General features: G+C 45.6%; 3 protein-coding genes and 1 non-coding gene across 6 annotated transcripts; 3 read left to right on the top strand and 1 right to left on the bottom strand.

Moving 5' to 3' along the window:
• Positions 1-20858: 20858 nt before the first annotated feature.
• Positions 20859-40169, top strand: RBPJ (recombination signal binding protein for immunoglobulin kappa J region). Of its 2 annotated transcripts, XM_054382816.1 has the most exons (9): positions 20859-20954; positions 27885-28050; positions 29772-29946; positions 31304-31441; positions 31651-31763; positions 33886-34026; positions 37149-37304; positions 38025-38128; positions 39802-40169. In XM_054382816.1, exons 1-9 carry the CDS (start codon positions 20866-20868, stop codon positions 40115-40117), a joined length of 1398 nt encoding a protein of 465 aa, XP_054238791.1. In that variant the 5' UTR covers positions 20859-20865; the 3' UTR covers positions 40118-40169. The 2 variants fall into 2 exon arrangements, with proteins under 2 accessions (XP_054238791.1, XP_054238792.1); XM_054382817.1 differs by lacking the exon at positions 37149-37304.
• Positions 40170-48365: 8196 nt separating this feature from the next.
• On the top strand, positions 48366-48442 carry TRNAK-CUU (transfer RNA lysine (anticodon CUU)). The gene has a single exon. It is a non-coding gene; the product is annotated as a tRNA-Lys (tRNA).
• A 5999-nt stretch (positions 48443-54441) lies between these two features.
• Positions 54442-61510, bottom strand: CCKAR (cholecystokinin A receptor). The gene is made up of 5 exons (XM_054383177.1): positions 61390-61510; positions 60414-60665; positions 57354-57615; positions 55562-55689; positions 54442-54968 (listed from the first exon to the last, which is right to left on the bottom strand). The coding sequence occupies exons 1-5, from the start codon at positions 61508-61510 to the stop codon at positions 54442-54444; spliced, it is 1290 nt and encodes a 429-aa protein (XP_054239152.1).
• A 16327-nt stretch (positions 61511-77837) lies between these two features.
• TBC1D19 (TBC1 domain family member 19) lies at positions 77838-118017 on the top strand. 2 transcript variants are annotated; one of them, XM_054383069.1, is made up of 21 exons: positions 77838-77936; positions 84993-85065; positions 85797-85842; positions 87617-87692; positions 93518-93592; positions 94505-94568; positions 95438-95484; positions 96141-96251; positions 97067-97139; positions 97913-97951; positions 101010-101122; positions 102786-102860; positions 103279-103341; positions 107689-107773; positions 110225-110269; positions 111413-111445; positions 113916-114025; positions 114985-115076; positions 115782-115897; positions 116873-116943; positions 117943-118017. In XM_054383069.1, exons 1-21 carry the CDS (start codon positions 77838-77840, stop codon positions 118015-118017), a joined length of 1581 nt encoding a protein of 526 aa, XP_054239044.1. The 2 variants fall into 2 exon arrangements, with proteins under 2 accessions (XP_054239044.1, XP_054239045.1); XM_054383070.1 differs by lacking the exons at positions 84993-85065; positions 85797-85842; positions 87617-87692.
• Positions 118018-141260: the final 23243 nt, after the last annotated feature.

The raw sequence follows: 141260 nt of genomic DNA, 5'->3' as shown, positions 1-141260 counted from the left end.
GTTAGGCTGCAATTTATCATTTGCTGTTAGGAGTTCCTGAGCCCCTCTTCCTGAAGCAAACAGTTGGTTTCTGTATGTATTATGCCTGGGTGAGCAGCATGCAGAGAACAAATTGCAAGACTTGGAAGCTGAGATGCTGCCGTGCTGTCCTATCTGCCTGAGTGCCATTTGGACAGCACTGAAACTTTCCCATAACCATATGGATAATGGAATTACCACAGGATTGGCACTCCCAGTTTTCTTCCTTTGTTTAGCCTACACTTTGCATATGCTGTTGTCAAGTAATGGGGTTTTCTGGTCTCTCAAGTTGTTCTGCAAAAACTGAAATTAAGAGCTGGTGTTCCCTCTGCTCGTGAGCAGAGCTTGTGGGACAGTCCCTTTGGCTCCTTCACCCTGATGAGCAGAGTGTAGCTGTAGCATGGACTCAGGTATCTGCTTGCTATGTCCACTTCGCACATATAGTGACCAGCCCTGAGTCCCTCCCAGGTACTGCTTGTCTTACCAGTGACAGCAGTGTTCTGGAGATGTCTGTCCACAGAGTCAGAATTGTTTTGGTTGGAAAACCCTTCTAAGATCATTGCATCTAACCATAGACCTAACACCACCATGGCCATTAAACTATGTCCCAAAGTGCTATGTCCCCATGTTTCTTGAATACCTCCAGGGATGATGACTCCAGCACCTTCCTGGGCAGCCTGTTCCAATGCCTGACCACTCTTGCAGGGAAGAAGTTGTTCCTAATCTCCAACCTACACTCTGCCTGACACAATTTCTGGCCATTTCCTCTTGTTCTATTACCTGATACTAGATACCAACCCCCACCTCACTTCAGCCTCCTTTCAGGGAGTTGTAGAGAGCAGTGAAGTCTCCCCTTAGCCACTTCTTCTCCAGACTGAGCAGCCCCAGTGTCTAGCTGAGCTGGAACTTGTGTGTGGGTTCCAGAGTTCCTGCAAGGATGGCCGATTGATTTTACAGCACAGGCTTCATTCTGTAGCATTGGGGTAGCCCAAAGCAGTGGAGGGGCATGAGCTGTAAGCAGCAGCATGAGCCAGCTGTAGGGCTGCATTACTGTGTCCATGTTTTCCAGTCTGCTTTCATACTTTGGAAGGAAAGATGCCATCTCTCTCAAAGGCTGGATTCTAAGCTGCAGCTTCAAATATAGGTCACCCCCTGATTTCCTGTAGAATGACACTTTGTTCCTTATTTTGGCTGCACAGGCTTCTGTGTGTTTTGATTCAAGAGCTCGTCTCATCTCTCTGATTGCTGAGCCTAAGTAATTGCTTTTTCCCATTATTTTCCCATTTTTATGGGAGATCTCAGCCTGCCTTGTTGGAAGCAGCAGTAGGCAGGAATTTCTGGAGGGAGATCTCCCCATTGGTGAGTGTGTTCCTCATCCTGCAAACCTGTCAGGGCTCCATGGACATCATTTTCAAATCAGCCAAGGCATCCTTGGGACAGTGGTGGCTGGTGACTAAAATGTCTTCCTAAATGTGGTTGTTCAGTGCTTCAGAACAGTTCTGACAACCGGCTTTCCCTTCTGGCTTAAGCGTGCTTGAGAGGATGAGGCAATGTTTTGAGAAGAGGCTGGGGCTGGAGCACAGCAGTTGGTGTCTCTGCAGCGCTGCCTTGGCACGTGTGCCATGTGGCAAGATCCTCACAGCAACCGGTGCCAGGACAGACACCGTTCTGGGAAATAAGTGGTGTGGCTGTCACAGGGCAAGGTCAAACAGAAGTGAAGTGCTGTTGGGTAAAACCTGCCTTCAAAATCCTAGTTCCTGAAACATTTGGAATACTCAGGGCCCGTAAAATTTGTCTCAGAAACGTTCTTGTTTTCACATCAGCTTCATAGTTTCTAGCACACCTCATTAAGATGCAGGGAGAAGTTTTGCCAGTGATTTGCATCTGTGTGGAGTTTAAACTTGCCAAACCTGAAAAGCAGGCCTCCTTGAATCCAGCATGATTCATGCCATTTCCATGTTAAAAAATGGACAATAATAGCAACTTTGCATTTGTGCTCTACAGGTTTGTTTTCCTAATGAAAAAGCCCTCTGCAAGCTGTCTGGGCACCCTGGGAGCAAGTGTCACTGACCAAGAGACCTGCAGTGTTCCAGTGTCAGAGAAAGGACCATAAGGTGTTGGGCTGCTGACATCCCAGACACCTAATCTAATCTCTGCCTATGGCTGTTGTAAATGTGGTCTGATAAGGAGTAAAAGTGTAGTTTTGGAGTAGCTATTTAATTACCTCATTCAGGGATCATTGCCCCGTTTACCACAGCAGTTATTCAAAGTGCTATCATAGCTGGTGATAGGCAGTGTGGAGATTGTTTCTCTAGCTATTTGTTTCTAAATATTTGAGCTTTGCAATTAAAACTGGCAGTATTTGAAAACAACTTCTAGCTTATGTAATTGGAACACAGGCATGGTTGCTGTTACACATACCCTGTTTCCCTCTTTCAATAACCAAATATTTGTTAAATAGGAGTGGGAAATATCTGTGTCTTTCCTATGTAGGAGTGCTCTATGAGTTCATGTAGAGGCTGAAGTATAAATGAACCTCTTAGAAATGATTTACCTGTGAATCAGTTCAACAACAACAAAATCCCAAGCTTTTAAACCTTTTACAACATGTGTGTTTCTATTAAAGCACAGGCTTGGAAACTTCAGAGGGAGCAACACTTCATTTTGCTGTCTAGTTATTTGACTTTAAAGGCTTAACAGTAATTTGCTTACATAAAGTGCTCCCCAATTGGAGACCTTCAGCACATCCACAGTGAGAAAGATGGGTGGTGAAGAACGGCCTCCAAATGATGTAGCTGTCCTAGAAAGTTGAAAAGGAGCTTTCTAATTCTTCCTCTTTTCTGGGCTGTGTGTTTATTGCTGCTGGTTTTATATTCATGGGCTGGTGTATTCATCAGCTTAATTACAACACAATGTGCTTGAGATGGATTAATTCTGGGACACTGACAGCTCCTTTTGCAACGGCGCCCAGCTAATGCCAGTGTCACCACCTCATTCCTGGGTGATGTAATAGGAAAACAGCTGAAATCTAGGAAACCCTGTCATTTTGTCAAACAGGTTGGTGCCACACACAGCTTTGTTACAGAGTGTGTGTAGTCACAGGTTTGTGTCATCCTCATCCTCTGCAGAGAAGAGTTGTGTTTGCCAGTTCAGAAATCACTGTTGGCACGGAGAGCTGCTTGCGGGCTGATAGCCTGTTCTGAGCTGGTAACACTGATAGTGTGTGTGAATCGTTTTGCACATCTGGAGCCAGTGTAAGAGCCACAGCTGCACAGCAGTGAGGGCTGATAGCCTGTTCTGAGCTGGTAACACAGTGTGTGTAAATCGTTTTGCACATCTGGAGCCAGTGTAAGAGCCACAGCTGCACAGCAGTGAGGGCTGATAGCCTGTTCTCAGCTAGTAACACAGATACTGTGTGAATTGTTTTGCACATCTGGAATTGGTGTACAAGCCACAGCTGCACAGCAGTGAGGGCTGGTAGCCTCTTCTGAGCTGATATAACACTGACACTGTGTGAATTGTTTTTGCACGTCTGGAGTCAGTGGACAAGACAGGGCTGCACAGCAGTAATCTCACAGAACCAGTGGTGTCTTTTGAATGGGTGTCAGGAGCTGCTTCCTTTTGGCATTTTGAAGGGTGACAGCAGGCTGGAAGCTCGAGGGAGAAAGGGAGCAGGCTGATCATAGTGTGTTTTAAAAACGTACTTCTGCAGTCTGAAACGTTGACTCAAGTGACTGACTGCTGTGAAGGGAGGAGATGACAGGAATTGTTCCCATTTCCTAAAAGTATTTTTAGAAGTATAAAAATATAGTAAAGATTTTTTTAAATGGCTTTGGTGGGCTATGCACTTCATCTGCTATAGCTGTCATTGCTTACAGTTCCTCAGCAAGTCAGGAATGTCTGAATCAATTTGAGGTTTGTAGCACACAATTAAAAACACAGTGAAGGTAATCTAAGCTTAATCTGGGGGTGCAGGCTGTGTCTGATTGCACTGCTGCAGTGAAGGGGACATGCCTCTCTGGGTGTTCCTCTTGGAGCATTGTGGTGTTTCTGGCACTCACTGTGCTCCTGACTGAACCAAGAAGGCTGGCTTTTCTCTTGTCCTTTCATTCTCTCCTCCCCCAAAGACAATTTTTATCCCAGATTCCTGGTTTGGGCCTCTGTGGAAGGGACTGAGAGGTGCTGGAGCTGGGTTTGTAGAGGCAGGTGGGTGCTCGGGGGAAGCTGGCAGCAGGACCTGCACTGAGTGGTGGCACATCAGCTCAGCTGTCTGGGCAGACACAGTCCAGCTGTGACACAGAGACTCTGCTCACCCTGACCCAGCAGAGAGGTGGTAAAGGTGTTTGGGACTGCGGTGACTGCACTGTCACATCAAGGCTTGTCAGAGCTGCTCTGCTTAAACCTGAGAGATGTTTGTGTGCTAAGCTGCCAGCTTGCATTAGGTTTTATCTGCATTTGGAGTGAGAGTCTTACAGCTCTCCTAAGCTCAACTTTGACTCAGGACTGCTGGTAGGAGCTCCTAATGATGTTGAAGACTTGTATTTTGCAAGTCCTTTTCCTTAACAGGATTCTTGTGTGTTTTATTTTCTTACATGTAGCTCTTTCCCAGGAGAGTTCCAGGCTCGCTAGAATGTCAGTGCAAACAAGCTGAGCTGCTCCTCCTGTGTCATCTTTCTTGGCTTCAGCTAAAGCTGAATTTGCTGAGGCGACCGAACAGCTTTCTGCAACCAGAACCACTGTCAGCTCCTTCCCAGTGTGTCAGTGGTGTGACAGACTGATGGGCTGCTGGCTCCCTCTGAGCATCTGAGCCCTGCAGGTGGCATGGAGAAGCTGACTGAGGAGCTTGACCAGGACAGTAAGCCCCTTAGGGACAGATTAGTGCCTTGTTTGTCTGCTGAGGGGAAGCAGTGGCTGTAGCAATGGAGCTGCTGTGCTTGTGTGGGTACATGGAGACTGAGTGACCTATCACTGCAGCGGGGCAGTGGTTAGAGGTGTGGAGCTGAGCAGTGACTGTCCCTGGCAGGAAACTGTTATCTCTTTGAAGGGTTCAACAGAAGCAGGTATTTGCCTTGCTGGTCAATGAGGTTAGGCTGGCTGCTTGAGGCTTTCTTCTTTGCAAGTTCAAGGTGGCTTCTGACCACTTCCTTGCAAAACCATTCACAGTTTCTGCTTCTGTTTTGTATTTTGGGCATTACAGAGAACAGTGGCAATTCAAAGAAAACCAGGAACCTGAAGTTTTTGTGTTTGTTTTATGCACCTTTGGCATGGCAAAGGATGGATGGTTCATTTACAGAGGGGAAGCTGTTCTCTGGATGCTACAACTGAGAGCAAGGCTGCCATAGTCTAGTGGAGGGTTCCTACATTGGCAGGAGTGTGGTCTAAAGTCTCATGTCAAATTTATGACTTCTATCAAGAGGTTACAGCAGGTTTATTAAAATTGATTCTTCATGCATTTAAGAAAAAAATCCTTCTGGAGGCTAAACCTTGTTAGCAGCAATGGACAGCTGGTAACTGTAAGAAGCTCAACTTTATTACTCAGGAGATCTCTTCATACTACACTGAGAAATTCAATTTTCTAAAGGAAAAGGAGCTGCTTGGCTTTTAGAGGCTCACTGGCACTTAATTTCTGGTTTATTAGGGGACATGGAGCCACCTCCTTGGCAAGTAACAGGCAGGTTAACATTGCAATCCCTGTGCAGGGTGAGTTCTAGGGAACGTTTGCTGTGCTTAGATGGACAAGAAGAATGCTGCCAACTGCACACTGAGCAAAGTGGCTCTCACTGAAGGCTGTGGATGTGATGTTAGGTATGGTAGCATACTTCATACTGTTCTTACTATTTGAGTAGCCAGTTTGTGAACTGTGGAGTTGTCCTCCCTTTTCCTGACAGTTTCTCTGTTTTGGTGTGAGTAGATGGAGGTAAAACTAGTGACCCTTATACTGAACATTCCCTGTGCAGTGACAGTAGCTGAGCCACGTTCTGCTATGTGGTAGGGGCTGAGCTTCTGATTTATCATGCTGCTTTATCAAGCTGAGAGCTCATTTGGTTGCTAAGGTAAATGTGTGCAGCTCTGCAGTTTACACTGAACATTTGAGCCAGCCTTATCAGGAGGTCAATCAAAAAGAACTAATTGTAGATATAAAGGGGTCTTAATACTTTGGTTTTGATATGTTTCTGTTGTTGTACACCATTGTGGCATCCTTGAAGTTGGTAATGTTTGAGTTCATCTGAGTAATACCTGAGTTTAGTATGCTTGAGGTCTTTGGGCTGCTGTAGCTTCTTGCAGTAGGTACCTCCAGCACAGAGCAAAAGCAGGGAAAACATCTCCAGCCATGTGCTTAGGCACTTTCTGGTTCTTAAATAAGCTGTCATCACTGACTTTCTGGCCTTACTTCATATGGCAGAATTGTATGAGTTCTGGTTCAATTAAAACGATGTCCTTTTTGGCCCAGGCCTTTGATTTTCAGACTTGTGTACAAGTACAGTGCTCTACTGGAGAGAGCATTGTTCCCCTTGTAGGCAGCATGCTATAAAGAAGTGAATTTGTTTAGAATTGAGCCCAGTTGAGAGTGCAAGCTGTACTTAAATTTCAGTTGTGCTGCTGTGATTTTGTTTTTATGGGGATTGGAAAGCAGTGAGGACAATGAAGAGAGCAAGGTGGGAGGATGAAAGTGGGTCAGCAAAGGGAGAAGGGAATTTCTGACTGAGGCAGTGACTTCCAGTGCGAGGGCGTGACGAGCTGAAGGAGCCTTTTCATTGTGTTGGTGTCAGCGTTGTTTGGTACCCTGCCAGAAGTGTACACAGTGCTGGGCAGCAGAAGACTTAGGTCTCCCAACACTTAACATGCTCCCTGTGCTGCAGGACCTGCATTCTCTGAGCGCAGGCTGGAGCAGAACGGGAGCATGCAGTACAGAGATGTGGTAGTGCATGGCTGGTGGCAGTCACCCTGCAGCAGGTGGGTCTGCTTTTGTTTTCTCTGAGGGAATGTTTTGTGTATCCATCAGAAACTTTCTGGTTTTGTTACTGCAGGGGCTGCTGTGCCCCCTACTTCCAAAGAGCCACAGTGCAGTTGGACCACCCATCATTTGCTCTTTACAGAGGATGAAAGGACTTGGGGAGTAGAAGAAATGCTGGCATTGTTCATATCCCTTAGACAGTCTTGATTGGTGAGGCTTTAATTAATGTTATCTGCTGCTGCTGGCTCAGAAGCAGGGTATGTCGGGTCAGTAGTGTGGCAAAGCAGACTGGCTGGGTTGGGCTCTTGGTACCCTACATGTGGGGATGAAAACTGGATTGTTTTTTTAGAAATTAGTTAGTTTGTGGTTCAACTCCTGGTCTGCAGGCTAGAGGCTCTATGGCAATAGTGACTACAGGGATGCTCCAGTGAGAGCCAGGGCCTGGGTGCTGCTGGCAGGTGGCAATGAGAGCAAACCTCTGATGCCTGTGCTTATGCTGAGGCATGAGCCAGTCTGGGGCATGATGGTGATCTGGAAGCTTACTTGGCTGGCTTCCTCAACTCCAGAGGATCTACCAGCACAGGGCACTTGGAGGGAGCCACAGGGCAGATGGGTGTCATTGCTCTATCAGTCCCTGTGCCTCTGGTGTGTGAAGCTACAGAGGAGCCTCTGGAACTTATCATTTATCTGTGTGTTTAGTTGTGTATGTCAGACTGCAGAAAGCTGAGGATGTTCAGAACAGCAACAAAACTCCACAAAACCAGCCAAACAAAAAGACACAAAAAAAAAATCCCAAACCCAAATGTGCAAACAAAAGATCCTCAAAGAGCACTCCTCAGATACCTCAGACAGTAATGGGTCTGTGCAGTCTGCAGTGCGTTCTGTACCTGGCATGGAGCTGAGAATGGCCACAAGAGTGTCTTCATTGAGAAAGTGGCACAGCAACCACTTCTGCTCCTGATAAGTGAAATTAAATAGCAGCAAACTGTACCACGTTTTAAAGCACGAGCAGTGTGAGAATGTAAAAGCTCCTTTTGCTAAGGAGCTGTGTAGATAAAGCATAGTGGTTAGGAACACAGTGCAGGCTGTAAGGCATTGAGGCACAACAGATGGTAAAGGAAACAGGTGTGGGACATGGAGAGAGGTGGTCAGATCATTGTGGAGAGTGAAGATGATCTGCAGTCATAGGCTGTGTAGTGCAGAGCTGCTGAGTGAAGAGTGCTTCTTCACCCATCCTTTCATCCGACAATATCAGCTTGTTTAGTTTAGTTTTTCCCTTTTACTTTGGGCTTTATTTAGCAGTGGATGTTGATGGTGGTATAACTGTTTCCTATAATGATCAGACCTGTAGATACTGAGCCCATTTTGTTTTGGAGAAGAGAAATTTTTCCTTGTGGAGATCTTAATTTTAGCCATTCATATGGTTCATCTATTCAATGTCCTCATCCATGGAAAAGATAAATATTAAATGTTCCATTTATTATTAATTGCTCATGTTTGCTTCTGTCTTAACTGAATGAATATATCCAGTTTTGTGTCTTTCGTATTAATCGTTTAGAAATTTTGTCCTTTAGGTGTTAAATCTATAGAAAATCACTTTCTAGAGCTGTGGATTTTTGCCATTGGCAAGTCATAATAGTGCCTTGCTTTCACTTTGTTTAAAAACTAAAGGAATCCCATTGAAGAAGGTGCACTTAAATACATCTTTTATCTCCAGCGGGGAACCAGTGTTTACTGGTGGGAATCGACATCTACATTGAATGCATCTTCTATAGACCAATCATAGCAGAAACACTGTATGAAGTGTTGTGGGCTTTTGTATCTGCCAGCTCATGCTGGATCAGAAATGGCCTTTTTTTTTTTTTTTTACTGTGTAGGAATCCTCTTTGTGTCTGAAAGCAGCAGGTGGGATGGTGTTTGTTAGTGATAGAGGATCTATCTGTTCCCTTGGCAGTTGTGTTCTAAGGTGTTTGTAAAAGAATGTAGCTGTGTAGGTGAGTGCACAAAAGTGCTGCCAGTGTTTGCCTCTGTGCCCAGGAGGAGATGCTCACATGAACAGACAACGCCTGTGGTTGCAGCTTTGCTTTGGCTGTTGCTTTAACATGTTCTAGGTGCAGAACTCTGCCAAACCCAAACACGGCTGAGGGGAGTAGCTGGGCCTCGCCCTGCAGGCTGCAATGAACAGCTTAAGCTGTCTGAAGGGTCTGTAGCAAGTGGCAAGTTAGGGAGCAGCTCCCGACAGCAATCCAGCCTGCCCTGCACATCATGGCTCTGGTGTATGTGTGCCGCCTTTGAGAGTTTTCAGCCTGGTTAAGCCATGAGTCTGAACTTCCCCCAGTGCTGATCCATCTCCTTGCTGGTTTGTCTGTGGTGACCAAAATAAAGCTGGAAATGGTCAGAGGATAGAGAAGGGAGAGAGAAAGCAGAGTCCCAGCATGTTATTGAATCTCTCTGTCAGCTTGTCTCAGAAGATGTCTCTGATAATGCTTATAGTCATCCTCACAGATTAAATCTAGAACTAGAAAGCCTAGGATTTCACTTTTCTGGATCTTAAATACCATGGTCAGATCCAGTGAGGTCACACACTGGTGAGCATGTAGCACACCATGGGAATAGGTTTGTGATAGCTGATCACAGAGCAGCTGGAGATGAAGGCTTTGAGCAGAGCTTTTGTTTCCTGTGGTAGAAGCAGTAGACCCTCTTCTGACCAGGGCCAGCCTGTGCCCATCTGAAAGGCTTTCTAACTTTTCATAGCACTTGTTTTAAATTGAGAGAGAATAATAAAAAATACCTTTCAATAGCTTGTCTTTTTAATTTCCTCCTTCAAAAGGCTTTTGTCCAACCCCAAACTCTTCCCATCCTGTCACAGCTTTCATGTTTGTATAGGAGCTCTAGGAGAAGGCTCAATCTGCCCATTGTCTGTGTTTGTAGAGCAGGGGTGAGGCAAAGCTCAGAGATTTCAGGTGTTGCGCTCACAACTGCCATAACCCTGCAGTAGCTGAAATACAGTATTGCTTCCTCCCCATCCTGCCACACTTAATGGCTTTGGGGATACCAGCTGTCTGGTAGCTATTGGAAATGTTGGGATGTATCTTCAGCCTCTCACCAAACTTCATTGTCACTTCATCTTGTTGGAGAGCAGAGGTTGGAACTTCTCATGTTCTTTCTTTCTGACTTGTGTGGAGTATTCTGAAGCTTCTCTAGAGACCATATAAAAATCTGAAATTCTTTTCATTGGACTCCTCCTGTTTCAAGCATTGTTTCCCTCAGACCTCCTCTGGGGAAGTAAAAACTTCTTTAGTCACTCCATTCTGCCTTTAATTTAGTGCTGTTAATCATCTCTATCCCCAGTAATCCTGTGTGGAGCGCACTGTGTTTGTCTCAAACCCCCAGGTGCTTGACAGCTTTGTTGGAGGCAGGTGGCACTTGCCACTCAGCCAGCCTTTGGGTCTTACCCTGGCTGGATTAGTGGTTGCCAGATGTCATTTCTGATGGTGCTGAGGAGCTGGTACAATGACACTGAGCAGTTAGGGGACAGCATCCTTCCAGGGATGTGTCCTGAGCCCTTGGCTGGGGATGGTTTCCAGAAGCCATGCTGAGGCATTGCAATCCTCTCTCGTAGCTCAGTAAAGAGTTCTGCAGCGCATGCTGAGAGCTGCTGTCTTGTAACTGAGCTAATAAAGGATGGATCTTGCTGTTCAGAGCAGTGCTAGCCCCTTGCTAGATCAGTCAGAAGCACCAAGGAGTGTGTGAGTGCAGTTGGAAGTGAATTGTGAGTGGATCACTGGGCAGTGGATGTTACCAGTAGCAGGCACGCTGTGCCTCTTGACATCAGGCACTTGCTTCCAAAAGCACCTCTTTTTCTGGAGCATTCTGCTTGAGCTAGGGCTGGCTGGCATGGGGTTAATATTCTCAATAACAGCTGGAATAGTGCTGTGTGCTGTGACCAAAACAGTGCTGATAACACAGCAGTGCCCCAGCTCCTACTGACTGTGTTTGCACAGCCTCAAGGCCTTCTGCTTCTTGCTCTGTCCCCTCCAAGTGAGCCGGGGTGTGATGCTGGAGGGGACACAGCCAGGAAGGTAACCTGAACTAAACACAAAGTTGTTCCCTGCTGTGTCCTGTACCCAGCAATGAAGTTGGGAGGAGGAGCTTTAGAGGGGTTACCCAGCTTTGCTTGGGCGCTGGCTGGCCACCGGCCTGCCCATGGGAGATGGGCAGCGATGGCTTGTTTGGTTGGGCTCTTCTGCCACTTCTCCTTGGCTTGGTAAACAATTTTTATCTCTCCCTGCAAGTTTTCTTGCCTTTTACTTAAGCTTTCCACTTGCCCAATGGCAGCAGGGCGAGCAACTGTGTGGTGCTTAACTGCCTAAGGGCTTAGCCCCCTGCACCCACATGGAGCTCTTCACGCTTGTGGGAAGTGACAAAAAAATAAAGAGATCTCCGCACATGGATATCTGCTCTGGCTTTGGACTCTGCAGGGAAAGGCAAGTATCTTGCTTTTATTTTCAGTTTTGAAATTTTTAAGACACCATGAAAATGTCTGTCATCAAAAGAGTCAGCAGAGAAAGCAGTACTTGTAGTGTACTTTTACTAGACTGGAGTGGAATGTGGCTATCTTGCCTTGCCTCAGGCTTTTCTGCTGCCTCACCTCCTATCACACTCCCATTTGTCTCACCTAGCAAGCCTCTGTTTGCCACTCCTGTCTTCCCTTTTCCCTCCTCACTCTCCTGCTGTCCCCATGGTGGCCTTTCCAGTGTTGCTTCCTTTCCGCTCAGCTGCTGTTCTTACTGTATGCAAACCGGACAATTCCCTTTTGGTTTTGTCTCTCTGGAGAGTGGTATTTACAGAAAGGTCCATGGGATTCCTGCTAAGTGCCAAGAGCTGTGTCTGTCTGTGGCCAAGTAAAGACAGGATTCTTAGGGTTGACTGCTGAAGCTTGCCTGGATCTGGATGCTGTGCTGGGTGAAGAAAGGTGAATGCACTTTCTCAGGGGCTGCAGAAAGGATGTCCTTGGCTGGGGGCCAGCACTGGGAACATTGACAGTTCATATTCCAGACAGGAGGATGCTGGAGCAGCTTAGTGACCACAGATTTTCTATCAGAACTCATCATGGAACAACACGGGATTTTAAATTTTTTTTTAGTAAACTTTTAATTTTTTTTTAATTAGGGATTTTGTTCCTGCAAGTTGGCAAAAGTGCCTTGGTTAACTTCAATGTATTTATTTTTTCTTCCAAAGTTGACTTGACACATAGAACCACTGAAAAAAAAAATAAAAGAAAATCAGCCCAAACAGTTATCTCTAGACAGTAAGAGTGTATAGCAGAAAGCAAAATGTGGTTCTTTTAGGAGATGCATATAAGTGATAGATTTTTGTTGTGCTCCTTTGTGGATGTTGGCAAGAGTGAAAATTCGTGCTCCTGCAGCCACAGAAAACTGTTGTCTATTGTATCTGAGCTAGGAATTCCAGACAGGATTTAGCATTCTGGTGTTTTCTGAAAACATCTGAAACTTAACCTAGAGCTTGTGTCCTGTTTTTTCCTCACCTGAGAATGTTAAAAGTCTGAGCAGGATTATCTGGTGTGCTGGTGAGATGAATGTCAGTGCACTTGTGCATTACCATAGTTACTAGAGGGGCAGGGAAGAGGTAAAGAGAGAAAGTTCACTTCCTACTCTGTGAATGGGGCGGAGGAGTTTGAATAACAGTTTGAATGGCAAACTGGGACTAGCTCAATGAAAAGGACAGCCTTGAAAAGGAGAATGGTTTGGGACATGATGTGGCACAGAAGTTGTGCCTACACTGCAGAATGGGGAAGTGAGATTGATTTGTGCAAAGTGTCAGAAGACAAAACATGAAATTATAGACTACAAACTAGCTGCTGGAGAATGCAAGACTGGGAAAAGAACGATTGGAACAAGTCTAAGTTGCTGCAGGAGCAAGGAGTGGTGGTACAGACTGCACTATAAAACCCAGGTGTGAGTGAGGGAGATGCTAATAAACCAGAGTTTGCACTGGTTTGGTGCTATGGGTTGAAATGACTGCTTGAGTAGATGGCCAGAGTGCCCACACAGCAAAGTCCTGGGGAGTGAGATAAAAACCAGGGAAGGTACTTGGTGAGCACTCAGATGTAATGATAGATAGCTTCTAATTAGGACTTCAAGTGATACATACAATTAGCTTGCTCTAGGAATAGAGCTATGATACATCTTTAGTTTCCTCTCCTGGATGTTTTTGTTACCCATCAATCTGCGTGTTTTCATGTAAGTAAAGCAGAGAAATAGAACCACTGACTATCAAAAGGAGTTCTAGAAGAGTGAAATCCGGGGAGAACCTATTCAAGAAGAACATTGCACTCTCTGTTTCCTCTGGCAGGTAACCCTGCAGTGTCTGAGCTCACTTTGCAACACGCCAGTCAGACACTGAGGCTTGCAATAGCAGCAGTCAGGGCTTGTTCAGTGGCTGTCATTTTGTACAGAACAAGAGCTGATGTATTTCTTGTACAGGTGGGCTGTCTCAGCATCAGAACAATAAAAAAGCCTCTGAGTGTTGTCATCTGCCTGGAAGTTACTGATAGGTTTTGTACTCCAGGTGCCTTGTTGATGCAGACATCATGTGGGAAGAAGCAGCTGGGTGAACCATTAAATAAAAGTGCATGTGATACTTTCTCTTTGTAGTTTTCATGTATTGATTGTGTATCTTGAGTGCTGCAATGTGACTGAAAGCCTGGCAGCCTGGAGGAATAGACCTGGTTCATACGAGTGCACATGCTGGGGTGCTCATGCTGGTCAGCAGCAGGGACAATGAAGGGCGAGGGAGGAAACACAGGGTCCATGCAGACTGAGGTTGTCCTTCAGGATAGCTTCTTTGCTGCTGGTGGAACATGGTTTAGATTTTCCTGAGAATAAGTTGTAGGAAATAGGTCATTATACTCAACAAGCTGAAGGAGTTCTGTGCCAAATGCATTCAATTTCTGAGTCTCTTTGTGCTTCCGGCCCCAACAAACTCCTCTAGCAATATGTTCCACACCTTAGCTACAGCAACATTTGTGGAGCAAGGAACAGTTGTTTCAATCTAAGATGATTCTTTCAGATCCTAGATCTGTTTCCCAGATCCTGTGAGAGTCACTGTCTCCTTGTCCCATTCTGCTCCTCTGTCTCCTGGGTCTTTACCTCTATTCGTTGCTCTGCTCCTGCCAACTAAACATGAAAGCTGTTGGTCATCCACACTGACATCAGTAGCATCTTTTATTACTCAAAGACAGCTTTTCCCCACCATGTTTTCAGTGAACCTCAGGCAGTTTTCAGCAGAATAATGCTGTGATGCAGTAGTGTTTGTGTTCTTTATCTTTCCTGAATTCTATCTTCTGTGAGCTAGGGAGGTTTGGTTTTCAGTCAGCCTGCGTTCTGTGCATACTGGCCACCTCTTTGATCTGATTTGTAACATTCTTGTACAGGTCACAGAGATTTTCTATAAAATACAGTTATCCCTGTGGAAATGCTTACAATCCAAGTGGTTTGTAGGTCAAGTCTTGGAGTCCTGAGGAACATTTATGGACTCTTTGAAATGTTTGTGAGTTGGTAGAGGCAAGTGATGTTCATTGGTACCCAGGCTAGGGTACACAAGCTTCAGTCACCCACCAAGATGACATGATTGACAGAAAAGGAACTGACTTTAATATAGAGGCAGTAAAAAACTGACTTTAAATGATTTTTTTTTTCTATTCTACCTCTCCTGCTAATGTCTGCTTGAAAGAATAATACAAAATCTCCCAAATGTAGTCTGTGTCATCTCTTTGGAGGTTCATGCAGCTAAGGACAGCATTGATCCATGTGCACAAGCTGATTGCAGTGGCATCATTGGCTTCATTCAGGGTGCAGGCAGCAAGGGGAAGATGGCCTGTGATTGATGGAAGGTTCTGTGGTGAGCATCAGATGGTCAGTTTGCCCTGGGCACCCTATGCTTCTCCAGAGTGGCTCAGAGCTTGAGCTCTGCCCCTGAGGAGTGGGGATTTGGGTGCTTTTTCCTGTGCTGTGTATGCAGAATTTGACTTGAGGAGAAGGTGGGGTTGGTTTCTGTGAATAGCTGCATCTGTGTTCTGTAGATTCCTGGTTAATAAAGCTTTTGGGAAGAGCAAGTGTGTGTGCTGTGGGAAGGTTTCTGCTGTGCTCAGGGGGGAGTGCCACCTGGGGGAGAGATCAGGGTTTTGTCTGGGGGTGGTTTGGATGGTGTACCAGTGTCCTCCTCGGTTCCATCTGCTGGCCACTTTGCTCCAAAGTAGGCAGCTCTTCATTTTCTCACAGTGGACTGAGATGTGCAGAAGAGTTGAAGCACAGACTGCAGCTTGCTCAACATCAGGCAGCTGATCTATAGTCACTCTTTGTCTGTAGAGTGTTGCTGAAAGGTAATCCTCTGTCTAAGCCAGAGGCTTAGTCCTCTGCCAGAGGATCTTCAGGGGAGAGCAGGAGCTGCACAGAGAGCACCACGAAAGTGGGACATGCACACCCACTCATGCTGAGGCATAGACTGTGCTCAGGAGGTGAAGGCTGAAAGGCTTCAGGATAGAACTTTGCTACTGCCAAGCTGCAGAGCTGTTTGAGTTTTCTGCCTTGCAAATCTGGCAGTGCAGTGATGCCTACCGCAGAGAATACAAATCCTGTGTCTAGTAGAGCTCAGCATATCATAGAATCAACCAGGTTGGAAGAGACCTCCAGATCATCCAGTCCAACCAATCACCCAGCCCTAAGCAATCAACTAGACCATGGCATTAAGTGCCTCGTTCAGTCTTCTCTTATTTAAAATGTAAAAAACCAAATCTTAGAGCAAGAATCTTAGTTCCCTTGTTTCACAAGTGCTGCTGTGTTCTGCTATGCAAATGGCAAGAGCTGAGCGTTTGTGGATCTCTAGAGCTGCTGACACGAAGCTGGAACGGGTCAAATCATTCCACCACCAGCTGCTGTGGAGCTCAGGACAGACCCATTGCACAGACAGGAGGATTCCTTGTCACGTCATTGAATGAGAAAGTTCTTGTGCTCAGGAGCCTCCAGCACTCTTGGGGAGCCATATTAGGAGAGGGGTTTTGACTCTCCAAAACCATCATGAGTAGGGCCAGTAATAGAGATATTTATGGGCACTGGCAGCAGCAGCACACTCTGATGCCTCAGTTTATTTTTAGCTACAAAGGTGTTAAGTTGAGCCTGGGTGGTTTTTTTTTTTTTTTTCCTCTTCTGTTTTTGCTTTCTCCTCACTGTAGCTTGTGGTTCTGCTGCCTTAGAAGAGTGAGCAGGTGGACACTGCTGTCCCAGCTCATACACCTGACCTTTAGGTGAATCTTGAGAGGGTTTTTGGTAACAAAGATGTTTCTGCCCTCTGTAAATTTGATGTCTTGTGTAAATACAGATTTTTGTGGGAAGCCTTAACCTGGTGTCAAGAGCAAACCCTCTCTTAAGAAGAGTCTTAGAACACTGAAAGCAGCACAGCAAACACTGTATGGCTAAAACTGTTCAGGTGCACAGCAGGACACTTCTGGGTTGTGCCTGGCTACATTCCACCAGGGAGAGATTGTCCCTGGCACATGGAAAAAATACTTCAACATGGGGTTTTTTTTTAAGAGTTACAAAGGAAAAGCAGCTTTTTGAGAACCTGGGGAGCAGTCACTGGGATTTGCCACTTCAGAGCTGAGTCTGTAAATTTCTGGAGGCTGATAATAGCTGGGTTTTGTTGGCACCTTTGACCAATGCTATGGCAAAGCACTCCTGGTTCTTTCATCATTGTGGGATGTAAACGTTCTCAGCTGGGATTCAGAGACAAAGTCAATGCCACTGTAGCAAAGAAAGTTTGTGTTCCAAATCAAAAAAGCCTCTGCTGGCATGGGAAAAGCTGCTGCAAGGAGGTGGGTGATACATGAATAGTAACCTACCTAGGCAGTCACAAAGATAAGACACTGAATTCCAATACAGTTGCACAAATTCTAAATTGGGGTAATAGTTCACTGTGAAATTGACTAAACGCTTGTGTTTTAAATTAACAACTTCTTCTTTTTCCAGGAAATTTGGAGAGCGACCTCAACCCAAGCGGCTCACTAGGTAAGCTCTGAAGAAATTCTGCTTTTAACAATTCCCTAAAGTTAGCTTTTTGTGTTTCCAGAAGGATTTCTAAGTGAAAACCCTATGGTTTGGTAGTCATGGAATTAGAAATGTCAGCACCTTTCGGTTACCTCATGCAGGCAGCAGCCAGAAGGACAGTGTCAAACAATCTCTTGCTGTAGTCCACATGGTTAGAAAATGGTGTTGACTTCACACTTCAGTTTCTGCAGACTGTCCGGTGGGATGCCAGTCTGCTGAGCTCTAAATCACCAGGAATCAGTGGGATTTCTTTCCTTGGGTAGGGGTGCCTTGTGAGGTGATGTCAAGTAACGCTTTCCCTGCCAGAGTTCAGCACTGCTGCTGTTGTGCAGCAGGTGAGAGCAGGATAACACTGCACTGCTGAGGAGGGCTCTGAGCTGACTCTGGGGGAATCTGAACAGTCAGGGACAGTAGCAGGCAGTGCCACCAGCACAGTCCTTCCTGAGACATGGTGAAAGTGGCTGCAGCACCTTGCTGCTTTGCTCCTGTTCTGCCTTAAAAGGGTTTGTGCTGGAAGCTCTCCAGTAGCCACCACTGTGCATGGACTGTGGTACAAGAGCTTGGAAAACACTCATTCAGTGCCACAATCTGTGTTGATCATAACTAGCTGCTGAATTTAAACTCTGCTGTTTGCTCAGGGACAAAAGATGTGCAGATTTTGATAGTTTGTGTGGTGGCAGTGTGTGTAGAGGAATGGCAGCCTATTGTCATTCTGGCCTACTTCTGGTGTGCTGGTGAGGGGCTAAGCACTCACACCCTGTGCTGCTGCATTCTGGAGCAGGTTCAGGTTAGCTTGTGTCCAGCTTGAGTTTCATTCCAATGCAGAATCGAGCTCTGTTGAACAAGTATTGCTGTACCCTCTTGGCTTGACTATTTTGACCGTTTTCAGGGATGTTTAAAGGTACTGAGTTTTAATGATAAACTTTTCCATCTCGATTGGTGTCACATCTTAGTGTCACCCTGAAGTTACTGATAGAATTTATCTTCTATGATTTTAAAAGCACAACAACTATGTCAATAGTTTTAACTAAGTTTTCTATAACTATAGTGACTAAATTTCATGTGCAGGATGTTGGGTACTAGATATGCCAGGTACTCTTTCCTGTGAGTAGAGGGTAGGCATCAGGACACTGCCAGCCACTTGTCAGAGGCAGAGCTAGTGAAACTTTACTGTGCCAATAAAGGTATGGAAGTGAGCATACTAAGTCTTTTCCTCTGAAATAAAAAATGCTGTAAACAAAAAAGCCAGTCTGCCTAGTTTTAAATCCCAAGGAATCACACACATTTTGAAAGGTGTGATTACTTCGTGTAATGCTAAAAAATGAAAGGCAATTAGCTCAATCATTGGAAAATTGTTCAGCTTGTTTTGTGTCAAGGCAGTCCTGTTTCTCTGATAACCTGCTCATTGTCATGCAGGTTCCAGCAGAAGAGCACTGCTTTTCTCATGCTGTTCTGGTTTGGTTTAGATCTAAACCATAATGATGTCACCTTTGTGAAGAGTGTAAGATATAGTAGTGAAAAACGATGTATAAGAGTTGCAGTGGTTGTGTTTTCTTACCAGTAGAAGAGGTTGGAGGAGAACATTCCTAGTTCTCCTAGGAGCTTGACTTGTCCAAGCCCACGGTAGCATAGAGCAGTAACAAGGCAGAATTTCCTCCTCGTGCAGTGCTGAATAAACATCAGCTAACACCAATCATTTCTGTGTGGGGGTTGGTGGCTTTGAGTGTTTTCTTTAATGGTAGTCAAGAGTTTTTAGTTTGACAGATGTTCTTAATTTAGTGTGGCAGTGCTCTTCCTAGAGGAGTTCAAATGGTCAGATATAAAGTTCTTAAACCGCTAGAATGCAGCCAATACAATATCTTAATGAAATGTATCATAATTCACTGAGTTACGTTTTGTGGTTTAAAACCTATTACTAAACAACAGCTGTAAATAAAGTAACTCTGTGCACTGTGAGGCAGCTCTTGCATCAGTGCTTTGGTGGGTAAACATGACTTTTACCAGTGTCAGCTGTGAAGGGATCAAGTTGGTCTACACTGGAAGCAGTGATTCGAGTCTCTGCTCTCACACCCTGCTGTTTCCACAGGAAATCCAGGCAGTGATCCCTGTCTTAGACAAGACAAATGCAAGGTTTTACAAAACATGGTGGGCAAAGCTGGGTGCTTGTTATGTAATGTGCTCCTCCCCACCCCCATCTGCTGGCTTTCTTCTGTGAAGCTGTGTGTGGAGATTTGGGAAAGGGATGGGCAACAAAAGTTCTGCTTCTTATCTTCCATATTCTTCAGACTGGGAATATTTGGTTTTCTAGACCTGTCCAAGGAACATTCAAATACTGGGTGCAACCCACCCAAGCCATCCCTCTTCTCATCTACCTTGCTTTTAAATTCCCAGTTTGTTTCTGGGGTTGATGGTTGCAGGTGAGTGCAGTGGTGGGCAACCACCCTGCAGGGCTCCTGAGAGGGACCGAGCAGGGCGCTGCCAGCTTTCTGCCAAGCCTGGGGTGTTGAGCTTGGCACGCTGCTTAATGAGCAGTTACATGAGTGTGCAGGGAATGATGGGGTGCATTGTTCTCCTGCTCCTCTCAAGGAATTGCTCTGGGTGTCTTGGAGGTAATTACAGCTTTTATGTGATGTCTCTCATTACAGTGATGATGAGCAATAGAAAATTAATTATTTTTTTTACCTGACTTTATGCAGGCAGTAGAGGCTGTCTCTGAGAAACTAGACTAGACAGTAGGCTGAAGAGTTTAACTTTTTCCTGGTATATTCACAACCAGAAGAATACTTTTATATAAACATTGCATTGATTTAATAGCAAACAAAACTGCAGAACAATTGGTCATTATCTTGAGAGACTAGATTAGTTCAAGGGACAATTTTGAATTAAGAAAATGTGTTCTAACAACATTTATTGTGTGTGCTTTATCAAATGGAGCTTTGCACATGGTGTGGTGATGGGCATTGATCACAAAAGCACAGAATGTTAGGGGTTGGAATTGACCTCGAAAGATCATTGAGTCCACCTCCCCTGCCAGAGCAGGATCACCTGGAGTAGGCCACACAGGAATGCGTTCAGGTGGGTTTTGAATGTCTCCAGAGGAGGAGACTCTACAACCTCTCTGGGCAGCCTGTTCCAATGTCCTGCCACCCTCACAGTGAAAAAGTTTTTTCTTAAGTTCACAAGGAACCTTCTGTGCTCCAGCTTGCACCCATTGCCTCTTGTTCTGTCATTGGACATCACTAAGAAGAGCCTGGCTCCTGACACTTACCCTTCATATATTTATAAACATTAATGAGAGAACCTTTCAGTCTCCTCCAAGCTACAGACCCCCAGTTCCCTCAGCCTTCCCTCATAAGGGAGATGTTCCACTCCCTTCATCATCTTTGTGGCTCTGTGCTGGACTCTTTCAAGCAGTTCCTTGAGGTCGTTCTTGAATTGAAGGGCCCAGAACTGGACACAATATTCCAAATGCAGCCTCACCAGGGCAGAGCAGAGGGGGATAACAGTTTGCCATGTCAAACTTTTTTGTTTTCTGGAAAGTGTAGTCATTATAAGTGCTCACAGAACAATGCTGCCAGCTTCGTGCATGGTTGGGGCCTCTTTTTGCTGTGTAATTGTCTTAAAACCCAACCTCACCTTAACCTTCTTAATGCTCACCTTGAGGGTTTTGGTTTTTCAGTCCTAAAGCTGTCTTTGGATTATTATAATTATGAACGAACTCCAAAGACCTTTCCAAGCTCATTTTGTCTTTTCCTTTCCAGGGAAGCAATGCGAAATTACCTGAAGGAGAGAGGGGATCAAACAGTGCTAATTCTCCACGCCAAAGTTGCGCAGAAATCATATGGGAACGAGAAAAGGTGAGTCCGCTTTTCCCTGGCTGCCCTCTGGTGCACAGGGCATGGCAAGATTCCTCAGCTGATACCATAGTCTAGAGAAAGGCAGACCAGAATGGTGCTCAGAACTCCTTTGCTGCTGTAAGAGTTGCTGCAAGCCTTTGGAGCTCAGTGCAGGGAGGTGTTTCTACCAGCAGCTGCTCTGTGGTGGAGCTTTGTTTCCACTGAACTCACGTGGCTGTAATTTTAAACCTTCCATTTGAAATCCAGAGCAAACAAGGTGATTAATGGGAGCTATTTGTAGAGGAGTGTTTCCATGACTAATTACAGTTTACTATCACGTAATCCCAAAATGGTTTGGGTTGAAAAGGACCTTCAAGACCATCTAGTTCCAACCCCTGTGCCATGGGCAGGGACACCTTCCCCCAGTAGTCCAGGTTGCTCAAGGCCCCAGCCACTCTTGCTTTCAACACTGCCAGGCTCGAAGCCTCCACAGCTTCTCTGGACAGTATGTTCCAGTGCTTAACCACCTTCATGGGGAAGAATCTCTTCATCATGTCTAACCTAACAAAATATGAAAGGGACGTGACTGGTCTCAGTGAGAAGTATTTCTGACTTGGCTCTGCTGTAGCTTTCAGCAGATGACAGGTGAGTCACAGCTGTATCGATGACAAACTGGCAGTTTTAGGCTATGGCTTTAAAAATTTTTCACAGATCTCGATCAGAAAGTGGTAAGAATGTAAATAAATCACTACTGGGTGTAAAAAGGAAAATAATGATAATTCTAAACAATGCCATTGGAAGAGATAAGGGACTTAAACTAGCGTTACCAAAACAATCTCTCTCTCTCTTCTCGCTTCCTCAGGCTGGGAGATACTAACTGGCTTTGCTGACCTTGACTGCATTGCTTTTGTTGTGACTGGTCTTAACTTCTCTGCTCTGTCTCTTGTCCCTTTTTGCACAGGGGTGTAACGGAGAGGCAGGGAGGTCTTTGGCCAAGGGGGTTCCTTGAGCTGTTTTATTAATTGTAAATACCCGTAAATATTGTAGATTTATACATATTCATTGCGTTTCATTGTAGATTGTAGTCTTGCTTGTAAATACAGCTTTCATTTGCTTCCAGCTGAGCTGGTCTGGCAAATTTAATGTTGGGGGGAATTTTCAACCCACCAGACAAACACTGGTAAAGGCAGTGCAGCACCAGCTGCACTCATGGGGAGGGACGGGATGCACACCACTGTGGGAGGAGGGATGCTTTTGGGCAGGAGTGGATTTCCTGCAGTCTGCTCTGTGATGTTTTCATTGCATGACCAGTAGAAGTAAATAGGATAGCCCTTCACAGACAGATTTATATGCCTTTTAATGCTGACATGGAATTTTATATAAGTATAAATTATATTTTTTTGCCTTAAGTTTCTCTGAATAGTGTGGTATTCGGTTAGTTTTCAGAAAATCTATGGTGAATAAACAACACTAAAGACCAAACTTCTAACCCTTTTGTTTGTCACCGTCGTGCCCTCCCTGTTACACCATTTATGGTTTTTACATTTTTCTGAGCTTTGAGATTCTACCTTATCTATGGGTTAAAGTATTAGAAATCAGGAGTGTTAGAATCAAGCCTTCAAGGTTCTCTGATGGCTGCAGCTAGTCTAAATCACCCTTCCTAATGTCTGTGAATCAGATGCAGGTTGTTTCAGCCGTTTTCCAGGGTTCTGTGCCAGAAGGATAGTCTCTCAGTGTGTCACCTTCTGTGGTGGCCAGTGCCTCAAGTCCTTTCTTTGGGCAGTGTCCAGGTTCTGCAGCTTCATGGAGCTATTCACTCAAAATGCCTTTTAGATCTTTATGAACTTCTTGTTGAGACCCAAATGTGACGTAGGGGAAGGAGGGGAGGGGGCAGGAGGAGGCAAGTGTGCTGTTTATCTGCTGTGTAACTGTGCAGCTCCTTGATCACTGCCATGCCCAAGTGCAGTAGAGTTGTAGAGCAGAGCCTTCCCAGCAGTGAATGATAATTTCAGCCCTTGGCAGCAAGCTCAGTGGCCAGAAAGATTTGTCACGGCATTGTAGGGACCTCTGACTGTGATCTTCTCAGATTGCATTGTCATTCCAGAGCTGCACTCATGGCTGCAGATGACTTTAACACATCATTCCCTAAAAATGAAGGGTGTGCCTGCAGATAAGAAAGGGACTTTTAAACAATGTCTCTGGCTCCAGTCAGTTTCTTCTCCTGGCTAGAGCAGCTCATGAGGGCAGGAGCACTATGCAAAGCTGTCCTTTCTACATTGCTTTGGTGAACAAGCAGCTTGGAAAGAGGGGAGAAAAGATGGTGTGTAACATTACTGATCAGGAAACCTACACAAGGTTCTGGGGGGCTCAGAGCAGAGCTTCAGACTGGTGTTTGTGGGCACTGGCTGGCAGCTCCTGTGTGCAGTTTGATAGCATTGCCATAGCCTTGTCTTGAACATCCCTGTGTGCTCCTCAGCTGGATGTGGTCAGATCACTGTGGCACTTAAGCAAAACTGGTGAGGTTTGGTCAGCTGGTGGTGAGTTTCTCAGTGCTGGAATCGATTGCTAACAGGAGCTGGGTGCAGCCTCTGTGAAGTGCAGCTCAGTTGTCTGCCTTGGTGTGGCTGCATTTGTGCATCAAAAGTGTCTCAGCTTCACCTCCTGAAAACTAAATGTGTCAGATGAGTGCAGAGAATTCTGGAGCTTGGAGGAAGACGACTGGTAATGGAAGTGGTAGGATGTTTGCTATAAAATAATGGGATGAGGCAATAATTGCCATGCTGGTGTGGGTGTGAGGTGGACGTTTGGAATACATACTGTGATTTCATTTCTCAGCTTAAATATTGTACTTTTTCTTCTATTTTGACACACTATTGAGACTTTCTAGTACTGCTCTGTTGATCCCCAGAGCCTTGGCATCAGTAATGGTGTCCTGTCAGCAGCCTAAAGAAACATGCCAGCCAGTAAATCCATGTGTGCCCTAAGATACTGAGTGAAACTCAATGATGAATTAACTTCTTTGTTTTTCTTTTTCTTTTCTTGATTTTTTAAAAATTATTTTTGGTTGCTTCTGTTTTATTCTTAACAGAATGTGCCCTTTGATTCTTCATATTGCTGGGCTAAGCAAAATTAGTAAAGGTTCGAGGCTACTTTGTGCAACTGGTCAGTCAGGTTTTCACCATTTGTACTTTAAATACCATTTCTAAACTGAGTTGTGTTGCACACATCTGCTTTATAGGCAGAAACCTATTTCATACCTGCTTTTGGGGAGAAATTGCATGTTTTCCATGGCACCTCCTTGTGGCATGGGTGTAATCTGGCTAATTTTTGATCCATAAAGACTAAATTAAATTGCACTGTCTCCGTAGCTCAAAATTCAAGTTACAAAAGGAATTATTTTTGCATTGTCCTGTCTTTAAAGTAAATACAGGACCGAAGAATGCCCTGAACAAACTTCCACCTTCTGTTCCAGCCTTTAAGCCTTGTTTGTTCCAAGGCCATGAGAAGTGTTTATCACTAACAGACTGTGCATGACATAATGAGAAGGTGAGAACAGAGGCTACCTCCCAGTGTTGTGGTGAGGTCAGCAGATGGTGAAGGCTCTGCTGAAGGCTTGCTGCAAACAGCATGGGTCTTGCCTGGTATGGCCCTGTTCCAACAGGCCTCACAGAAACACAACTGCAGGGTGTTGCCACCTGGATGGAGGCTTTCTGGATTTGCCTGAGAATGTTCTTGCTCCAAAAGAAGAGTGATGAAAGAAGGCTTCTTAGACTTGCTGTTCCCAAAGTTAATGTTGTTTAAACAAATGAGCTGGGAGGTGAGCAGCTGAGGACTTCAGCTGAATTTAAGACTTCTTGCCTAATGTTTCCTAGCAGATGGCTGTCCTCTTTCAAAGGCATTTGGGTGATGTTTAGTCCTGCTGAGTGTGGTGGTTCGGCTTGTGCTGCCTGTATGGTTTATTGACCATTCCCTGACACTCTTCTCCAGAGTATGAGCTGTGGAGGAGTTCACAGGACTGATCCCCAAGAGATCTTGTGGCTTTTAGATCAAATTGTTAGTTCACCTCACAGAGGAAGGTCCTGTGTTGTTCTGCACTCATTCAGCAGGGAATTGAGAAGAGGTAAAGAGGTATTGAGAGACTCTATTGTAAATCCAGTGAGGAAATGACACCCAACTTGGTCTTGACTGTGGCTTCTTGTACTGAAAATTCTGACGAAGGTCAGAAGAATGAGACACAACTGCCTTCCCTTCCAAGATAATTTTCCTCTTATGTCAGATTAATACGTAAGAAGACTTTTTCCCCCTCCTACTCAGTCTTACTTTAGTTTTGTGGTTAAGCAAAAAAGAAGGGTAGACCTTGTAAATCAAAGGTCAAAGGAAGAGTATTTTCATTTGTTCCACCAAACACTGTCCTACCTCATTTCCCATCAGTAACACTGGAAATTACCTCCATTACTTGACTGACTTTGGGGAGGTGATTTGTTTTCTGTGTTTGTTTCTGTATAGCTGTCTGGAAGCCAGCCTCACACAGGCACTCACATTCCTGCTTACATGGGAAATGTTTTATTGATGAGAAAAGTGTTTGCAGCAGTTATTTTATACACATCAAGGCTCTTTCTGTAACTGTAACCCTCTGTGAAAATTAGAAGTATGAGGAGACTTGTGGTTTGCTTATGCTGTGCTAGATAACAAATGTCTATTTAGCCTGTTCTAGAGCTCAGCTGCTGGGTTTGTAAATGTGCAAAGCCCTGAGCTGCTGCTGGTCTCTATCTGAAGGGTGTGAGAGGCTGACCCATCAGAAAATGGGAATGTGTAGGCTCTGGCTTCTTGATTGGTGGTTTCAACCAAATGTAACATTCTCAGCTTCCAAAGTTTGGTTCTTCGTACAGTAAATCACCGTTTCCCAAGGTTTTCTCCGTGGTGTGGTCTAACAAGAGCTTTTTCCATCAGAGGGTTAGGCTGCTTTCCCATGGGCCTCCATTGCCATCTACTGGCCATGGCTAGCCAAAGGACTTGGCTTCAGTAAAGCTGACGTGAAAAGGATATGAGACAAGTTCGGGATTGTCTCTTGTATTGTCACCAGTGAGCTCAGTGCAGGAATCCACGAGGAAGAAGGATAAATGTGATTTGATACCCACTGGGATACAAGGGGCTGGGTTCTGTTCTGCAAAGCATTGCTCTGTTAATAAAGGTTGTTGTTCACTTTTAGACTGTGCATAATTGCCTTGTTGGCAATAGCTGGTAACTGTTGAGAAGAACATTAGTGGGACACATCCAGTAACACGTACCGGACCTTGTATTGTTGCTTTGAGAGCTCTGAGGCTGGCCAGGTGTGGGGTGTGCTTTTTCTGGCAATCTGAAGGAGCTCAATCCAGCAGATCAATACATCTGGTACTTAAAGTTTCTTCCCCCCAAAACTGCCTCTCCAAAGCATGGGGTTCGTTCATGTTGCCATTAAAAAAGCATTGCTCAGAGAGGACCAGTGTGACATGTCCCCTCTCTGGGGTGGCAAAGCAGAGGAGGGTCTCCTCAACAGCACGTGGCATCATCCTTGTCGTTTGAGAGACACTCACAGATATTTAAACTGAATGCATATTGCTGTGTCATAAAATCTGGTGTGTCTTCAGACAGGTTTTCACTGTGAATTTATAGGCAAAGTAGAAAATTTGCTTTTTTTTTTCCTTCCCTGCCTGCAGGGGATAATTTTTGCACATTACCATAACACTGAGAAATTCTGAATTGCAGGAAACCTTGGGCTATTACTCTAACAAAGAACATATTGCGTGCGTTAACTGAAATGATTACAAAATCTTTGTGTTTTTAGAGGTCCTTTATATTCACATTTTCTTGTGATGTGATTATTGACTCAGGACTTGAGTTTCATCTGCTAAGAATTCTATTAGAAAAGTGTTTTATCTCTCTTAAATAAAGGACTTTTTGCTGCATAGATGAGATAAAGAAGTGTGTTAGACTTTATTTCTCTACTAAAACTGAGTCACTAATGGAGGCTTTTTATGGTATTTAATAGAAATAATCCATGGATTCTCTTGTCCCAAGCCAAATTTAAATCCTCCCTACCCGCTTGAGGCAGGAATCCTCTTTGGGTTTCAGGCATGCCAAGTTAAGCACTACTGTCCAATGTGAAATAAAGAGATGATTAAACTTCTTCAGTTATCCTTTCCCTCTTTAGCTACCTCACACCTGGATGTACTTGCTCTACTGCTTTCACTTTTACAGTATCACAGCACTTTGATCTAAACTACAGTAACTTTGATCTAAATCACATGGTGATAAAAGTGCTGCAGCTGTTGACCAAGCCCCAAAGCAGTGAGGATTTGTATTTAATAATTTGCAGAAACTAATGCACTGTATTATTCTGCTGCATTTAATATGGAGAGTGTTGCTCTAAGTGACATCTGGACTGCTTGTGGTCAGTGCTGCTAAAGACTGGATCATCTCTTCTGCAGGTGCTGGTGAAGGTATTCCTTTAAAAACTTGAGAATTTTCTGCTTGGGTGGAATAGGCTCCCTCCTTGTGAGTATTGAGGGCCTGGAAGTTCAGGAACTGCAGTTAGCAGCTGCCCATTCCATCAGTTTGGTGAACTGCTTTGTTAATTGCTGCATCGTGTTAAGTACCTGCAGAACAAAGCACTGTCATCACTTCCAAGGCCTTTTTTACCTTTAGAATATCTTCTTTGAAAGGGTAGAAAGTGGCTTTCTTTACGGAGATGCAGACTGCTGCCTACCACACATTGACCTGGAAAGATATTTGGTGTGCAGCTGTTGCTGCTTTTCTTTGTTTTTCCCTTTTTTCCCCTCTAAGGCAAATGAAGGATGTAAAAACTGGAATGCAAAGTGAGAAGGGGCTGAGAGCTTTTGGGTGTGCAAGTTTCTGTCTTAAGAGTGTTCTGGAAAGCTGTGTGTAATCCCATCATGCATTTCTCACTTCCAGGTTCTTTTGCCCTCCTCCATGTGTGTATCTCATGGGCAGTGGATGGAAGAAAAAAAAAGAGCAAATGGAGCGGGATGGTTGCACTGAGCAGGAGTCACAGCCCTGCGCCTTCATCGGGATTGGGAACAGCGACCAGGAGATGCAGCAGCTGAACTTGGAAGGAAAGGTAGAACACTTAAATTGCTGCAGAGGGGAGAGTAGGGCTACCTGCAGCATAGTTCAAGGAATGTGTGATGGTTTAAAACTGTCTTTTTTAATTTTTCTGTCACAAAGTTCAAGCAGAGAAGGTGAAGGAATGTAAATAAATCACTATTGGGTGTAAGAAGGCAAAATAGGAATTATTCTAAACACTTCCATTGGAGAGAGAGAAATGTTTAAGAACTATTACTCAAAACAAGGTTTGGGAGTTGGGCAGTCTGAGTTCTCGGCTTGCTTGCTGGGCTTCTGTCTGTCTGACTGTTTCTTCTTTTCTGGCTGAAGATAACACACTGACCTTGACAAGCTAAGTCTAACAGCCTCTCTGCTTGACTCTCTGCCTTCTCCCAGGGGGGCCCGGGGGGATTCCTTCTGGCTGGGGGGGAGACCCCTTGGGGGAAGCAAAGGGAGGTTGGTTGTGCTTTTCTGTTGGTTGTACATATTTGTAAATGTTGTGAATAGTGTCTATTTGTACATATTCATTGCATGTCATCATAGATTGTAGATTTGCTTGTAAATACAGCTTTCATTTGCTTCCAGACTGAGCTAGCCTGGTCATTGTCGGGGGGGGGGGGGGGGGGGGGGAATTCCAGCTCTCACACTGTTACAGAATGGATTTGCTTATTTTTGATCACTTCTGCTTCATTGTAGGAGATATCACCCAAGTGGTTTAAAAAAAATCCTCAAAAATCTGTGGGAGAGTTGAATAGGTGTATGTGGTTCATGGGCTTTCAGAGGGATATCAGCCTTTCATTTGTAGGCTGCTGGTTCAGAGTCAGTAAACTGTGAGGTTGTTGGGCAGCAGAGAGTAACTCCAGTGAGGTTTCTGCCCCACCCTCCTCCATGTCCCTCTCCCTGGTTGCATGGATGGATAATCTCAGCAAGGAAATATCTGAACAACATCTGCTGCTAGAGGTGGTCTTTAAGTCCCTTTGCATTGAAATACAATTAAAACAGCACCTTAAGAAGTTTAGTAGGTTGTCTATTGCCACAAGATTTTTGTTAAAGATATTTTTAATGACTTAAACAGTTGGGCTGGAGCTGGCAGCAGGTGGATGTTCATTTAGCTGGGTGTTTCACTGAGCTGCCTGCTGTTCCCACTGCAGCCTACCTTTCCAGTCCTGGTGAGGGTCTTTGGAGAGATAGTCAGGTGCTAAGCTTCACAATATCTGTATGCAAGACATGCAGGTGGAGTTGTTCAGCCTGGAGAAGAGGAGGCTGAGGGGAGACCTCACTCTCTATGACTCCCTGAAAGGAGGTTGTAGTGAAGTGGGGTTTGGTCTCTTCTCTCAACTATCTAGTGATGGAACCAAGAGGAAATGGCCTCAAGTTGTACCAGAGGAGGTTGAGATTTGACGTTAGAAGAAACTTCTTGACTGAAACGGTTCTGGAACAGGCTCCCCAGGGAGGTAGTTGAATCCCCATCCCTGGAGGTGTTCCAAAGAGGCAGAGATGTGGTGCTGAGGGATATGGTTTAGCCCCGGCCTCGGTAAAGTTAGAGAATGGTTGGACTGGATGATCTTAAAGGCCTTCCAACCAAAGCCACTCTTATGAGATGGAGAAAGCAATTTCCGATCTGCTTTAGAAAGCTGTTGCATCGGTTTTCCTGTTTTGTTTGTCAAATTAACTAGGCATAGTTTCTTGAACTGAACTGAGTTGCAAGAAGAAACAGCAGCATGTTTTGCCCCACAGAACTATTGCACTGCCAAAACCTTGTACATATCAGACTCAGACAAGAGAAAGCACTTCATGTTGTCGGTGAAAATGTTCTATGGCAACAGCGATGACATCGGTGTGTTCCTTAGCAAACGGATCAAAGTCATCTCCAAACCTTCTAAAAAGAAGCAGTCACTGAAAAATGCAGACTGTAAGTATTTGACAGCCTTTTCTTTTCCCTTGGTGTAGCAATTAATTTTGCTTCCCACTAATGTGTATCCTGAGCTCTGACTACAAAGCAAACACAACGACATTTTCCATTTCTGTTTTTTTCTGATCTGTTTCAGAACTGTACCCATGAGTGTGTTTGAAAGTGTCCCAACAGAGATTACACTGCTGACTTTTATGCAGTCGCAGCTAATTATTTAGTAAATATAAAATGTCCACTAAAATCCCCCTTTATTCTGAGGAGTGAATCCTTGTAGACAGATGCATAAAGAGTGCCCAAGAATATTGGTTCTCCTAAGCTGCTATCATCTGGTGCTTAGGGTGATTGATCAGTATCAAAGAGAGAGCTTTTGGGTGATAATAAGTGAGTAGCAGCATGCTATCAAAGTGTATTTCCTAGCCTCACAGCCACCTTCTCACTGCCTCATGCCATTTTCATGTTGTTTTCTAGTATGTTTTGCATGGTTCCTTGTAAGTAATTGGTTAAGAAATCTGTGTGGGGACATTTCCCCCAGATTTATTTGCTTACAGTGTCTTTCAAGTAAAGGTATCTCTGGTGCTAATGTCAATGGGAGCATTTTTGCTTTTCCTCCAGAGTTTTTGCTTGCATACCACTGGAGCACCTGAAGAGATCCCCTCTTTTTTTGTTTGTGTTTCTCTCTCTCTTCACTAGTGCTTTAAAAGGCTCTTCCATCAGTGTTGGGCTGGACCCCACTCACCTATGGCATGTGGATCTGGAGGCCGCTAGCTTGCCCCGTGGGCTGCAGTGCCACTGCTGGCTTTGTGCTCAGATAGCTCTGGTGGACAGTCCCTCTGCACCAAGCGTTCCGCCAGGGTAGATACCAACCTGCTAGAAGAAACAGGCCCCTTTTGATGGCACAGTGCTAGTGGCTGGTTTTTTGTAGGGGAGCAGACTTAGCCTTGCTCTCTCTTGAATGATGAGTAAGTTCCAACCTGAGAACATCTCCAGTTGCATGGTTACAGTTTTGCATAGTTCTGTCTGTCTGCCTTTCAATCGATGGTGATTTGTAAGAGTAATTCTCCTTTGTCTTTCACATGCTCACTGAAGGTTGTCTCAGTGCTTCCCAAGGGCCACCTAAGCCGTCAGGTGTTAGAGAGCTGGGAGCAGGAGCCTTCAGCTGGCCCATGTGGCTGGTGGCAGCACCATGAGCTGGCCTGTCTTGGAGAGCAGCCCTTCTGCGATGCTGCCATTAGTTGATAATTACTCCTCGATTTCCAGTCTTCATCAGTTTGTTTTACTGCATTTGTGACTTTGTGTGACTTTTCTGTGCAACCATGAAGTACTTTGATAATCTCCAGCCTGTGTGTGTTCCTTGCAGTATGTATTGCGTCAGGGACAAAAGTGGCACTATTTAACAGACTTCGATCCCAAACAGTTAGCACCAGATATTTGCACGTGGAAGGTGGCAATTTCCATGCCAGTTCACAGCAGTGGGGAGCATTTTACATTCACCTCTGTAAGTAAAAAAATGAAGAACTGTATTTTTCACCTCCCTTCATCCCTACAAAAATAGCCCTGCGTTTGTCCCTCCGTATGAATTGCCCATATGTAGATGTGCTTTGTTCCTGAGTGTGTGTTTGATGTCATAGTGTGATGTTAAATGTCTCTCCTGTCGAGGAAAGCAGTGATTAAAACAAAGAATATGAAAATTGCTGTTTCCTGCAGTGGATGATGATGAGTCAGAAGGAGAAGAATTCACAGTGAGAGATGGCTACATCCATTACGGGCAGACGGTCAAGCTTGTGTGCTCAGTCACTGGCATGGCACTCCCAAGACTGGTACAGTTTAATTTCTTCAATGCTGTCATTAATTTGTAGATGGCTACTTAGTGTAATTGCACAGCTGGGTACAATTCTTGGCACTGTATGTTTCCCTCTGGTACTGGATGTTTTCTCTGGAAATGGCATCCGTTTTACTAAAAGCCTATTGTTATTTTCTGCAGATTAATTCTGTAAGCCCAGAACAGCTTCTAAAATCAGCATAGGGTGTTTGTCAGAATTCAGACCTGCCAAAGTAGGTCAATCTGCAAGCTGTCATTAAGAAAAGTCTGGTTTAAAAGCAGTAACGTGTAGGTCCTAGGGTAGCAAAATACTTTACATATTGCTACCAACCAGATAAGCAAAGTCTTTGCAGCTAAGACTGTTCCATTGCTTGAGTTTAGCAAAGCTTTACAAGTGCTCTGCTGCTTTGAATTCAAAGGCACTTCTGTGTGCTTCTGAGAGTGTGTAATTACACCAACATCAGCTGGGAAGTGCTCTTTGGACTTGTGTTAATGCTGTTTTACATATGGAGCATTGGAAACTGCTTTGAGTTTGTAAATTGTGTTTTCAGAAAGAGACAATTTCAGCCCTTGTCTTTTCTCGCAGATAGAAATCTGATTATAACCACTTAAGGTTTGTGAACCAAAACATTTACTGCTAGTTACACAGTAATGATTTATAGAACTAAATTTGAGGGTAATTATAGATTTATTTCCTCCAGTTTTATGTGCCTTATGCCAGCCTAAGTGGAATTTTATGTGAGGGATAATAAACAGTGCTTCATATGTCATCTGATGTGGAATTGTGGCTTGTCAACCCCTTAGAAATTTCATACAAGGCTCCACTAATCCCACTTGGGACTAGAAACAATCTTTAGAATGTGCCAGTGTAAAAGCAACTTTCCCTGCAGGCAGCTTCCTTCCCAGATTTACTTTCTTAGGTCAAACGTGGCTAACAGAGAAAGTAGCCTGCTCAGAGAAAATGCTGTAAATGCTCATTTAAATAGATTTGGGTTTTTAGTAGTATTTTTCACATTATTTGACAGAAAGGTCCAGACCTGGTTACTACTGATCAGGTTCAGTGAGAGGATCCCACTTTATTTGTGGACTTGATGTGAATATTTCCCTACTGGGAATGCCATTATTGGTGATTTCAGAAGCCTTCTTTGTAGTACACTAAAGCAAAGCAGGCCAAAGGTGGCTTGTTGCTGCTGGCACTATTTGCCATGCTGCCTTACCAGGCTGGCTGAAGATGACTGGGTTAGAAGGTACCTTGCAGATAATTTGTAGGTTAATGCCAAGGACTTTGAAGCAGCCAAGCTTATCTTGAAACTCACTTTGCTAACAATGCCATTTATGATCTTTAAAGATCCCAGAGGACATGGCTGGCTTTCTGATTGTCTGCTTAGAAATCTCCAAGCACTTGGGCTGGTGGCTTGTGCTGCTGATGCATTAAATTTTTTTTCTAGAGGTTGAGTTAAAGTTCCAAGCTACAAATTTCCATTCTCTGTAAGGGTATCACTTCTTTAATTTTTTAAAATAAACCAGTATAACAGTTCTGAATGCAGTCATCTGAGCTGCCAGCTGTAGGGAGCAATTGTTCTTTGCAGCTGTCTAAGTGACACTCAGTGACCAGCAGTTGTTAAAGTTGTTAAAGCAGTTGTTAAACTGTGGCTGTTATGTCTGCCAACCTTGACTTAAGGACATCTAAATACCTTTAATATAATCCTGATTTTCCCCTGTTCTTGTTCAGCAACCAGTCTGCCACAGAGTGTGGTTGATGCTGTCAATGATGGAAGCTTCTGCAGAAGCCTTAATATCTGACCTTCTGCTCTTTTCCACCAGGAAATACAGCCAAAGTATCTTTTGCTGCAGCTTCATGTTTTCCCTCACAGCTAAAGGGATCAAACCCAGATGCATGCAGCACATTGCAGCTGTGGCACCCAGTGGCACTGCAGCATTGTGTTCTTGTTTCACAAGAATACAGAACTAGGAAGGTGATGGTGGTGTTAAAATAGGAGACATGGGAGTGAAAAAAAAAAAACCAACCTTTCCCTTCCTTGACTAACAACAGATGTGTAATCTGCCATGTGATGAAGTCCAGAAATTGTCCTAAACGTGTGTGCAATTTTCATCCACAGATCATTCGCAAGGTAGATAAGCAAACAGCATTATTGGATGCAGATGATCCAGTATCACAGCTCCACAAATGTGCATTTTACCTTAAAGACACTGAGAGAATGTATTTGTGCCTTTCCCAGGAGAGAATAATCCAGTTTCAAGTGAGTTGTTTAAAACTATTTCAATAGCTGAGATGTTTTCCCCACTTTTGCAGTTGGGCTTGACCATGGGGCTGGTATTTTGTTTGGGAAAGAGAAAGGATGGAAAGTGCAAACATCACCTGTCCATCACCAAATCTGTTTTTCTTTCCTCAGTACCTTCTTCCGTGTCTTCTAGACAATGAATTCTGTTCTTTCCAATGGAAGACATGGGAACACACTAGGAACTGGTGCGTGCAGCCGTGGTACTGGAGTATAACATGTTGGCCTGCACCAGTGGAGCTGCACCACTGCTGGTGCGTCTGTTCCTAGCAGATAGGGAGCCATGCAGGTCGTGGTAGCCTTATCTCACGGGAACTTAGCAGAGATGTACTCTCTTGCTCTTGGCTGAGGACATAAGCAGTGACAGCCGTGGCAGCTGGCCTTGATAATCTGTGAGGCCATGCAAATTGATTTGTCTGTGAAGAGCAGAGCTGTCTTAGGCTTCAAGTGTTTGTTTCTCCAGCAGGTGGAGAAAAGTGTCCCTAGCAAGTGACTGAGCTGTCTGAAGCCCTAGGGACAGCTATAAGAAGATACTGGTACAGAGCTGCTCTGACAGCCACTGCTAACCAGTTGTGGGTTTGGTCTCATGCCTGTGTTAGCTTGCTTTCAGCATGGTGACTCCATCAGAGGAATAAGCCTGTGACCAAGCCCAGGCCTACCTAAGCTTTGCCATCTTCTTTAAACATCCAGGGCAGCTGGAGTAGCAAAGGGTGTAGAGACATAATACTGAGCTCCAGGAGATGGCCACACTGGAGAGATGGAGGCTTCCTTAGGAGAACAGCTGTAGCTTCTGGGATAAGAAAGGATAAGGAAAGGGAGAAGCTAGATTTTGAAAGATCTCCCTTAATTTCAGGGCAGAGACTAGGAGGGAGTGTTAAGGGCTTAGCTGACTTCTGTCCTGAATTGAGACACTGAAAAGAACATGAGAAGTTTTTTTCATGTTTCAGGAAACATAGTCATGATTTGTGGCTCAGAAGGGCCCAGATCTCTTAGTTCTACCCACAGCACATAGCAGAGAGGTGTCTGTCAATATACTTTCTTCTAAAGGAGAATGGGGCTTTGTCACAAAGAGGAAGCTATGAAATAGGAATTGCAGTAGCTCAGGGTCAGCTTTGCTTTGACTTTTCTCAAAGTGCTTTATAAGAATGGCTGAAGGAAGAAGCAGCTCCTGCTTCTCTGACAGCTGCTTTAGTTCAGTATCCTGGAACTGCCTCTGGAACTACCAGGCCCTTCTATCACTTTTCAGGTTCTGTAGCACTCATGGGATCCAGTCTGATGAGAGCTCTGAGCTCTCCACATGGCTTAGATTAAAAGGACAACCCACTATTCTGAATTCTTTTAGGGAGTAGGTACCTGCTGCTTCTGCTTGTTGAATAAAGACTGTGAATATGTGCATTGGGCTGTTTTCACTCTGTGGTGAGTGGAATCACTGTGGAAGATGAACTCTTTTCATCAGTGACAGGAGACTGATCCCATTTGATCTGGTGTTTTTTTGTTTCTTTTGTTTCCTTTGGACCAGTAGACAAAAAGCAGAGGAACTGGCATTGCAGCACCTTTCACCTGCCTGCTCTGAATCATTTCTTGTTGAATCCAGCTCCTGCAGTAGGATTCCAGACAGGCTGTGCTTGCTGTCAAAAAAAATCAAACCAAAAAACTCCAAACTGTACTCTGGGGTCAGAAGTCTCTCTTGAGTGGATGGAGATAGCCCAGTTGAGAGACGTTAAAGAACACCAGTCCAGCTGTGCTCTGCCAGCACCTGTTGAGAAAGTTCAGTTACAAAAGGAAAGGAAAGAGGAGGGAGAGAAATAATGCTTCCCTAGAAGGGGCATCAACATCTTCCAAGGGTTTCTGTGACAGGAGTAATGTGCTCCTGACATGATTCTTGAGGTGGCAAGGCTTTCATAACAGATTCTGTAGCATTTTTCTTCCGCTTTGTGGCAGGGGTTTAGCAGGTATAGAGCAGCCAGTCCAGGATCTTGTGCAGGGTCATTCAGTTTTGATCTCATGACTTCATTCGTTGTGAGTTGAAGTGTGTCAGTACAGAGGAAAGATGTCTTGAAATGGTGTACAGCAGCTCTTTGTCTGGTGTTCAGGTTCCAAGTGTCATCTGGGTTTTATCTTGGGCAGGATCTATGGTCACAGCCCTTGCTGCACGTCTCCCTTGCAAGCTCTTCTTGGTGCTTGTTTCTCATCATCATATTAGGGTGAAGTGTTCACAGGAGAATATGTCTTTGGTACATTCCTGCTGAGTGGAGTCTGTCCAACAGTTCTGAAGAAGGAAGGTTATGCTTACACACCTGGATATTACTGTGGTAACACACCTGAATATCCTTAAACTCGATGGAAGAAAATAGAATTTCAGTATTAAAAGGAGAATTTTTGAGTCCCCTTTTTTTTCTGTGCCTGTGTTCAACCTATACACAATTTCCTTACTGGTTGCTAGAATTGTTGGGAGGCTTTTCTTGGCATAAGACCCAGTTGTCACTGTATTTTTTTTTTATCTGTATGTGCATTAATTTAGTGACATTAGCAACATTTAGGAGCAAAGACTCTGACTAGCCTCCATGGTTGTAATTTTTGCTTCTCCCCCTTGGCTTTGCACAAACACTGTTTTCAATCATTTTGTGGATGGCGAAGAACTCCCTAAAAAGGGGAAATAAAATCTTGGCCAGATGTAAATTATAACTAATGGAAACTGTTCCTTTGGGCTTGTAGCTGGTTTAGTCCCTTTGCATTAATAAAACAAGATCTATTGCCAGGTAACTACTTCTAGGTGCTGTAGTTTGTGGGTTAGTGGCTGTTCAGTAATGTTGAAGCTAAAACAAAGCCCAGCAGTGATCAAAAGGTTGGGGAGGTGACACTGTCATAGGTGAAAATTGCAGTGTTCTCACAGGCTTGGTTTTTCTGAAATAACTGTGGCTGTTTCTCCAGGTCATTGTGTGAGAGGGAAAACCTAAGGAAGCCTGTTTCTGAAATAACAGACATTGTTACTGGCCAGGCTGGTGTTTAGCTCTGTGATTTGGCACAGGAATCTGCAGGTCAGATCTGAAACTCTTTTTTTTTTTTTTTTTTTTTTTTTTAAGGCCACTCCATGCCCAAAAGAACCAAATAAAGAGATGATCAATGATGGAGCCTCTTGGACAATCATTAGCACAGATAAAGCAGAATACACCTTTTATGAGGGGATGGGACCGGTGCATGCTCCAGTGACACCCGTGCCTGTTGTAGAAAGTCTTCAGGTAAGCTTGTGGTTTCAGAGTAAACTGTCATGTGAGGGTGGTTTTGTCATGCTGACTGAAGTTTGAAACCTTTGTGGAGGTCTGTAGGAAAACATTCTTACTGTGGTTTTTAAAGAGGAGAGTTTCTTCATGGTGCAATAGTTTCCCTTGCTTACATTACAGGATGCGTGAGCCTGTCCCCATCACAGGAATGATCTTAACAGTGGTCTAGACATTCAGAATTTTATTTCTTACAGTATTATGATAGTGATATTTTTAGGACTTCTGTTTGATTACTGGGGAATTTACTTGGGCTCTTAAAACAGCCAAGTAGAGGTGAAAGCCAGACTTACGAAGAATATGATCCTTCTGCTGTGGATACACCGGGAGTTCTCCTGACACCTTCTCTGGAAGTGCCCTTTGGTCTTTGCAGAGCTTTGTTGAAATGTCTATTCTAAATGGCTACTCTCAAAACTGGAAAGCTCTTTCAGGCAATCACACTAATTGGCAGTCAGGCAATCACACTAGTTGGCAGGCTGGTTTAGATGTGTCACTTCTGTTACCGCTCAGGGCTGTAGGGTGTGTGTCAGTGTTCCCCAGCTGATGGGAGCAGCTCTGGGTGTGGTTCTGTGTGCACACAGAGAACTTTGTTCTGGGCTTCTTTTCAGGGAGGGAAGGGAGCTGTTTATTTTTATTAATCTGTGCTTTTTTTGTGGATTTTCCTGTTCCCTGCCTTTCCAGTTGAATGGTGGTGGGGATGTAGCAATGTTGGAACTTACAGGACAGAACTTCACTCCAAATTTACGTGTCTGGTTTGGAGATGTGGAAGCTGAAACCATGTACAGGTACAATGTTTCCTGCTGCTTTGTGGGGATTGCATCTCACTGGGTGCTTTGAAGAGTCTGTACTTGTGGGCATGCTCTCCAGTGTGTGTATTCTGCTCTGCAGAAAAGGGTCTAGGAGTGCTGGTTGACAGTGGGCTCAGTATGAGTCAGCGGCCAAGAGGGCAAGCTGCCTCCAGATTCTCCAGAGAGGTGATGGTCCTGCTGCATTTGGCACTGCTGCAGCCTCACCATGAGCACTGTCAGCAGTTTGAGGAGGATGTGAAGGTCCTTGAATGTGTGCAGAGGAGGGCAACAAAGCTGGAAAAATGAAGAAAGGTGCCAGGACATCTGGGGTTGGTTCAGACTGGACATTAGGAGGCATTTCTTGATCTAGAGGGTGGTCAGACACTGGAAAAGGCTTCAGAGGGAGGTGGTGGATCCCTCAAGCCTGTCAGTGCTTCAGAGGCATTTTAGCAATGCCCTTAGTAACAGGCTTTAGCTTCTGGGCAGTGCCAAGTGAGACAGGCAGCTGGACTGGGTGGTCCTGCTAGGGCCCTTCCAGCTGAGCTCTGGTGTCCTGCTCTGTAGTGATGAGCTGTGATATTCTGCTCTTCATTGAGCTGTCCACGCTCAGCTGCCACTCCTGTGTCAGGTGTGCCGAGAGCATGCTGTGCGTGGTGCCAGAGCCTGTGCTTGGTGCCGGTGCCCATGGCCAGCACCTCTCTGTGTGTCAGGTGTGCCGAGAGCATGCTGTGCGTGGTGCCAGAGCCTGTGTGTGGTGCCGGTGCCCATGGCCAGCGCCTCTCTGTGTTGCAGGTGTGCCGAGAGCATGCTGTGTGTGGTGCCAGAGTGTGTGTGGTGTCGGTGCCCATGGCCAGCGCCTCTCTGTGTGTCAGGTGTGCCGAGAGCATGCTGTGCGTGGTGCCAGAGTGTGTGTGGTGCCGGTGCCCATGGCCAGCGCCTCTCTGTGTGTCAGGTGTGCCGAGAGCATGCTGTGCGTGGTGCCAGAGTGTGTGTGGTGCCGGTGCCCATGGCCAGCGCCTCTCTGTGTGTCAGGTGTGCCGAGAGCATGCTGTGCGTGGTGCCAGAGTGTGTGTGGTGCCGGTGCCCATGGCCAGCGCCTCTCTGTGTGTCAGGTGTGCCGAGAGCATGCTGTGCGTGGTGCCAGAGTGTGTGTGGTGCCGGTGCCCATGGCCAGCGCCTCTCTGTGTGTCAGGTGTGCCGAGAGCATGCTGTGCGTGGTGCCAGAGTGTGTGTGGTGCCGGTGCCCATGGCCAGCGCCTCTCTGTGTGTCAGGTGTGCCGAGAGCATGCTGTGCGTGGTGCCAGAGTGTGTGTGGTGCCGGTGCCCATGGCCAGCGCCTCTGTGTTGCAGGTGTGCCGAGAGCATGCTGTGCGTGGTGCCAGAGTGTGTGTGGTGCCGGTGCCCATGGCCAGCGCCTCTCTGTGTTGCAGGTGTGCCGAGAGCATGCTGTGTGTGGTGCCAGAGTGTGTGTGGTGCCGGTGCCCATGGCCAGCGCCTCTCTGTGTTGCAGGTGTGCCGAGAGCATGCTGTGCGTGGTGCCAGAGTGTGTGTGGTGCCGGTGCCCATGGCCAGCGCCTCTCTGTGTGTCAGGTGTGCCGAGAGCATGCTGTGCGTGGTGCCAGAGTGTGTGTGGTGCCGGTGCCCATGGCCAGCGCCTCTCTGTGTTGCAGGTGTGCCGAGAGCATGCTGTGTGTGGTGCCGGACATCTCTGCGTTCCGCGAGGGCTGGCGCTGGGTGCGGCAGCCAGTGCAGGTGCCGGTGACCTTGGTGCGCAACGACGGCATCATCTACTCCACCAGCCTGACCTTCACCTACACACCAGAGCCGGGCCCGCGGCCGCATTGCAGTGCAGCCGGCGCCATCCTCAGAGCCAACTCCAGCCTGATGGCCTCCAGTGACACGAACCCCAGCAGCGAGGGGGGCTACACGAGCGTCAGCACGAACCCTGCTAGCGTCACCTCCTCCACAGCCACCGTGGTCTCCTAACTGCTGCTGTCTGCCTGGACTTCACTGCATCGGAAGTGCTCCGCTCAGCAGAACTGAACAACTCTTGTGGTTTCATGGGAAAACACCTCTCCAGTTTAGGTGATGCTATCGTGAACCTTGCTACCTGCAAGCGCTGATCTGAAATATAGAAGCCACAATAAAAAAACAAACCAACAAAACCATCCCAAACATAAGAACTTTATTGAAAATCTATTTTTCAGCTGGTTGTTTTTTCGGTTGTTGTTGTGTTTTTGGTTTGGGTTTTTTTTTTTTTTGTTTTTTTTTTTTTTAATGGGCAAGAAAAAAAACCCCACAACCAAGTGGCTGGGATACACGATGAGTAAACTAGAAAACATGAACACAACCTAGTTTTTATGGACCAAGGAACTTGTATAAGCTTTAGTATAAAAGGTACATTTTCACCATACCTTTTTTGTATCACAACATATAGTACACTTTTGTTACCAAATAGTTTCTATTTTTTTTTTCCTCTGAGCTTTTGCTCTGAAGTATATTCAGGTTCCAAGCCTGACCATGCTTGTATAATCTAATTACCATACTCTTCCAGTTTTAAAACAAAACAAAGAGAAAAGAAAAAAAAAAACAAAACAAATATATATATTTTTGGTCTGTGGCTGGAACTGTTCCTTTTTTTAAACTGAAGTCTTGTGACTTTTTATGAACTGAACTTGTTTTTATTTCAGCAAGTAGAACCTTGTAAAGGCCAGCATATTTTTTTTAAGATTATATGAAGTCTGTGCAAAAGCTTTAAAAAGAAAAAAAAAATTGCCTCTGCCTTGCCTGCAATACATGCAATGTATGTTAACTTTAGTGCTCTGTTTCAGTCATTGTTCATAGTGTTTCTGTTCTTTTTTTTTTAATGTGTATTTATAGTGATAATTCCTGAGGTTCTAACATTACATGAGGATGTTTGTTTTTTTTTTTCTTTTTCAGTGGCATCTCAAGCAGCAGTTGTGTTAATGATTGTTCATGTCACAGGCATCCATTGGTGTTTGTGAAGGGTTGTTACTGGGTTACTCCCTGCCCCATCCCCCTTGCTCCCTGCTCAGTCCTGTTGCATCTGAAAACGTTTCAGGTTCTGTTCCAGTTTTTCTAACCTTGTACATAATTTGTATGAAGTGTAAGTTAAATGTTTTATTTCCAGAGTGGAATGTCCCCAATGGCTTCATTTGGCAGCGTGTCTTCTGTCTCGTTGGTGTGCAGTCGGCCATGTACCATGTAGTACAGTGTGCTGCAGATGGGACTGGCAGGTGGTGGCCTCCCTCACCTGGGGTCACAGCAGTGTGTTTTTCCTTCATCCTGCTCGGTGAGCTAGGCCAGGCTGTGGTGTGCCATGTGTGCAGGGTGCTCTCACTGTGCAGTGGGCACACCGTCACAGCTGGGAGTGCATCCTACTGCTGAGGAATGGGCAAATGGAAAGTCCTCAAAGCACCATGGAGATGTCAGCTCCTCCCATCCTCATTTCCTGTGGGTTTCTCTTTCCCTGCCAACAGCTTGTGCAACGTCCAAGTCTTCTCTCCATCATAAACTCAAAGCTCATTTGCACTTTGACTTTGTTGGTTGTTGCATTTGTTTTTCATGTTGGCTTTGCCATGTTTTGTCCTTCCCAATAGCCCTGTCTGCTTCATTTGTGTTTGAGAGTGTGCCCTGGTAGCTCACTGGTAGTGGCAGAACTAGGCATAGACTCCTGGAGCGAGCTCTGACAGTGTCACCTTCCTCTCTAAAGCCAACACACGGAGTTCATGGTATGCTCAGCCTTCTCTGCATCCTGCTCTGTGAACTCACACCATTCGACACCCTACTGTGTGATTCTGGACCTGTGGCTCCCTGCAGTGTGCTGCTTACCAGCTTGCCTGGTGGCCATGCCCATAAGGTTTGTGTTTCTGACCACTGGTTCCAGTCTGAACAGCCAGCACCCTCTGGAAGCATGTTCTGCACTGTGGGGGCTTGCTCTGAGGCTGCATTTGGCTCACTTGCTTCGGTGCTGCGCTGGGCATGTCAGAGCTGTGTGGTCAAGGACAGAAATGGGTTACAAAGCCAGCTTAGCTCATGGTGAAGCCAGGGCCACTCTCCTGCTGCACCTGCTTGTGCTGCACCACACATCTGCTTCCTGACACTGTCCCTGTGCTGGTTCTGAGCACTGGTGACCCTGCCTCACCTCACCCCTGTGCCGTGACCAAGAGCAGGACTCCTTGTGGCCTTATCTCTGTTTTACTGTTTACTGGCACTGACTTGCAGCTCTGTTTACCTGTGTGTGTGCTGTGGGATTTCGTTGTGTTGTGGCAAGAATCATTTCACAAGGTTTTGTTAGAAGCACAGCAGTGTCTACCATGGGGCTCGAGCCACAGAGTGCATCGCTAATTAGACTGAGAATTAATTAAGGGATCTCTAGTGTCAGACCAGGTGGGTATTCAAGAGCAAGCTATGGTATCACACACAGCAGGCAAACTCTACCAGGCCTTGTAACCTTCAAAGACTGTTGACAATAGCTTCTCAGAACTTGACACCTGCTTTTATACTCATTATTTTTACATTTTTACATGTAAATGCAATACTTTTTTATATTCGGTTTCTTTATGTACGGTAACTGTGCCCAGTAGCTGTAATATTCCTTACCTTGTAAAGATCTTAATGACTTAGCCCTGATTTCTGCTGTTCTACACACTACAGCCAGGTGGGTGAGAAAAGAGACCATGCTGTTCTGCTCACAAGACCAGTTTAACCCCTTTTCCCCATGGACTTGTGGCTCCCTTGGTGCTGGTGGTTGCTTCATAGCACAGAAATGGTCTTCCAGGTCCTTGCTGCTGGTGAGATCTTTGAGAGGGTTTATCTTCCTGAGCTTCTCCCTGAGGGGTGGTATTGTTACATTTATTTGGCCTTGTAAGCTGTGAATCAGTTTTCATTATATATTAATCATATCTCCAGATGTTGATAAGATCCTTGTGGAAGGTTTGTGTGTGAAGCTGTTGTAGTTGTGCCAGTCTGGCTGGTCAGTCTGCTGGTTGCTCTGTCTGCACAGACATTGAGCCTGTGTTGTGAGTTCCAGCTCTAGGAAGAAAAAACACCTGAAGTGCTCAGATTTAGCTCTGCCTTTTCCTGTTCTCTGTTGTTTGGAACTGCATTTCAGAATTCAACACTAGCAAACTCTCTGATCTCAACCTGCTGCTGATGTTTTCCTGGCTCTGTGCCCTGAGGGCACCCCATGCCTGTGTCTGTGATGGGATCCTGTCCTTCTCCTTGCACAGACTGACAGGATCAGAAGGGTCACCTGGAAAGACACCAACTCCAGATGTAAATCAGTGCGTTCCCCGTGTACAAAATGCTAATGTCAAGTGAAACAAATTAGCTACTGGAAGTGAGCTCCCCACTTGTAGATGAAATGACTCCATGGAGGTGTCCGTCTTGAAGCCACGATGCTCTTCAGTTCCTAACCCTCTTCCTTTCTCTCCAAAGCAGCTGTGTCTATGAGTACTGAACAAATGTCTGTGCTTTCCTGTGCCAGACTTTGGACTTTGTTTTCAAGCACTGTACTGTGGGATTGAGTGGCAGCTTTGTTAGAAGTACATTAGGGTTCCTACTTAACCCTTTTAGGACTGAACAATCTCTTCCCTTCAGAAGCTGAAAATAAGGAGCAGTTCTCTAACTCTTGTCAGCTTTCTGTCTGCCCAGCACTGCATCTGCCCCCTCCCAGGTGCTATGCCAATGCCATTCTGTACACCGGGTAGCATGTTCATGCATTCAGTCTTAAAAGGGTTATTTTTACAAACTGTGCACATGTAAAGTTTCTTAGCAATAAGGTAGAAAAAAGAGCAAGTTTTTACCATAATTTTGTAGAATGAATTGCTCAGTTCCGTATTTCATCAAGAAAACCCCTGCAATATGGGCAGTTCTGAGGATTAAATAAAAGTGAAATGTAAACCACATGCAAGTGTTCTTGTCAAGTGTACTCTGTGTGTCCATGTGCAGATGCCAGCGGGTTTCCTCTCTTTCCTGCAAGGCTTGAGACAAAATGCCATGGTACTGATGATGTGACAGCTGAACATCTGTGTGATGATAGCAAAGTAGCTGTGGTTTGATCAGGTGCTGAAACCCGCCACGGTTTTCAGTGTTAATCAAGGAATGTGGTTTTATGATTTTTTTGCAAATGACCAATGAGGTCACCTGTGGAAGCAGAGCAGCACAGAAGAGCAGCAGCCCCAGGAGTGGAAGAGCCATCGGCAGTTGTGAGGCTGTGCACGCTGGACTCCACTGATGCAGGATACGGAATGGCCACCACAAGTCTCAGTCGGTTTCGTCACTGCTTGTACCATTGCTGGAGTTAGATCAGAAACTGTCTTTTCAATAATGTAAAAAAAGGAAAAAAAAAGTTCACTTTTTTATATTATTTATTAAATAAGAAAAGAGAAAAAAATGAAGTGTGTTTAATTGTTTAACAACTTCATTATTGCATCTAGCATGCCTGGCTTACTGGTACCCTGTGTTGCAGACATTTCTGTCAGGTAGTTGATCATTAGAAACAGAAACCTGTTGACCTGGCTTCTTTCTCACTTTGGCAGAATACCCCAGCAGGGCCATGGGGAACAACTGGAAACGAGACCCTCCTCTGGTCTGCAAGTTCGGGTGGCACAGATGGGAACAAGAGCTGGGCAATGGACACAGCAGAGAGAATTTGGAATGGCAAAAACGCACTAGTGCTGGTTTTGTACTGCCACATGGCTGCTGCTCTGTCCATGAGGCTGTGAAGGGGCCACAAGGGTTGTTCAGAGGGTCTGGAAAGAGCAAGAGAGATTGTGAAAAGCAGATCCTTTGGCTGTAAGCAAGCATTGCAGATTGTTCTTGATATCTGCAAGGCGGAATGCCTTGCTGGGACACATCAAACAGCAACTGAAGGCAGGGGCAGGTTTGGTTTCAAAATTATTCTAAAGACTTACAGTCTGCTTGTTGGAAGGATAAATTGATTCTTCTGGAAAAAGATAGATCTGAGGTTTTGGCAGAGAGATTGGTCACTTGCTGATAACAGCTGGAAGGAACTGTGTGGGATGGTGCTGGTCTTGGATGAAGAGCTACAGCTACGAAAAACATCTCTTCATCTAAACCTTGGCCATTAGCTCCATAGTCTCAGTAATAAAGCTGCTAAAATCCAGAGCAGAGGATTCAAAGGAGAATGGTGTGAAATTATTTGGCCAGAGGAAAGGATTCAGTGGGAGGATCCCATGTGAAAGAAGCAATTTCAGAACGCTGAGGATTGCAGAACTGGGACGTTTGGTGCCTGATTTAGCTTGCAGCTGCAAGCTTCTGAGAAGGATGGAGAAAAGCTGGCTGTGCTCAGTTAGTGTATCCTACAACCATCACATGGCTTGGGTTGGAAGGGACCTGCAAGATCATCTAGTTCTAACCCCCTGCCACAGGCAGGGACACCTTCCACTAGATCAGGTTGTTCAAGGCCCTTCTGTAGAAAATGTTATTTTCTGATGCCAAGGGGCACATGGCTCATGTGAGGCCAAAAGCAGGAAGAGTTACAACCCATGGTACTTAAAAATCATTTTAATAATGCATGCTAAAGAAAAGTGAGTTCAAGTCTTGATTGTGGAAGCCACTGTGAAAGCTAACTGCTCTCTGAAAAAGATCTGATCCAGCCTCTGAGTTTGGCATCCTTCAGGTTCTGCTTCTGCCTCAGGTATGGAAATGGATGGGTACAAGCCTGCTGTTGTCTTGTCCATGTGCTTTGGTGTTCTGCTCTGTTCCCTTTCTTTTCATGGGGGCTTTTCTGAATCCTCAGTTTGCAGTTTTTCTCAGAATGTGGGAGTTCTGCTGCAGAATTGAGGAGTGGGTGTGAGGGGAGGTGAACTGTAGCTTTGGAGAGGAATGTGCTGTCAGCTCTGCTGGTTCTGCCAGCATGCTGCAGGGTGGGGGAGAAAGCAAAGTCAGCTGCTTGGGATTTAAGTGCTAGGAGGTGCATCAACTGGAAGTGTCTGCAGACTCAGTCTCTGATTTGCAGGTCCTTGTCCAAAGATGACACAGAATTTGGAACTGTAGAAAGCTGCCTGTGAATCTTGATCTGAATTGAGAATTCTTTGCTTATTGTTCATCTCCTAAATATGTTTGCTGTCCTCCTGTGTGTTCATTAAACCCTTCTGTCCTGGGTTACCACAGCCAGGTCTCACAAGTGCCCCTCTGTCTGCCCCCATGGATGGGAGGAAAAGTAACACCCCTAAAAAAATGTCTGGGTTGAATTAAGGAGAGAAATAGTTTTACTGGAGATGATCTGATTCACCTTTAGCTGAGCCTGCTTGCAGAAAAACGCAGCAGAATCATTGCATCATTAAAGTTGGAAGCAATCTTTAAGGTCAGTGAGTCCAGCTCTAACCCAGCTACCCTGACCACTAAACTCTCCTGCAGTGCCACATCTACACACATCTTGAATACCTCCAGGGATTGTGACTCCACCACCTCACCGGGCAGCCTATTCCAACACCTCACCACTCTCCCAGTAAAAAAGTTTTTCCTAATGTCCATTCTAAACCTCCCCTGGCACAGCTGAAACCCATTTCTTTTTGCCCTATCACTGGTTACTTGGGAGAAGAGACCAACACCAGCCCTACTCTAACCTCCTTTCACGTAGTTGGAGAGCAACATGATCTCCCCTTAGCCTTCTCTTCTCCAGGCTCAATAACCCAAGCCCCTCAGCATTGTTGCTCTTCTCTGGACATGCTCGAGGACCTCAGTGTTTTTCCTATACTGCAGCAGCCAGAACTGAACACAGCACTCAAGCTGAGTACAGGAGCGCAATCACTTCCCTACTGCTGGACACGCTGTCCTAAATACAGGCCAGGATGCTGGTAGCCTCCTTGGCCACCTGGGCACACAGCCATCCGTCTGTCCACCAGCACCCCCAGACCTTTTTCCACCAGGCAACTTTCCAGCCACTCTACCCCAAGCTGGTAGCACTGATTGGGGTTGTTGTGAACAAAGGTTCAACATTTCAGGAAGGTAACTTCTGAGAGAGGACACAAAAATCCTGAAATAGGAATAAAATTAACCTCAGAGGTTGATGAGTCCAAGCAAAATGCAGCAGGAGGAGCAGTCAGAAGGGGCTTTAATTTCCTGGGTATAAAACAACAGTTTTGTTGGTGACCTGCATGTGAGAGAGTTGGATCTGACATAACTCCACATGGAACAAGGGAGGTGACAGAGCTGGAGATTAGTCACAGGAGGGGAAAGAGAGAGGTTTGTGTTCAAGCTACCAAAGAGCCCAAAGGGAACTCGAGCCAGGGGTGAAATTTAGCATTGTATCTATAAAACCAGAAGTGTCCCCTCTTCAAAAGCAGCTGTTTGCAGTGTCCCCTCTTCAGAAGCCCTCCACCTGCTATCTGTGGGAGCACAGGTGGAGAGACTCTCACAGCACCTGCACAAATGTTCCTCCAGAGAGGATCAAGGACAAGTGTGAGTAAATATCCACTCCTGCCTCTGCAGCAGAGTCTGGAGCTGCACACATGGCTGCGTCTGAGCCTACAGGCACGTGGGAGTGACACCAAAGCTCTTCAGCTTTTTTTATGCAATAGCAAGTTAGAAAACTTCATTCATAGTTGTTGTGGAGGACACAGACACAACACAAATCAGTTAAAAACTGCACTTTGGTCAGTTTTGTGTTACTGTAGAAACGTTGCTTTTGGTAGAGATAGGAGAATCCTTGTGTGGAGCAGGCACAGCAGACACATGGGCTCGGACATTATCATCTAGCCAAGCCAGCTGGTAGCACTGAGATGCATCCCAGGCTCCTGCTGTCAGTCCTCAGGTGAGGACAGAGAAGCTGTGGTGAAAGAGAGCTTTAGAGATGTGAGCTGGAGGTGGGGCAGGAGGGGTGTTGATGGGATTTGCCATGGTGGAGACTCTGTTTATCACATCCATTGGCCTGGCACTTCAAAATTTCAGAAGTACAGGGCCTTGGTTGACACAGGAGCTCAGTGCACCATAATACCATCAAATTATCAAGGGGGAGAATCTAGAACTATTCAGGGAGTCACTGGTGGATCTCAAGAGTTGTTTAAGATAGAGGTTGATATAAGTTTAACTGGGAAGCAGTGGAAGAAACATACTATTGTAACAGGTCCATAGTGATCCTAATTCTGGTGCTGGACATTGTGCCGGCTGTGCATGTGGAGGTAATCCCCACCATTAGGGGTGCCCTGCCTTCCGCCAGGGGGAGGTAAGGGATAATGGAGAATAATACCGGCTAGCTCAGTCGGTAGAGCATGAGACTCTTAATTTCAGGGTCGTGGGTTTGAGCCCCACGTTGGGCGCCAAAAATAAAAAGTGTGTCGGTGTGAGCTGAAATTCCCCCCCCACCAACAATAACCAGGCTAGCTCAGTCTGGAAGCAAATGAAAAGCTGTATTTACAAGCAAAGTCTAAAAACTGCAATGAAATGCAATGAATATGTACAAATATACAAAATTCACAACATTCACAAATATATACAATCAACAGAAAAAGCACAATCGATCTCCCTTTGCTTCCCCCCAAGGGGACCCTCCCAAAGGGGCCTCTCTCTCTCCCAGGAGCTTCCCCCCAGACTCCCCTGGACAGAGAAGCAGAGTTAGTTAAGCAGAAAGTTGTTAACTTAGCTGCCAAGGTCAGTGTGTTATCTTCAGCCAGAAGAGAAGAAGAAACAGCAGCCAGACAGCCCAGCAACTGCCCCCACTGCCGAATGCAGAATGTGCAGAGTGTCTACTTTGTTTTGGGTAATAGTTCTTAAACATTTCTATCTATCCAATGGAAGTGTTTAGAACAATCGTTATTTTGCTTTCTTACACCCAATAGTGACTTATTTACATTCTTTCACTTTCTCTGTTTTGAGCTTTGCAAGGAAAAATTAAAAAGACAGTTTCAAACCATCACAAGGGGCAATGCCCATTTGTATGAGGAAGAGCTGAGGGTATGAGGAAAGGCTGAGGGAGCTGGGCTTGTTCAGCCTGGAGAAGAGGGGACTTAGAGGGGACCTTATCGCTCTCTAAAACTACCTGAAAGGAAGTTGTAGTCAGGTGGGGGCTAGGCTCTTCTCCCAGGCAACCAGTGACAGGACAAGAGGGCATGGTACGAAGCTGCACCAGGGGAGGTTTAGGTTAGATATCAGGAAGCACTTCCTCACAGAAAGGCTGATTTGATTAGGCACTGGGATGGACTGCCCAGGGAGGTGGTGGAGTCACCATCACTGGAGGTCTTTAAGAAAAGATTGGATGTGGCACTTGGTGGCATGGTTTAGCTGATGTGGTGGTGTTAGGTCATGGTCTGGACTTGATGATCTCAGAGGTCTTTTCCAGCCTCAATAATTCTGTGAATCTGTGATTTCCTCCTGGCAGAGGGGACCACTCCTAGGTGCTCACAGGATGCCCTGTAGAGCAAGCTGTTTCCACTATGAGCTACAAAAACCACAATTTGAAAGGAGGACAGGGCTGGTTGTGGGAGTTTTTTTTGCTTTCTTTTTGAGATAATCTCTCTTTTTTAGGTACTTGTTCTCCTGCTTACCTGACTGCAAATGGTTTTTATGGTTTCTGAAACCTTTGTCACTTCTAGCTCTGCCTGATGGAGTGTAGGCTGCCTCCTATCATAAAGCACTTAGACAGAAATGCTGGCATGTCTAAGGCAGAGGTTGCTGTGATGTGGATATTGCTGAGGAGAGACAAGCCAGGGGTGGGTTGTGCAGAACAGCTGGAGCTGTTTAACAGAAATGAACTCTGTGTGTGGAAAAATGGGCAGGAGAGTCATGGTCAGGGGGCTAGCAGACTGCTGACCCACCCCACACCCCACTGAAAGAGGTGGGGAAGCACCTGCTGAATGCTGCTAGGAGTTTCCTGTGTGTGAGTCTGTTTGCTGTGCTTTGGCTGCAACACTTCTGTGTTGTGTTGTTTGAGTTACATTTCATATGAAATGATCTCTTCTAAGCCAGGACAGCGTCGTGATGAGCCACGGTGAACACAAGTTGCACCATCTGTGGGTTTGGAGGCAGGAGGAACCCTGGACACCCTCACTGCCTTGCCAGAAAGGGTTTGGAGGCAGGAGGAACCCTGGACACCCTCACTACCTTGCCAGGAAGGATTTGGTGGCATTAGAGAAGAGACAACAACTGGTGTAAGGTGGGTGTGAACCTTTAGGGGCTGCAGCTCCCAACTCGTGCTGCCAAGGAGCAGGGAAAGGTACCCTTAGCTTGCTCCCCAACATGTGCAGGGTTTTAGGCATCTAGATAAATAAGGCTGTAAGTAATGATGCCAGAAGTAGTATAGGAGGACCTGGAGGTTATGTAGTGACATGGTTTGGTTTTGTGAGCCTGTAGCTCCTGCCCATTTGAGCCAGTGTCCAGGAGTGAGCTCCCACGCAGGGCTGTGAGAGGCAGCTGCCAGAGTGCTGCACCGAGGGCAGGATTTGTAGCTTGGAGCAAGGTGTTCCAGGAGGCTGTCAGCCAGAGGTGATCTGGGAAATGAAGATGAGAGAGCCTTCTGAGAGAGTAAATCTGGGAAAGAAAATAAGCCTGTCAAAGAGGGGAAAAAAAATCCAGCAGTTGTTGCTGGGGGAAAGTAACCTGGAGACTGGCAAGGGTACAGAAGAAAAAGATGCAGCTGAAAAAGGTAAGAAAAAGACAAAGGGAGAAAGAAACCCAGGAGCCAAGGGAGAAAGAGGAAGAAGAAAGACTGCAGAGATTTATGGGCTTTGTCATGGTCTGACCCCAGCCTGCAAGCTCAGCCCCATGCAGCCACTTGCTCACTCCCTTGTGGTAGGATGGGGGAGAGAATCAGAAGACTAAGAGTGAGAAAAGTCATGGACTGAGACCAAGACAGTCTAATAGCCAAAGCAAAAGCTGCACACAAGCAAAGCAAACCAAGGAATTCCTTTCCCACTTCTGTGGCAGGCAGTATTCAGCCACCCTCAGGGGAGCAGGGCTCCAACACGTGAAACGGTGACTTAGGAAGGCAAATGCCATGACTCTGCCCCTCCTTCTTCCTTCTTCCCCTAGCTTTATGTGCTGAACGTGATGCCCTGTGGTCTGGAGCATCCCTGTGTTCAGCTGAGGTCATCTGTCCCAGCTGTGTCCCTTCCCAACTCCTTGTGCACCCTCAGCCTGCTCACTGGTGAGGTGTGAGGAGCAGAAAAGGCCTTGACTTGCTCAGCAGTAACTAAACATCCCTGTGCTGTCAACACTGTTCCCAGCACAAATCCAAACCAGCTGCTAGGAAGAGGATTAACCCTACCCCAGCCAAACCCAGCACAGCATCACATACCTGACATTTACTGGTTTGCCAGTGCTCTGCTACATCAGGGAGGGAGTTTGCTGTAGGTGCTGCCCATTGCAGATGAGGACTTTTGGGACAGGGTTGATGTCCCCCAGCCTCTATAAACTAGGAGACTTCATGGGCTCTTGGATTTTGATACGTTTATTCAAGCACATTTATTGCTGAAGATGCAGTTCCACTAACAGCAGTATCCACACTACTGCTGCTGGGGGACTCCACAAGTCTTCAGCACCACTCAGAGCCAGGAGGGACTCCTGCGCTTGCACAGGTCAGGAGAGTGGCACTGGGATGCACACAGGTTGCAGAAAGGCTGAGGGTTCTTCTGCTAGGAGACCAGAGCAGAAGTTTGGGTTGCAATACTGCATTTAGAACCTTAATTTCTGCTCCTTGCTGGAATTTGACTTAAGGCTTGTGACTTTGGGAGATGGTCAAAGGGTTACTGCATTGTTTGAAAAGGGAAGAAGGTGAGGAGGAGGTGATGGAGGTGGGGAGTGACACATGCACAGAGGAGCCTTGGACAAGAGAAGTGGCTGTTCTGGCACAGCTCTCACCCTTCCCTGATTGTTCCCCCACCACTGCTCCATCAGGACCTTTTCCTGCCTCACTCGCTTCATCACCTCCCAATTGTGCTTCCTGGCAGGGAGAATCCCTGGGGAATCAGTCACAGATTGGGCTCCTTTCAGCCTCAAAAAGATGAAAAAAAGGAGTTTACCTTCGATGCAATGCAGAGCTGTGGTGCAGGCTGTGCTGCCACCAGGCACAGTCAGCAATGTTCACATCTAGGATGGTATTCAAATGGGATATTTTGTATTTACATCATCATTTAAAACCATCTCCTAAAATATCTCAGAAATGTTTTTTGTGGTTTTTTTTCCCCCTGCTCTCAGTGTTCCACAAAAACCCAATAACAGCTAAATTTGTGCCTTCTTTTTCAGCAGGCAGGACAGGTTTGTGGAGGGTCCCATCCTGCAACCTCAAGTGAAGTAAAACGTCCATGTCATTGTGAAGAATTAAATCCCATTATTTCCTTTGGTGAGTCCCTGCAAAGGGTCAGATCAATGTCAGCAGCCTCAGCACTGTGGCAGGAACAGAGCTACTTTATTAACCTGGCAGCAAGACTTTGTTTCTATGGTTAGTGCATAAATAGTGGTTAGAATTTTCTTTTAATTTCCTGTCTGTAGACAAGGTGGATGCCAAAAAAAAAAAAAAAAACAAACCAAACAAACCCAAAACAAAACAAAAACCTAGGCGAAGTTGTCTGCTCTGTGACACAGGTAAAGAGAGTGCAGAGCATGGCTCTGGGTGCTGGAACCCAAAGTGTGTTTCCCATTTGCAGTCATTCTGTGCAGAACTCAGATTGTCCTGATTACAAACCTCCTATTTAATATCCACATCTGCATCCACGCTGTGCTCAGAGTGAAGCCCTGCCTAATAACAAGTTCTTTAAACATGCTGATCCAGCCAGCAGATAGAAGCAGCTCCAACAGGATATTTTCACAAAACAAAATGAGCTGTAGAATCTCTGCTGCTGAGCTCCACTGAGCAAAGGGCATGAGCTAAGTACCCTCAGCCACCCCTGCACTGCCCAGAAGATGAGGTCCTTGCTCAGGCAGGCACCAATAACTACGGCTTCAAAAGGGGAAGGGGGTTGCTGTGTTGAGGTTGTTTACAAATGTCTAGTTGGAGAAGTTCCAAAGTTCAGGAAAATCTCCATTTTCAGATAAAATCGTTCAGCCTCTGCTGGCTGTTTGCTCTTTCTGCCTCCTTAAGCCCTACGCCTTCTTCCCTCTGTGGGCACTGTCAGCCCAGGAGTAACTCTGATTGTCTCTGTGAAGTCCGTGACTTCTGTGGGCATCATCCTGCACCTCTGGTGAAATCCTCTCTTTGCTTCTATCCCAAGACTTTATCCCTGTGCTTCCCAGGTGACAATCTCCATTCAAGCCTTTGGGGCTTGATTGGGAGCCTACCACTTACATATGTGGGTGCTTGCAGCAGCACAGGAGAGAGCCCCTTCTTTGTGCTTGTTCTGTGGGGTTTGTTTAAACCAAAACTACATTAAATTATCACACATTCACAGACTGCATCAGGTGGGAAGGGACCCTCAAAGGTCATCTTGTCCAACCCCCTCCCCCACCTGCAGTCAGCAAGGACACCTCCAACTAGATCCAGCTGCCCAGGACCTTAAGTTTGATCTTGAATGTCTCCAGGGATGGGGCCTCCACCACATCCATGGGCAACCTGTTCCTGTGTTTCACAGTCCTCCTTGTGAAGAACTTCCTCCTAATGTCCAACCGAAGGAGGAAATCCTTCACAAAGAGAGCAGTGAGAATGATGTCAGCTGCGTTCACTGAGGTTGGTGCCTAAGCGAAGGATGCATTCCAGCCACAAAGCCACTCATACTGATTTTCATTTTATTAAAAAAAAAACCAAAACAAAGCAGCTGATGAAATTCTTCTACTTTAGAGCATCATTTGCACATGGACAAGCCCATCCTTCCTGCCCCAAAATTGTTCTTTTGATTGAGGGTTACACCGAAATGATCTTGACACACATTAGCTCAGCTGGAGTGATGTGGAAAACTGGTACAGGTGTAGCTGAGAGATGCTGACGAGGAGGCACAGAGGCTGAGGTGAAGGCTGCAATGCTTGTCCTCATGTCTGGGGAGGGTCCACTGGTGGTGTGGATGTTTTAAGGTATACTCTGAACGCAGCCCAGAATGGAGTGAAGCTGTTGATGCAAGGGACACCCATTTTTGCAGGAGAGTTTATGACAAATAAAGCATCTCCTAAGCTTTATCTGAAGTCCCCTTCTCTTCCTCTGTCCTTCTGAAGGGAAAGTGACCTAAAGCTCAGGCAGAGACAGCATCCAGTCCCCATCAATCTCTCTGTTGACCGTCAGCTGAAGCGTTTGCTTGCCTCAGAACGGAACAGTGCTCAAGCTGAGGCCACAGTCACCTTCTAAGAGCAGGAGTTAGACACTTGCCTCGCTGTGGGCCACCGATGGCCTCGGCTGGGGCAGCTCAGGGGGGTGCAGAGGCGTTCATGTGCGTGTAGGAGCACTTGGAGAGCGAAGCCCCTGTCGTCTTCCCCTCCTCTTCGTCTCCCCCCTCTCCCCGCGTGGCCGGGGGCTGCTGCCGCGCACAGCAGGCGAAGGTGGCCAGGAAGGCGGTGCGGAAGCGCTTGTTCATGAAGCAGTAGATGAGGGGGTTCACGCAGGCAGAGGTGTAGGACAGCAGGTGGATGAATGAGATGGGGGCCCCCGAGAGCCGCCGGTCCGCCGAGGCGGTGTCGAAGGCGCGCCAGGCATTGACGCTGAAGATGGGAGTCCAGCAGATGAAGAAGAGGATGACGATCACCACCAGCATGCGGATCACCAGCTTCTTGGCCAGCAAGTTGGCCGAGGAGCTGCTGCTTCTGGCCCTGTCGATTTTGCTGTGGGTGGTAGCAGAGAGATGCTGCAGCGGCATCTTCCTCTTCCTTTTGGTTTTGTTGAGGTAGCATCCGTCTCCATCCTCGTACCTGGAGCTGCAGGTGCTTGCTTTCCTTTCTGCACATAGAAATCAGTGCTTAGAGAGGGGACAGAATGTGTCTCAGCAGTGATTCAGAATAAAGAGAAACAAAGAACAGAGGCTATGCTTAAAAAAATAGCACAACTCATGGCTGATCATCTGCTGCAGAGAAAGCACTGCCCTGCTTCTGAGTCACTCCTGCATCCACCATCTCCCACTATTGCCACTGCCTGACTCTATCCAGATCAGTACAGAAGATGTCAGGGCAGCCTTTGCTCAAGTATCCAGCTAGGAGAGTTTCCAACATTATCTGCTTCTGTCTTAAACTGACAGTTCTTATTGTGGTGCTTCTGGACAGACGCGGTCCTCAGCCACAGCCAGGAAAGAGCTCCTGGCATTTCTAAAATAAGCAAATCAGAAATTTAGTGTAAGCTGCCCAGAGCCTTTGCAAACGAGCCATAGGTGAAGGATTGTTTGCTGGTGAATAATGGAATCACTTCAGTCAACAAAGGCATCTGGCAGGTTCCCAGCCAGCACTGACCATAACCAGCATTTAGCAGCCAGGATGACTGCTTGTATCTTCAACTCCAACGTAAAGAGCCCAGCCCCCCAAACCTGAAGGCTTTGTTACCTCGTGAAGATTTCCTCTGACTGGCATCAAATTTTATTCCTCTGTAGAGTTCCAAGGAAATCAGGCCATAGGCAACCATCATGATAATCCCAGGGATAAGGAAGAGTATGAGCAGCAGGAAGGTGTACCTAAAGAATCAGAAGACAGAGCAGGGATCAGCACACAACCAGGAAAGCTTTTTCTCCGGGTGGGATTTGGGGGGCAGGATTTCAAGATTTTTCCATGTTACTATGAAGTATCATTTTGACAGCTCTGGACATTAGAAGCTTCCCACATGTTCTCCTCCTTCTTTCCTCAGAAAAATATAGGAGGAGTGATGTTCCTGTGGCTGCAAAATATCTCTCACCCAGCTTCTGCAGGTCCAGAGGAGATGGGTGCTGCCAGAGAGGTCAGAGGGGCAGGAAGTATCTGTGCCCTTGTGTGGGGCTCCCTGTTGGAACCAGGTGAGTGCAGATGCCCTGGAGCTTTGCATGATGCAAAAACTGCCCTGCAGAAGCCAAATAAGCAGCTACTGCTCGTCCATGGAGCCCCCAGTGCTGACAGCCACCGTTTCAGTGAGACCTGACACTGGGCAGGGACAGGGCAGCCAAGGACCCTGAGGCTGTGGTGCAAACCCAGAAGGCAGCTGGGCATCTGCAACGACAGCCCAAAGCGGGGCATCCCACCCTGTGCCCTCTACCACAGCCTGCCTGTGCCTGTGGCACTGTGGGGCTGCACACCTCAGCTTTGGTCCAGTGCCAGCTGACCTTCAGTGTCCAAAGTCATCTCACACCTTGGTGCCAGCTCAAGCTTTTGGTCATTGTGCAAGGCCCCTGCATATCAGAGGCACTGCCCCAGTGATCTGCTCTGCCTGGCCTGCAGGACCCAGGGCTCTGCCTCTCCCCTCAGCTGCCTGCCCCTCTTCTCTACAAGTGACCGAAAGGTCTCAGTTCTCAAGAAGGGTCTTTGCACCCTCTCCAAGTTTTCCTTTCCCTGCTCCATGGGCCCTTCAGAGAAGCACAGTGACCGGCACGGCAGCACTCAGGGGGTGCTTCTGTGTGCCTGCATTTCTCAAATGCTGATCAAGGCTTCTCTGGAAACATTGCTGCACAGGGGAGGGAAAGAGGGCTCCTGCCTGAGGAGTGACAGATGCTGGCTGCACAGCAACAGCAGGGGCTTAGCAGCCTGTGGTGTGAAAATCGTCCTCACGTTGGACATTGCTCCTGTCACAAGTGTCAAAATGTAAGCAGCTTAAAAATGGGATTTTTCTTTTTTTTTTTTTTTGACTTTTCTCTACAACTCCCTGAAAGGAGGCTGGGCTGAAGTGGTTGTTGGTCTCTTCTCTCTAGTATCAGGAGATACAATGAGAAGACAGACCTCATGGCTCTATACAACTCCCTGAAAGGAGGCTGGAGTGAGGTGGGGGGAGTTGGTCTCTTCTCCCTATATCAGGTGCTAGAACAAGAGGAAATGGCCTGAAATTGTGTCAGGGGAGGTTGAGGTTGGACATTAGGAGAAATTTCCTTCCTGCAAGAGTGGTCAGGCATTGGAACAGGCTGCCCAGGGAGGTGGTGGAGGCACCATCCCCGGAGGTATTCAAGAAATGTGTGGACATAGCACTTTGTGACATGGTTTAGTGGCCATGGTGGTGTGGGGTTGGTGGCTGGAGTCAATGGTCTTGGAGGCCTTTTCCAACCCAAACAATTCTGTGATTCTATGAAATAAGCATGACAGAAGTGTAGATGTTTGCAGAAGGTTAGCCCTTGGTTTTCAACAGGCCTAAGGCTACCAGGACATCCTGACTGTGTCTTACCAAGACTGCTGGATGATGTCACTTGGCCAGAGGAGCCGGCACATGTTTGCTGTGGTGTTGTTGTACTTGGTGAAAGGCACCAGCTTGCTGTAGATGGGGTATGGTACCATGATGGTGAAGGAGACGCACCAGGTAGCAGCAATCACTCTCAGAGCGTGGGACTTGGTCTGCCAGACTCTGGACTGCAGAGGTTTGCAGATGGCACTGTACCTCTCCAAGGAGATGGCAACCAGGCTGAACGTCGACACGCTCACAGAGACACCTGTGCAAGTCAAACAAAGGCAAGGGTCATTTCCTTGTGCCAAAGAGCCATGCTGCTCTCAGATAGCCTTGCTAGCTTTCTGGGTGCACAGAGAAGGCTAAAAATAGAGTAAACTATTTATAAGCTAAAATATTTATAAATGTCACACTGATTAAGTCAGCAAAGAACAACACAGGCAACGAGAATGATGTTCCTGCTCTGCAATCCTCCATCTCCAGAAGCCAGAGAAAAGATTCATTCTACCAAAATTCTGACAGTAGGGAGAGAAGGCACTTTCCCTCCCAGTCCCTCACAGTACCACAGAGTATCAGAGGTTGGAAGGGACCTCAAGAGATCATCAGGTCCAACCCCCCTGCCAGAGCAGAATCACTTAGGGTAGTCCACACAGGAATGCATCCAGGTGGGTTTGGAAAGTCTCCAGAGAAGGAGACTCCACAACCCCCCTGGGCAGCCTGTTCCAGGGCTCAGTCACCCTCACTGTAAAGAAGTTTCTTCTCATGTTGAGCTGAAATCTTCTATGTTCTAGTTTGAACCCATTGTTCCTTGTCTTATCACTGTGAACCACTGAAAACAGCCTGCCCCCCTCCTCCTGATACCCACCCCTCAGATATTTATAGACATTGATCAGATCCCCTCTCAGTCTTCTCTTCTCCAGACTAAACAGCCCCAGGGATCAGTCTCTCTCATGGGGGAGATGCTCAAGTCCCCTAATCATCCTCGTGTCTCTCCATTGGATTCTCTCCAGCAGGTCTCTGTCTCTCCTGAACTGGGGAGCCTCTCACTTTGCTCCTGTGCTTTATCCACTCCAGCAGCTGCAGTGGAATTCAAACCCACATTTGAAATCAGTGGGATGATGCTGTTAGTCACTCTTTGAACACAGAAGTTCATGATCTAGTGGGCAGAGAGGTGTTGGGTAGAAGGTTGGACTTGGTGATCTTAGAGGTTTTTTTCCAGCCTTAATGAGTCTATGATTCTGGGTTGGGTTTTTTTTTGGTTTTTTTTTTTTGTTTTGTTTTGTTTTTGTTTTTGTTTTGGTTTGGTTTTGTTTTTCCAGTTGTCTTGCTTGACTAGTGATCTGATTTTTCTCATTCAAGAGAATTAAATATTGTTATCTTTTTTTTTCATTAGATGCTAATGGAGTTACAAAGCAGCAGAAATGAAGTAATGAGGCAGAATCTTTGTCCTTCGAGTGCCCTGTTCACACATTATCAAATATAACACAGAGGTCAGTATCACTGCTCCTGAGGTGCCCCAGCTGAACACTCACTTCAAGGGTATCAATACTTCTCCTCCACTTTGTCACAGATTTTTCTTTCAGTGACCCAGCCTTTATTTCATGATCTTTCTGAATGTTCTAACCTGGCCCAAAATATAAAATGCCCAAATCTTTGCAGCTGTCTTTATATGAATCCGTAGTTTTAAATGTCTTCATACATCTTCAGACCTGATGTGGCCCTGGGCAGCCTGCTCTAGTTGAAGGTGGCCCTGCTGACTGCAGGGGGATTGGACAAGATGGCCTTTGAGGGTCCCTCCCAACCTGACGCAGTCTCTGAATCTTAACATGGACCTTTGAGCATGGGTGATGCAAAGAGTGTCAGTGTCTGGCTGTCAGCTGAAGCCTCTGTTCACCTGAACTAGCCACCCTCTAACTCCTCAAAAAAAAAAAAAAAAAAAAAAAGGCAGCTTCCTGGTGAAATATCTTCATGTTTAAAAAATCTATAACTGAGTTTGGGATAATTGAGGTGGTGTGCAGGAAACCAGCTCTGTGGTGTTCCTGGCAGCAGTTCACCCTGGCTGTTCAAATATGGCCTTTGCTCTTCTGGGCTTTATCTGCTAAAAGGTGTTGGGTTCCCACCTGCAGCCTTAGCTGTACACTTTCACATTACATCACAGCTCCCAAGGGCACAGGTGGAAAGCAGAGCTGAGCTTTGTGTAGCTATCTGAGGGTCTCCTATGGCAGCAAAAACGCTACCTAATGCTCTTCTTGTTTGGTGGTTTTTTTTTTAACAAACTTGCAAATGCAGAGAAAATGCTGGAAGTGAACAAAATCACTGGCACAGCCCTGCATGATCCAGACATTTGATGCCCCTGGATCCACAACCAAAGGGGGCATGGCAAGGGATGTAAAAGTGATGCTTCTTGAAGTCAGCCTCTAAAACCCGTGGTCTTCTGGTGTGCTCTTATCACACCTGCTCTGTTCTCAAAAAGCTCTTGTTCTAAGTTCCACCTCCAGACATCAAACCTACTTCAGCTCTTTGTTTTTGTCAGGTATTAGTGGTGTCAATCCTTTGTGGGCAAAATCTGCCCTCAGAGAGGACTGCACAACCCTGGCCCCTCTGATGGGTGATCTGCTGATCATAGAATCATAGAATTGTTAGGTTGGAAGGGACCTCAAGGATCATCCAGTTCCAACCCCCCTGCCATGGGCAGGGACACCTCACACTAAATCAGGTTGCTCAGAGCCACAATCAGAGCTGATGCTCCGTCAGAGGTGGGTAAGCAAGCAGCAGGCTCCTCATGATGCCCGGTCATGCAGCAGGCTGCTCACTGCACCTGCTCCAGCTCACACTTCTGTGTGCCCCTGCGATGGAGCAGGTGCCACTGGGCTCTGCTGGGTCAGACTGGGGAGACCAGAACCACAGAGACCTGCATTGCAAAGCTGGTTCTTTGTGCTTCTGTCAGCTGTGTCAAGGCAGATGGGAACAACCAGCTTTTTACTGGTCTTTGACGGCCACCTCACCGATCTCACTGGTCTAATAAGTACAAATACAAAACAAGTGTAGACTTCCAGGGCTTACCCATGAAGTAAGTAGCAGCTTTGCAGACAGCACTACCAAAGATGAAATCCTTCAGCAGGTTGGGGATGAGGGTGAAGGGCATGCAGAAAAGGCAGAGCATCAGGTCACTGACTGCCAGAGACAGCAGGAAGGTGTTGGTGACCGTCCTCATCCGCTTGTTCCTCACCAGCACGGTGATCACCAGCGTGTTCCCCAGCATGCTGAGCAGGAATATCAAGCAGTAGAGCAGAATCCGAATTATCTGGTGGAAATCTGAAGGTTGGCACAAGGCAGAATCAGTTATCCAGCTCACAGACTGGTGTTGCATGTATCAGCAGCAGCCAAAAGGTAAAGCCTTTCTGTGTTTGACTTTACCCAGGTTTATATCCTTGCACCAGAGCAAAACCAGTGGCAGTCCTGAAATTCTTACATGCTTGTTCTGAGCCACACAACATGAAAACACAACCCAGCACTACCATGTACATTGGAGAGCCAAACACAACTTCTGGAAAGTGCCTTCTGCTCACACTGCTCCATTCACTCACCATGAAGGAGTTTCTCCTTCATGCAGAAATAAGAAATGTTACAGTAATAAAAAACAGTTTAATACATGGATCTTTTTTTCAGCCTCAGAGTGCTGTAATTTCCTATCAACCACTTTCAGACAGGGTATCAGATCAGATAGCTCTGTTGTTATTGAACTGTCCAAAGAGTATGAACTGTGTTTCTCCAAGCCCTCAGCATTTTGTGCCCAGCAGTGCTGCTGGTTTAGTTTTCCATTATATCCAGACTCTGCTGTAGTTCAGTTTTTCACCTGGAAAAGCAGCACACACTAAGTTCCTTCCTGCCTGTTTCTCATCCTGACTTACCAAGCAGTTGATTTTGCACTCCCTTGGAAAAGAAAAAGACAAAGCACTTTCTGTGTTTCTTCTGTAGGATCTCTACTTCCAGCTAGACCTACAGCTCCCTGCAGAACAATCTGGTTTTCTCTACATACCTTTAGAGGAATAAGGTGGCTCCTCCAGGCAGAAGATGGTGTCATTTTCCAGGATGATGTCGCAGAGGAAAGCAGTGATGTTGGTGCCGTTCCCGAGAAAGCTGGCATCAATTATTTCCATCCTTCAGCAGCCACAGGTTAGCTGGGATGAGAAGAGGGTGGGTTGGTGCCTACCTGCCCATACTGCCAGTGAGCAAACACATCTCTGAGTGGAACCTCCAGGAGCAGTAGGAGCGAGGGATCTGTGCAAGGAGGCTCTCCCAGCTCCCCATCAGGAGCACACAGAGCCCTGCTGGGGCTGGAGCAGGTCTGTCCCAGGGCAGCCCAGCAGCTGGAGGAGCAGCTCCACGCTCACACGTGTGCTCACATCCACACCAGCCCTGAGCTCTCCTGCAGAGCCACCTCCTCGCTGGGCTGCTGTGGGATTATAAACAGGCTGGGAGAAGATTACAGTGTTAACCCCTCGTGAGAGTGCTCCTCTCTCCTCTCTGAGCGTGGCTCAGAGGAGCCTGCTCTGCCATCACCAACAAATCACAGCCAGGGAGTGAGGAGTGACAAACCCATCTCTCAGCTGTGATATTGAGATTGGTGAAAGGAGCTGAATTAAAGGGCAGGGAAGAGAAAAGCAGTGAAGCTTTTGCGTGCTTCACACCAAAGTGATTATTTGCTCCATATTTATTTCATGTTTAGCCTGGAGAAGTGCAGGCTGAGAGGAGAACTTCTTGATGTTTACAAATATCTGAAGGGTGGGTGACAAGAAGAAGGGGCCAGTCTCCTCTCAGTGGTGTCCTGTGATAGGACAAGAGGCAATGGACACTAACTGGAATCCAGGAAGATCCACCTCAACATGAGGAGAAACTTCTTTGCTGTGAGGGAGCTGGAGCACTGGAGCAGGCTGCCCAGAGAGGATGTGGAGTCTCCTCCAGAGACTTTCAAGACCCATCTGGATATGCTCTTATGTGGCCTGCCCTAGGTGATCCTGCTTTGACAAGGGGTTGGACTCAATGGATCTCCAGAGGTCCCTTCCATCCCCCACCATTCTATCATCCCATTTCCCGAGCAGGCTGAGGACTGGGTGTGCTCAGGAGCACGAGAGCTGTTGAGTTGTCACCTTTGGTGGAGCGCTAACCTCACAGAAGGGCTGTGCCTGGCAAGTCACTGCATCACTGATGTCAGGGCTCTTGGCTCACCTCATGGAGGATGAGAGGAGAGGGATCAGGCAACGCAAGCAGAAGTCTGCACGTTCTCTCTCTCAGTGCAAGGATTTGTGTGTGGCTTGGACACAGAGCTGGTGAGCTGATCCATGTGACACACTGGGAATGCATGAATCTAAAACACCACAACCAGCCTCCCTGCTTGAGAGAAACCCTTTCTTCTAAGCTCTGCTTCTTGAATACATGAACATCAAGCTCCCTGGAGTGTTCACAGAGGAGTGATGGGCTTTTAACTTCCAGTACACAGACTGTTTGTGGCCAGAAATGTAAATTAATATTGTAAATTAATCCCTGCTATAGCTGAACGGGAAGGAAATTTCACATTTAAAAATCTCTTCTGCTCAAGTAGGCAGAGCAATGAACAGATTCTTGACAACAGCTCCCAACCCTTTAGAGCTGATACCCACAGACTGGAATTACTGGAGTTCTTTGCCAGTCTCACCAGCTTTGCTTCGTGGTGCCATTTGTGAGAGCAGATACATGGGGGGAGTGGGTTCAGAAATGACAGCTAGAATTCTGATTTCTAGCTTATCTTTTCTTAGCAGATTAATCAAACTTTTTCCATTTCTTTTACAGATTTTTGCAGTTGTTAACAATCCAAGCTAAGACAAGTCAAGCTGGCACTCAGTGTACACAATGTGTCACCCAGCTGAAGGAAGCACTCAGCCCAGCAGGACTTCAGTCCAAAGGTGCAATGTGCTGGTAGGAAATCAGTTTCAAATGACACCCTCTGTTTCATTTTTTCCCCTCATGAATCTCAAAATAGGAGAAAACCTTACTGAAGAAGCAGAAGTGAAACCCTTTCCATTTCTGCAATGACTGAGCAGTAAGCTGAACATCAGGTACCAACATCTCTGAATCTTGATTTTCTTTTACCTGCCTAATTCAGCTTTTTTTTTTTAATGTTTGTGAGATTTTTGTGGTTTGGGTTTTTTTTTCTTAATGTTTTCTATGATTAAATTTCTATGATTAAATTGTTGGATGTTACTAATCAACCACTCTGTTAAATCACAAATGTTCTGCATTTAATTAAACATAGGAAAAAAAATTTGTTGTTGTTTGAGTTTTAAATTTATTTGTAATTATTTCAATATTTCCTGAAGACTTTCCCTGGCAGTTTAGAATTCTGATAATGCCCAAACAGCTGAAATGGCAGCCAAGGGAGGAGCTGATCTGGCAGTGGTAATGCATGGGGTAAGCAATTGGTGCTTTGGCAAGAGCTGCTGAGCTTGGGTTGCTTTTTAGTTCTTCAAAGGCAACAGCTAGATGCAGGCTGGGCTGAGCTGCCCAGACTTCTGGCTAACAGCTTCTCTTTCCTTTGAAAACTGCTTTCTGTAGGACAAAAACCAAGGACAAACCAACTCAGAACTGATGTTGCAGTCTCCTTCTGCATTTCTGAGGTGTCCTTTACACTTGACATGCTCTCCATGTCCATGCCTCTCTCACTGCAATGGAGTCCTCCAATGTCAGAGCATTTTCTTTTGTTGTGAAGTGGCTTTCACCCTGAACACCTCTGAGCTTTCAGAACCATTGAGCACCACTAGAAGCTGTTGTGATTATTTATAATCATGGTAGCAGCCTGACCTGCTGCAAACCAGACTGGGTAACTATGTTTAGTGATTCCTTTGCTGAATTCAATGTTCTGTAATGGAGCTCAAGTCCTTCTGTAAGCAGGATGTCAAACTGTTGTTCTGGGCTTATTCTTAATGTGGAAGAGACCTTTCTGGGTTCCTGGCAGCTTCTGTAGGATCTGCATGAGGGAAATGGTTGGAGATGTTTTCAGCTGCAGTTGTGTTGAAGGGGTACCATGAGCACTGTTTTATTTACTGCATTATTGATTTACCAGAGGTGTGTTGTATCTGGGATTGGGATCTCTCTCAATTAATTTTTAATCCACAGTTCCTATATTGGTGATACCCCTGTACTTTTGGGGTGAGGAGTTAATTGCTGGTGTTCTGAGGAGTTACAGCTTGAGTTTTCCTGTACCTGGAGGAAGCAAATAGAAGTAGAGGAAGCAACTACAGTTAAACTAAAAAGAAAGATGATTTCTTATTTATGTGGTCAAACATAGACTGAAACGGTGCACTTAGCATCTGCTGGGCTTCCACATTTGCTGAACTGAATTGCAAAGGTCTTCCAGCAAGTCTACAGGACCTGGTTAAAAAGAAGAGAAGAAGCAGAGTGAATGGAGATCTGGTGGGGAATATAGTCATGAGGGAAGCCAGGGTTAGGAGGAGCATCACAGGGATCACTGCAGTCAGTGACTGCACTGGGGCTGTTGTTTCCCACCTTACCATGGCAGACAGGGAGTTATCATTCTGAAGTTAACTTCTCTATACCTGCCATAGCTTTGTCACAGCTGAAGAGCATCAGGTTGGTCACTCATTCTTTGTACACAGCAGTTTCATGCCTTCCATCAGCATTGTGGCCCAGGTCTGAAACCTTTCCTTAGTTATTCCACAGTCTTCCACAGATGCTAACAAGGAAAGATGAACCGAGGACTTCAGTAATGACACTGAGCTTTTGTGTCACTTTTCCCTCTGTTCCTTTCCTAATAATTCCTGTCATCCCATTTCCATTTTTTATGAGTGCTGATAATTGTGCTGATGTTTTCATGGAATAACCTGCAGAACTGAGCTGCTGTTTTCATGGAATAACCTGCCACTAAGCTCAGAGGTCTCTTTCCTGCATAGTAATATCCAGTTTAGAGCACAACACTCTTCAGGAAGAATTATAATAATTTTCTGCTTTGCAGTCATTTTTGTTCTCCTCCATTTTATCAGAAAGAGCTTTCTTCAGTTCTTCACAGTCAGTTGTTTGCTTCTCCTCTCCTTGAATTCCCTAGCACCAGCAGGAAAGTCTTTTACCTCACCCCTCTTTCCATTTTCACTTATGAAAGAGAACAGCTGTAGCAAAACCTCCTGTGCTGGGAGTGGAGCTCAACCTGCCTTCACTCCAACTTTTAATTCCTGCTTTTTATTCTAGTCATGCTAATTGTTGTTCTAATCATGCTGTTCCCTGTTTCACTCCATGGTCTGCTTGCCCATGATGTTACATTTCTCCTGAACCCCTGCTTCCACAATTCACTTAGGTCTTTCTGGCAAGCAAATCCACGCCAACTTTGCTCTCATAGCCCAGATAAGTGTTCCAGAACTATCCATGAGCACTGATTTCCATGTGGTCTTAGGAAGCTCCACCTAGAAAAGCAACAAAGAAACAAAGCAGGAAGTGATGGAGCAGCTCAGTGGTGTGGATCATGCCCACAGCAGGACCAGTTGTCCTTCCATGGGTGCCAGGCTTACAGACTGGCTCGTAATTCCAAAGGTTTGTTTCCCCTGGAGCCCTTTTCAAACACTGGCATCACATCTGCACATGTTTTTTAACGCTGGCAACAACATAGTTCTAAGCAAGAGATGACATGTCATGTTTAATAACTTGACTATTTCCTTTAGAATTTCTGGCTGAACACCATCTGGTCCTGGGCTGAGCTGGATTCAGTGTCTGCTGGTTCAATTGCCAGACTAAATGAGTAAGAATTTGCTCTGAACTCTTGACTCCCCCCTTGGAGTGGATTTCTGCATGAAACATTTAAGAGCAAAGAGGGTTTTTTCCCAAGGCCATTTTTTTGCATAGATTTACTCAACTGTACAGCCAATAATCTTGGTGTTTGGACAGCTCTGAGCTGCCTTTTTAGCATCATTTCTCTCCAGTGCATTTAGCTAATGGCATGATGGATCCTTCTCCATGCAGATCAGTATCAGCTCATTATCTGCCTGCAAGGAAAAGAGGATCCTGTCTTAATGAAATGCTGGCTAATCACAGATGTAATTCTGTGTTGTTTAGCAGAGACAAAACCCTGAATGTCTGTCCCTCCTGAGCTTAATCAGGCATTATTTGGGATGGGGGAAGTTTTAGGCAAGAACTTCCTTTGACCTGGCTGCTTTATTAACCAGGCTCATTTATTAACAAAATTTGTTTTGTTAATTAAGGAGTTAATTGAGGTGCCAGAGTGTACCTGTGGAGACAGGCTAGAGGAAAGTACACCCAAAAAAAAAAAAAATATTTTCCCTTGTAATTGAAGAAGAGGAGGCTGCTAATCCATGGTAACAACACAATCTGCCATTTTATTGATTTATTTGGGTTTTGTCTAAATCCTTCTTTTGCCCTGCAGTGTCACACCCTGGGGGCAGTGGCTGTGCAGCCACAACTGTTGCTGTGCTGTTATTTTGTGCTGTGTGTGTGATGCTTTTCTTGTCCAAACCCCAAGCACATCAACTCAGAGTTGCCTCATTCTTCCTCCTGAAGAGCAGACATCTGTCCTGGGTTTTTTTTTCCATTAATTTGACAATGATCTTTACTTACATTTAAATAGATGCTCCACTTGTAAAATGATGGATTTGGAAAAGCTTATCTTTATCTTGTGTCCAGCCTACAAGTTATTTTGGGTTTATTGCCAGGTCTTTCTTGTCCTGGCAAGTGAAATCAAATAAATTAGTTACAAGAAATGCATATGGAAAGTCCTGGTCTCCTCCTCTTCCCACTTGCCAAGGCTGTGCTGGCATTAGGCCACTGATGCAGTGGAGTTTCTCATACAGATGCAAACTACAGGGAGACCTGGATGAGGAGACCCTTCTGGAGAACACAGGAAAATCTCAGGAACACCTTTATTTTAAGCCTTTTCAAGGTGATGAGCTTGAGTCTATCAGTGTCTCACAGCACCTGCAGTTCAGACCAGTTTATATCCCTCTCATTTGAACTCAGTAACATGATGATGAAATTTACTGCAGAGCCTCAGGTTGTGCTGCCAGGGATTTCTGAGACAACATCCACCAACCAAAGAGGGCATCAAAGGACTCAAGCTGCTCATGCTGCCCCTGCAGAGCACCTGCAGGGGTCACAGTGCTGTGGCACGGAGCTTAACAAATGCCAGAAGATTCCAGAGCTCTTGAGTCTCCATCTGGGCACCTCTCAAGGTGTCTTTTAAATGATTTTGAGGGTGACCACTTTTCTTTCTTTTGAAGTGCCAATTCATGGTGCTTAAACTCCTTGGGTGTTGGCATCATCACCCAGGTGGCCTGCCTGGAAGCTGTGTTACAGCTGATCCTGGTGCCTCCATGGGCACCCAGACAGCCTGGCATGCCATCTTTCTTAGGAGAGAGGAGACGAGGCTTCTCAGGAGATGGCTGTGGCTTAATGCAATATTCAGGGCTCACTGGTGAACAGGATGAGTAAAGCTGTATCTGTAAACCCTCATGGCCAAGTCCGTAATGATGTGAAGGTTCCCATGAACTGGGTAAAAGAGCAGCCAGGAATTCTGCTTGGCTCCAGAGATGCTGTGCAGGAGTCATGTAAAGATTAGGGAAAACTGCCTCAAAGCACTAAGGGTAAATGGCCTGCCCAGAGTGGCATGAGATCACATCAATGTCCTCCTGAGGCCTGTGACAGCCCAGGAGACACTATTGGAGAAGTCTGGGATGAATTATTCATTCATGGTTCATGGCACATGCTATGATTTGTCTTGGCCAACACTGGCCAGGCCCCAGGCTCAGCTGCATCTCCTCTGCCAGTATTCCTCATCCTCTAGTTGTCACAGGTGTCCCTGCCCATGGCAGGGGGCTGGATCTAGATGGTCTTTATGGTCCCCTCCAACCCAAACCGTTCTGTGATTCTGTGAAGTACCCCACATAACGGGACAGAAATCAAGCATTAGTTTAATACAGAGAGTGTTGTGAGTAGGAACTTCAGTTCAGACAATGAAGTGAGGGTAAAGAGAAATAAGAAAGAGACTGAGAAACAAAGTATTTGCAGTTGGGTGTCTGATTATGAAATAGCCAGACAGAGCTTTTGCTAAATCCAGAGCTAGATCTGCAGGTTTGAGGAGCTCTTGCACAATGTCTCTCATTTAGAAGACCTTCCTACCATCACTCCTGGTACAGCACAGAGAGCTGCTATCACCTCTAACCCCCTCCCAGCAATCCCCACAAAGAAACAAGACTCTCTCCTTGACAGTACTTAACCCAGGTAGGGTTTTGATATAACTGAAAGAAAAGCACAAGGTGGTGTGATGTTTTGAATGCTGCTGGCTTTCCATAGCTAGGGTCTTGTGTGGAAGGGTTACTCAGTGAGATGATGGGTTGGCTCCTTCAAGTTCTGGGGCTCCTAGAATCAAAGTAAGATTTGAAGGTAGACTCCTAGGTGTGCATTTCCTTGTACACAGTTCAGTACTTTACTGTCTGGCTCTTGTTCTTTTACTGTGACAACATCCAGGCCATTTTTTTTCCCAGTTAACTGGAACTCTGCTAGCTGCCAGTTTGCACTAATTATTGAACCCAATAATAAGAAGTCCAGGGAGACCTTTGGAACTGAAGATAATTTACATTGGCTGAAGTTCTGTTCTAGGTCTACATTTCTGGAATATTTATTTTTATTTGTAAACAAGCCAGGTTCTCTTTACATCCTGGAATGCTGTGACAGGCACAACACTGCCCAGTAACTGGATGTGGGAACTGTCAGCTGGAACTTCTTGGCAAACAGAGAGAGGAGGCTGAGGCCCACAGTGATAACAAATACCCTGATTTACTTCAGCTCTTGTGCTAAATGGAGTACACTAGGAGGATCTGATAGCATTTCCATACAGAATGATTTCCAAACATTGTTGAAACAGTGTAAATAATAACTTGCAGAGTTTGAGCACAGCTGGGCTGGGAAAGGATAGTGTTGCTGGTCTCACTGCCACGCTCCTCTCCATACAAGCCTTCAGCAAACGCTCTGAGGAACAATTGCTGCAGTCAGCTTGGACTGTTTGCCTGTGTTTATACAACATTACATTGTGCAGGGAGTTAATGTGACTGAGAACATCTAAGTTTTAAATTCATGTTCATTGTTTAGCTTATATTACAGAACTGTTTTAAAGCTGCCAAGGAGAAGACTCAGCTCACAAAAGAAGGGAGAACCAAAAGCCCCAGGACAAGTTCTGCTCTGAATTCTCTAGGCTCACTTTTTGACAGAGCCAGGCTCAGGATGCCGGGGTGTCCCCAGATATCCAGAGACTCATAAACCAGGCATACCCCAGGTTAGTTCTCTGGGATGTGATCCTTGCATGCAGAGAAGGTCTGTGATCCACTGTTGATTCTGCTTTAACAGACACTGGAAAACTTCCAAGTGATGGACATGATGCCTCTTCATAATGTGTGTGTCTGGAGTCATCCTCTTACCTTTGCCATCTCATGCATCTGGTCTGGCCCTTTCTGTGATCAGCTGCACTTGTGTTCAGCATGCTCTGTACAGACAAAGCAGTGCAAGACAGGCACAGACCATACCAGCTGTGGCCACTGCGGCATGTTTTGGATGCCTGATTTCTTCCCAGTGCTCTCCTTTTATTCCAGTGCAGTCATTTTGCAATCCTGCACTGTGGGAAAAATGAATAAATTGAAGTAGGAAAGATATTCCTGTCGAGACCATGAAAGAAGGTCAGTAACAACTGGTATTTCACAGAATCACAGAAACATTCAGGAGGGAAAAGAGCCTCAGGAACACCAAGTCCAACCAAGAACCCTACTCTACAAGGCTCACCCCTAAACCATGCCCCCAAGCACCACATGCAAACCACCTTTAAACACATCCAGTGTTGGTGACTCAACCACCTCCCTGGGCAGCACATTCCAATGCCTGACCACACTTGCTGTGAAAAATGTTTTCCTAATGTCCAGTCTAAACCTACCCAGCCACAGCTTGAGGCCATTCCCTCTTGTTCTATCACTAATCACCTGTGAGAAGAGACCAGCACCAGCCTCTCCACAACGTCCTTTCAGGTGGTTGTAGATAGCAATGAGGTCTCCCCTCAACCTCCTCTTTTCCAAACTAAACAGCCCCAGCTCCTTCAGTCACTCCTCATAAGATTTATTCTCCAGGCCCTTTCCCAGGTTGGTTACCCTCCTCTGCACTCGCTGCAGCACCTCCACATCTCTCCTGTATTGAGGTGCCATGCTCATTTTTACTAGCTTTGCTTAGTGATGTTGCTGGAGTGGGTAAAGGATTTTTAAATATTTGCAGTGATGTGCTCATGGAATGCTCCTGAATTCCACTCTCACTCTGGGTTTAAACCCAGCAGTTCCAGAAGTATAATCCAGCTCAAACCATAATCTTACAGAGCTCTTACCCCTTTGATTTTTATTTACATTTCAGTTAGTGAGCCAAGAGTGTCAGTTGCTATTTCATACTTTGTAAAGACAGACCTCCCCAAAGCCTTCACTTAATTCTTAATAGCTGGTCATAAAAGTTGCTATTAGCAGTCCAGTGGGAACGCTCTGGCAGAATAATAAGTGAAGTACTATTTATTTCGTTAGCTCTTAAACAGAGTCGTTTCAGGGTGGAATATCTTGCTCACAAGGCTGTATATAGAGAAAGCTGGACATTTTAAATTGGCTTCTGTGAGAAATATCCGAACAAATTCTAAAAAATCAGCTGATGATATAAGCTGCTAAGCACATTTTGACTTCCTCTTTATGAATAAAAGCAGGTGGTAGGGCATATCAAATACGGTCTGACCTAAAATGATAGGAAACTTGTTTGTCTGGTCTGACATGTTACTAAAGATCCAAGGGCTTCTGGATTTAATGCTGTTTGAGAAGAAACTGGGAGTGCAGACTGATACTTCTCTGATGAAATCCAGCTTACTTATCATGAAAGCTGTCAATTAGTATTGTAAAATAGTACAGGGGTAGAGAAACAAAGCAGGGGGTTTCCTCCTCTACACTTCTCCCTTCACCCTGTTCATTATGTAGTGGCCTGTTCAGTTAGCGGCATGACAACAGCCTCTGCTCTGTTACTTCCCTTCTGCACCCACATGGATGCTTCCTCAGCTATCACCCTTCCTATCTGGGTGCACTTTCTCCTCTTTTAAGCCAATTTAACCAAAACTGAATTTCCAAACAGCACCTCAAGTGTTGAGTGTTCATCCCGTGGGCTGCACAGATGAGCTGTGCTCAGGACCTTCTCAAGCAGGGCTGCCATCTCCAGCTCTAAGGAGCAAACACATGGTGAGGTCCCAAAAACTCGTGCCTTTTGGATAAAGGTATGGAAGCCAGCAGTACCTTGCTGCAGAGAGGGATTTTCTAATCAATAGTTTAATTTTTTTAAAAGCATATGCAGTCATGCCACAGCTGAAGCTCACTGAAAGGTAAAAACACTGCACAGCTGTGGATATTTGGAGGGTTTGGGACCTGATTCACCACATAAGAAGTGATTTTGGTCTTCTAGGCAGAAGTGGCCAACTTAGCTGCCAAGGTCAGTATGTTATCTTCAGACAGAAGAGAAGAAGAAAACAGCAGCCAGACACCCCAGCAACTGCCCCAACTGCAGAATGCAGAGAGTGCTGAGTGCCCCACTTTGTTTTGAGTAATAGTTCTTAAACATTTCTATCTATCCAATGGAAGTGTTTAGAACAATCAGTATTTTGCTTTTTTACACCCAATAGTGACTTATTTACATTCTTTAGCTTTCTCTGCTTGAACTTTGCAAAGAAAAATTAAAAAGACAGTTTCAAACCACCACACAGGTCCAGTGGAATGTGTCCCTGCTCACTGCAGGGGGGTTGGAACTAGATGATCTTTAAGGTCCCCTGTGACCCAAACCATTCTGTGCTCTTCAAATGCCAAAGCAAAGCGTTTCTCTAAGTGAATATGTGACTATTCCATCAATACACACCATACCTACATTTACTCTTCCAAATCCCTTGCCAAACCTTCTCTGTCTTAAGTCTTTACCTCGTAAATATCCTTGTTGCAAACCCTTTCATTTCTATTTGGGTGAGGAAAAATAACTACATTTTTAAAATAGCTTCCTTCAAAGAACCAATGTCATCTCCTGCTGTTATTTCCTTGTCTGTGGGGGGACCTACACCTAGATACTGACCTACTGTGTCACCTACTTGATCTAAATCCTTATTTTGCTGCCTTTATTGTTAATCTAATTTTGCTGACAGCCTCAGCCAGGGCAGATCTGTACAGTCCTGCTAAATGTTTTATCAACTTCATTACTTCTATCTTCACTTTCTTTTTCTTTTTCTTTTTTTTTTTTTTTTGCCCACTGAATGAAAGAACTCCAACCCTTATTTTCAGTCCTTTAGCACCATGACCTTTGGTTTCTAATTTTCCTTCCTGATCTTTCTGACACCATGTTGCAAGATGGATTGTAACATTCAATCTTGTGTACTATTAACTAAAAAACCAATTTTGTTAATGCAGTACCTCTGTCCTTTGTTTGATTTAGCAGATTTGCTCTGCATTGGAAAGATTTCTTTACAGAGCTCTAACCAGTGATGCAAAACAGAAAACCTGACTGCATTTGTGTATTTAAAAGGGTTTTTTTTTTTTTTTTTTTTTTTGCTTTCACCATGCAGAGCTTCAGCTGAAGTCAAGTCACCTTACCTTGTTTATGCTCCCTAAAGCTGAGCACAACATTTTAGTGCCATTTTTCCTTTAGCAGATGTGTGCACTAATCTGGGGGTTAGTGAGAGGAGGGTAGCCTGTTATTCACTGGCTCTGGATCCAGACTTCAGAGTTGTGCTTTCTTTACATGTGTTTGCTCTTCCACCTCACTGGTTCACTCTCTTCAGAAGGCTGCTTTGAATTCTTGTGCATCTCCTTGTTAAGAACTTATTTCCACAGTACAAAGTGGTCATTTAGTTGTGTTTCACATACACATGACATGACTCTTCTCACAGGCAGCATTAATGCTTAGTGTTTTCAGATAATTTTCTGCAGTAATATCTTCCTGTAGATAAGCAGAGAAACTGGTTAGAAACTGAGGCTCAGCTTTGCATTTTGACCCAATCTCTTTTCAACCAATCCAGGACAATTGCAGATATTTCAGTATAGGATTCTTTAGGCCCTTGCCATGGCCTGAGATCTATCAGGGGAGACTCTCTTCCATAGTTGGTGAAGATATTTATCCAGTGCCCTGTGCCCCCTTTCAATGGCACCAAGCGTTTGTCCGTACAAGGAAAGCAAAGCACCATCAGCAGGAACACAACCATGAGAAATTTAGGAAGGTTCAGTCCATTCATTTCCATTTGGTGGCACTTCTAGCTGTCCTTTCAACAGAGCAGACATCAAGTTAAGGGTGCAGAAGTCAAAGTAGAGGAAAACTGAAAAATCCTTGCAATAGAAACAGGGACCCCCCCACCCCCAGCCCAGACTGGAGTGCTCCTATTAATGGTTGGGATATCTGGTTGTCTTCCAGCTACATCATCATCAGGAAGGGATCGCAAAAACCCTGCAAGAGTTCCTAGATCCTCTTGGTTTATTCTTCACTTTTGAATCTTCTATTTGAAAATGTTAACAAGGAAGCCATTTGGCCTAGTAATCATTCATACTGAAAATAAACAGATCAGAAAAAGGGTTGATCCACTTTGCCACCAAGCCTTAATCAAAAGAATAAAAAAAAAATATTCTCAAATTGATACCCAAGGAGAGATCCTTGTTCTGTCACTGAAGTTTATGAGTTTTCTTCTTAATGATAAAGGAGAGGAAGGTTGGGCTTTAGAAACTAAATAATGTATTCAAGGTGACCTGCTGGCTGTTGAAGACTTGCAACACACACTGACATGACTCTGTAATAAACTGTATGTGAACAAAAGTCAAACAGACTGCCTGAAAACATTTATTGCATTTTCCACAGGAGAAAAATTCCCCTGCTGCAAAAGCTATGGTATGGCATCAAGAAACTATTTCAGTGGACTAATGCTCAACACTGTATAACACACACATAGAAAATCTGAGGGTTTGATAGTTTTAAATAGTAGATATAAAACTCCACCACATGTATTTGTTAGGTGTTTTCAAAAGGGAATAATAATATTGTTCTAATAATAATCTAGGATAATCCAGGAAGTCAAAGTCTAGCTCTCAAATTCAGCCACATATTAGAGAGAATATATTGCTCCTCATGAAGGAGATGTTTTCTGTGCTGATAAGTGAAGAGATATCATCTAAGCTTCCTACATTCTTCAGATTGCATCAGTGTTATTTGGGGGGGGGGAAATCTCATTACTCCATAAGAACTGATTATATTAAATAAAGTATTGGAACTTGCCAAAATATGCACTGTCATTTGGGGGGAAGTAATTTGAATGAAGCTTGAAACCGAGGAGAGTGAGTCACTGACACTTTTTGTCCAACCTGTTATCAGCTCCAAGCAATAGATCACGGTGCTGACTGCACAAGGGAACCAGTGGATGCTATAAAGGTGAGCTTGCAGGATTGGCCCACAGTTGAGATTAAATTTAGTATACATTAGTCTAACATAAAGAGTGAGCATGCTGAGAGAAGAACTGAATATGATGTTCTCTGAAAGAACCTGCTGGGATGAGAGATCCAAGGAGAAGCTCTTTGAACCTGATGCTTTGGTTCACAAGAGAAGTTCTGCTAGAGATGGAGGGTAAGTATTGTGGCCTTTCAACCCTCAAGAATTAAACTGCTTCCAAAGGAGGAAAGAAGAAATGAAGGTCTGGATGGGAGCAGCTTTTTAGATTAAAAACATCCAAAACAACAATAAAAATGCAGTTTACCTGACAGGGCATCAAACCAGCCTGGTCTCCTGTCGAAGGAATTTGGAGGGCTTTAGGGGTGAGAAGAATGTGTGTGGGGATTGGCTGAGTTTGGGGTGATTTTTTTGTCTTTTGGTTTATTTTTTTCTTTAAGGTCTAATCCATTTGGTTTTGTTGACTGCTGGGATTTTAGGATTGGCACTGTTGGGATTGTATTGATAGTGCTGGGATTTTATTGCCACTGCTTCCCTTAGCCATTACCCTGTCACTCAGGGCAGCTGCCTCCTTTGGTGATACCTGCAGACAGCCCTGGTTCTTATTGGGTCAGTAAACACAGCTGTACAGAAAAAGTCAAGATTCCAGGAACCCAATGCATCCTTTGGATGTCTTCCCTTTTTACTGACTGCATTTACACTTCAGAAAATAAACTGATCTTCAGGATAATTTGGAAGCATTATAATGCATTTTGTCTCAGGTGGCCTTAAAGATGACAGTATGATGTACTTCTTGTTTCATACCCTCTCCTCTTTTCCATCAAAAACCCACCAGAGGAAAAATGGAGGGGAATATGGGTGAAGTATATCTGAAGCATCTCAGATACTGACTATGCAATTTTTACCTGCCCTTGCCAAATTCTTGATGCATTCCAGACCTGCAACAAAAGGCCCTTGGGACAGCAGTCTCAGGTATAGGTAAGTGCAGTAACCTGGCATGAAGTGCCGTGAAGGAAGGTACAGCACTGTGAAGCACTGCAGCTGTAATGGAGGTGGAATACAATGGGGAAGAGAACTGTGTTCAAGTTGTAGGACTGAACTGAAGAGATGGAAAGACTACTGAAAAACCAAAGAAACCCCCCAAACAATAACTGCATCAGCCCTTCTGATAAAATCATCAAACTGTCTCTGGCATGTCCTACTAGACATCACAAGCCCCCTCTGTGCTGCCTGTGCTGCAGTTGCTTCCTTGCAATTGAAAAGTAAATCATAATGAAAAAGCAGGAGCTATCAAACATTGATCACATAAAACAAGGGAAACCAGTTGGGTGATGGCAGGGGAACAGACTGAGGAGCTGATTGTGTTTCCTGCCACTGCCAGTGGTCTTTTTAAACAATGACCCTGGATTTCTCCAGCTGCTATGCAGTGAGCTCCTTGTAAGGAAACAGAAAAGATGCAGGCACTTAAGCAGGAGGTTTCTCAGCTTGATATGGTAAGGGCTAACAGCCCTCAGAGGGATCCTGGAACCATTATCTCTTTATAGTGCCTTGCCTTTTAGCTTTGATTGGCATTTACAAGAAGCAAGCTTTCCTGCCCATCCTGGAAATGTAACTGCCCAAAGACAAACCCAGTGCACAGGCTGGCAGTAGCCTAGAAGAGCCAGGAATGAAGAGTGGCAGGTGTGCACATGGCTGGTGATAAACAAAGGGTGATAAACAAAGGCAGGTTTTGAGCAGTGGTAGTCAATGCAGGAAATTACTCATCTGCAGCTGGCGTAAGCTTTTTCTCCTGTTTTGTTGAGCTATGGAGATAAGGAGGGCTTTTGCAGACCTCCAAAGGCCCGTGCACTGCATGTGCAGCTCACCTGCTGTGTTGTTTGCCCATATTCCCCAGCAGCAGTGGAACTCACTGCTCTGCCCAGCAAGGTGGCCTGGCTCCTGTCCCACAGCACGCCCTGCCATCGGGCTGAGCGTGGTGCCTGCAGCTCAGATGTGCTGCTAGTGAGCACAGACTCGGCCCCTGAGTGCCCACACGTCCACCAATCCTCAAACACCATCCCTGTGGCAGTCCACAGCTCCTCTCAAAACCTGGCAAAGGGGCTGACAAGGATGCCAGCCAAGGGGGCAGAGCCTCCTCTCACAGTTCCCATGTCAAACCCTGGATTTAGCGGCAGTGAGCTGCAGAGCTTAGAGTACATGCTTGTCTTAGCAGGTAAAGTTCCTGCACAGACAAGTGATTCTCCTCCAAAACCCAAACCAAAGCAGAACGAGGAGAGGCACTGCCTCCATGTGAACTCTTTGTTTAGGAACTAGCAAACAAAGCAACCACACTTCCCATGCTTGTTCAGTTGGGAAGGTATGCAACTATGTCAGGGCCTTGCTGTCACAAGCCCATCTGTGCCGGCTGGGCTCTTGGGATGTGGGTCAGGCTGAGCAGCCTGGGGGCCTGGGACAGCTGTGGAGAGAGGGGCAAAGGGAGCAGGCCAGGCACCTTTGGGTGTCTCCAGCACCAGCACGGTCAGGTGCTGACACTCAGGTTGTGTGATCAGAGCCCAAGACTCCCCGTAGGCTTTGCTTACGCTGATTTCTGACATCCTTCCTAGCAACGACACATTACAAACCTTTACTTAGTAAACACAAGGGAGATCGTCACCAGACCTCAGGCAACCGTTACCCAGCCCGAGCTGGCCCGCAGGAAGCCTGCCAAGCTCCAGGAGGTAAGCGGCAGCGGAAGGTATCAAGGAGGGGTGCCCGCCCGCCGCTAGGGACAGCGTGCGGCCGCGCAGGCTGCGCGGGGAGGGCCACGTCGGACAGCAGCAGGGCCCCGTGGCGGTGCGGAACCTTTCTGCGCGGTTCGCTTCCCGCCCGGGCTCCGCGCGGCTGCCTGCACGCGCCCCGCCGTTGCCAGGTAACGCTGGGCGGGTCCGGCGGCGAAAGCGCTCCGGTGTGGGGGCTGCTGCGCGCCGCGCCGCGATGCTGGAGCCGGACAGCGGGCTCTCCCTCACCATAGCGCGGATCGTGCAGCGCCTGCAGGGCTCCAGCCTCCACTCCCAGCTGGAGCGACAGGCCCGGGTGAGCCCCGAGCTGGCGCTGTGCCCCCGGGCCCGCCTCCCCTCCGCGCTCCCCTCCTCGCCTCTTTGTTCCCGGGCCAGCCGGTGCGGCCTCCGCCGGTGAGGCCTCCGCCGGTGAGGCCCGGGGCCTCACCCCGCTCCCGCCCTGTTCGGTCTGCTTGGTCTCTTGGCAATATTTATAGTTTCTCCTCTTGGGACTGAAAGCTTTCGCAGTGGCTGTGAAGACCTCTTGAACTCTCACTGCTTCATATAGTTCCTAAAATTAATCGTTTTGTCTACTTAATCTCTCATTTGGAAGGCTTTAAATATTGTCCCCTGCCTCCCTCCCCTGAGAAAACGAGGATTTGGTGAAAGGAAGTGAAAAGAAACGAAAAAGGACACATGGACGTTGATTTTCATGTCTGGGAAAACGTTTGCTGTTTCATGCTTAGTAACTTGTCTGCACTTGCAACTAGATTCGTGTATTTCAGCTGAGCCACATTTAGAATGGTTCAGATTACAATTAAGTCAGTTTGCATGGCCACAATAACAGGGTAGTGGAGCTATAACAGTTCTTGTGTGGTAGTGAAATATTTTGGGTTTGGGTTTATTTTGACAAACCTTTGCACGTCTTTTAAATTTCTTTGGTTTTTTTAGGATAGGATGTCTGTTATATGCCCTTGTTTTTATATGGTTTTTAGATGAAACATGTTTTTCTTTTCTCTGTATCCACAAAGCTTTTCACAGCAAGTGACATCAGCACATGCTTGTTCTGTTTAAGTTTGATCTCTTAACTGTTTTTTTTCAATGTATGTCTGCTTTGCTGAGGCTGAGTGACTGCTCTCTAAATATGTAAGTAGGCAAATGTGCATGACTTGTGGAGTGGGCTGGAATTATAAGAGCATAGATGTTGGGTTCTGCTAAGTGCTGGGGAGTTGGGCATCCCAAAGAAACAGCCTGACCTGAGGTGTGGTAACCTGTAAAATAAATAAACCCCAGCCAAAGCTGTTCTGCTAGTTTTGTAGATCACTGCCATACACATTTCTTGGAGAAGGGAAAAAGAGTGTGTATCAGTCAGCAGATTATTCTAGCCATGTGAAGTGGTAAGGGAGGAGAAAATAGAGCAGCAGTTATTCAGATTGGTTCTTAGGGTAGGTGTTTGAAGAGTTTGTAACAGGATTAAATCAGAGCTGTAGTTCAGTGCAGTGATCTGATCAAGAGGAAAGAGTGAAGGCATTAACTAGAGGGTTTCTGAACATAAAGAGGAGTCTTTTGGAGCTTGTAGTTTCAGTTAATAAGGCCAAATGTATGCCTTCATCAGGAATCTGTTGTCCTTGGGTTTTGTCTTTAATTGGTTTTGCATGTATTTATGTTCTTTCATGTACAGCGTAGTCTTATTTCATTTATAAACTTGTGTGGTCACTGCTGTACTGTGCAGCTGCAAAGGCCCCACCAGTGAGATCCTTGGCTTTATCCATCCCTCAGCAGCTGGACAGAATTCTGAAGGTTTCTGATTTTTGCTACTGTTTGTATTAAATTAGTGCTTGGTTTCTGTCCTGTTATGTGGAGTGTTTCATAGAATCACAGAATGGTTTGGGTTGGAAGGGATCTTCATCTAGTGCCAACCTCCCTGCCATGGGCAGGGTTGCCTTCTACTAGACCAGCTTGCTCAAGGCCCCACCCAACCTGGCTTTCAGCACTACCAGGCTTGGAGCCTCCACAACTTCTCTGGACAACCTGTTCCAGTGCCTTGCCACCCTAGAATGTCTCCCCAGAGCCTTCTTTTCTCCAGGCTGAACAGCCCCAACTGTCTCTTCACAGCAGAGGTGTTTCAGATCATCTTTGTGGCTTCCTCTGGACATGCTCTAGAAGTTCCGTGTCCTTCTTGTGTGGGGGGCTCCACAGCTGGACACATGGCTGCAGCTGGGGTCTCACCAGAGCAGAGCAGAAGGGGAGAATCACCTCCCTTGATCTGCTATTAGCAAAAGCTGTGTTTTGTGAATGAGTCGTCTTCTTTTAATGTCTGGGAAGGAGCCCTCAATGAGCAGGTTTTTTCATGGTGAACAGATCCTTGGGGCAAACCTACTATCTGGTGTTATTTGTGGGAGCTGACGGAGCAGCCCTGTGGCTATGAACTATCACAGCCATGCTGGGCTTGTCTGTCACCGAGAGCCTAAGCTGATGTCATGGGCTGTGACGCACAACCTCGGTGAAATGAGTTTGGAGTGGACACCAAATGATTTGCTCTCAGCTTTAGCTCTGGGGACTCCAAGATAATCATGTTTTTGCCTTGCCTGCAGTAGAGCTTAGGCCATCTGCTTGTTAGTGATGACTGGAAAATCAAGCTTAATGCTGATTTTTGTAGGCTGAGTTTTGGTATATTGATAATGTGCCTGCAGTTAACACAGAGAAGTTAATGCAGGAAAGAGTGCACATGTGCCTGGCATTTGCTGTGAGGTTTCTTCTGAGCAGATTATCCAGAGTGTCTGAAGGGAAAGGATGAAAAAGTGCCAATATATTAGCTAGTAGCTTTTCAACAAGAGGAACTGCTGATGGAGTTATTTGGGTTTCAAAGGAGACATCGGCTCAGTTTCTCAGGCACAGCTTAGGCTGTGTGAGTTTGTGGCAACATGTTTGCTCTTGTCTTAATTTTTCCCTTTCTGAATTGTAAATGTTTTTAAGAGAGGAATTAGAGGTGGTTAGAAAAACTCAGACATGTGCATCTTCAATCATCAGGTGCAGTTTGAAAACCAAGTGGTTTATGAAATCTTGCTAGAAATTTGGTTTCGGGAAAACCTTTGTCAGTGAAATGACAATAAAAATGGAACGGTTCAGAGACAGGAAAGAAGTGCTACCTTTTAAACATATTGTCATTTGCAGGCAATTCAGAAACTTTTCTCACCTTGTCTAAAGGAAGCCAAGATTTATTAACAGCTAAGATTAGTCAATCTTAATTTTCATCCTCTGCAAACCTCTGATAGAAGTCCAGCTGATGCTTGTGTTGCCTGGAGCCTCTAATGGCCAGGAGCAAAATAGTGAGTAAAGTTAAAACCAAAACTAAACAAACCCAACCAAGCAACAAAAGCCTCAGCAGTTTATTCCTAAAGAACTTTTCTAGAACAGAGGGTGAAAATAAAAATAAACAGAAAGGTTCTAAGTGATGGCTTAAATTGAATAAGAAAGACTCACAAGGAATCCCTCCAGGTATTTTCTGTGCAACTCTCAGGTCTTTTCCTTGTAGGTGTGTCTTTAGTGGAACAGCTTGGAGGAGAACTGGGAGATAAGGAAGATAACAGTGTCCAAGCAGGCTAAAAGTGGTAACTTCAGAGTAAGAATCATCCCTTACACCCCATCTCTCCCCACTCTGACAATTACATTTGGGAGATTTTTATAGAAGCCTTCCAGGATTTGAAGGGGCTCCAGGAGAGCTGGAGATGGTCTTTTGACAAAGTTGTGGAATGAAATGAGGAGTGATGGCTTCAAACCGGAAGAAGCTGGATTGAGATAAGACATGAGGAAGAAGTTCTTGCCCGTGAGGGTGGTACGGTACTGGAGCTGATTGTCCAGAGAAGCTGTGGAGGCTCCAAGCCTGGCAGTGTTGAAAACAAGATTGGCTGGGGCTTTGGGCTAGCTGGTCTAGTGGAAATGTCCCTGCCTGTGGCAGGGGGTTGAAACTAGATGATCTTGAAGGTCTCTTCCAACCCAAATCATCCTGTGTTTTTAGGAAGCTGTGAAGAAGTGTGGAGAGGAGATGTATTAGGCTATGTCCTGATGGGAATGGTTGTCCGAAAGAGAGGACTCTGCTGTCAGTCTTGGAGCAGAGCTGTGACCAGTACCAGAAAGGTTTAACAAAAATATTGACTGAAGTGGGAGGGAAGGGTCTTTGTGAGACTACAGATTGGGTAAGGAAGGAGAGGAGCTTGCTTTGGGAGCACTGGGAACATTGCAGCTAATATATTGCCTGCCTGCATCCTACTGAAGGGAGTACAGGAACATCTTAGAATGATTTTTATGTCTTGCAGGATATCTGAGGGCATAATTTTCATGACGTTTTTCAACAGTTAAAAAACCCATGATACTAATCTCTGCTTAAGTAAAAGATCAAATTAAGAAGGATAATGTTTCTGTGAAATGTTGCATTTATTTAATAAAAGTTAGCAAATAAACACAGGCTCCTGAGTCACAGATAATTAATGACTCATTTTCCTGCTTTGCATTTAACAAAGGGTTTGCTGTCACCTCCCGACAGAGCTTGCAGTTTACTGGAAGTGTTTCAGCAGCAGCACTTGCACTCCAGTGAATTTTCAGTGGAGTGCAGTTGTGTGCACGTTGAACAGTGTGGAGTTCAGAAGCAATGCAAGCCTGAGCCGCAGATTATTTTTTTTAGCAATGCTGTTTTTACTTTCTGTGTGTTTATTTTATTTGCAGTACTAATTTTATGCTCAAATCTAACCTAGAAAAACTCTTCAAACATCACCACTGGGTTATTAAAAGTGTCTCCTGCGTGTCTTGTAGCAGATAATATTTGAAGCTCTCTGTTCCTGTGTGGGACTGGTTGTGGCTCTGTTTCAGCTGTTAGGTTATTTCTACTTGTAGAAAAAAAACCCAACACTCTCACTTTTCCCCTTAATATGATTATTGTAGAAATGTAGAAAGGTTGGAAAATTGTCAGTGTAAGCAGGGTTTTTACAGTTGCTGAAATGAGTTATGCCTAGAATGATTCCTCTTTCTGCTACAGAAATGTGTAAACCAAAATTACTGAATTGTGTAGGATCTGAAGAGCTTAGAGAGTGTTTATGTTGAAATTCGAGTGGTTTGTTAAAAAGTTGGCTTAATCCTAATAAAATTGGGTTATGGCATGATGGAGTATGCCGGGAAAGGTGAATATTTATTGGTTCCTATTACATTTTTATGAAGTTGGACTATATTTGGGGTGTGTTTAGTGTAATTTGGGAAATAATATCAATAAAACCTCAAAGCCTTGTGCACCTATGTACAATCACAACGAGCAGTAATCAGGCTCTGAGAAGGGATTTGTGTATCTAAACCAGAGATGCTTGGAAAAGAGATTGTTCTGGGTAGCCTGTAAAAAATATTTAGACTGTGTGAAGTTGTTTGCAGAGCTGTCTGCAGCAGGATAAAAATATGTGTTCACCTGATGCAACTCCACATTGCAGTGCAGTTGGATTGCTGCTCTGCAGTGTTTATTCTTGTTGAGAAAGGAAACAGTTTAGCCCAGGATTTATGCTGGAACACTTTGATCTGTGGAGCCTCCTCGCTGCAGTGTGGTGCCGGTCCTCTTGCTGTTCTCCTGGAGGGTTCCTCTCCCCTCCTGCAAGGGCAGTGCTGTTCAGTCCTGGAGACTGGGTGCCATTCCCAAATTTAGATGCTGTTTTGCAGATAGGCTTGTTTCTGTGCTCAGTTGCTCTGTGGATCACTCTACCACACCCACCAGCTCCTGCCACCTAGCCAGCCCTGTGCAGCCCTTTTGCTTACTTTCAGCCAGAGCAGTGCTGAGTGCCTGCACTTTTTCCATCTTGACATCCAAGCACTGAAAGAGTCACTTATGGTGCTGATTGCCCAGATCTCAGCAGGATACCTCACCAAAAGCAAAGACAAAGAAGATGTGTGCCAAAATTGCCTGTGGTGCTTTAGCCACCTGCCAGAAGGTTTGGCAAAATTGTGAAAGCCCCCAGACTATGCTCTCTCCTGCATAGCTGAAGGCTAGGAGTGCCAAGCAATGCTGTGGTGCTAGCTTGTTTTGTGAAGGACCATCTCACAGTGAGATGCTTCTTGATTATTTTTGAGAAGCTGGTGTGGCAGTTTAGGCTGGGTGCCCCCTGCCACTGCTGCATGAGATACACCTCTGGTGTCCTGGGTGCTCACCCAATAGGGGTGGACACAGGAAACGACGTATTTCTACCCATAAGTCCTGCCCCCTATAAGGCCATCTGCAAAGTCATTCTCTTTCTCTTTCTTCCCTCTCTGCTCCCACGGGAGATGTCCTCTCTTATCGGGTAATGCCGGGGGAGTATCCTCAAGGCCTCTTAGGCCTGTCTAGGCCTAATGCCAGGAGGAGAATGGAGGGGGGGGCAGTCTCAGATCTGGCCAGCCTGAGACTTGCCTAGCAGCGGGAGGGGGAAGAAAGAGCCCTGAAGGGTTTGGGTTTACCCTCAGGTGGGAAGAAGGGAAGGATTGGGAAGCCTTTGGGAATTCTGTGAGGGGTTCTGTACGCTTTGGGATACTCTTTGTCACTATGCTTTGTAGTTTGTAGTCTTCTGTAGCTTCACCAATTGCTTTTCCATTTAAACTTTCCATCACTCTCCAATCCGTTTGTGTGAGTCTCATTCTTTTGTCCCTTTTGGGGCAAGAGACGATCTGTCTGGCCCCAAACCAGGACAGCTGGCCAAGGCTGCAGGTGAACATGGCCACCCAAACCCTGATCCCCAGAGCCCTAGCCATGAGAATGTGCCCAGTGACAGTTATGTGGAAAAGGCATTCACTTTGATTAACACCGATTTTGTTACTGCTTCCTGATATGCTGCATTACTCCCTTTCTCCTCCCAGAGCTCTGCACTGGCTTGGCTGAGCCCCTGAATGGTCTGACTTTTGCTTTTCTCTGGCTGTGCCTCTGTGCCTTCTAGGGATGTCCCCTCTGTTGTCCCCTCTCCTGTGCCAGCCTTCTTTACAGCACTTGGGTGTTTTACTGTGAAAGGAAGTTGCTTCTTCCCCAGACTGTGTGCCCTGAGAGCCTGTGGCTCTACCTGGCTCTATGCTGCTTTCGGTTGTGCAGGAAGTGAACTCCTCAGTACCAATCTCACTAAGGTGGTTTTTGCCCAATGAACCCTAGCCAGCACTTCTGCCAGTTTAAACTGCAGCAATGTTTTGGGTAGAAACATGACTTTGGGAACACATTTTGCATCCTACCAAACACTACAGTTACCATTGTCAAGTTAGGAAGCAGTTAGCTCTGTGTGTAACTTTAAGCACGTGTATCTCTTATTTTAAAACTTAATCTACTTTCTTTTTAGTGCTTGCTTGTTGATTGATTGATTGATTGATTTGTTTTCCATAATAGGTCAGCCTACACAAACCAGAAATTAAACTTGAATCATTAAAAGAAGATATTAAGGAGTTTCTGAAGACATCAGGTTTGTATCATTCCTTGGACACCCCTGTGAGGCCATGTGTGACATACCTGGCAGAGAGTGGTTTGTGCAGCTTGAGATCTTGTCACTGAGGGTGGCCAGAAGCAGACATTCAGTGGTTCCAGATTAAGTGAGATGGAGAAAACTATAAAGGACAAAGCTTGTGTGTTCTAGCAGTATTTTGAAAACCATACTCTGCAAAGGAGTGATTTTATCATTTTATAACAGACCGGTGACTTTAGTGAAAGTTCTGAGTGATAAAAGGACTTAATCATCTCTGAAAAGAGAAATGAGCAGCCATGGAAGGGCTCCTGAACGTTTTACCTTCAGTTGCATTGCCACTGGAAGCTGTAGGCTAAATAGCCCTTGTGTGAACGTTTGGGGAGAAGTGAGAGAAGATTTGTAATAGGAACACTGTTAATGTTTGTAGTTGTTTAAATAACGTGTTGGCTTTGCAAACCCAGCATATCATTATTTAACCAAAAATGTGGTGTCATTATGTGAGCAGTAGATGGGAATAAAGGATATTCAGACTTCATACAGGTTTCCACTTGCAGTTTGTCCTGCCTTAATTAGGTTAAGGTCTCTTCATCTCCTCCTGTCTGTCTGGCAGCTAGACAGGCACTGAGACAGGACAGAAAGCTCTGGTGGCTGCAGAGCCACCATTGGATTCATCTTCCTTTAGCATCATTCCTAAAGTTCTCTTTTGTATGTCTGTGTTTTTATTTTAACAGGGTGGGAGAAGAAGCTTCAGAATGCTGTTTACAGTGAACTCAATGTGTGAGTTTTAGTGTGTTTATTTAAAATCACTTCCACTCCTATGGTTTCCTTCAGATTCTTTTGTGTATCTAGTATTATCTGCAGGATGTCTCACATCAAGAGTAACCTGCTTCACTTCTTCTTTCAAAGTGCCATTATTGCCTTAATATCCTAGAGAAAATGCTGCACTCAAGCCCATTGTAAAGAAAAAGTGAGGCAAATATCACCCATTTTTTCAGTTATTTCAGCAGGTTTTGTTATTTGTCTTCCAAAGGTGCCAACAACCACAATAGAAATGTTGTGGAGCCGAGGTAGTTGCTGCAAATGAAGTTTAGTTGTCTTCAAATGTTTTTGGTGTTTGTTGCATTAATGGTGAAAAAAAAGATCTTTAACATATTGGATCTTTAGACTAGATTGGTCCTAATGATACTTTGGGATATAGTTATAAACAGACTGAAATGTGTGAAATTCCCTTTTTATTATCATTCAGCCAATTTTAGGTCAGACACCTGGGAAGCATGAGTTGCCTTTCCATTCTGGCAAAATGGAGAGGTGGCTTTCACAACAGCAACAGCCAGAAATGCAGCCAAGTGGCTGCAAATCTTTGTGTTCATTTCAGTAAGTTATTGGAATTAGCAGTTTGGAACAATGATGCTCAGAAGTGTGAGGAACTCCTGCAGCACAATGCTGTGTCTGTAAGAAGTCACCTTCACTCTTTCTTTCAAGGGAAAACATTGACCTGTCTTCTGGACTGTTGCTTATGGCTTCTTGAAGCTCACAGAAATAAGCTGCAAAATAGTGAAATGAGTCCTGGGAAACTGAAATGACCGAAGAATACCATGAGGTCATGAGCATGGTGGAAAAGCCAATCAGCAGCAGAGCTGGAATCTGTCAGTATTGATTCTGTTTGACACAAAGTATGGAGTTGTCCAGAACAAACCAGCAGCAAGTACAAATATGATTTCACCAGTTAAAAATGGGAAGCAATCTGGGGAGAATTTCCCACAATCATGTGATGGGAACTGACTGAATGCATTCAAACAGATGAAAATTCAGGCTAAATGTGAGAAAAGCTTTGTGTGAATTTTGTTTCTTGAAAGACATTTGAGATAGTTAAAGTGAAGCTGGATAAAATATTTGGCAATAGCTCATTGGAAATCATCTGAACAACTGGGAGAGAAATCAAGGGCTTGGTTTGGGGGTTTTAATTGTTTTTGTTCCAGCTTGCATATTTTGGCATAATACAGTTTGTGAATGGATATTCAACTTGGCTTAGGTCAGCACACAGAGTTCTAATTACTTCGGACATGTGCATGTTCAGTGTTGATTTTTTTAAATGGAAATCATCCAAACAAAAAAAAAAGTATTGAGTATTGTCTGTTGAGAAAATATTCTGTGTAGTAAAAGCTCCATAAAGATGACATGATGTGAAGAGGACATACTCCTAAAATCTTTGATTTCTTCATAGAGTTATTTGATCGTATTTCACAAATGTGACGTTCTGAGGGAGCAGTGTTTGTATGGGAAGAACAACTGATGCTGCATATTGTGGATCCTTATCTGTCTATAGATCTTATATCTATAGTTTTATCTATATAGAGGTATTTTCTGTGTCCACAGGAAAGGCTGAGGCAGGAATGCTTAGAAAAATAATGTTTATTGTTAGTGTTGATCAACATACACAGTGGTTTTGCTAATGCTTTTGTGAACAAAGCTGTGCTTAGGTCTACAAATACAGGATTAATGAAGCAAAATCAAACCCTGAGCATTTAAAATCTACTCTGCTTTCTTTAAGGTTTCCTTCACCCTGCCACCCTGCAGCACCACCTGAGCACATGAAAGAGCCATTGGCTTACATGAGGAAAGCACAGGTTGGTTGTGAACCATGGTAACAGTTTCTCTTAGATCTGTGATGATGCTGTACCATGAGGGTAATGCAACACTGGAACAGGTTGCCCAGGGAGGTAGTTGAGGACCCATCCCTCAAGATAATCAAGATGAGGCTCGACAGGGCTCTGGGCAACCTGATCTAGTTGAGGGTGCCCCTGCTTTCTGCAGATGGGGTTAGACTAGATGACCTTTGGAGGTCCCTTCCAACCCAGACCATTCTATGATTCATTTGGGGATTTACTCTCTAATGCTGCTGGGCAGTTCCTGTGCTTCATACCTTAGGAGAAACACAAATTTGTGATTGCCTCTGTTCTACAATATTCACTTATCTGCCACTATATCCTGCTGCTTTGCTGGCTGGAGAATGGCTTGAGCAGCCTTGTGTGTATGCATGTCAAATGTCACACACACACCTTTATGGTTGACTTTGGTGCAATGTGAAATGTGTCAAGGAGGAGGATTTGGTTTTTATGGGGAGAAGTGTAGCTATAGGATGTTGCATGGAGGGGTACAAAAACTTGGAAGTGCTTGGAAGGGCTGCAGCCAGGCAGCTTTGCAGTGAAAGAGAACAGGCTGCAGAGACAGAAAGATCTGCAGAAAAGAGCAGTAGATTTAGTGCTTAGAAATGGGAAAGGAAAATGAAAAGTACAAAGCTAAGGAGCTTAAGGCATATTGAGGGAGAATAAGAGAAACTGGACTATGAAGGATTAAATTGTTTTTGGTGTCAGGAAAAAAATAGTTTTGCTTCCTTGGTTTTATATTTTTGCTAATAAATTTTTCTAAATAGAAAAAAATCTATATAAAATGATAAAAAAAGCTTCCAGAACAGGATCTAACCAAACTGTTTGAGGTAAGGATAGCAGCGTGTTTAACTCAGCCATGCCTGGGAATACATTGCAGGGCTCTTTGATCAGGTATTTAACAAATTGTGTTACTTTTTCATCATATTGTTGCTGATTCTGGTAAGTCTCAGCTTGCAGTCTTTAGCAGCCGGGGACCGAGATTGTATTAAACAATTTTCCTTCTGTGGTGTGAAATGTAATGCCACAATTATTGATGTACTGCCACAATTTGCTGCCTGAAAACAGCCACTCTCACCAGTTTGCTAATGTGAAGCCGCAGGGGTGCAGCTCTCTTTGAACCAGTTTGGTGGGTAATTGTTTTAGAGGAGTGTGCACAGTGCTTAGGATACTCACTTTGTTTAGCTCCATGTGGAAAGGACTGGTTTTCCAATAGGTTAGGAATGAGTAAAAGTCTTTTCTTTGCTAGTTCTGAAACGTCATAGCCACCCCTGGGGTGGGCTAACCCTGGCAAGCAGCCCAGCTGCTGACTCGCTGCCCCCCAGCAGAATGAGGGGGAGAATCAGAATCATGGAACCGTGGAATTGTTTTGGTTGGAAGAGATTTCCAATATTGAGTCCAACCATCAACCCAACACCACCTCACATCCTCAAGTGCCATGTTCACATGTTTCTTGAGCACCTCCAGGGACAGTGACTCCACCACCTCCCTGGCCAGCCTGTTCTAATGCTTGCTCACTCTTTTAGGAAAGAAATTGTTCCTATTCTCCAGCCTAAACCTCCTTTGGCACAATTTCAGGCCTGTTCTAGCACCTGATACAGAGAGAAGAGACTGATTCCCCAACCTTTCAGGCAGCTGTAGAGAGCGATGACATCTGCCCTCAGCCTTCTCTTCTCCAGAGTAAACAATCACAGTTTCCTGAGCTGCTCCTCAGCAGACCTTTTCTCCAGACCTTTTCACCAGCTTCCTTGCCTTTCTCTGGACCTGCTTCAGCCCTTTAATGTTGATCTTGGGTTGAGGTGCTCAAAACTGACCCCAGGACTCAAGATGTGGCATCACCAGTGCTGAGTACGGGGGGACACTCACTGTGCTGGTCCTGCTGACCATGCTAGTGCAGATCCAGGCCAGGATTCTGGTGGCCTTCTTGGCCACCTGGGAACATGCTGGATCATCTTCAGCTGCTGTCAGCCAGCACCTCCAGGTTCTTTTCTGCTGGGCCATTTCCAGGCATTCTGCCCCAAGGGCAGAGATGCTCAGCTACCTCCAGGACTCCATGAGGTGTCAAGGTTCCTTGGGCAGACAAACACCATCACTCCCATTGACCCTCTGCCTCCTCCTTTCTCCCAGCTTCTCTATATTCAGAGCATGATGTAAATAATCTGGAATGTCCCTTTACCCCCTTGGGGCCAGCTGTCCCAGACCTGCCCCTCTCCCACCTTCTTCTGCACCCACTTGCTGATGGGAAGGCAGAGATGTCCTTGGTCCTTCAGCAAGTGCTTGAGTGCTGGTGTGTTATCAACCCTGCTTTGGTCACAAATCCAAAACAGATCCCCACATCAGCTGCTGTGGAGAAAAATAACTGTCCCAGCCAAAGCCAACAGATCCTCTTTCCAGTCCTTCCTTGTCATTACTGCAGTGTTGCATTGCATGAATCCTTTTCATGGAGAAATACTGATCAGTGGTGATATTTATTACTATTTCATAGGGCATGAACATTCTATTTGCTAAATCCACTGAGGCACCTGAGAGCATTTGATTTTCAAGATAAACCTCACATTCATTGCTGTAGGAAATAGGTCCCTAAGTAAACAATTGTGATCAGATCAGTTGAATCATTGCTGACTTTTATTTTGCTGCTCTTTTTGATTAAAGAGCAACAAACCATGTAAAAAGCTCCCAGAATCAGGGTTTTGAGGATTCTGCTCGTTTATCTAAAGTGTTTGGAACAGCTAAATGCGAATATGCAGCTTGCCAATACCTTTGGGAAGAGAAAAGCAGAAACTTACCAATTCAGTTTCATTCATGATCAGAAATTAGTTAATGTTTTGAAAGTAGAAGGCTGGGTTTGTTTTATTTGTAGGTAGGTTGTGTTGGTTTTTTCCATTTCATTTGTCTTTCAGCTTCACAACAGTTAGAGAAGTATATTTTGGTGCTACCAATAAAATTTGCCGTGGTAGGAAAATGTTTTCCATACAAGTCACACTCTTGATTTTATTCTGCACAGCTACTGTTTAAGATGCTGTCTCCATTCTCATGAGCTTGTTGATGTTTTCTTTATCCTTTTTCTATCTTAATTAATTTTGCCCTACTGCAGAGTTCTGGGAAGGAAGGGTAACACTCTCTGAAAACTCTGATAGCCGTTATTGGAATTGGTTTGGATCAGTAATTAAAACTGTATTAGTATTTTTCTGGGGTAGATATTGAAACATTAATAGTGAACCCTTTTTCTCATCAAATTGGTTCTGTTTTCTTGTTCTTACATGTTAGAGTGAAGTTTTTATGCTGTATTCTCTTCACTGCCTCAAAACAAAAGCAGATTTCTGTGGAAGGATAGAGCATTAACAGTAAGGAGTGGTTGTGCTGTAAGTCATTCATGTGGTTGTGGTATTGTGCAGGGTAGACAAAGGAGGTGTTTCCTCAGTCTGTTACTGCTATAGAGCTGTCTTTAATTGTGCTATGTGTAGATTTCACAGAGATCAAAACAATCTAAGCCCTGTAAATTTCATCAGGAGCTCTGAGCGTGGTAGCTCCATAACACAGAAATGTGCACTGCTGTGTTTCAATCCCTTTCTTTGGTTGTGGGTGGAGGCCAGGAGCTTGTTTCAGGGCTTTGAGAGAAATGTAAAACAAATCAACTTAAGGAGGAAATAAGTGGGTAAGAAGTGGTGCCCAGCATTCAGTTGAAAAGCATAAGGAGTAAGAAGAGAGGAAGGGAGCAGTCCAATCTGTTGGACTAGCTCTGCTGGGATCCAGCAGTTGCTTTTCCTCAAGTGGACCAGGAAAGGTGCTGCTTTCCAGAGCAAAGCCACATGAAATTAACTTGCTGTCTTCAGAGGAGTCTGAGATAGATACTCTGCTGGCTCTGGAGAACATAACCCAGGAGTGCAGCACAGCTTGGGATCTGCCTGGCTGGGGAGCAGCCCTGTGGAAAGGGCCCCAGGAGTCCTGGTGGACACCTGGTGTGAGTGAAGTGTGCTGTGGTGACGAAGAGGCCAACACGTGCCAGTACTGAAAGGGGGGTATCAAGAGGATGGAGACTCCCTTTTGACAAGCAGTCACATGGGGAAGACAATGGGTGATGGGTACAAGTTACTCCTGAGGGGATTCCCATTGGACACAAGGGCAATTTTTCACAATGCGAGCAATCAGCCACTGGAATGATCTCCCAGGGAAGTGGTGGAGTCCCCAATGCTGAGCACGTTGAAGATTCTGCTGGTCGGAGACTGGGCCAGCTTCTCTAGACTATTTTTGCCAAGCAAGTTGGACCAGATGACCCTTGAGCCCCCTTCCAACCTGGTATCCTGTGATTTTTATGACTGATCTTGATTTCACTTTGTTCAAACTGTTACCAGCACCTCTCTATTCCTTTTGTTTCCAATGTCTTGTCCTATTTGGCTTAGGAGCCTCTGGGTCTTTAACTTTTCACTTCTTCCAGCAGCAAACCCACACCCCTCAGCGAAGGAGGGTGCTGTAAATGCTATATATGACTCCTCTCCTGAGAGAGCAGTCACTTTGTGGAATGGGATTGTGTCACTGCAGCCTTTGGAAGGCAGAGTACAGCGAAATAAAAACATTCTACAGAATACTATTAATACTGCAATTTGGAAAAGATTCCTTGTGGTCAAACCTGGGACCTGCTTGGTTTTTTGCATGAGAAGCTGAAGGGATAACTTGATAGTGAGAAGACATTTCTGGTGCAAGGTGGCTGTTGGGTTTTGTGGACAGAGTCAGGAGAGGATCTTGGATATGGCAGCTGAAACGAGACAACTGCAAATGAGATAGAATTTTAATTTTTTTAACAGAACATTTAGACATCTGCCTTTCCCCTCATTTGCTTCCTGTCTCATAAACTGCAGCCTCTTTTGGACAGAACTTTGAAGTTTGAGGAAAATGTGGTTAGGCAGTAACTAACTGTTGTAGAATCTGCATGTAAAACAAATCACAAGTAATAAAGAGAGCTCGATGTCATTAGGAGGAGTCTTTGCATTCATTTGCTTGGGGCCTGACTCACCATCCACAGAAAAGTAAATGAAATCTAAGCCCCACAGTGGTGCTGTGATCACGTAAGCAGAGCCCTCAGTCAGCTGGCAGCTCAGTGCTGGTTGGCATGAACTTCAAAGGTGATAAGTCATGGATTGGGCTCCATGGGGTAAGGTTGAAGTCTAATGCAATAGTGGAAAGGATCCAATTGCTCTTTAAGCTGTCCACTTGCTACTGAGCTGTTGTCTGTTTCTGCTTTGCTCTCCAATGAGAGAACGATTTCCTGAGCATAATTTTTTTTTTAAGCAGACAGAATACCAGATATTTGTAACTTGTGAGAACATCTAAGATACCCTGTTTTGGAGTAAGAGTTGCACCATTTCAGATCCTAAAGTGGAGGAGGAGTTCTTAGCCTTATAAAAGCGTTTGATAATTTTCTGAAGTGTTGATATATAAGTTGGACTCAGTGATCTTAGGGGTCTTTTCCAACCTTAATGACTCTATAAAGAGGCTGAATCATTAGGCATATGACACAAATCAGTAGCTGTGAGATACAAGCTTTTTGGAGAAATGTGAACAACTTTTTTTTTGGTTCTTAGTTGTGGTGTAAGTGCTGAAATCTATTGGTGCCCTTGTTGCCAGTTAAACAAGCACATAAGCATTCCCTGAATGTGTTCCCAGGTATCAGTCAGCAACTCTTGCTGGCCTTTCTTAGCTATGGCTGTGAAAAGCTGCTTGTTACTATGTGAGAAGTGCAACTGAAGGAAAAAGAAATTCCATTTAATCCATTTTTGGGTGTGTTTCAGGGGAGCTGGGAGAAGCGCATTCTGAAGAGTCTCAACAGCATGTGCACAGAACTCAGCATCCCACTGGCACAGAAGGTAAAGTGTTCTCACCTGTCTGCTGCCAAACATTGTTTGGAAATTAAGCCTCATCTTGCACACTTGCAATGCACTGTTCATTTTACATGTGATTATCAAGAGCTGCAAGGCCAGAATCCAAATAATGGTGATGCAGGATAGTTCTCAGGGGTCGTGGCAATGTATGTGTCAGCTCAGCTTCAGAGAGGATGAAATCTGTACACAGATCTTCCTCTCTGCCCTGGCAGTGCTTACCCTCCTGAGAGAGGGTACTGGAGAGCTCACTGCTGCACTTATTGCCATTACAGAGCATTTTTATTCCACAACTTCAGCTGTAAGTTCCTGGATGAACAGCCTGCACACAGTGCGGATGTGCTTTGTGCAGGAGAAAGCTGAGGTTGGGCTGGTGCTCCAGGAGGGCAATGCTGGTACCCTGACACTTCTGTGTGCCTTTCATTCTGCTCTGCTTTTGTAACTTAGAGGCTTTCATTGTACAGGTCATGGAACTAGGGAATACTGTTAGGATGCTTTGTTCTTTATGGTATTGTATCTCTGTGGTGGGCAGCAGAATCTCTGTGACTGATCATCTGAGATGAAGGATGCAGTTGTGTTTGCTTTTCAAGACTCTATCAGGGGCAAGAATTTGATGGTAAAACCTAGCTCAAAACCTAGCAGTAAATCTTCAGTGTTATGAAAGTTACTACTAACTAACCTAAAATTCATTAGTAAACACATGAAACTAGTTAATGGGCACCTCTTTTCCTTTAACTGGAACTTTCTGCAGTGAAATTCACCTTCAAGGTGGAGATAGTTGGTAAGCAAAGTAAGTTTGTGTTACTAGTGCTATCTACTTTGTTACATGAATGTATGTATTTAAAATAGGCATGTTTTTACTCATTTTGTTGAAAAGAGTTACTTTCTTGTGCCTTTCAGAGGCCTGTAAGTGAGCAGAAGGAGCTGCTTAATAAATGGAATGAAATGGGAACTGATGAGCCAGGTAAGGTCAGCTACATGTGTGCATGCAACTTTTGTACATAGTAAAAGGGCATATTCATCTTATTCATTAGTTAATGATTCATGTAATAACTTCAAAGTAAACTGCAATCTTCTTTCTCACTGGTGATCTGTCATTATGCATAAATATTGATTTCATTGTTGTTTTGTTTCAAGTTAGTGCACTGGCTTTGAGTCACCACTGAGAGGTTGTGGTCTTGTACTCCTCATTCCAGTGCTGCACAGCTTTGCACAGCTCCTCTTTCTGTAAGCTCAGGCTGGCAGAGAGAAAGTGTTTAGAGCTATGGAGAATTAAGCTCAGACATTAACAAAAGATAAACATATCACTTGTACATGATAGACCCCTAGGAAGAGCCTTGTTACTTCACCTCCCCCCTACGTAAAGGAAATGGTCTTGCACAGGTGCCAGTTTCTACCTGGGGGCCATTTCTCTGATGGCAAATACTGTAATGGATTATTTTAGGCCTGGGCCCCTTTTTTATTTGAGAGCAGTACCTTTAATTCACCTTTGCTGTTTAGTTCAATCTATGCTGTTAAAAAATCCCATATTCTGAACATCTTCTCTCTCCCATGCCTAAGATTGGTTTCATATAAAGACTGATGTGGAACAAGTTAACATTTCCTGTGGTTCCTTTTTGTTTCCTTGGGGTTTACAACAAACAAAAGGCTACTGAGAGTATCATACAGTCTTGGAGAAGGTGTGGTGATTTGGGCATGACATCTATGATGGTGGTGTTGGGATCTTCACTCCAGCATGTCACTGTGATTGCTACCTTGTGTCACAGGTGTGGGGAAGCTGCATGTTTGTTCATCTCTTGGTTTTAACCCAGCTCCACTGAAATCTTTTTTCAGATCTCAGTCTCTTCCGGCCTGTGTATGCACCAAAGGATTTTCTGGAGGTAAGCATTGCTGAAACAGTGCTTCAGCCACTGACATTGTGATTCCTTGTACCTTAAATTTGATCCTCGCTGTAAGGTTTCAGTTCTGTGATTCATGTATTTTGCTTAAATGAAAGAAGATATCTTGATGTATTGTTATTTAGTAATAAATTATTTCAGGAGCAAATTATGTAGGACTTTGATGGAAAGCTCCCTGAGATGCTGGTGTAAGGATGTGGATAAAAATCCTTCCAGAAAATAGCAATACTGAAGAATATCCCATATATTGTAGCTATCAGGAGTACACTTCTGGCTTTTGAACATTTTTGATGAGGAAGAGAATTTGAGTCAGGACATAACTGTGTAGCCAGCACTTAATTCCATACATAAATAAATAATTCCTGCTTTTTTAGTGCTTAATGTGAGCTCACTTCTCAAAGCAGACTATGTTTTCTCCTTTAAACATTTGGCTGCCTTTTGATTTTTGAGATTGAAAATTATAATTTGAATATATCAAATATAATGGCAATTATAATTGGTTAATTTGGGCCTATCTGACAGCAGCAGGTGGTGGTTTTGTGCTGTGTGAACTGTTTGTGATGTTGGTGATGTTCAGAGGAGCTCTGAATGTGAGCTCTTGAGCACACACAAGGGATGACAGAGCTGTGGTTTTCAAGGTGCTGATGAATCTGCGAAACCCAAACTATGACAGTGGAGAGCAGCCTAGTTTCAGAACTCACCTGGGCCTAATTCAGGTGCCACTGAAAGTTAAAGATATTCCAGAATTGGTAAGTGGATTTTTGCTTACAAGGGTCTTTGTAAGAATTACTTTGCCTTGCTAATGAATAAGATTCCAAGGAAGAATATTAGTCTCACAGTAAGTTTCTCCTTTTTAAAGTGAAAATCTATCTCAATATCTAGTTACAACACAGAGCATGAAAAAGTTGTATTGAAATATATTTGTAATGAAGGATAAACCATAAACAATGAATTATCTGCAGGTAGAAAAGTTTTCATTTTATGCCACACAGGCTTGATGCCAAAATATATTCTTCTGTAGATGTTGCTCATTCTTTTTCTCTACAAGAAACTTTAAACAGGTAGTTTATCTGAATTCTGCAGTTCTGATGGATGCTCTATGAGACCAGTAACATGAAAATCACCTGATTTTCTTCAAGTAATTTTAAATCCCATTATTGTCAGGTAGTCAATGGAAGGAAATGCTTTGTAGTAGCATTATCATTGGAAAACAGGGGAGCTCTTCCCTATAAGGCTCTGGAGGGTTTCATGCTAAGAGAAAAACTTGCACCTGGGTTGGAAAAAGAGCTGGGAATGGGAGAGATCCTTCACTTGTTCTTTTATCCACCACTTTATTACATCCTTATAGTTGTAGCTCACAGTTCACATGAAAACTGGGGCCTGCAGCTGAAACTTGAGGAAGAATGGATGTGAGATTCTCTTCAAAAACCTGAGCTCATGTTCCACATGTGTGCGTCTGAAAGAACTGCATTTGGTTTAGAAAACATTTGCACTGTGCCTTTCAGAAGAAATCTCTGGTGATTCAGGGAGTTAAATCTTGTTCTGTGGGTTTGTTTCCTTTCAGAAAGAAGACTTCAGTGAACTAGGCTTAACTACAGGACAGCTGGGCATTGATGATTCAGCACAAGTGCCTCCTGGTTAGTTAATGCTGTGCTTCACTTGTTTAAATAGAACACTGATGAGTAGAATACTTGGCAGTTATCAAGTAATTTGCATATTTTTTTCCCCATAATAAGCCATGAACATTTGTTCTGTAATTATGATTACAGTGATTTTCTTAGTAATAATAGAAAACATTGAAAATATGAGGGGTCACATTTGGAAAAGATTTAAAATCATCACCTTCAGTTGCAGAGGTGTTAATTTCAGGGTGTTGGAGCACTTCAGGATCTAGAGAACCAAATTGCCTGTCTCCAAAATCAATGAATGTGAAGCCAACTAACAGGCATAGATACAAACATCTTTACGTCACTGTCACTGGAGAAAAGATTAACAAAATGCCTCTATATTAATATTCAGTAGTTAAAATTGTTTGTTGGTTTTCCATGGATGCATTTGTTCCCTTAGGAACAAGTTTTATAGTGGTCTTTCCATATAAAAATGGGAAGCACTTCAGTGTTTAGTGATTTTGCTTTTAAATGATAACTTCCCTACTGGAGGGGCAGGTTCATACAGTACAATACTTTGGTGTCTGTGTCCTTCAGAGAAGAGAACATTCTGTACTATTTTTTTTTTTCTTCTTAGCTTTTGAACAAGAAAATTGATGCTGGTGCAGGTTAATTTTTAGTGCCATTAGCAGCAGAAATCAGATGAATGAGATGGTGTGTAGTAAAATATAAAGCACATTACTAGCTTAGAGTATCTTCTTTTTCCATTTACTTTTTTTGTCATTCTTTTTTTGATTTTCCAGAGTTCTTTGAAAATGAACATGTACGTGTTGGACAGAAAGGTAGGAGTCTATTTTCATCCTGTAATAGCCTGTGAGTAGTTAGGAATGCATTGAGTGAATTTCTGCCTCATTTAGGTGTGCCTCTCAGAATGGTAAGAATTTAGCCAGACTAGCACACAGCATTCTCAGCAATGCCACTGTAATATAGCCAGAGACAGGCAGCAATGTTGTTGTCATTTAGCCAGAGATAGAAAGCAAGCCTGTGCAGTCTGCCAGCAGCTGCAAGATAAAGAGCTCCACAGACATCTCATTAAAAACTAAGTAGGAAGCCCAGAGACAGAACTTTTGGTGGTAGCTTAAGTTGTGCCACTACTGAAATGAGTTTAAAATCCAAAGAGCCTGGCCTGCCTTCTCTGCACACAAAGCTCTCACCAGTGTCATGGGATTCATGCCCTGTACCTCAGGGCAGAGTTATTGCAGTGGCCATTGGCAATGGCAGAACTTGCTACATATTGCAATACCTAATCACTGTGTAAAATTCACCTGCTTCTGTGCTGGTTTTAGGGCTATGCCTTTAAAATTTGTTACAGATTTCGAGCAGAAAAGTAGAAGAATGTGCATAACCCACCACAACTTTGTCTCTGCTTGTTCTGGAGGTTTTGTAGGTGAAGAAATAACCTGCAAGAGAAAGAGAAAAGAAATAATAATTTGTTAGCTTAAGTTTGCTTATAGAATAAACAGAGGAGTGTTTGAAATCCATTAGTACCTGCTCCTCTGTGACTTTTGTGATTCCTGCTAAACATTGTCACCATCAAAGACAAAAATGTAGTGGATGCCAGCTTGAAAGGCCTCCAGACCCTTTTCTGTTGCAGTAACAAGAGAATTACCTTGCTTGCTTTCTTCTCCTTTTGTGGACCTCTTTCTGAACCTCACAGTTTGTTTTCTGATCCAAGAGCACCTCTTTATGGAGCTACCCAGCTCTCTGTTCTTGTCCTGTTCTTCCAAAACAGTTCCCCATCCACACTTCCTCGGCTGGACACTCAACCCCACAGTGTGACTCTTACTGCTCATCTCTTGCCCATGTCAAGCAGCCTCTATGACAAAGACTGTCCTGGCTTTTCCTGTGTGCAAAGACACACAGTGTTGTAGAAATGCAAGTTAAGGGTCTTGACATAAACTGGAATCTCAGTTCCTTCAGTGGGAATCCTGCTGCCTGCTCTGCTGGGTGTTGATGATGATTTTGGCTGCCACGGATGTATTGATTTTGCTTTGACATTAGTGGCATTATTGAGTCTGAGGAGTTTTATGTACTGCATTTAGGAAACCCATCTCTTATGCAGCAAAACTGCTTTGTAATGTTTTGTGTCTCAGGAAGAAGCAATCAGGGAAGCGCTTGATGAGTCAGGCTTTTCTGAAGTTCTGTGAGGAATGAAGGGATGTTTTTTTCTTTTTGCCCCCTTTATTTAGGAAGAAAGGCTCAGACCCCGTCTGTGTCAGCTCTGCAGGTCACACAGAGAACTGGTCGGCTGGTCTAGGCAGTATTTGAGAAGAGAGGGAAGGAGACAGGAATCAGCTAAGGAGATCTGTAATTCCAAATCTCATTCCTTGTAAGTGGTGCCAGGGCAGGTACTTGGTTGTCAAATTTAGTGCAATTGTGCAAACAGGTTGTTTCTGAGAGCATTCAGCAAACTCAGAGGGTGTGGCTTTGGGAAGTTCTGAGTAGCAGTACAATGCCTGTCCAACGTCCAGCTGGTCCCACAGAAATCCTTCCAGCTCTCTCTGCTGTGAGAGACATTTCAGGTATGGGGGCACAGTTAAATCACCTAACCTGGATGGGCAACAAGAATTCTGCCAGCTCAGGCTAGCCTGAGATGCCTGTCTTTCAAGGTCATGGATTGAAGCAAGGAAAGACACAATCTGTTCCAGGGTACACACAGTATTGGATTCATGAGGAGGCCTTTGGGGCTGAGCAGCCCAGAACTCCATAGCCATGACCCATCTCAGCAAACCTGTCAACAGCAGAGCATTTGTTTGATGTCAGTCTGCAGGAAAACAAGAACTTTTTGGGAAAGAAAGTTTTTATCCTCCAGAGTGCCTATACCAATAATGGAACACCATGACAGGACACTCCGAACTGGAGCATTCTTGCCCTCCAGTTCTCTGTGAAGATATTTGTGTAGTTAACATAAAACCAGAGGTGACAACAAACCCCAGGGTGAGTGGCAATCTCCTGTCTGAGCTGAGATGCCACTCATAGCTAAACAGGAGTGCTCTGTGGCTATATATGGCTCTGTCTTCTGCTTGATGCCAGCCTGCTGGCTGCAGCTACCTACCCTTGATCTAGCTACAGATGTGGGCTAGGAGAGTCCATAGTGCATGCTGCTGTGTGACACAAGGTGGCACAGCCTTGAGCTTCAGCACCAATTCTTCCATTTCACAGAACTGCAGAATGTTAGGGGTTGGAAGAGACCTCAGAAGATCATAAAATCCAAGCCCCCTGCCAGAACAGGATCACCTAGAGTAGGTTGCACAGGAACACATCCAGACATGTTTTGAATGTCTCCAGAGGAGGAGACTCCACAAGCTCTCTGGGCAGCCTGTTCCAGTGTTTTGTCACTCTCACAGTGAAAAAGTTTTTCCTTAAGTTCACATGAAACCTCCTGTGCTCCAGCTTGCACCCACTGCCCCTTGTCCTATCATTGGACATCTCTGAGAAGAACCTGGCTCCTGACACTTGCCCTTCACATATTTATAAACATTAATGAGGTCACCTCTCGATCTCCTCCTCTCCAAGTTAAAGAGACCCCAGCTCCCTCAGCCTTTCCTCATGAGGGAGATGTTCCACTCCATCATCTTTGTGGCTCTGTGCTGGACACTTTCAAGCAGTTCCCTGAGGTCCCCTCTTGAACCTAGGGGCCCACAATATCCCAGATGTGGTATTTCCCAGGAAGCTGCTTCAAAATCAGTGTGCAAACTAGACCTTTGAGATAGCTTATTAGAGGACAAGGTTCAGCATGGCAAACCAGTTTGTAAAGTTAGAAATGAAAGGATTTGATAATTTGATACACTTCGGAGGTCTCAAACTCCATCATTTCATTCCATGCTTTGTTTCTCACAGTTTTAGCAGAGCAAGACAGTGCTGCAGCTCAGCAGTATGTTCGCCAGGGATGTCCCACTGCACTCCGAGCTGATCTGTGGGCCCTCATCCTCAATATTTCCAACCAGCCAGAGGTAAGCAGCAAAGGGAGAGTCAAGGAGAAAGACTCAGTGAAAACACAGAATCACAGAATCAACCAGGTTGAAAGAGACCTCCAAGATCATCAAGTCCAACCAATCACCCAACCCTATCTAATCAACCAGACCATGGCACTAAGTGCCTCATCCAGTCTCTTCTTAAACACCTCCAGGGACATCGACTCCACCACCTCCCTGGGCAGCCCATTCCAATGGCAATCTCTCTTTCTGGGAAGAACTTCTTTCTAAGATTAAGCCTAAACTTCCCCCTGCACAGCTTGAGACTGTGTACAGCTTGAGACTGTGTACAGCTTGAGACTGTGTCCTCTTGTTCTGTTGCTGGTTGCCTGGGAGAAGAGACCAAACCCACCTGTCTACAGCCATTCTTCGGGTAGTTGTAGACAGCAATAAGGTCTCTCCCTGAACCTCCTCTTCTTCAGGCTAAACACCCCCAGCTCCCTCAGCCTCTCCTCACAGGGCTGTGCTCCAGACCCCTCACCAGCTTTGTTGCCCTTCTCTGGACATGGTCGAGCAACTCAACATCTTTCTTGAATTGAGGGGCCCAGAACTGGACACAGTACTCAAGGTGTGGCCCAACCAGTGACACAAAAGCACATCTCTCCTGGTGGCCTTTTTCCAAAGGAGAGATGCTCTACTGAGATGTCACAGAAACTTGCACCTGCCTGGCAAACACTCCATGCTGTGCTGAACTCTTGTAGGCTTGTCCCTCGTTTTCTCTAAATGAGCAAAATGCTGTAGAACAAACTGATTGCTGTTTTTTAGGCCTGCCCTATGTCAGTCTTTCTTCATATTCCTGGTTCTGCGCTTCCCTCACTCATCTCTTGAGTTTAAGAGGCCGGTGTAGGAACTGCAGTCACAAAATGAGGGTCGCCTCAAGCTGAATGATAAGTTTCCAACAGCTGGGCAGTGAGGTTCAGCTCCAGTGCCAGGGATATCCTGAGAGGCCCCAGGGGAGACTATGCCTACACAGAGGCTGCTGAGTAATCCAGACCTTAACTGCAAAGGAGGTGAATCACCAGATTGTAGTTAATGAGGTTTTCACTGGGTGCTGCTGAAAGATGCTGCTCTATTGTGCTTGTGAGCTGCTTCCAGAGATCCCTTTACGGTCTCAAGTAGATACAGGAGGAAGTTTGGGGGTGGAAATTTTGGTATTTGGCTTTGTAAGAGGGCTGGACACTGTAATCCTGCAGTAGTCTTTGTTTCACCTGGGAAAGATGAGTGTGTTTGGAGGTGTGTTATTGAAAACAGACGTAATTTTTTGGAGACAAGTCTATATTAAAATGCAATATGTTTTTAAGAAGGAAAAGTTTATAAATCAAGGTTGCATTAAGTTTTGGCAGAGAGAAGAAAAGTCGAGTCAGGTGAAAATGGTAACATTTTGATCTACTGGTTCCTTCATTCTCATTGTATTTGTTACCTGAAGGTGGGGTTCAGTTCATAAGGTCTCAAATATCTGCTTCATCTTGTAGGGCTTAATGAGAATCAACCTTGATAGAACACCTCATACATCCTGCAGGGGTTTTATAGCTGAATACGTGCTTCTGATTTGATTTCTTTCAACTGCTAAAAACTGTCTTTGTTAGTTTGAATATGAATTAAAGCTGTGTCTCAGACTGATGATTCCTGTTTGTCATTCTAGGATATCTTGTATTATGAGCAGCTCAAGTCCAACGTGATTCAGCACGACCTTTTAGTGGACAGCCTGATCTACAAAGTGAGTGCTTCAGTGTTTTGTGTGCTCATCACACCTGTGTCTTGGGTTTAACAGAAATGCTGTATGGTTTGGTTTTAAGGAATGTGAGAAGAACTGATGTGAATTTGTTATTGTAAACTCTCTCCTTGTGCCTGTGCTGGCTCTTGTGTGAGGTATTTGAGTTGAGCTGTTAAGTTGTAAAGAAATGGTGACTTCATTTGAAGTAATAACTGGCTTGGGGAGGCTCTGTGTCAGTTCTGAACACTTTACTGATCAAGTGGAGGAAGCTTTTTTAAATGTTCAGATCTGGAGTGTCTGCTTAACTTACAGCTCTCTGGTGATTCAGTTGTGAATCTTCTACCACAGTACTAGGTTTGGGTTCTGAGGCAGACTGAGGAGATGTCTCCTGCCTTTCAACTGCTGTCTCTTCTGCTGACAGGATGTAAAGCTGACAGCAAGCAACGACGACTACTATTTTGTGTTTGAGGATTATTTATACCAGGTATGTCACTGTTTTTTCTTAGAAAAGCTACAAAGTCTCTCCTGTGAGGTGATGAGCAGGACTGCCTTGTGTTTCCTGTGCAGGCAGAGGGACCCTGGACTGCAGTGCATTGTTTGCTGCATTGCTTTTGGGTAACAGTCTTGTGCAGCTCAGCCAGCAGGACTGGCTGCTGGAACTCATGCTCTGAAGGGCCCAAACCCTGCAGCAAGCCAGGAACTACAAAGTCAGACACAATCTTTCCCTTTCCATCTTTGCAATAATGCAGTGATTAACAGAGACCTGAAGAACTGAGAGTTATACTCAAGGTTCCATTTTATAAAACAATAATGATACTGCTTTGCAATGGCCTATTGCAGTAAGCATGAAAGCAGTTGGTCCTGAGTAAGGCAGGGATGCAGATGGGTACTGTTGGGATGTCTCCCGCTCCAAAGCTGCTTCCAGCAGTGGAGCCCAGCTCATCTAGAAAGAGCTCTCCTGGTTGCTGCCTGCCAGATGCCTTAAGCAGAAGATTTCATTTAGGAATTCCCTGATGTGTAGTGATTGCAGTGTCAACATCAGTGTTATGCAGCACACTTACCATGTCCACAGTGCTTTCAGTTTCATTAGTCACCTCTGCTAGGTAAGACTTGCTTCATTTATTTTCAGTTTAGAGCTATGTGAAATTAAATTCTGTTGCCTTTGATGGCAATATGGTGAGGGACTTTTAGTGGTGAGGGACTTTTTAGGGTGTCAGGTAGTGATAGGACTAGGGGAAATAGAACAAAAATAGAAATGGTTAGGTTCAGATTGGATGTTAGGAAGAAACTCTTCATGAGGGTGGTGAGACACTGGAACAGGTTGCCCAGGGAGGTGGTAGAAGCCTCATCCCTGGAGGTTTTTAAGGCCAGGCTGGATGTGGCTGTGAGCAACCTGATCTAGTGTGAGGTGTCCCTGCCCATGGCAGGGGGGGTGGAACTGGATGATCCTTGAGATCCCTCCCAACCCTAACAGTTCTGTGATTCTATGTGCAACTGTTAGTAACATAACTGAGCAAGGACCTCACCCCAGTGCTGTGTAGTACACAGAGATACAAGAATCATAGAATGGCTTAGGCTGGAAGGACCTTAGAGGTCATCTACTCCAAACTCCCTGCCATGGGCTGTTCAAGGCCTCATCCAGCCTGGCTTTGAACACCCCCAGGGAGGAGGCATCTGCAACCTCCCTGGGCAATCTATTCCAGAGTCCCATCACTCTTGTACTGAAGAATATGTATTGCTCTTTAAACATAGCATTCAGTCATGCCTACATATAGTATTGCAGTATAATAACACTTAAATGTTAAAATTACAGCCTCATGATGTTAGTGCCTTTTGTACTTTAATAGTTGGAACATTAAGATTATATTTAAATTTATTTCTACATTAAAATTTGAGAAGTGACTCCAGAATTACAACAACTGATGTTTATTCACTACAATATTTCCGTGGGCAAGTTGTTCTCGATTTAAGGGTTAAAGATGATTTCCTTTGTTGTAACATGACCTCCTCATCATGGAGGTCTTCTTTCTGTCTTCTGCTTCATTCCCTACATAGACTAGGAAAAAAAAATCATTCTGTCTTCTGATTCATTCCCTACATAAACTGCTAAGGCACGTTAATTAGTCGTTAACTGACAACTCCAGTGGACACAGGGTGGTAATCTGAAGGAAGAACGAACTAGAATCCAGGATGATTTTTTGCTTTAGGAGGATCATAAATAGATCTGGTCAGTCATTCTTCCATGTATAGCACAGCTGGACATTTTCACTTTTTATAAAACTCTATTAGCTAAAAGGATGATTTACAGAACAGAAAGCATAAAATCACTAAACTATCCTTAGTTGATTAAAGGAGAGCCACCAAGAATCTTTGAAAACTGGTTTTACTGCAAGGCTTAGAGGCAAAGAATCTCTCAAACTCAGTTATGAGTTGCTCTAGTTTTGTTTGGTACTTTGTGGTGTTGTTCAGACTCTCTTATATAAGGAAGTTATACATTTTCCTTTAATTTTCTCCTCTGCCCTAATGTGCAAATGCAGGGCTGCCAAAGGATTTTTGTTCTACAGCCCTGGAAAAATTCTGCAACATGAGGCACTGATAGGGACTATTATTTATTGATTTCATGTGATAAGTGGATGTAAGTGTTGCCCAAATAAAATAGTTATTGAAAATGTCAGTTTCAACCAGGTAAATTATTACTGGGTTTACGTTTTCCAGGCTAGCTGCTGCCTCGAAGTCTTCCAAGTTATTGGGCAGGGTGTGGCACTTGTCCTTGTGTTACTGAGCAGATGAACCAGGAAACCTGAGTGTAAAATAACCAGGAAAAGAACTGCTTGGATCATTGGTACCTCTAGCAGCATTCAGTCCTTTTGGGGAGAACACTGAGAAATCATACCAGTTATTTCCTTTAATATCTTTGCTTTACCCCAAAGTTGCCATGTTTTTATTTCTTCTTTACAACCACTGAAACAGAGTACAGTTGCTTTTAATATACTCATTTCTTTCTGCTGAAAGTTTTGGCTTTGGAGTTCTTCTGTGCCCTTTGATTTCGGTGTTTTTTCTTTTCATGTTTGATGATAAGCATCTAGCAGTTTGAAGATTTCTGTACCTTAAAAGGAGTTTGTGTCATTGTTTTCTTTAGCATTACTGCTGTTGTGAATGAGAGAGATACTACAGGAATTAATAAGTGGGCCAATGCATTACTTCAGGCCAGAGCTTCAGTTTGAATTTGAGTCTTGCATCTTGCATAATGAATCCACACAAAGGACCTCACCTAGCAGTTTTGGGGTACAGTTGTAGCATGTTTGAGCTAGAGTCTTGGAAAGATGAGCAGTCCTAATCTAAAGCCTTGCAGATACTGCTACTGGATGCTTGGTTCCTAAAAACCAGGTCTTCAGATGGAGGTTACGTTCTTTCCCCTGTGAGAGAACATCATTTATGTCCTTTTCAGATTAGTTTCGTTTTCCTTCACCTCAGTTAACATCTACAGAGAATTACATTTGCCTGTGCATTGTTATTGTCAGCTGTGTTTTGGCAGCCAGGAGAATGATTGCCTGTTGTGCAAAGGTAACATTTAGCTTAAACTGAGATAAAGAAACTCGTCGTTTTTAAAACATGTTTGTGTCTGAGAGAGTTTTGAGGTTCAGAAGAGGAAGAAGGCTCAAAATCTGACCTGTTTTCCATAAGAAATGAGGAAAAGCAAGGATGTCCAGATGTCAGTGTTCGGGGTTTGCCTGCTTCCTCTTGACAAATGCTCATGTCTGGAAGATGTCTGCAGGAATTAGTTGAAGGGAAAAATCCGTTTGGTTTTTATTCACAGTAAATTCTGTAGTGAAATGTCACCTAAACCACTTTGACCTTTTACACCTTGGCTACAGTTAAAACAAACAAGCACAACATTAAAACCTGCGAGAGCAGAGCAGTTTAAGGGATGCAGAAAAGGTTGAAGTCTGCCCGGTTTCTGCCCTCTTGTGCACAGCCTTGGTGGTGCATCCTCGGGCTGCATGAGGACAGCACACTGTCAGGGGCAGAGCTTAATGACTGCCTTCCTACAACTGCATGTAGGATGAGATTCGTTGCTGCTCATTCTTTTCCAGGAATGCTTTCACTCTTGAACGTTGCTCTCGGTTGCTGTCAATACCGAATTGTTCAGTAAGCAATACAAATACATTTTCCAAAATGCATTTCAGAACCTGTGGGTGTGAGGTGGACAGCACAGTCTGTGTGTTTGGAAAGGACTCTGAGTGTTGTGCAAGCATTCTGTCAAGCTGCAAGGAAGTTAAACATATAGTTTATAAACTTTTTTTTTTTACATCATTTATAAACGTATGGTTTTAGGAAGCTAAACCTACAGTTATGGTGACCCTACTGTAGCAGGGAGGGTTGGACTAGATGATCTTCAGAGGTCCCTTCCAACCCTTCCCGTTCTGTGAAGGACAGTAACTGCAGGGATCAGTCTCCTAGCCCAGCACACATGGAAAAATGCCAGTGGTTGCTTCGCTCAGTCCCTCGCTAGGATTTTCCCAGGTCATAGTAACTGAACAGAACAAGAATCCAGTCACAGCAAAGCTCCCAGCTGCATGCAGAGGGACAAATGGTGTGGGAGAAAGGGATAAACCTGTGCTGAGTGGCAGAGGAAGGTTGGAGATGGTGTTCTGCTGACCATAGATGAATGTGAACGCAAAATCAGAGCCTGGAAACTTGAACAGCAAAGCCAATTAAGTAGGTCAAGAGCTACTAGCTCCCAATGTTACTAGCTGTTTTCTAACAGGTGCTGTATGCCACTGCTTTTCTGATCAGCCAGTCACTGACTTTATCTGCTGCCTTTCTGCAGGTCCTGCTCTGTTTCTCCCGGGACACATCCGTGCTGGAACACTTCACCTACAGCAGTGCCACCCCTCCCAAGTCCTACATCCAAGGTAAAGGGCTCTGTTCAAAGGGCTCTCTGGGGTCTTGTGGCTGCTGCAGTGACACAGGGTGGGAGTTTGCTTGGTGTTCACTACACCTCCTAGACTGCATTTAAAAGAAGATGGATTAAAGACTTCATGTATCCTGCTGCCCCCTGCAGATTCTGATAGGGCAGTGTAAAAGCTGATCACTTGGAGGCCAGATTGCAGCCTTGTTCTCTTACTGTTGCAGTTTTCTGTGTGTAGTTCTCCAGTGTTTTACCAAAACAGATGGAACACACAGCTACGACAATGTGATAATACCTTGACAACATCTGTCTCCATCAGAGCTACAAATTGAAGTGCCCAGCCTTGTCCTCTGCAGCTTCAGCACATGCAGCAGCTGTGGTGGTGGGACATAGAATCATTAAGGTTCAAAAAGACCTCTAAGACAATCATCCCACATCAGGGATGACTGCAGGGTTTGTAGGCAGGAGCAGAACGTGCTGCTGAAGAGTTGTGGGCTCTGTTGGGAGGTCTGGGAGTGTGGAGCTCTACCAGGCAGGCTTACAGTGATCTTTCTCAAAGCATGGCATCTTCCAGAGTGTTAGCTTTCTTTTGGATGGCCTTTGCCTTAAGTGTTCTCCTAAGCCTTGCTCTTCTTAGCAGTCTTACATTTACTGGTTCAGTACACTTGTCTTCTCTCTACCAACTTGTAATGCCATACCTCTGGACTCTGTTTCCTTCCTTCTTAGATCCCCACCTGGTTGGCTTTACCCAGTGGTCCCTACTTTTGCCTGCCTCCTTCAATCATTCAGCAATCCAACCACTCCTTTTCTCCTGTACTTTTACCTTCCACATTCTGCTTTCCTCCCTCATGCCACATACTTGGCCAGATGTGATCCCCATACCAAGTACTTCTTTTGCACAGGACATCTGCTGACAGATTTCCTCTTGCTGCTGCTTGTGTCACTAGAGTCAGTGCTTGGTTTCTAGTTGTCTTCTTCCTCCTGTGTTGCCTTTCCAGGTCTTTTCTCTCACTTTAAGTGGGTTCAGGGAGATTTCTGTACCTGATTCTTGACCTAAACCAAGGGCTCACCTGAGAGCAGTGGGACCATAGGGCTCTGGCAACCCAGGAACACAACCGTGGGAAACATCCTGCTTGATCCCAGACAAATCTGAGGAATGAAGCTGCTGACCTCTAGCTGTCTGCTGAACCTGTGGTGCACATCCAAAAGGCTTGCAGGGCCTATTTTTGGCTAATTTTCCAAGAGCTGAGCTTTGTGGTAAAAACACTCCTTCCAGATGGCAACTGCAGGCCAACTATTGTGAGGAAAAATAAAACAGGAAAATAAAACAGGAGTTTTTAGTGTAATGAAACAACTGATTTCTGTTACTGGGAAAATAATGGGGTTTATTTTCATGGGCAAGAGATTAGTAGAGTGATTTTTTTCTTCAATTCAGTCAATTCATGCTAGAAGAAAATATCCAAGTTCAGATCCCACTGAATCTGACAGGGGTTTGCTGTGCTAAATTCTTGTGTAGAGTAAAGAACATAGAGAGAGCTCAAGATTATCTGAATATTCTAGAAATCTTCACATGAGTAATTACATTTTCTAGTGGATTTTAAAAAAAATTCTTTTAAAACTAAAATAATTTCAGCTTTTGATGACAGCTTTTGATTAGTTTTAATTATCACAGAATCACACAGACTGTGTTTGGTTGGAAGAGACCTTCAAGATCATCCAGTCCAACCTTCAGCCCATCACTGCAAGGTCACCACTAAACCATGTCCCTAAAATACTTCTGCTTAAAACACTTCTGTGTTTCTAAATAAATTTAACTTTTTTTTTTTTTAATAGTGGATTTGTAGTTATTAGAGCTGTAGTTAAAATGCAGTTAATTAATACATCATCTTCATTTTGCAAGGAAGAGAAATGCTGTATGATCAGTCTGTGCTATCAGTGATTGTCTTCACTTGATCTTTTGAGATTAAGTGAACACGGTACTTAAATATTTCTTTTGTTCTATCAGAAGTGTTCCATTCATCTTCCTCTCTGCTGCAGGCTTAACAAAGCCCTGAATATTTTGTATCTCATCATTTTTTTCAATGCCTTCCTCATCCTGTCAGTCTGCCACAGCACGGCAGGCTCAGCCCCTCACCCTTAGCCCTCACAGAGCTTCACTGTCTTCAAGATCTGTCTACAGCTCCTCAGACACACCAGGTATCATTTCCGTGGGCCAGCACTGCTGGGGTCTTCCTCCTCTTTCTGGCTGTGTCATCCTCTCTCAGTGTAGCTGCATTTTAGTGTCACACCTGACATCAGCAGCTGCACTGCTGGCTTGTTTGAGGCAGTATCAAGTGGTCAGCAATGTAATTAGTTGTGTTTTTTCTCACTGTCACTTAGAGCCTACCTTTATAATTTGAATCTTTACATTTTTAACAGCTTGAGCAGATGTTAATTGTGGTTTGATGATTGGCAGGCAAACTGGGGATGGAGGAATACGCCGTGTTCTACCCTCCGAACGGTAAGAGTTGTGCTGCTGCCTCCTCTAGTGGCAGACGGGGAAGAGACAAGGGTTTTGCTCAAACACGGCAGGGTTTTGCTCCTGCTCGGTGAGCATCTTTAATTGGAAGGAGTAAGCTGGGCTGAAGCTGCTCCAGAGCCACGCTGAGCCTGGTGTCAAGGCTGGCTGTGTGTGGGAAGGAGGCAAAGCTGCTCTTGTGCCACACCTGTGTTCCAGCCTTGTGCACTACTGAGGGTCTGCATGGGATGTGCTCAATCTGGCTGACTGCATGTCTGCAGTACCCAAGAAACCATACCACAGCTCTTCCTTTCAAAGTTTGTAGTTTAAACATTCAGCCTTAACTAATCTATATAATTTAATGTCATTGCTGCTGTTGTTACTTCAGTTACCAATGTTTTTTTTTTTTCAGCTCTGATTTTGACCACTTCAGTCTTTGTCTCTTGAATCCTTTCCCTGCTTTTAAGTTCTTTGTTCTTGCTTTCAAGGCCTTATGTCAGCAGTATCAAATCTGTGTATCTGGCCTTGTCTTTTGCGTCTTCATGTTCCAGCAGTGTCATACTTCTGCACATGCTTTTGTTTCCCCCTCTTCCATGTTTGCCTTCACCATCCTTTGCAGCTTTGTAGCCATGAAGCACTGTCCTCTTCCCAAAGCAGCTCTATATGAAAATGTAATGTCCTATATGAAAATTAGTGACTGGAAGCTGAGATCAGCTGGGAAGGAGAGGAAAACTGTCATGGTGCAGCCACCAAGTTCTCTGAGACTGCTAGAGGTCCTGACCTCCTTTTCTCCTGTTCCCTCATGGTCAGAGCATGACATTTATCTGGAATTAGGTTCTGATTCCAGCAAAGCTCATGCAGAATGTCTTCATGGAAACAGGGCTTTATATGGCTCTCTGGGAACTGTAGCATGTGTTTAAGATGTAATTGGTTGTGTGAAGTCAGTTATACAATTCCTGTACTTAATATTTACAAGACTGAGATCCAAGACTCCTCACAAGGAGTTATTTCATTCCTGTGGCAGGCAGTACACCATTTAGAAGCTAAAGGGGGAAATACTTCATGTTGGTTTTTTTTTGTTGTGTTTTTTTACATGGATAAAAAGAAATATCAAAGAACAAAAGCAAAAATACTTTTGTTTTGTAGGTGTAATTCCTTTTCATGGCTTTTCTATGTATGGTAAGTATGACTCATGAACTTTGCAGAGCTCAGGGCTGCTTGGTACCATGTTGCAGTCTAAAGCTGTATGTGCTTTGTGTGTGTGTGTTCTAGGGTTTGTGTGTGACTCATTCTGAAAACTCCAGGGTGCTTCTGCTGACTTGTACTCTGTTTAAAAGCTCACTCCCTTGTGGGAGTTCCTTTTTTGAGAGCTCACAGATGAGCTACACACAATCACAGAATGCCAGGTTGGAAGGGACCCCAGGGATCATCTGGTCCAACCTCTCTAGGTCATAGTCAAGGTGAAATGAGCTGGCCCAGCACCCTGCCAAGCTGAGTCCAAAATATAATATACATTCACATAGTGTATATGAACACAGGGATAAAGTCTGATGATGGTTTGGGTTTTTATGTTTCACTTTTGGGTAGACCCCCCCATGAAAAGAGCTGTCAAACACATGAATGATGTGACAGTGTTGCTGTGTCCATGTGCCTCAGACAGGTGTTAGAAGAGCTAGACTGCTGTGCAGAGCAAAGCCCAAATATCTAGGGAAAAAGAAGAAAAATCTCCTCAGGTCTCAGAGGTAAGAAGGTGCAGACATCCTCCAGCAGTGTCAGACTCATTATTACAGCTTGCTAGTTTTAACCTGTGCTTGGTCCAAGGTGCTTGTTGCATCATAGGACAGGCAGATTTAAAGATCTTTTAATGAAGTTTAATCCTCACATGATCATTAAAGTCAGGCTACTTACATATAAAATTCATAACAGGAACCTGAGGAGGGTATCTTAGGTCTCTGAAGTAATGAAGAGCTTTGTTACAAACTCTTCCCTAGATACTCACTGGAGGCTTCCATTTTTGCTGTGTGGAACTACTTTTCAGGATGCATAGGCCTGACTCTGCCCTTGAGAAAAGCAGAGTCTCTCTCCAGCTGTGTGGGAGCTTCTTACTTCCTTCAGGCCCTCTCTAGCCCAGGGCCCAGAATGTGCTGGTGGTGGTGAGGATGGAGCTGAAGAGCAGGACAGCAACACCACAGTTGTGCAACTGCAGGCCATGGGCATGGTAGGTGGCACCAGGCAGAGCAGTCTGTGCCTTCCATGCTGTGCTGCTGTGGGTCCTCATGTGAATCCTGTACACACTGGCATGTTCACATGCACATAGCCATGGGGTGCCAGCTGCCAGGCTCTACTCCTGTTCTCCTCCTGGCCTTCATGTGCAGACTGCCAACTCTTCCCCCTCTACCTTCAGTCATTAACAACACACTGGGAGCAGCCTCTGCTTTCCCTACCCCAGCCTAGAGACATAGCTGGGAGCATGTCAGCTGCCTTGGAACCCACCTCTCAGAAAGATGTGGCAGTGTTTGCAGCAAAGACATCTTCTCTGCCACATGTGTGTAGAAATGACCTCACAGGTGTGCAGCCACACCTCTGTGTGAATGTCTGTGTGCATGCAGGTGTGTCACATCCCTAGTGTGTGGAAATAAACCTGAAGGGGACTCTGGGCAGAGGCTCTGGGGGTGCTGGGAGGTGATCTGGCATGCCCAAAGAGTGCAGGTGTCAAGGAAGCAGGGTATGTGTTGGGTGGGCAGACCAAAGGCTGTGCAGAGATGTGGTGAGTGGGCAGACAAAAGACTCTGCACAGCAGTGTGTGCAGGACTGTGAAATGTGCATGGAATGGCTGCAGGGGTAGTGGGAAGCTGGTTGTATTTGTGCACCATATGCATGCAGCAGGTTCATCTGTATGCTGGACTTGTACAGAAAGAGCAAAAGCACAGGTTGGAAACAAGTTTGAGAGCTGCTGCTTTACCAGTGTGGCTGAAAGACCTCTGAAGATCCAACTCCCAATGCCCCTGCTTTTCAGATCTCCCAAGAAATACACAGGTCTCCTCAGCCTCTCAGTCTCTCATCCTTAGGTGATGTTATTGTGGCAACCACAAGCTATGGTTTGAATATTTTCATTTTCATAACACCTACCTCCAAGCAGCAAACCTGTTCTAGTCTTACAACTAAGGAACCACCTGGGAGATGGTCACTAGCCAAGGGACACAGCAGATGGTTGAAGTTAGAGGTGGTTGAATCAAAACCTTGGGCTGTTCACCATGCCATTGCCCCCCACCCCAGAGAAGCCATAAAATGTATTTGTATGCTTCTGAAGGCAGTGCTCCAGTGAGCAGGCTCTAATTAGTTGAGGTTCTTGAAACCTATGGAACTGTTACCTGCTATGTGCTGTACTCCCCTTCTTAACTTTGTATCTTAAATACCAGACTGTTACAAAACACTTTGGTCTAAATAATTGCTTAAGGATTGTTTTTGTAAATTGTGCTTCTAGAAATGACTTTTTTGTGTTTTTCCTCCCCTCATACTTCGTGCACTTAATCATTGAACTCTTTGAGCAGTTTTAGAGTGTTGTCAATTACAATTCTTTTACCCTTAATCATTGAACTCTTTGGCAGTTTGCAGTGTTGAGTCAATTACAACTCTTTTATCCTTCCAGTTGCTCCACTTTGTTTTCTGTACCATGAACCTCCCAAACTGTATCAGATATTCCGTGAGATGTATGTGCGTTTTTTCTTCAGACTTCATTCCATCTCTTCTCATCCCTCTGTAAGTTCATCAGCAATTAAAACCCACTCCCTTGATATTCTTTGGAACAATGATATCCATGATTTTCTGTGTGATTTGAAATATCTCCTTTTCAGTCAAATAGAGGCAAGCCTGGAGGAATGCTTAGGTAACTCCAGTTGGGATGTTTCGGGCTTTGACATCAATGCCAGTCTTTGCTATGGAATAGTCAGAGTAAGGGAGCTCCCCTTTTGTGAGCTTGGGGGGTGGTTGGAAAGTCTTCTGTGCAATAGATTTCTCAGCTCAAGAAGTCACATAAATGCATCCTGACTTTTGTGTTAATTAATGACATATAAGTGCCCACTCAGGGGTTTTCTGGGGCAGGGGGACTGAAATATAGCTATGTATGCACAGCTCTTGTTTCAGTGATATTAAGCTAATGCCTCTTTCTTTACCTCAGGTATCTTTTTGTGACAGCACATGCTTGTTAGCACTGCTAGATGAATTTACATCATTTAAATCAGTTGCTTATCTTTATGCCCAACACCAGCTTTCTCTGGTATCAGACAGCTGGAGAAATTGGCTTATCTTCTGTTTTTGCAGAATTAACCTTTTTTTGTTTGTTTGTTATTCCTCCTTCACAAAGTGCTCCTGGAAAACATTTCCTGGTTAAAAGAAAATAATTTCCTTGATATTTCAAGGCTCTGCACTGTGCTCTCAGTCCCAGTGGAATGGGTCAGACAGGAATTTGCTCATTTTCATGGGAATTTTGAGAAGAAATTTTACAATGTAACTTTTTTTTTTTGGTAGTTATCCCTATTGCTGCTTGGTTTTAGTTATCAGAGAGATGCTTTCTCACATCCTCTGGTTCTTAGTGCAGCTGAGACCTATTTCAAAGTGGAAATCTCTGAAGTAGGCCACTCACACTTCTAGGCAGATAGTGTTTTCTCAGGCCTGAGAGCACCAGTGCTGGTATTCAAGGTGTTCTCTTGTTTCTTCAGGGCATTGTGTCCTTGTGCTTGCTGTTTGAGACCCTCCTGCAGACCCACCTGCCTCAGCTCTTCTATCACCTGCGGGAGATCGGAGCACAGCCGTGAGTGCTTCTTTCTGCTATGCTGCTAGGGCAGCGCAGAGCCCTGACTCTGAAAAGGCTGTTCTGTGATCATTTCATTGGAAAGATGGGGAAAAGCCTCAAAAGTGCAAACCTCAGTCTGCCACTTTTCCTTGAGAGGCAGCTGGAGCTACCTGTGTGTGCTTTGCGCATTTCATGTGTGGTGTGTGAAAAAGAGAGCTGCTCCCTGAGAAGTGCTGCATTGTTCAGCTGAGATTCAGTTCTTCAGGTCAGATCTAATGGAACTCAGTGACTTATTTCCTGGGTACAGAAGGCACACAGGTATGTTAGGTCACTAGAAGCTACTGGAAGGAGAGGGAAAACAAGAGGCTGTTGTTCTGCAGTGTGCTCATAGTTACCAAGTGCAACAGAATCTGACCATCTTCCTGTAGTAATTGATACCCACTAGAGCAGGTAGAAGCTTGGGTAAGAGTAGCTGAGGATCCCTCTGGTGTAATTGTTTGGTCAGGATGTTTTACTGATATCAGTACTTTGTCAAATGAGATGCTCCTTAGTTTTCTGATAACTGTGGCAAAGGTAATGCTGATTAGTGCTGCAGCTGGAGAAAGTGGCTGTGCTTCCTGGAGGAGAAATGTAGCAAAATAATTAAATACTCTTTCTAGAGGATCTGCCTGATGGTTACAGGAGGCAGCAATGCAGTGACTATTGTTTCTCCCCTGTCTGCAGGCTAAGGATCTCATTTAAATGGATGGTGCGAGCGTTTTCTGGGTATTTAGCTACAGACCAGCTCTTGCTCCTGTGGGACAGGATCCTGGGCTACAACTCCCTAGAGATTCTTGCTGGTAAGAGAAGCTTTGTGCAGAATGTGTCAAGTCCAGGTGCTGTAAGGCAAAGACATGTTAGCTCTATGCATTCTGTGACAAGGAGAAGCAGCTGCTCTTTGAACACTGAAAGCTGGGTACATGTTCAAGAGGATGACTTCAGGATGCCTCCAGTGGCACCAATGCCACATCTCTAACAGAAATATGTGAGGTAGTTTGAATTTAGTGACAGCACTTGAAACGCTCAGTGCTCTCTGAACAGCACATGGAGTGTCCTCCCAGCTTTATGGTAAAAAGAAACGAATCCATCACCTCTCACAAAACACAAGATTCATCTTCCACACTTACTGCAAGCAGGCTGCTTGCAGCAATTGGGAGTTCCCCTGATTTTGCTGGATTTCTTCTTTCCAAGTCCTATCTTTTAAGAGACTTTGAAAGTTTTGTACCTTTTTTTCTTTTTTTTTTTTATAAAGGTGTGTGTCCTAAGATGTATGTAAGGTTTAAGATGGGGGGGTTCTGAAGAAAACACCTATCTTCAGTTGGGTCAGCTCGTAACTGCAAAGTAGGTGCATAGAGGAGAAAATGCTTCAGGTCCATTTGTCCTGACAAGGCAGCGATGTAGAGAGAGAGAATTTTATAAGGTAGTGCAAAAGAAATGAACACATATTTTACTGTTATAAAGTGTTTACTATTAAAGTGATGTTATTTAAATAAATTTCAGTGATTAGCTTAGCAATTAACTGCCTGCACATCACCTTGTCCCTTTTAATGCAAAGCCAGTTAGCTTAAGCATTTCCACTCAGACCTTCCTAACAGGTTTTTTCTACCCCTTTTAAAGAGTGACCAAAGAAACTCAAACCCAGCCATCCACTCTGTGCTATTCCTCAGAATCAAAGTGATTGCTCTAAAGCAATGAGAATTGGTATTTTACCCCAAGATTAGTGCAAACCACCAACTAGCAGGTCAGCAACTCAACTCTTGGGCCTTTTCTTGCAGTGCTGGCAGCCGCTGTGTTTGCTTTCCGAGCGGTCAACCTGATGGAGGTGACATCACTGGCTGCAGCTGAGGTAAGGATAAGTTTCAGTCAGAGGGGATGGAAATAGCTTCTGATGCTTTGCCAGCAGGAGTAACCCAAGCTTCACATGGCACGTGGTGCAGAGTGCAAATCTTCTGGCCTAAATTCTTACCTTGGGTAAAAACCCAAGGAAATAGTGAACATGCAGTGCATGATGCTGCTCTTCTGGGGAGAAAGGAAATAGAGTGTCTCTGCTTCAGACATGCACTATTAGCAGGTTACTGTGTGCAATTAGATTATTTTCTTAGTTTAATGCATAATCTTTGTCTGGGGGTTATATTGTTTTTAAAATATTGCCAAGGTGCTTACCCTTTTTCTCAGTTGGGTTTAATGTGGCTGCTTCTGTGGGTTTTGGTGTTACAAAGATAGCACAAGTTTGCTTGTGTCAGTGCTGAGTCTGAAATTTCACTGGGAGTACTGGCATGGGGAATGAAGAGAACTAAGTTATTCAGATTAAGATGGTTGTTTAGTCATTTGTTAAGGTATTTTCTTCCCCCAAAATCTGGTGATTAATTTTTTCAGACTTTGAGAGCTTATGGCGACTTCCTGTCTCCTTTTTTTTTTTCTTAAACCTACTCTCATGAGCAGACTTTGACTATTTGAGTCATTCCATTGGACATACTTCACAAGTACTAGCCAAGGTACAGGATAAGGATTCTTAATTCCCAATTATTTTTAGAAGCAAGTTGAAATGTTAGAGCCCTTATTCATGGACCTGATGCCATGTGTATGTGAAGGAAGGCTAAAGGCTCACATCAGATTCCTTGGTTTCTGTAGGTAAACATGCTTTTCCTGTGAAGTGTAGAATGAAGAACAGCACAGTAAGGCACTGACACAAACCAGCATAAATTGCTTCTAGCCAGCTCTGAATCTGGTTCTTGTTGGTATTGTACTCGATATTCAAATATGTTTTTTTCTGACTTCTGGGCTTGCTTTAAAGCAATTTGATTCAAATGTCACCTTTAACAGGCCTTTTTGGTTGTTATCCTAGGCTGTGCTTGCTGACCTTTCCACCTTGAAAGTCATGCCTCTTCTGCAGATCTTCTTGTTTGCTACTGTCACTTGATCTGCTGCAACAGCGCTGGTACCACAGCCCCAGGCCTTCTGCAGGAGCTGATCCTCAACTATGCAATGTCTGCATACAACCAAAATCAAGCTGTATGTATAATGATGATTTAGGGATCATGACTTGAGCATTTTCTAACAGAAAGCAGTGACTCAGCCCAGGAGCACATGCCCTGCATGCTCTGAATTTCACCTGGCAGCAGCAGGGCTTGTTGCTGTGCAGGAGAATGGCTGCTGTGCAGGTGAGCATCAGGGATCAGTGCCTACAATGCATGTCCTGGTAAATAAAGGCAGTGAACTCCTGACCTGAGATCTGTGATGTTAATGCTGGAGTTGTCAAAGCTCTCCTTTAATATGAAATGACTTGTCCAAGCTCACAGCTTAAAGGCTATCAGCTCAAGTACTGGCAGCTGAGAAAATAATACTGGAACCTGCAAGAATTGGTTTCATTTTCTGAGAGAAAAGTAGGATCACAGACCAGTTCTGCTGTCTTCACAGCATGTTCTCACCTTAGCTGCTTCTAGTTGTCCTTTTCACACCCAGAGTTGCAGCCACTCCTTCCCCATGCAGATATGCAGAACTCTCAGCCACCCTCCAGCTCCTGCCCTCCTTGTGTGGTGTTCCCCTGCAGAGGAAGCCTGAGCACAGCTTCTTCAGGACTTGCTGGGGCTGCTCCTTGCATGAGCCAAAACACTGAAAGCGATGCCAAGTAGCCTTTGCCGTGCCTCACAGCCACTCAAGGAGGGCAGAGGTGCCCTTTGCCAGTTCTTCAGCCTCCCTGCTGCAGCAGCTCCAGCCCAGCCTCTATGGATGTGTGAGGCGGGTGTCATGCTGGCTTCTCCTCTGCCAGCTTCTCCCAGTGTTCAGTACCGAAGTTGGGCTTGATAGCCTGATTTGCTTGAGCTATCTTAATGGTTGTAAAGGGATCACACTCAGTGTAAGGAGTAATGCAGCCACTGCTCCTGCCACAGGACTTCTGTCTACTTCTCATGTGTGTCATTGTCACCATGTGTCACACAGAATCAAAGAATGCTAGGGCTTGGAAGACACCTCCAGAGATTGAGTCCAACCCCCCTGCAGTGAACAGGCTTGAACATATGGCAGCCAAACATGAATCCTCCATAGCCTACTCAAGAGCCAGCTGAAAACTACCTAAGCTGTGGTCTCAGATGGGACTGTGAGCCTTAGATCTGTAATTCCTGCTGTCCCTGTCAGGATGCAGTAAGAAACCTGCTGGACTTCTGTACACTGTTGGTGACTTGATCAGGCTGATCTTAAAAAAGCTCAAGCTGTGGGCTCAGTGTGATCACTGCTTCTATAAAGAACCCAACTGCTTCTCAGCTCTGAGTGAAGGGATCAGGGGGAATCTTATTCTGGATAACAAAGAAAAATCATCTTTTCCTTAATGTTGGCAAGAAGTAGTTTTAACTTGAACTGCAGGGTTTGCTGTGAATGTTTAGGTTGTAAAAGAGGATGCATGTGAGAGCTGTACCCCAGGATGCAGCAGCATGTTCTGGTTTGTGTATGGGGAGCAGAGGCACAGAAAGAGGAAGAGATTTACAGAAGATCGAAGAGTAAATCCCTGTGAGGTGAGCTGACTCCTCTCCCAAATTCCCATTCAGGATGCTTGTTGTGCTCAGTAGCCACAAGGCAGTGTTTAATCTTCAGAACAACACGGAATGCACATCTGCCTCTGAAAATGCAGCACATTGCAGTGTTTAGGGCCTGCAAGACTGGGTAGCAATTCAGAAACAATCACATTACAAAGCAGGCACAAGGCCTGTGGCTCAGGAGGGCGTTTGATGGTTTCCATGGCTTTTGAGGGAATTAAAATATTTGCTAAATAGCAGGGGAGATTCCCTCCAGGTCTGCTGACCCCCTAATTCCCATGGCTCCCTGCAAACACATGATTGAAACCCAGCCCATTCCATACTGGGGTTTGGGAGGAGGGTTTTTTTTTTCCCCTCTTTGTTTCATTTTTAGTAGGTTTGGAAGTGTTCTAAGGAGGCAGAGATGGAGCCGGCGGGGCTCTTGTTTGGGCAAGCAGTGCTATGACAGAAGGTGGTCTGTCCTCCTCTGCCTTGGCACCTTGTTATTCATCTCCCTTGTGCCCCCTCTGCCTTCTTCACTAGGGTGCTTAATCTCCTCTTCCTGACCTCCACCCTGCTGGTGGTTGGACAAGGGACCTTATGCTCTAGCAGCCACCTTCGGCTGGGCCACTGGTGCTGGCTGCTCCATCAGCCATAGGTGCTGCTCTGCCTCGTGCCCCAGGGCTTCAGGGCTGCACACATCTGGGACCAGCTGTAGCAGCACTTCTGCTGCCTTGTGTCAGGTCTTGAAGGTGGCTTTTTTGAGGGACAGACAGACACATGCATGCAGAGACATGGCAAGAATGGAGTCTGATTGCGTTAAAAACAAGACTGAAAATGAACCAGACCCTTAGGCTTCGGACTTAGGAAAAGTTTGACTTTTAGATCTTTTTTTAAAATCTCTTTTAAAGAAGGGCTGTTACTGAAGAGGTGTTGGCTTCATGTTCCCCTCAGTTTCTCATTTTAGTAAAAATACTGTGTTTCAGGTTCTGGCTGATGCTGTATTTTTCATCTCCTGTGCTTCAGTAACACTCATTTCAAATCTGTTTTTAAAATACTGACATGCCTGGTGTCCATCTCACAGCTGGATACTCCTCTTGTAGGGAGTTTTAATTATTTACCTTTAGAGGCCAGTTCAAGCCTGTTATCTCTGTGATCTATCATTTGACTTCCAAATTCCTAAACTCCTGTTTCGTTTTTGCTGGCTTAAGTAGTAGATTTTGGTGGTAGAATTATGGTTAAATTGATAATTGCACTGATTTGCTCAGGCTCAGCTGAACCTTCAGTGGCTCAGTTTAGCCAAATTGTGTTCCTTGGGCTGTCTTTCCCTGTCTGCAATCAATACAAGCAGCTAACTGATCCCATAGGTATGGGTAAAGATCAATTTCTTGCTGCTTATCTCAGGGTTCTGGCTGTGGGCTGTCAGAGGTGTCCTGTGATGTCAAACTGACTGTTTAAGAAAAATAATACCACAAAAGTGAGCAGGCTTGCCCAAAAAAATGTACTCAAATTACTTTCCTTCAGGTCTTAGGAAAACACAGTCAAAAACCCAGCAGGAAAATGGCTCATTTAGTTGGGGTTTTTAATTAGGCAGTTAATATTGCACCTACCAAAGTGGCCAGTGTGGTGTCCTCGATGTTGGGCTGCTGCTGAGTGCCAACACTCATCTCTGGAGTGCTGGCTTCATGGAGACCTTCAGTGCTCTGCCAGAGGACATTGTCCTTGGCTGAGCAGTTGGAACAAATTGTTTCTTTTGGGATTATGACCAAAATCAATGGAATATTTCCCAAAGGAGCTAAAGCTCCCCATTTGTGCCAGACAAAGCACGCAGCCCATTCCTATGCTTTGTTTGCAATTAAAAAGGCTGCAGTGTTGCTAAGAGACTAGGTGGGATTTGATAAGCAAACCAAAGTATGATGATGTGGCCCCATAGGGATGGTTCAGTATCACAGAACAGAAGCAAAGAATGGTCTGGGTTGGAAGGAACCTCCAAAAGTCATCTAGTCCAGCCCTCTCTGCACTGGGCAGGGGCATCCTCATCTAGATCAGGTTGAGGTATCTGATAGTTCATTTCATTCCATGCTTGTGAGATCCATTAATGGCACATCTAAAGGATTTTTTTTTTTCTCAGAAAATCTCTGTTTGGGGTAGTTAGGGTCATGGTAAGTCAAATTCTAATAGTAAATCAGCACAAATACACAGTGTAAAAAGCAGGACTATTTAATTTTCTGTTTGGAATAATTTATCATCTGAATCTGCTTAATAATATGTCTTGTGTCACAATATTTTCCATTTTCTCTCTCATTTTCAAGTGCATCTGGGTTATAAAAACATAAGCAATGCTTTGAAGCCCAATCCCAGTTCATTAATGCTCACATCAATTTTTAACTGGGGGCAACCAGCACACTCACAGCTTGTGGAGGGAGTCCCAGCTGCTTATGGCACTCATGTTAGTGGTGAAGAAGTTCTCTCTGAGGTTTCTGACACAGACATATTTGGGTATTTAATTGTAGTTTCTCAATGCACTGCAGGTAACTGGCAGACAAGTGGAGTTCTCAGGAGTGGCACCACCAGGCAGCAGAGCCTGTCCCCACCTCTGCCTCACCAAGTGCACCTCCACCCTGGGAAAAGTGGCTCTCGAAAGAGAGGGCTTGTGGAGAAAGGTTCTGGGCTGCAGCCTCTGGTCTCTGCAGCACAGGGAGGGGTGTTTGCTCTTTGTGTCTTTAGTAAGGACACTTTCTTCTTCTGACTTTGCAGGGCAGCTTTATCCAGCCCTTCAAGCATGTCAGTCAAAAGAGAAAAGCTGATTCCTAGTACTTCATCTTTTAAAAGCTTGAATGGGTTTTGTTAATCATATGACAGCAAAAAGGTCTTTTTAATATTTGTATACATTTTGAAATGCAGCCTTTTGCCACCAGGTGCTTCTGTTCCAAAGCTTTTCTCTGCTCTGGCATTCAGCATCCAACACAGCTTTGTCTGGTCTGGGTTCCTTGAGTTACAGCCTACAGCAAACGAGAGCCTTTCTGATCAGTCCCTGAGATGGATGATGATTCTCATCAGTTAGGAAGGAACTCTGGAAACACTTCAAACATCAGCTCTCTGCCCATTCCTGGTGGTGACAGGGACACAAGGTCAATGTTGCAGTGGAGAGGCAGGTCACAGCAGGTATTCTCTCTCCTGGCAGGCCAGCAGCATTCAGACCTGAACACCCAGTTAAAGATGGAAGCAGCAGATGATTGACCTTTGCAACCATCCAGGTCCATAAAGACCTAACAAGTTTGAAATCTTAGAAAGCCAAATCCACCACAGAGCATCCTGTCAGTGCAGGAACTGGTGCCCAGGGGTGTGCCCTTGAACATCCCACCTCACTGTGCAGCCACTGGAGGAACCCTGTGCAGAAGGGGGCTGCTGCATGTCCCCAGGTTTGCAGCTGGAAGGAGAGCAGGAGACAGAAGCAGGAAAGCTGCAGGCACCATGATGAGCGCACATTTTCTTGGGCTGGATATCAGCCTTTGTGCTCATCCAAAGCTGGAGAGAAGCTGTCTAGGACCTTCTGGAGTCCTTTGGTTTTAGAGAAGTTAGAGCAGTGTCAGGCAGGTGCTGGGATATATTCCCATTGCTGATCTGAAAACTCATCCTTCCCACTAGGCTTTGGCTGAGGGAAGGGTCAGGATGGTAGCTGCTACAAAAAACTTCTTTGGCTTGCATGCACTCCAGCTGGGACATGGGGCTGAGACAGAAAATGAGGCTGGGACAGAAGAAGGCTCATTTCCAGAGAGCAAATGGAGAATAGTGAGATCTGGGCAAAGAAAAGATCAAAGCTGATCCTATGTGGTATGTACAGCAGTGATCTCTGACATCAAAGGCTTTACACTTTGATAGACCCTTCCTGTCTCTGCAAATTGGTGACACTGCCCTGGGAGGCAGCCTCCAGGCCTTCTGCCCCCACGAGTTTGTGGCAATGACTGTGAACAGGTGACACTGTTTGAAATGGTGACTTTATTCTCTTTCCCTGCAGCTGGTCAGCACGCTTGTCCTGAGCTCAGAGCAGGTCACCTCCTGACTGAGTTTCTCCCTTGCTTCCTGCCAGGCAGGAAGCACTGCCTGCCTCTGCTTGAGGTGAGGGTGGAGTTGGAGCTTCACTGAGACTCAAGAGGAGAGAGTGGTGCACACTGGGCAGGTTGTGCTGTCTTCCCTCTGATAGCCCCTGGTCAGGGAGTCACCTCCAGAGCTGCCACTTCTGTGCTCAAAGGGGTGGGATTCTCATGTTGCTTGGAACTGAAAGAGGGCAAGCAAGTGCCTGTCAGTGGTGTGTTGCTCACTTGCTGCTCACCAGAGCTCAGGAGTGGTTATGCAGAGCATTCAGTGAGAGCCTGAATTCCAGTGGGCTGGGGATGGCTTTGCTAGGGGTGCACAATCCCACACTCAAAAGCTTTTGTGAAGCTGTCTTGGTGTTTACAAGTGGCAGCCAGCTCTGGCACCAAAAGCTACAGGGAGGCATGCTCTGAGATCAGATGAAGAGAGGGACTGAGTCATTTCATGATCTCTGAGTTTGTCCCTTGGTAAGATCCTTCTGGTCCCCTTGCTCTGTGATGTGTTCATTGCCACAGCTGAGGTGGTGTGAATCTCGCTGTCCTTTAGCTGCCAAAGCCTACAGCAACCCATCACCTTGCTGTGATCCAATGGCATGCCAAGTGATAGTCAGATGGCAGGGTCCCTGCTCCTCCTCCAGCAGTGTTCTGCCAAGCTGTTTGGCTCCTGCCGCAGCTTCCAGCAATCAAAGTGATGCTCAGAAGAGCTCATTCCCTCTCTCTGCCATGGCTTGCCTTCAGCCTGGGGAGCTGCTGTGCCTCCAGCTCCTGTGTGAGCAGCCTGGGGCTGTGTTTGCTCTGGAGAGAAACCAAACCCAACCCCAGCCTGCCTGACCAGTGTAATCCAGCTGGGGTGGCACCTTTGTGCCATGAGGGAAAGGTTCCCTGCAAAGAGGAGACTCAGCTGCCATGAACATTTCCTGACCATTCTCTCTTTTTCAAGGCTTTTGGTTTATGTTTGTACTTTAAGTGTTACAGAGAGAGAATGGCCTGCAGTGCCAGGGACGACATTGGCTGAAACCAGGAAACTGGGAGACACCACCAGGAGTTCTGTACAGCTCTGCTTTGGGGTGAAGCTGATGGAAAGAGGTTTTGTCATTTCAGCAGCATGCTGGCCTGTCACCAGGAACTGTCCTCAGCTGAGAGATATCCAGGTCCATGATAAGAGGATCACAAGGGTCAATACTCATCAGATAAGGAGAATGTTTGATTCACTTCCATTCTTCACTTCCAGAGTCATCACTGGGCTGAGATGGCCCATCCATGGCCCATCCCTTCTTAGTGCCCTAAGGGCTGGGACCTCAGGGGCACTTAACATACCTAGGAGTTTCCTCCTGAACTGGCAGCTTTCCCTCCTCTTTTCCTCCCTACTTCTGCTGTCCAAACGTGCTTCCAGGGTTGCTGATTTTTGGTGGGTTTTTTGTGGGTTTTTTTGTTTGTTTGGTTGGTTTTTTTTTGACCAGCTGGATGGATTGAAGGTAGCTGTGGATGTCAAACAGCTCTGAGGATTCATTCCTCTCCTTTATTTTTTTTTTCTTTTTAATGTTGAGATAAATCAATGTGTACCACAAGGGCTGGTGGTGATTACAACTGCTGATGGAAATGGTAGCTCAACAGCTTTCTGCTCTGAAGATTAGTGGAAGAGTGGAGGACAGAACTCGGAAGAGTATCTCAAGTTGTCTGTAATAAGGAGTGCACTCCAACAATGTGACCAAGATTGGGAGAGTCAATCAGTATTGGGCAGAACTGGTGACTGAAGCAACATAGATGGCTGAGCTCCAGGCCTTGAGACCAGTCCTGGTCTCTTCCCTCTGCAGAAAGATCAGCATAGCTTGTGGTAAGTGCTGCTGCAACACCATCAGCAATACAGCACACCCCAGCACCAGACCTTCTGAGGAAGGTGGTTTCATTTCGAGCAGAAATTGCAATGAAACACCTTGAGCTCTGCTCCCAAGCCCAGGACATGGCCGAGCTCAGCAGCACCAGGGGGAGTGTGGCCAGCAGGTCTGCACAGAGGGCATCAGGCCAGTCGGGACCAGGCTGCTCCTCCAGCCCTTGTCCAGGCAGCCACTGCCATTAGCCAAGAACAGAGTGACACCAGCTGTGGAGTCCTCCTCATGTCTCTTGGGTTCTTAAGCTGGCAGCCACAGGTTTTGGCTATGGCTCTTTGTAGCTGTGAGCAGCTGATGGTGATCAGTACCTCCATCCTGACCCCCCTCTACAAGTCACTGGAATTTCATTATTGTTCTGAGGGGTGGGTTGAACTGAACCCAGATCTGCTGGCATCTTGATGATCTGCTAATTGGGGTGCCATTAGCAGAGTTCCTGCTGAGGGCCCCTTTGCTGCCCCAGTGCCCAGACATCAGGTTTTACCACCGTGCACACCAGTTGCAGCCTGTTCTAGCTGCCTGCACCCAGAGGTTGAGAAACCAATCCTGGTAATTGCGACCAGACCAAGCCTGGGGCCCATGGGCTGTGCTGCTGCATGGGCAGGGTGATCTAGTCAGGGAGTGAGAAGAGCCTGAGATGCTCCAAGCCCTCTTTCCTTTGTTCTTTACCAGCAAGCTCAGCCCTCTGGCATGCAGGTCTCTGTGCCTAGGGGCAAGGGCTGGAGGAGAAGTCTCCAACCAAGCCTGGAGGCCCCAGTCAGGGCCACTTCAGCAAATTAGATGTTTACAGGTCTCCTTAAGGTTGGGCAGGAGATGCTTGTGAAGGTACTGCCATTGTGCTGCTCTGATCACCTGTGAACAGCTGTGGCAGTCGGGGGAGGGGGCGGGGTGTGGATCTTCTGGCTGCAAAGGTCACATCTGTCCTCAAAGCAAGGGGCAGGACCCTCCAGCAGAGCCATCTCCAGCCAGGCTCTCTCTCAGGAAGAGCATGAAGCAAATCTTTCTGTGAGCCAGTTTTGGGATGATGAAGGCCAAGAAGCTGACTGGCAAAGACCAGCATAGCTCCACCACCATGGCTGCCTCCTGTGATGAGATGGAGCAGTCTGAACCACTCTGCTCCAAACACAGTTGCCAACGGTCCAGAATGCAGCTGGTATGGGGCTGGGAGTGGTGCTCCTCAGGGCTGAGCAGAGGGTCTGGGTGAGATGAGCTCAGAAGGTTAAACTTTCTTCTCTGGTTCCCTGATCAAGCCTTGTAGGGCACTCACCAGTGTCGGGGTCCTCATACTGAAACCGGGAGACATTTGGTTTCTGCCAGGTTTATGGGTGGGGCTGCAGCCCAGGGCAGGAACCTTTCTTGACTCTGAGCTGGTGTAGCTAAGGCTGCATGGTCTGCTGTGGCCTTGCAGCAACAGGGGCTGCTATTTAATGTTCCTCACCTGTGACCTTCTGCCAAGGTGGCCTGAGAAGCAGTGACCTCTCCCAACCCCAGCACACAAGGACTGCCTGAAAATTCTCCATTCCAGGCTTCCTCAGCTGGGGCTCTGGAGTTGCAAGCCAGAAGTGACAATGACCTGGCTCTTCAAGGGGAGTTTTAATCAGCATTTCCTACTGAAGTTCCCTGCCACTGTCCCAGCTCATAGCTACCCTGGGGGTGGCATCCCATGTCCTGACCCCAGTGCCTCTGTTCCTCACACCCCTCCAGGAACCTTCCCTTCTTCATGCACCCTTGATGAATCCCTCTACTTTAACTACAGTCAATTAACTCAGCAGCTGGTTTCTCCCTTCGGGGCATTTCCCCTGCTCCAGCTGCCCTCTCTCCAGTCACACAGTGCTGCTCAGGCCTTCATGAGATGCAGGTCTTGCATTATTGTCTCTCCACCAGAGCTCTTCAGACACTGATGGTTTTTGAAGGCTGCTGTGTTTAGCAACAGGAATCATGGAATTGTTCTGGTTGGAGAAGACCTCTAAGATCATCATGTCCAGCTGTCACCTCACCATGGCTCTTAAACCATGTCCCGAAGTGCCATGTCTGTGTGTTTCCTCAACACCTCTAGGGATGGGGACTCCATCACCTCCATGGGCAGGCAGAGAGATGACCTCCTGCTGCATTTTCTGGTCCCCTGGCAGTTCCCCATGTTGGCTTTCTGGCTGGTGCTGGCCTGCAGAAGCACCTGGCAGCACCCCATGATGTGCTGCTGCTGGGGCAGTCCCCGGGTACTGCAGTGCTCCCTGGTGACTCTAAGGTTTGTGCAGTAGTTACCAGTGTAAGGTTTGCGTGGCTCACACCACCCCTGCAGCAGCATCTCCTCCCCCGCGGTGTGTCTGAGATGTGGGACTGAATGTGGCCTTGGCGGGCTGTGACACTTCCATCAAACACCTCACACCAAGGCTGGGTTACAATCCCACGGATTTGGGCAAACCCAGCCCAGGTTTCATTGCTAGAGGCTGCCGGAGCACCACAGGCAATGGTTGCGAGGGCTGGGCAAAGACAGCGGCTGGGGTCTCTAGGGGTCACTGAGAGTCCCCCACGCACCCCTGCCCCACACACTCCCTTTACCTCACCGGACCCCTACGGCCCGCAGCCACTCTCTCCCGCTGCCACCGCCCCGCCCGGTGCCGTCCCGGCGCCATGACGTCATGGTCGGTGACGCGGCGCCCGGCGGCTCAGCGGCGGTGGCCGGAAGCAGCGGGAGGCGGCGTGTGGCCGGCGCCGGGGCGGGTCGGTGTTGCTGGAGCTCCAGCCCCTTCCTTCTCGGCCTCGCCTCGCTTCGCTCCGTCGCACCAGCCGCACCGATGAGCGGGATCCGAGCGTCTAGCGGGCGGCCCGGGGTGGCCCCGGTGCCCACCTGCCTGCTGCTGCTGGGGCTGCTGCTGCCCGCCGCCGCCGCCGCCGGGGGATGCGAATTGGAGCCTGCGGACGGCGGCGGAGCCCGACGGGGAACACGGGGCGGCGGCGCCGCCTCTGCGGGGGACCCGGCGGCGGCCGTGGCAGGTAACGGCTCCGCGCATCACGGCAGGGCGCGGGAAGCATCGCGGCGGCGACCGTGGACGGGCGCCTTCCTGCAGGAGCTCGGGGCCGCGTCTCGCCGCCACGGGGCCGGCTCAGTGCAGCTCTGCGGAGGGCCGGGCGGCGGGGGTCCTGCTGCGGCGGCGGCGCTGCGGTACCGCCCCGTCGGGCCGCGGCCACTCCCGGCACGAAGCTCGCGCAGGATGTCCGCAGGCTGCCGGTGAACGGCGATGCTGTGGGGAAGCGGGGCCGCTGCTTCCGCCTCGCCTGCCGCGCTGCCGCCGCCTCTGCCTGCAGCTGCCTGCGGAGCTCTGGCGGGTGCGACCGGGGGCTGTTCCTGGACGGGAGCTGGGCGCTCTCCCGCCGGGACCGCGGCTGCAGCGGTTCCGCACCTGCAGAGCCCTTGCCGGGCAGGAGCCGGGCGCCCTCCCGGTGGCACCGGGGCTCTTCCCGAGAAGGAGCTGGGCGTTATCCGGCGGGCCCGGGGCTGCGGCGGCTCTGAAACGGGCGGGGTGCTGCGTTCCCCCGGGACACTCTTGGTGCTGTTGTAGCGCAGCCCGGTACAGCAGTCCCCTAGGTGCCCACCCCGGGGGTCTCCAGGGTATGGGGAAGAGTTTTGCCGTCGCTTCTGTCCCCTCTGTTACAGAATTGTCCCTGCTGTTGTGCCGAGGGCAGGCGGGGGTGCCTGCGGCTGCAACCTGCAGCTGCACCACAACGTGCAAAATAATCTCATTTTCAGCAGCACTGACGGCTCCTGGAGGGGTTTAGGAGAGGCAGAGATGTGTTGCTGAGGGACATGGATTAGTCGCAGTCTTGGCAGAGTTACAGAATGGTTGGGCTAAGATGTTCTTAGTGTTTTTTTCCAACCGGAACGATTCCATGATTGTATGATTTTATTGATTGTTTATATGTGTTCTGCATCTGCTATGCAATGAGCAGTGGGAAACTTTGGTCCTTAAGGGGTTCTCTGAGGAACATGGGGTTTGTATGCTGTGAAGATACTCAGAAGCAGAAGTTTGTGGTGTCTCATGATAGGCTGCTCACAAAGCTCTCAGTGGAAGGAGGCAGAGTGGGAAGCAAGAACAGAAAACCATTCCCCTTCTCATCACAGCAGTGCGCATCAGTCTGACAAGAGGAAATGGCCTGATATTGTGCCAGGGGAGGTTTAGGTTGGATATTAGGAACATTTTCTTCCCTGCAAGAGTGGTGAGACACTGGAACAGGCTGCCCAGGTAGGTGTTGGGGCCCCTGTCCGTGGAGGCGTTCAAGAAATGCGTGGACATGGCACTTTGGGACATAGTGTAATGGCCATAGTGGTGTTGGGTTGACGGTTGGACTCAGTGGTCTTAAAGGTCTTTTCCAACCCAAACGATTCTATGATCTTAGTGAAGCTGGAGATCTCCATTCAGAGCAAAAATTGGATAGTTGGACTCGATGATCTCCGAGAGCTTTTTCAACCCAAACAATTCTAAGATTCTGTGACTGAGATCCCAAGCTGAAATGACTGAACTCCAGAGATGAAATACACAGGGGCTTCTTTTCCACACCACCCTTAAAAACCATGAGTTTCAATTGTAATTAATGACACTTCCTGCCATGGCTGTGAAGTGGAGGTGCAGGCTGTATGATCTGGTGATGGTTTGAGGACACAGCACTCCTGGAACCTGCGTTGTGCTGTGTAAGCTACAGGAACTGGAAGGTCTGCAGCCACCAGCCCTCCTGGGGGGCTGTGGAAATCCTGCTCTTGAATAACTTTTTGTTTGTCAGAACAGAATTCATCTGACTTGGAGGTGGCTCTGGGTATGGTGCTGATGCTGCCCTCACCTCGTAGGCTGCATGGAAAAAAGTCAGTTCTGGTATATTTTATGGACTGTACAAATGCTAAGATGCCTGTGAGCTATAGGGGTGTCTCTTCCCCCTCCCAGCAGCGGATCTGGTGAGGAAATACATTTATTTGAGAACTTTGGCATGTTGTAAGTGGATCTATTGGGCTGCATGGCTCAAACTGGAAGAAGCTGGATTGAGATGAGCCGTGAGTAGGAAATTCTTGCCTGTGAGGATGGCACTGGAGCAGGTTGCCCAGAGAAGCTGTGGAGACTCCAAGGTGTTCAGAGCCAGGTTGGCTGGGGCCTTGAGCAAGCTGGTGTAGTAGGAGGTATTCATTTGCTTGATGAATGCAGCGTTTCAGTTGGTCACAGAAGCCCTTTCCCTGTCTAGTAACTAACCCCCCTGAACAGTTCAAAGTTTCTCTTGGCAAAGCTGGCAGAACTGCTGAAGGTTGGGAGGAAACCAGCTGCCATGTCCAGGGTGTGATTGCAGTTCGGGTGTCTGTCATTCCTTCAGAGCTGAAACTGGCAGCTGTGGCATGGGATGAGGAGGGATTACAAGTTCTGGATTCAGTCAGTTGGGTAGGTTTGAGAGTCACAACCAAGATACAAAGCTGCTGAGTATCAAATGATGCACGGGCAGCAGACTCACAAGCTGAGCTGAACAAGCATCTTTGTGCAGCTGGCAGAGGTGGGCACTCACCTGGAGCGTGTTGATGCCTCTGGAATTATGGAAGGCGGTGATTTATTTTCTGGTTTGGTTGCACTTTTGTGTCCTTTCTGAGCATTCCACAGGCTGAAAAGCATGGAGAGAAGTGGCAGTGTGGGCCAAGAGGCTTAGAGCCTGGGGCTGAAGCACCAAAAGTACTGAAGTTTTGCTTCATTTTGGGATCGAGAGAGGCTGTGGGAGAGGAATGCATATCAGAAACTACTCACAGAACCATGCTGATTTGTCTCTTTTTAAAAACTTTTTCCATTTATCTGTGGTTAAGATGTAGGTGAAGAGGAAGTAAAGTGTGGTGGGTGAGAGTTTCGTTAAATATGGGCTGGAAAGTTTTACCTGTCACAGGGAAGCTGCAGGGATTGTTCAGTAAGTTCCTGGCCTTGAAGGTTTTTGTTGGGTTGGAGAAGGTTGCCCAGGGAGGTGGTGGAGTCCCCATCCCTAGAGGCATTCAAGAAATGTGTGGACTTGGCACTCTGGGACACGGTTTGATGGCCTTGGTGGTGTTGGGTTCATGGTTGGACTTAATGATCACAGAATGTTAGGGGCTGGAAGGGACCTCAAAACATCTTAGAGGTCTTTTCTAACCAAACAATTCTGTGATTCTAACAAGGTAACAGATCATCTGAACACTGCTGAAGGTACTGGGTCACAGGCAGGACAATTAGACCAACACATCTGTGTTCCTCTGGCTGGGACACCATGGGGGCTATTTTCTGTTCTTTCTGACTGCTTGCTTGCTGCTTAATTTGGTATAAAGCTTTGAGGAACCCTCTGTTCTGAGCCTGGAGATAACACTGGCTTCTCACAGTCAGTTTATTGACTTTTAATTAAGTTGCTTTTTAATTCCGCATAATTGGCGGATTCTTTGCTTGTTTGAAAGTCTAAATTTAATCCATGATGGTGGATTAATTTGACTGCCTTTGAGGTGAGACAGAGGACCTCTCTCTCTCTGCCTAACAGATTTTTCTCAAATAATGGCTTAGAATTTTGAACCAGCTCATTTTTAACTGCAGGGCTGCTTGTGTTTGCTGGAGAAACAATGGGTACCAGAATTAACCTTTTCCTGACAGTCACTCAGATATATACTTTTTTTTTTTTTTTTTCCTTTTAACCGAGCTTCTGTTCTGGAACTTCTCAGTCATTTTAACACTGAGCTGTTCAGATTGATCAGACTTGGGCATTTTTGAAGCAAGGATTTCTGGAAAACGTGTTTTAAGGACTAGCCCCAGAGGATGGGGCAGTGCTGGTGGGGCCAGCACTTGTGGGGTGAGCAATAGCAGTCCATGGGATGGCATCACAAAGGTGAGTGTGAAACTACAGAAGGGACCTTTCTGGGCTGGAATAATGCATTGGGAATTTGGTTCTTGTGTGTGTGAGATTTTGTGTGCTGGCTTAATGCAGAGGGCAGGGATTTTTGTCAGGCAGCAAAATGATCTTTGCAGGGTTGTTTGGCACACGTCTTACAAGTTTGTGAGCTAGGAGACTTCTGCTGCTTCTCAGCTGACTGCTCTTCATGGCTAACAGGTTTCTCTAGTGATGAAAACTTGGCATTGCAGGCCTTTTTTTTTTTTAAATTCAATTACTTCTGTTTGTCTTTGGCTAAGCTCTTGGTGCTCTGCTCTCACCACTTCTGTTGGGAGGAGAAATTTTGAGTTTTTATTTCAAGTCTTTTCTCCACTGAAGGATGTTGACTTCAAGCTGTCACTTCATGATAGCATCTCAATGCAGTCATTCATCCCTGAAATCTAATTGGTTCTGTTCTCAGTTTCACTAGGATTTAAATTTTTTAATATGTTCTTTTAGTAATGAAGAATAGGAGAAACCCAGCAAAGAGGCTTTGATAGCTCAGTTGGCGGTTGGTGAATGGCCATGACTGCTAGATACAGCTGCAGTGGGCTGCATTGGTGGAGGATTTTGAAACAAACATTAAAACCCCAATCACCAATCAGGAGAAATCTTGGCCTTTATGTAGTCAAGTGGCACTGGAACCCCAGTCAGAGATAAGAACTCAAGCTCTTGTAGATTGGGTTGCCCACAGCTGAGTGTTTTTGCCATTGTAACTCTTCAGTGCATCTGCTGGTGTCCCCTGAGTTTTTTCCCTTGACCATCAGCTTCACCTCTTCTGGAGGTGTTCCTGCTGTCACTGCTGGGGACTAGCCAGGCTGTTTAGCTCGAGTTTTGGTTTTCTTGCCTTGCTGTAGGAGTCTGTAGCAGACCCTTTCTAAAATCCTCTCAGTGTCCCCCCAGCATGTTTCTGGCTCGGTCTCATCCCTCCATCAGCAGGTTTTTGTTGTCCCTTCAGCTGTAAGCTTTCTGAAGACAGCTCTGCTGTTCTGGGGCCTCCTACCAGATAGCTGCTCCCACGCAACTTGGGCATGACTCATTTGCTTCTAACCAGCCTCAGTGATGCTGATCTGTCACAGCTGGGCTGAGCTGCCTTCTCTGTGGCAGAGAAGGACTGGATCCAGTGACAAATCTTGATAAGATTCTCCATGATGATACCATCACTATGAAAAAACACTTAAAATGCACCTTCCTTTTTTAATGTGTTTATGAAATTCTTTACTGGGAGGTTGTGGATACCCCTGTCCCTGGAGGTGTTCCAGGACAGGTTGCATAGGACCCTGAGCAACCTGGAGATGATCTTTAAGGCCATTTCCAACCCAAACCATTCTGTGTGATTCCATGAAGTAGAGAATTTGATCTCCTTTTAACTGATTTTTAGCTCATGTGCTGTCAACTTTAATGTCCATTTTGTGTTTAATACCTGCTCTCAGCATTGGGGAGAGAAGCACACTGTAAAGAGCTGCAGTGCACTGGGAAAGCTGGGAAAACTGATCCAGTTTTCTTTCTTTCGTGGTAATTTTTAATGCAAAAATTCCCCTGTACGCAGAAGCGTCTGGGTTTACATCAGAGTTGGCTCCAGTTGACTTCAGGAGTCCTGATAGAGGGGGAAGACTAGACTGGGATGAGTCTGTTCCATCCTACCTGTGAAAGTGAAAAGCCTTTTGAAGTGCAGCAACTCGAGATGGTTATCGTGATCACACATGGCATGTGCTGGGAGTAAACCTCTGGCATTATCCTAAACCAAACACAGAGCAAGGCATGTGCAGGTTATTGCATAAGTTGGGGCTGTGCTGCCCTTGGATACCACCGAGGCTCTCCCGTTGCCGGGGCAACTCCCTGGGTAGCTGCAGGGGGGGGGGGATCAAACGGTGCTGTGCTGGTAAAATTGGGAAACAGCACGGAGTGGTGAGTGCCTGGTGCTACAGCACTGGCATTGCTCTGCTGCCTTTCTGCCAGCACTTCACGCTTAGAATGACAATGCACTGGGGTGGAAGGGACCTCTAAAGGTCATCTAGTCCAACCCCAAACCTCACTGAAGAGGCTTTTTTTTCCCTTCCCCCCTCAAGCCTGTGTAATGACAAACGCTCCACGGTTTTCACTGCAATCTGGACATGGAAGCTCATGCTCCTGTCCGAGGAGCTGAGAGTTTGAGTCTCATTGCTGGTTAGAGCAGAGGGGTTGGCCCTGTTGGGTTGGCAGAGTTTGAGTTACCAGGAGCCACTGACCTCAGTCTCAATGCTTTCTAGTAAGGATTTTTATGTCCATCAGGAGCAAATGTCCTCTCTGTGGAGGTCATGCTATACTGCTGCATGAATCCTGCTTCTCTGGGAGCTCCTGGATGCAGGGGTGAGAGGGAACCCATAACTTGTGTCCCAAAGCACAAGCAGCACTAGGATGGGTGTTGAGGGTGCCTGGGTTGTGGGAGACTTGTGCAGTAGCTCAGGATTTGTAGGAATGCAGCAATAGCTTTGATCCTTTTCCCCTGAGCAATGCTTTCTGCTTCCTACCTTCTGCATCATGAGGCATTTAGCAGCTGTTAGCAGCCCTCTGCTGCTGTCTGCAGTGAAAAATGCAATGCTCAACGTTTGGGGGTTTGTGTGCTTTGTGGTTATTGTTCATGTGTAAGAATTTGTCCTGTGCTCAGCTTCTAAAGCTGGGGTGAGCAGTAACTGGGAGCTTATCTGAAACCATTTGAAGCTGTGTTTTCTTGAAAGCCAACCTTGTGGGAGAGAGTTTAAGACTGTGGAGTAACAAATTGAATTTCTAAGCTCTGTATTTTCTCCTTAAAATGGGAAGCATCCCATCCCTGAAGGTGTGGTGGGAATGAATGCTCCTTCTTGCTTTGTGGTTCAGGAGAAGGCAGGGGGTTAGGTGTCTGTGATGATTATTCAGCATGTGCAGTAGTGTTACACAGATAAAGGAATGGTTATGCTGCTTTCCATCAGCTGACTGTGAGCTGGATTAGCTAAAACTCAAGAGTTCTGTCCAAGTTCAGTATGTTTTGTGTGAAAATTTCCTTCCAACCTGGGGCCTTGAGCAACCTGGTCTAGTGAGAGGTGTCTGTCCCTGTGCATGGCAGGGGGTTTGGAACAGGATCACCTCAAAGGGCACAGGATCACAGGATGTTAGGGGTTGAAAGGGACCTCAGGAGATCATCGAGTCCAACTCCCCTGCCAGAGCAGGACCATAGAATCTAACGCAGGCCACACAGGAATGCATCCAGATGCATCTTGAAAGTCTGCAGAGGAGACTCCAAAACCTCCCTGTGTCCCTTCCAACCCAAATAATTCTGTGATTCTATATTATTTAGGCAGGAAATGTTCACACAAGCATTATTTTATCCTTAATAGCAAATAACTCCTCTAGGCTTCCATCAGGGTTGGTTATCAATAACTCCAATGTTTCTTGTTTTATTTATTTTTTTATCTCTGTAGCATTTGTATGAGTGGCTCCAGAGGTGAATTTATTTATTTCTTTTAATATTTATAGTACAGTCTCTGTTTACATTCAGTGAGCCTTGCTAGGAAATTAGCAACATAGCTTTTGTTAGTCTGCTGAATTAGTACATTGCACACAGGATTTGGAATCGCAGTGCATTCCTCCCTCCCCCTGTCCTGGCTGGGTGCAGCAAGCAGGTGAACTTGGCGTTTGTATGCCCAGCTCTAAAGCAAACACAAAGCACAAGCCTCCTGCTGTTTCTCTCTAGTTACAGCCTGGAAATGACAAGCTTGATGAATTTTCCCTGGGTTTGAAACACCGGTGTTTGTATTTGAAAAGCAACAGGCAAGGAACACTACGCTGCAAACAAATAAACAAACCCACCCAAACCGTGTGAGCTCTGGTGATTTGGAAATAAATACCAAAGTGAATTCTTCTGAGTGGGAGACTCCCTTCTCCTCCTGTGGTTTTAATTTTAGCTGGCTATATTTAGAAGGCTGCAAGGTAACCTGTTGCTGCAGCATTGTGTGGCTGCGTGAGAAGTGCCATTCCTTGGCTTAGGTTGTTTGCATTGCCTAAAGACAAAGTATTCTGAAGTGAAAATTCAGTGCCTTTTGTTTAGTGGTAAGGCTTGCTCACTGTTGTGCTACATATGGAAATTAGACTGTAAAATACCTTATAGCTCCACTACTTATCATAGAATCATAGAATCAAGAAGGCTGGAAGAGACCTCAAAGATCATCGATGTGGCAGGAAGGAAGAAGATATCCTTTGCTCAGAGGGACTTGTAGGTGCAGAGGGAATGCATCAAGGCAGCTATGTCTGCCCCAGGGTGTATATTTGTAATTTTTCTTTGAAAGACTGAATTTTGCCAGTACATTTTTGGAACATAGGTGGCTCAATTTCTTCTCCTGCCTGGCTCATGTTGCCTGATCGTATCTGCAGAGATGCTGCTGTGAGAGCTACTTCAGAACTGGGAGACTGGGGGGAAATGGATTCCATTTACTTGAGCTTATGAACCTGCATTACAGATTCAGTGGGATTTCAGCCCAAACCTGCATTTTAGGTACACTCCTGTTTTGGATTTGGTCTCACAAAGCTGCAATTCCCATAGCTTGGCTGTGCTGCAAGTAGGGACAGGAGCCCTGTGGCTCTGCTGCTCTGAAGGCTATTTCTCTGCTGTTGATTTTACCTGCCCGTGGTGCAGACTGCTCTGCAGAGCAGACCTCGTCCTTTGTGCTGCTGGCTTTACCCCTTCCTGCTCACTCCCTGTGCCATGCTGCTGGCTTCATCCCTTGCTGCTTGCTCCCTGTGCCCCCTCCCAGCGGCTCCCTCTGTTTTTTGTAGCTGGAGCTGAGCTTGTCTGGAGGAACTGATGGAGCTGGAAGCTGATACTAGTATTTTTTTTTTCAGCAAGATCAAGTCCTTGCTTCAGTTGAGTGCACAGGGGCATCTGTGAGGAGATAACAGGTTGGCAGGAGGTAGCATTAACCCCTTGAGAGTGGAAGCCCCATATGCCAAGTGAATAGTGACTGAGAAGGCTAAGGGAGATTGAGCTACTCATGAAAAGCAGCACAAAAAACAGATGTTACCAACTGTGAAGCTGAAAAAAATGACACCCAGAGCTGTTTTGGTGATATTTAAAACATGTAGAAGGAGACTTTTAGATTCACAGAATCACAGAATGCCAGGTTGGAAGGGATCATCTGATCCAGCCTCTCTAGGTGATAGTTGTAGAGCCAAGAGGACTCATTGAATAGATTGGTTATTGTAGATGACAGCAACTTAGCCTATAGAAAAAATCCCTGTTTTGGAATGAAACTTTTCTTTTGGGAGTTAAATGGTTGGGTATTTTTTACCAGTTGATGTATTACAACAGAGTTCCTGTCTCAGCACTGAAGTCACTTGCCTGGCATAACTATTTACTTCTCTAAATCAGAGCTGATCAAATGTTTTATTAACACAGGACAATGAAGACAGGTCTCATCCTGGTTCAGCTGTATATGTTGGAAAGGAAAACCCTTACCTGAGCTCTTCATGCAGCCAACTGGCTGTGTTTAAGCTTTGATATAAAAGAATCTAAGTGCAACTGGTTTGTTTGCTTTGTTAGGTAAACATCCTTTCTAAGGAACTCTGCATCTGTGGTGTGTTTCTTGTTAGTCACAAAAGCACTGAGGCACTGGTTTGGTGTTGCCTCCTGTCTGTTTATAGTATCTGTGCTCAGTAGTCATGGCTCTCATTTCTCTGGATGTTGACAAATGGTAGGACTTCCTTGTTGCCATAAATTGGTTGTGGTCAGGCCAGAGGAACTGCTGTTTCCTTACAAGAGAGTGATAAGTGATCATGGGTACAGTGTCATCTTCATGGGGAGAAAAGGGGTGCATCTTCATGGTACAAGATGGTTACAACCGGGAGCATTAGGAGTGAGTTGAGCTGGATGGTGAAGGAGGGCTCTGTGAACTGCTGTTGCCTGCAGAGATCTCTGATGGGTGTCATGATGTTGTAGGACAGGGCAATGAGATGGCAGTGTCAACGTGCCAGAAAGTGGGGCAGGGAGAGGAACAAGGAGCTTGTTGTTATTCAGTGTTTTCATACCATTAAGAGTGTGCTTGGACTGGGTTTGACTGGAGCTCTGATCAGCTGGTGGGAATTGAGATTCCTGGGAGTAATGGTGGGGTCTTCTTTGGAAAAAGCTTTGTTGTTGGTCAGGAGAAAACACCACAAATGATGGAGAAAGGGAAGTAGCATGCTAAAGATTGTCACTGGAAGGTGCAGAGCTGGAACAGGCTGCCCAGGGAGTCACCATCCCTGGAGGTGTTCAACAAATATATGGACATGATTTAATGGCCATGGGGCTGTTTAATGGCCAGGGGTTGATGGCTGGACTCGATGATCTTGGAGGTCTTTTCCAACCCAAACAATTCTGATTCTATGAATTAGAAGGTTTCAATAAACCTTGCCAGTGCTTTTGTATGTGTGGGTTTCTGTGTGAGAAGAAACCAGGACTTGTTGGGCTTGGAAGGCTTGCCCTGGGGTTATAGGTCTTTGGAAGCTGAAGCCAATATAAATATTGACAGCTGCAGTTTAGCCTTCAGCCTCGTCCTCATGCTGTGCAAGGCTGAGCAGCTAGATGAACACCTTTGCGTCAGCATGGCCAGGTCCTGTGCTCTTGGGAGTCTTCTGTGGGCTCTTGGGAGTCCAGCTGTGTTGTGTGAGACAAGGCAGTGTGACAATACTTGCTGCTTCCCATTGCCATTTCAGCTTTGATTTGTGCAGATGTGTGGAGTGCCTGCTGAGAAGGTGAGACGTTCTCCTGGAAGCATTTCACCTGGCCTCTGGTGTGGCAAACTGCACCAGCAGTTATGCAGTGAGCTTTTGGGAGGTGTTACTAAGGGGAGGGTTTCAGCTTGAGGACTGGGAGAATCTTTGCTGATGTTTAATCTATAGGTGGTGTTATTGACCTATTGATTAGTGTTGGTTTACAGTCTCCTAACTGGTAATCTAAGGCTGAAATGTCTTGCCAGCCTGAAATGAGTAAAATGATGAGGAATTTTTTAGATTTTTTTTTTAATTAGTATTTTGGGACAATTTTAATTTTCTATGTCCAAAATGCTGTCAGCAGTGGATTAACATTCTTAGAGAAGCCAAAGAACAAAATAGCCATTGTCTTCTTACCCAAATCATTGCTTCCATAGATTCATAGAATCTAGTTCCAAATCCCCTGGCATGGGCAGGGACACCTTCCAGGTTGTTCAAGACCTTGTTCTTTAGTCAAGGGCTAATTTCCTAGTTATTCATTGGAATAGAACTGTTGGAAGTTTTAGCAGAAACGTTATAATCAGTGCTACTCTAACTCTGGTCATTTGGTATGATACTGTGTTTCTGGGTCTGTGAAGTGTTCAAGAAGGCTTCAGGCAGAGGACTAAGGGTGCCAACTGAAGATGTGAGTTTTCTGAACACTAGGATGATGCTAAGCTGCTTAAATCTGGATACAGAACCTTGTTGTCTGTGTTGAAGGAACCAGCCACTGCTCTTTTTGCCTTCAGATCTGCCTGTGGATGGAGATTTTAGGCAGCTGTAGTGGGACAATTTTGAAAAGCAGTCAATCCCATGTGCTTTGGAGAAGGAGCTTTCCCTCTGGAGCCCCTACCAGGCCTCTCCTTTTTGCAGAATGTTGAGGGGAAATAAATAGTTTTGCAGACTTTGTGGCTTTCTCTCTGTCTCTTTGTTTTGTTTTGTTTTTTGCTTGTTTCTCCAGAAGATTTCCAAGGCTTATTGGAATGAAAATGATTGTTTCACTACTCCTCATCCACTTTAAGTGAAGCTATCTGGTCTTGCTATGGGTTCTGCTCTGAAAACTGGCCACAAAAAGGTATCAGAGATGCTCTTAGGTCAATTTGTCTATTTCAGAATATTTTTGCTGCACACAAAAACGAAACCAGAAGTGAAACACTTGGCTAGGAACAAGGGTATTTTGCACAGGAAAATGAAGTGTGGTATTTAGAGGAGGGAAAATTCAGCTTTGCCAGGTCTGTGCTGTGTTTTCAGTGATCATCAAGGGCAAGCTTAATTCTGCTCTGTTAATTGGGAATGCAGTGAGAGGCTTCCTAGCTGCAGGAAGGAGCATGCATTCCCTATCCAGACAGAGATATAATTATGTTTTCCTTGGCAAGTTTTGTGTTCACAGCTTTGGAGAAAACAGACTTAAAAGATGAAGTTGTTTGGCATTCTCTGCATAGGGCTGAGAACTGGAAACGCCAACTGTGAACTGCTGTGGAAAACATCAGCATGTGTCCTGGGAAAGCCGTGAAGGAACTGGGAATACAGATGCTTGGATGTTTCAGAGAGCTCGTTTGGTTTGTCTGGGCAGTGGATTTCAGGTCAGAATGTGAGCATGGAGCATCCTGTGCTGTATAGAACTAAAGCACATCAGGTGCTTCTCTGAAGTGCTGTGCTTCACCCCAGGGTTGTTGGGTACCTAGTGGGTAGTTGCTGTTAGTAGGTGTAAGGTGGAGACATTAGCTGGAGATTAGAAATAGACTGGAGATTGGGAGGAAATTCTTTACAGTGAGGGTGGTGAGACACTGGAACGGGTTGCTCAGAGAGGTTATGGATGCCCCTCCCCTGGAGGGTGGATGAGACCTTGAGCAACCTGGTCTAGTGGAAGGTGTCCCTGCCCCTGGCACGGGGGTTGGAACTAGATAATCTCTCAGGTGCCTTCCAACCTAAACAGTTCTGTCATTCTGTGGCATAGTGGAGAGTAAATGATGACGTTCATACTGGTGACCAGTGCAGGTGCCAGCACTGTGGCTGCAGTGGCAGGGCAGGTAA

Source organism: Indicator indicator, chromosome 8 (genome assembly GCF_027791375.1).
Source record: "Indicator indicator isolate 239-I01 chromosome 8, UM_Iind_1.1, whole genome shotgun sequence".
NCBI classification, from domain to species: domain Eukaryota; kingdom Metazoa; phylum Chordata; class Aves; order Piciformes; family Indicatoridae; genus Indicator; species Indicator indicator.
This window is presented reverse-complemented; position numbering and strand designations above follow the sequence as displayed.

Bases quoted from the DNA above. Each gene is read 5' to 3' on its own strand.
- RBPJ (XM_054382816.1), top strand. From the start codon at position 20,866: ATGCGAAATTACCTGAAGGAGAGAGGGGATCAAACAGTGCTAATTCTC. The intron at 28,051-29,771 runs GTAGAACACTTA...TTTGCCCCACAG, and splicing joins AGCTGAACTTGGAAGGAAAG to AACTATTGCACTGCCAAAAC. The intron at 29,947-31,303 runs GTAAGTATTTGA...TGTTCCTTGCAG, and splicing joins GTCACTGAAAAATGCAGACT to TATGTATTGCGTCAGGGACA.
- CCKAR (XM_054383177.1), bottom strand. From the start codon at position 61,510: ATGGAAATAATTGATGCCAGCTTTCTCGGGAACGGCACCAACATCACT. The intron at 60,666-61,389 runs GTATGTAGAGAA...GCCAACCTTCAG, and splicing joins GCCACCTTATTCCTCTAAAG to ATTTCCACCAGATAATTCGG. The intron at 55,690-57,353 runs GTAAGACACAGT...CTGATTCTTTAG, and splicing joins GACATCATCCAGCAGTCTTG to GTACACCTTCCTGCTGCTCA.
- TBC1D19 (XM_054383069.1), top strand. From the start codon at position 77,838: ATGCTGGAGCCGGACAGCGGGCTCTCCCTCACCATAGCGCGGATCGTG. The intron at 97,140-97,912 runs GTTAGTTAATGC...TTGATTTTCCAG, and splicing joins TTCAGCACAAGTGCCTCCTG to AGTTCTTTGAAAATGAACAT. The intron at 111,446-113,915 runs GTAAGTATGACT...TTATCCTTCCAG, and splicing joins TCATGGCTTTTCTATGTATG to TTGCTCCACTTTGTTTTCTG.